Here is a 144,179-nt window from a genome sequence, read left to right on the forward strand (position 1 = left end):
TGCACTCAGAGGAAGAAAGCACCACAGACCTTTCGCTAGGATCAGAATCTGAACCTGAATCTGAAGGGTCCCACTTTAGTGAACACAGAAATAAAGATACGCAGCGGAAAAAAAGACGTACTATGATAAGAAGAGACAGAGACATAGACAGAGCTGCATCAAGCACGAATAGGAAATTGCTATGGGATTATGGCAGCACCTCCAAAATGTACCAGGAGCACGAGCAAGGTGATACCCTTGACAATCACTCTATAAATATTTCTCAAGATGCAGCTGAAGCGCCACCCCAAGCAACTTTGGATGGGATGTTTTCCATGCTGAAACAAATGCATATTGAAGCTCGTCTGGAGAGCAGAAGAGCTAGACAGGATACTAAAAAAATACAGGCAAGCATCAGGAAAATGAACAAAAAATATGAAGAGGTAGAAGAAAGGGTGGTACAGGTTGAGGAAAGAACCGGTAGGCTGGAGGATGAAGTTACAGACTGGCAGACGGCTAGAGCGGAGCAAGGAAAAGTTATAGAAGATCTACAGTGGAAGCTGGAGGATTTCGAGAACCGCCAGCGAAGGAACAACCTAAGATTTCTGGGCCTAGAAGAAGGACTGGAAGGGAACGACCCGAGAGGGTTTATGATCAAACTGTTGAAAGGCGCATATCCAGAGTCACATTGGCAATGGGAACTAGAAATCCAAAGAGCGCATAGATTCCCACTGACGCAGAAGAAAACAAGAGATAATAGCCAGAATAGTCAGAATGCCCTCCCCAGGGCAATGTTAGTTTTCTTTGGGAATTTTTTGGCTAGGCAGGAAGTTATGGAGTCTGCCAGACCGGAGAAGAAAAAATCATTTGATGGGATCACATTTTTCACGAGGCCGGACTTTTGTCACACGACTGTTGAAAGAAGATGGAAACTTAGGCAGCTAATCACTCCATTTCAACGTCAGGGCTCTGAAGCATACCTATTGTATCCTTCAAAACTGAAAGTTGTCACTGGGGGACGCGTTAGAATGTTTTTCTCAGAAGTAAAAGCAGGCGAATATCTCGCAGAAATCACGGAGAATCCGAAAGGAAAGAGAAGTAGGGAATCTGAACCAGCATAGGCTCTATATTTCAAGTCATATTGAATATGGGAATACACAGGCAGGCTGAGCAGGAGAGGGAGGCGACACTGCAGCAGTGTGTAGCCACATATAGGTCATGACTGACCTATTTGCCTGTAACAGGGGGGGGGGCAGCAAGGGGAGGGGGGACAAGGGGGTGGGAGAGGGTGGGTGGAGGGAAGTCACTGGGGAAGGTTGGTGGTTCAACACGGTACAGATTTGTAAAGTATACAAGAAAGCAGAAAGGAAATGTATAGTTAAAGGCAAAATAGTAGCTGAGGTGTTGGTAAAAGTAAAACTGAAGTTATGGCAGTTAGGATAATTACAATCAATATCTGTGGTTTAAACAATAAGGAGAAAAGACAGAAGCTCACAGCACTACTGCGCTATTGGAGAATTGATATAATTTGCTTACAGGAGACGCATGTAGCAGCTAAAGACAAATTTATTTTGGATCAAATGGGATTTGAGGTTCTTGCTTACACGAGACAAGAGGGGAGAAACAAGGGGGTAGCAGTTCTGGCTAGAAAAGGAGTTGTAAAAACTAAAAAGAAAAAGGAGGATCAGGAAGGGAGATGGTTAATGTTAGATATAGAAACTGCAGCAGGAAGATGTACATTGTCCGCATTGTATGGTTCAAATGAGGATGAGCCTGAACTTTTTGAATTTGTTGACAACGAATTAGCATTGTGGCCAGAGCCTGTTATCTGTTGCGGGGATTTCAACATTAATGGCTTGAACGGCCTAATAGACATGAAGGGGGGCAGATACCAAGGGAGGAAAAAGAAGGTCCTCAAAGCGAAAAAAATAAATAAAAAATCAAACAGCTGCTTTAATTGTGTTCCATGACCTGACCTGCCTTTCACCTCAGCTTCTGGCAGCAGGCATTGTGACATCAGACTTCAACTGTAATAACCTCATAAAAGTTGAGCTCTGACACTTGGTTAGTCACAAGTCCATATTACAAAGAAATTAATGACTGTTGTTCATACAGGCATTTCAGAACCCCAAGTATCATAAAGAAATTAGTGACTGAAGTGTATACAGAGATTACAGAACCCCGTGTATTATAAAGAAATTAGTGACTGTCGTTTTTACAGGTGTTACAGAATCCCATGTATTATAGATCTACAACCAATATTCTAGGTTATTTCATATTACCTAAAACAGATGCACCCACACTCCACATACATTGAAGGCCTCATTTATGAGGCCCTACCAGCACTTTTGCACCCACGGAGCATCACTTTTTTGACATTCAAGTGGCGCAATGTGCCACAGCATATTTATAAGGCCACATGAAGCCACTTTAGGTGACTTTTCATGGCCTTATAAATATGTGCCCCTTTTACACAGAAAACTGCTTGAAAGAGGCGTCCCATCAGTGTTGCTGTGGGTGTTATGCAACACCCATGGAACCTGACACATTCCCAGATTTATGAGAAATTGTCAACCTGGGAATACATCGGAACCTAACTCCACCCCTGGCACAACGAGGAGAAAGGTTTTTAGTTCTCCTCGTGTTTTCCTGTTTCTATGTGTGCAGCATTCTGCAACACATATAGAAAAAGGAAATTGCCTATTGTGATTGAATTTGTGCAGGAAGGTGTCCCTTCCTGCACAAAATCAATCAGCCCTGCAACTCAGGCATCCTTGCACCATGGTGCAAGGGTGCCTACGTTGGCTCATGGCAGCTCAGTGTGCGTCAGCGCAGGGGAAAAGGACAGGAATTGCGCGGTATAAAATAGATACAGTGTATTCCTGCCCTTTTGTTATGACAATGGGCAGCACATCAAGAGTCCTTGCTGTGCTGTCCTACATCAAAACCTCGTCGACGAGGCACTAAGTGTATTTGACTGTCTGCATGATGCATCCACTGTGCTTAGGAAGCCCTGAAATGTGTTCTGTTTCTGTTTTACTTCTGCATTGTAGCAACGATTTCTTTTTGCACTCTTGTTTCGAGTTTCTTCTTTCGTACTCTGTCCGAGCGTGGGAAGATACTACTTATGGAGTAATTAAACAATCCGAACATGGATTTCAGCAAGCTATTAAAGAGTGGCAAAAACGTGGTCTCATATGGTGGTCACGAACCAAGGTTCGCATGGCTTGTAGTCAGCCATTGATGGGTGGCAACAGCAAGACACAGATTTATAAGTGCACATGGTATGTGGGAACTCGATTTCTCATAATGCTTCAATAGGAATCCTATACTACATTTCCTATAAAGCTGGTTTTAATTAAATGGATAACAGCTGTGACTAATAAATTATACTGGTATAAAGAAGGCTTGTTTACTTGATCATGTGGTCTTGACAAAGCCCGCGGACGTGGGTGAAACAGTGGCGTTGTAAGCAACTAACGTCAAATAATGTATGCTGTATTCAAGATGGCGGCAATGGAGTGACCTCAGTAGCTACTTTTGAGCATGGCTGCCAGGATTGATTGGCACTTGAATATACATAAATACTATAAAAAGAACTACACAAGGGATTCACACACACACACACACAGAAAATTTAAAATATTGAATTTACTTTATGTTTATAGGTTATACATGGTCACAGGAGAATAGCGCCTATCCATAACGACAAGCATGTGCCTTTCAGATAGGCATCAAATAACATAAATGCTTTTAGTCCAAGAAACTTACAATGGTGAAAGGACGATCCAAACGTCAATAGATCATAACAGCGGAATGCTTTAGTACCAGCCCTCCTGGGCCCTCCAGATGTTGTAAGCGCTTGCCACACTTTCTACAGCATTAACTTGTGATGGCGCTCGTAGGCTTGTGTGCTAATCTCCCTCAGACTATGGCACTGTGCACATGGCGCACCAAAGTGAAATAGGTACAAGACACAGGTCACACAATTTGTAAGCAGACAGAAACTTGCAAACATGCAGGCCACCTTAAAGCCACTGTGACTGCTGTTTCACCAGTGCAGAAACTGGCTGCCATTGTATATCCCTTTTTACGTCTCAGCCTGCGTAGGCTGCGCTTGCACAGTCTCGCTGGAGAGATCTTATGTTTTACAGAGTGGGGCTTGAACCCGCCCCTCTTCTCCATTGGCTGGCTTCCTAAAGGGAGGCCAGCCATTGGAGAAGACGGGCGTCTGTCCATTTAAGCCCCGTCTTTTTGGGATTCGGGGGGTGTTTTTTAGTTTCTTTCCATCCTCTTCCCATTGGCTGGAATTTTACATTCCAGCCAATGGGAAGAGGAGAGAAAGAAAAACACACCCCCATTCCAAAAATGACGGGGCATTTCTCAGAGGCCTTTCTGTTTCACCTCGGAGAAACATGGTGGTGTTCGACTGCCCTCCTGATGGCTTGTTTACTTTTCTCTATCACGCTCCGCTGGTTGCCTCACTTGCTCTGCCCTCTTTCTACTCTCATCATGCCCATCATTCGTCTCTCTCGTTCACAGCGCAGAGCCACTTGTTTAGCTCTTAGCTGCTCCCTGAGGCCAGCACTTTCTTCAATTCAAAATATACACTTGTCTGCACGCAGCCTGGGGCATCATCACCGGCGATAAGAGTAGCATACCGGCTGGTGTTGATGACGTTTTAACAGCGCGCGATGCATCCTGCAGTCGCGTGCGGCGTCGTTCTCTGCAGTATTTTGACTATCTCCGCCCCTCGTTCTTTCTGTGTGACAGCCACTGCCGGTTGAGAACAGACAACGACCGGTGCCACGGACATGGGAACGGTGGATTACGAGAGCTTGCCGCTGCCAGTGACTCAGACGATCTTCCATGCCGCCTCCCACTGACGCTCCCAGACTCTCTAGCTACAGGCGCCCATGGCTTCCCTCCTGATGAGAGGCTGCTGCAAGAGGCCTGTCCTTCAGCTCCCATGGGTACTTGCCAGGGAAGCTGCTAATGGTAAGGAGCAAAATGGTGTCGGAAGATATGAGCTAGTCTGCCCGTCATGTGTACCCACCCCCGCTGGCCCTCAGTAGTTGGATGTGGAAGGAAGCTTACATATATCGGATCCTTGAAGGAAAATGTTAAATGGCGAGATAGAAGTAAAGAGTACACCGATGTGGCAGTTTGTGAGGCACAAGGAACAGGGCCAAGGGCAGGAGCAAAGAGCACGTTTAAAGACATAAACTCAGAGGTTAAGGTGAACTTTACGAAAGGGTTACGATTACAGAGGTAAATTTAAATACGAATGGGACAGAGGACAGATATGGTGCCTCCCATCAAGGCTAAGAGTAAGCAATATATCTCTAGCCCGTGATTGCTGCGACAAGGAGGATGCACCTGGGCAGAGAGCAACGGCCTGGAGAAGTGTGATAAAACTTGTGCGAATACAGTGTGACCTGCTTTTATTGTTTAGCTAACTTCCCGGGAGCATGGGAAGGTACATACGCCACGGGCTTTCTTGCTGAGTGCTAGCATGGGCGTGACACTGTGCCCTGGGTGCGACTGACCTGGAAGTACCTTCCTGCTTTTTACACCCCCTATCCTCTCAACTAATCCAGTGATCTAATACCTCAGGCGATGAGCCAGGTGAAGCCGCCATTCAGCCATCCCTTTCTGTTCTCCACTTACAAACCTGGCCCTGTGGAGCTGCCCCCCCTTACAGCAGGATCAGGCCATGTCGGGATCTCGAAGATGGTCGAGCACACCGAGAGTTTATCTCAAAGGTTCCTTGTTCCATAGTTCGAAATTCGGCTATATTTCAGTTTTGTGTACCTTTACAATAATCTTTGTCCATTAGGTAGTAAAGGTGATGCAGTTGATCTCATTAGCCTATTTATTGCTCATATATCTGTTACCATAGTAAAATAACACCAGTCAAAGGGGCTCCTGGGGCTGGATAAAAATAATTTTTGTAGTGGAGTTTGACAGTGCCATAACCTAGTTAAAAATAAGTCATGTTTTGATTGTTTTTCTGCCCTCTGTTACCTCGTTGTGATTGTTTTTCTGCCCTCTGTTCCCTCGTTGTGATTGTTTTTCTGCCCTCTGTTCCCTCATTGTGATAATTTTTTCTGCCCTCTGTTCCCTCATTGTGATTGTTTTTTCTGCCCTCTGTTCCCTGTGTGTGGCTCTGTGTGTGCCTCTGTGTGTGTGTGGCTCTCTCTCTGTGTGTGTCTCTGTGTGTGTGTGTCTCTGTGTATGTGTCTGGGTGTGTGTGTGTGTGTGTGTCTGTGTGTGTGTGTGGCTCTGTGTGTGTGTGTGTGGCTGTATGTGTATGTGGGTGTGGCTCTATGTGTGTGTGTGTGTGGATCTGTGTGTGTGTGTGTCTGTGTGTGTGTCTCTGTGTGTGTGTGGCTCTGTGTGTGTGTGTTTGTGGCTGTATGTGTGTGTGTGCCTCTGTGTGTGTGTGTGGGGGGGGGGGTTCTGTATTTGTGTGTGTGGGGGGCTCTGTGTGTGTGGGGCTCTGTGCGTGTGTGGGGGGGCTCTCTGTGTGTTTGGGGGGCTCTGTGTGTGTGGGGGGCTCCTTCTGTGTGTGGGGGCTCTGTGTGTGTGGGGGGGGGCTCTGTGTGTGTGGGCTCTGTGTGTGTGTGGCTGTGTTTGGCTGTGTGTGACTGTGTGTGGCCCTGTCTGTGTGTGTGTGTGTGTGGCTCTGTCTGTGTGTGTGTGTGTGTGGGGCTCTGGCTGTGTGTGTGTGTGGCTCTGTCTGTGTGTGTGTGTGTGTGGGGGGCTCTGTCTGTGTGTGTGTGGCTCTGTGTGTGTGTGTGTGGCTCAGTCTGTGTGTGTGGCTCTGTCTGTGTGTGTGTGTGTGTGTGGCTCTGTCTGTGTGTGTGTGTGTATGTGTGGCTCTGTCTGTGTGTGTTTGTGTGGCTCTGCCTGCGTGTGTGTGTGTGTGTGTGTGTGTGTGGCTCGGTGTGTGTGTGGCTCTGTCTGTGTGTGTGTGTGTGGCTCTGTCTGTGTCTGTGTGTGTGTTGGGCTCTGTGCGGCTCTTTGTGGGTTGCTTTTTTGTAGGTGGGTCTGTGTGAGGGTGGCTCTGTGGGTGTGTAGGTGGCTCTGTGTGGGTGGCTCTGTGTGTGTGTATGGGTGGCTCTATGTGAATGACTCTGTGTGGGTGGCTCTGTGTGGGTGGCTCTGTATGTGTGTGTGGGTGGCTTTGTGTGTGTGGCTTTGTGTGTGGGTGCAAATGCAATAGGTCTCACATTTGCGAGAGATTAAGCTATTAGCATTGTAAATGACAATGACATTTATTTATATGTTTTAAAAACAAAAACATAAATAAAAATAATGTCATGAGCAATGCCAATAGCTCTAACTTTAACCTCATAGCTGCTATGGAACGTCCAGCTCCAGTGCTGGACGTTCCATTGCGCAGGTGAGGTTCGAACGTTCAACGGCCGACGGCAGCACTACGGAGGTAGTGGTGCCGTCGGCCGCCGAACGGGCGCAGCACCTAAGGGGTTAGCAATGCAGAGACCATTGCATTGTAAATGCTTGTTTTCTTAGGTGAAGACACATATACCCCATATATACACCACTCAAACGTGGTAAGAATCCTGTTTGAAAGGAATAGAATGTGGGGATATGAACCTCAATTCAACTTGGAAATACAGAATGGGATCTGTTTAATGAGTGTGGATCGATATGGCTCACTCAGCTATTCTCGAAAGTGTCATTGGTCATACACCAGCTGCTATTGGACACAGACTCTCGAATTAACCCTAATGACTCGACAGCAAGAAAGTAGTAGGAGATGTACATATCCTGAGTGCTTTTATCGGATTCCCTGGGTTACCCACTCTCCACTCCCTGCGCATCGGTCATCAGATAGTGAAAATAAGAATAATCTCGAGGGAGAGGCAAAGCAGGGCTGTGGATTACTGTGAGGCAACATATCCTCATGGCCCCTCTCCAGGGGCCCAGCATGAGCAATGGACCACTTGTGGTGCTTACCTACCCTAGGACTTCTCGGCTGGTACCTGTCAGACAACCTGGAACAGCAAACACCATTCACAAAGGGACAAGGGAGTGTCATTGTGCCTGGACCTAAAATCCTAAAGCGTTCTTGCACGTGTGGCCCATTTAATGCTCTCTTCCTAGGGTTATTAGCGCATGTTTCTTTTTACCGTGTTGCAAAGCCATCTTTCACCCCCGAGACCAGGATGCTAACGCATTATATCAAGAACTGAAGCTAAATTTAAATACATTTACATAGTAATGTTTTTGAAACCTTCGCCACATGCATAAGTACTAAGGTACTGCAAGTGTTACACTAGCAAGGACTGTAGATAATGATTGCAATGTAAACAAAAGGAGGGACAAGGAGCTAATTATCAGGTCCAGCACCCAGGCTTTAAAAACCCTCCACCGGCAGCTTCATTACCTCCAGGCCGGCAGAGGAGGGTAGGTCACAGGTGAATTACCAAGTTGGACCATGTGAGTACTGACAAACCTAAACTTTAAGTGAATCTCTCTTTACTTACATTTACCATATACCATCTAATTGGTACATCCATGTCTACCAGTTTGTTTCTGCAGCTAAGCGCAGTCCTCTGCCGCATCTTGAACGGCACAAACACCACTATAATAGGGTAAGATCCCCCTTACCTGCAGTTGGTAATGCAAACTAGTGATGTACCATGTTCTCAGAGTGGATTTAGTATCGTGTTGTGTTTCCACGTGTGGACACTTGGCCACTTGACCACTTGTGGAGGGAGGTCATTCACCCAGATTATCACAAAACATTCTGCCAGAGACGGTATCACCTGCTGCCAAGGCACTTCACACTTCGCAGATGATGCATCTTGCCTAAAGCCTGAAGCTGATAAAGCCAAATCCCGGAGGAAGACCGACTGGCTGCTACTGCAGTAGATTTAGCCCTTTACTGGAACATAGTCTTCACACCTCTGCTGAGAAAGACAGCCTTAACTGTCAACAATGTATGCAGTGCATCTTTTCTCCCTGTGAAACTCAAGAATGCAAATTGCTCTGCCTTTCATGCTCTCATAGTATAGTGCATAGGAGTAGGCATTAGGGTGTTATGTTTCAGATGACATTTTCGACAACATTTTTAGCAATGATGGAAATGTTCATTTTGTTCCAGTTATTTATAACATGTCTTCTTGCTGTTTTTATAATATTCTGTGTAGTTATTGTAGTTGTACTGAGAAACAGATAATTCCTGCAGTAAAAGTACTTTTAACTCAGAAGTTCTTCTTCTTCTTAGTGAGTGTGATACTGTGAATAACGAATTAAGATGTGTTGCTGTTTCCACTGGGCCCCTGATCCCTTTATGGGATTGTTAGTACCCCAAAAAGCAATACTACTACACATTACACATTGAATAGTGTATTCTAAGGCTACAATAACTTATCTTTCACATTAATCACTGGGTCTTTGAACCAAGTTCGCTGGTGTCACCTATGGGTGGCAAAACACACCTGTAGAGTTATGCCATAGTTGTAACTTACGCAACAGTGTTAAGGAGTTTGTTAGCCCTTAAACTTTCGAGAACGTGGTAAGACTTAGCTGTTAATTGCTGTGTGGCCCAACACAAGTTGTAGTGTCTCATGGGGCCTTCCTCCATGCCTGGTACTTCAACCATTACCCCCCACTGATGTGTAAGTAGCCCTTAGAAGAGCTCCACCTGGGTGGAATTAATGAGGATAATCGTCTTGGGCTATTTATGCTATCATATTTAATGGCCATTTAGCTGAGCCCAGTGGTTTTCTGAACAAAAATAGACAATTGCCATGGTCTTTAAATTATGTCATTAATAGTTAGAGCTTGTGTACACAAGGAATGACGCATTGGTTATTCTCAATATTAAACCAACACAGACAAATGACAATACAAAAAATGGAAATTAGGGGCCTTACAGAGCTAGCCCTTTTCCAGGCTCCCTAAACTTAACATTATATAAGGGATAAAGTACCCAATTCCATACAATATAAGGATATTTCAAGTCATCAACAAGTTCCATAACCATACAGAGGAACAAGGCAGAAGGCTGAGTTCCTTTTTAATGTTATGGAACTCCAAGGTGACTTGCAATATCCTCATCATGTACGCCAGAGGGAACTTTATCCAATATAATACGTGGTCGCACCATCACCTTTCCTACACCCCACATAAAACCTTGGTGTGCTGCTCTTTCATATGAAAGAGCAAGAATGTTTGCAAAAATAAAGAATACAAGTAAAACCTCAAGTGTAAAATTAAAGACATCAAAAACCTCTTAGATAATTTTTGCATATAGATATTAGAAATAGTTCAATATTTCAGATTTAAAAAAAGCTGCAGTAGCTCAGAACATGTAGATACGCAGAAAGATTCCATCTTTTTTTTTAATCAGTGCAAAAAAGAAACATATTTTGTCTGCTTGTCATTGTAAGCTATTAAAATAGAGAAGAAGAAAGAAAAGGGATGTCCCATTTGTTGTTTCAAACAGCTGCTTTAATTGTGTTCCATGACCTGACCTGCCTTTCACCTCAGCTTCTGGCAGCAGGCATTGTGACATCAGACTTCAACTGTAATAACCTCATAAAAGTTGAGCTCTGACACTTGGTTAGTCACAAGTCCATATTACAAAGAAATAATGACTGCTGTTCATACAGGCATTTCAGAACCCCAAGTATCATAAAGAAATTAGTGACTGAAGTGTATACAGAGATTACAGAACCCCGTGTATTATAAAGAAATTAGTGACTGTCGTTTTTACAGGTGTTACAGAATCCCATGTATTATAGATCCACAACCAATATTCTAGGTTATTTCATATTACCTAAAAAAGATGCACCCACACTCCACATACATTGAAGGCCTCATTTATGAGGCCCTACCGGCACTTTTGCACCCACGGAGCATCAATTTTTGACATTCCAGTGGCGCAATGTGCCACAGCATATTTTTAAGGCCACATGAAGCCACTTTAGGTGACTTTTCGTGGCCTTATAAATATGTGCCCCTTTTACACAGAAACTGCTTGAAAGAGGCGTTCCATCAGTGTTGCTGTGGGTGTTATGCAACACCCATGGAACCTGACACATTCCCAGATTTATGAGAAATCGTCAACCTGGGAATACATCAGAACCTAACTCCACCCCTGGCACAACAAGGAGAAATGTTTTTAGTTCTCCTCGTGTTTTCCTGTTTCTATGTGTGCAGCATTCTGCAACACATATAGAAAAAGGAAATTGCCTATTGTGATTGAATTTGTGCAGGAAGGTGTCCCTTCCTGCACAAAATCAATCAGCCCTGCAACTCAGGCATCCTTGCACCATGGTGCAAGGGTGCCTACGTTGGCTCATGGCAGCTCAGTGTGCGTCAGCGCAGGGGAAAAGGACAGGAATTGCGCGGTATAAAATAGATACAGTGTATTCCTGCCCTTTTGTTATGACATTGGGCAGCACATCAAGAGTCCTTGCTGTGCTGTCCTACATCAAAACCTCGTCGACGAGGCACTAAGTGTATTTGACTGTCTGCATGATGCATCCACTGTGCTTAGGAAGCCCTGAAATGTGTTCTGTTTCTGTTTTACTTCTGCATTGTAGCAACGATTTCTTTTTGCACTCTTGTTCCGTGTTTCTTCTTCCCTACTCTGTCTGAGCGTGGGAAGGTACTACTTATGGAGTAATTAAACAATCCGAACATGGATTTCAGCAAGCTATTAAAGAGTGGCAAAAACGTGGTCTCATATGGTGGTCACGAACCAAGGTTCCCATGGCTTGTAGTCAGTCATTGATGGGTGGCAACAGCAAGACACAGATTTATAAGTGCACATGGTATGTGGGAACTCGATTTCTCATAATGCTTCAATAGGAATCCTATACTACATTTCCTATAGAGCTGTTTTTAATTAAATGGATAACAGCTATGACTAATACATTATACTGGTATAAAGAAGGCTTGTTTACTTGATCATGTGGTCTTGACAAAGTGGCGTGGCAGAGCAGAGGCTGCTAATTTGTAAGCAACAAATGTCAAATAATGTATGCTGTATTCAAGATGGCCGCGATGGAGTGACCTCAGTAGCTACTTTTGAGCATGGCTGCCAGGATTGATTGGCACTTGAATATACATAAATACTATAAAAAGAACTACATAAGGGATTCACACACACACACACCCAGAACAATTTAAAATATTGAATTTACTAAAATATTGCACACATCATGTTTATAGGTTATACATGGTCACAGGAGAATAGCGCCTATCCATAACGACAAGCATGTGCCTTTCAGATAGGCATCATATAACATAAATGCTTTTAGTCCGAGAGACAATAGATCATAACAGCGGAATGCTTTAGTACCAGCCCTCCTGGGCCCTCCAGATGCTGCAAGCGCTTGCCACACTCTCTGCTGCATTAACTTTTGATGGCGCTCGTAGGCTTGTGTGCTCATCTCCCTCAGACTATGGGACTGTGCACATGGTGCACCAAAGTGAAGTAGGTACAAGACATGAGTCACACAATTTGTAAACATACAGAAACTTGTAAACATGCAGGCCACCTTAAAGCCATAGTGAAGGTGCCTGTGACTGGTGTTTCACCAGTACAGAAACTGGCTGCCATTGTATATCCCTTTTTAGGTCTCGGCCTGCGTAGGCTGCGCTTGCCCAGACTCGCTGGAGAAATATTATGTTTTACAGAGTGGGGCTTGAACCCGCCCCTCTTCTCCAGTGACTGGCTTCCTAAACGGAGGCCAGCCATTGGAGAAGACGGGCGTCTGTTCATTTAAGCCCCGTCTTTTTGGGATTCCGGGGTGTGTTTTTTAGTTTCTTTCTCTCCTCTTCCCATTGGCTGGAATTTTACATTCCAGCCAATGGAAAGAGGAGAGAAAGAAAAACAAGCCCCCCAGTCCGAAAATGACGGGACATTTCTCCGAGGCATTTCTGTTTCACCTTGGAGAAACATGGTGGTGTTCGAATGCCCTCCTGACGGCTTGTTTACTTTTCTCTATCACGCTCCGCTGGTTGCCTCGCTTGCTCTGCCCTCTTTCCCCTCTCATCATGCCCACCATTCGTCTCTCTTGTTCGCAGCGCAAAGCCACTTGTTTAGCTCTTAGCTGCTCCCTGAGGCCAGCACTTTCTTCTATTCAAAATATACACTTTTCTGAACGCAGCCTGGGCCATCATCGCCGGCGATAAGAGTAGCATCCTGACTGGTGTTGATGATGTTTTAACAGCGCGTGATGCATCCTGCAGTTGCGTGCAGCGTCGTTCTCTGCAGTATTTTGGCAATCTACGCCCCTCGTTCTTTCTGTGTGACAGCCACTGTCGGTTGAGAACAGACAACGACCGGTGCCAGGGACATCGGAATGGTGAATTACGAGAGCTTGCCAGTGACTCAGACGATCTTCCAGGCCTCCTCCCACAGACGTGCCCAGACTCTCTAGCTACAGGCGCCCATGGCTGCCCTCCTGATGAGTGGCTGCCGCAAGCCGCCCGTCCTTCAGTTCCCATGGGTACTTGCCAGGGAAGCTGCTAATGGTAAGGAGCAAAATGGTGTGGGAAGATATGACCTAGTATGCCCGTCGTGTGTATCCACCCCCGCAGGCCTTCAGTAGTTGGACATGGAAGGGAGCTTACATATATCGGATCCTTGGAGGAAAATGCTAAATGGCTAGATAGAAGTAAAGAGTACACCGATGTGGCAGTTTGCGAGGCACAAGGAACAGGGCCAAGGGCAGGAGCAAAGAGCACGTTTAAAGACATAAAGTCAGAGGTTAAGGTGAACTATACGAAAGGGTTACGATGACACGGGTAAATGTAAATACGAAGGGGACAGCGGACAGATACGGTGCCTCCCATCAAGGCTAAGAATAAGCAATATATCTCTAGCCCGTGATTGCTGCGACAAGGAGGATGCACCTGGGCGGAGAGCAACGGCCTGGAGAAGTGTGATAAAACTTGTGCGAATACAGTAGACCTGCTTTCATTGTTTAGCTGACTTCCCGGGAGCATGGGAAGGTACATAAGCCCTGGGCTTTCTTGCTGAGTGCTAGCATGGGCGTGACACTGTGTCCTGGGTGAGATTGACCTGGAAGTACCTTCCTGCTTTTTACACCCCCTGTCCTCTCAACTAATCCAGTGATCTAATACCTCAGGCGATGAGCCAGGTGAAGCCGCCATTCAGCCATCCCTTTCTGTTCTCCACTTACAAACCTGGCCCCATGGAGCTGCCCCCCTTACAGCAGGATCAGGCCCTGTCAGGATCTCGAAGATGGTCAAGCACACCTAGAGTTTATCTCAAAGGTTCCTTGTTCCATAGCTCGAAATTCGGCTATATTTCAGTTTTGTGCGTAAACACCTTTACAATAATCTTTGTCCATTAGGTAGTAAAGGCGATGCAGTTGATCTCGTTAGCCTATTTATTGCTCATATATCTGTTACCATAGTACAATAACACCAGTCAAAGGGGCTCCTGGGGCTGGATAAAAATAATTTTTGTAGTGGAGTTTGACAGTGCCATAGCCTAGTTAAAAATAAGTCACGTTCTGATTGTTTTTCTGCCCTCTGTTCCCGCGTTGTGATTGTTTTTCTGCCCTCTGTTCCCTCGTTGGGATCGTTTTTTCTGCCCTCTGTTCCCTCGTTGTGATTGTTTTTTCTGCCCTCTGCTCCCTGTGTGTGGCTGTGTGTGTGTGTGTCTGTGTGTGTGTGTGTGTGTGTGTGTGTGGCTCTGTGTGTGTGTGTGTCTGTGTGTGTGTGTGTGTGTGGCTCTGTGTGTGTGTGTGTGTCTCTGTGTGTGTGTCTGTGTGTGTCTGTGTGTGGCTCTATGTGTGTGTGTGTGTGTGTGGCTCTGTGTGTGTGGGGGCTTTGTGTGTGTGGGGCTCTGTGTGTGTGTGGGGCTCTGTGTGTGTGTGTGGCTCTCTGTGTGTGGGGCTCTGTGTGTGTGGGGGGCTCTGTGTGTGTGGGGGCACTCTGTGTGTGTGGCAGGCTCTGTGTGTGGGGGGCTCTGTATGTGTGTGGGGCTCTGTGTGTGGGGGGCTCTGTGTGTGTGTGGGGCTCTGTGTGTGGGGGGCTGTTAGACGGACCGGGAGGGTCGGCCGAGGATAAGGGGAGAGGTCTCCGGGGAGAGCCGTCTCCAGCGATCGTACAGACAAGTAACTTCCCCCCCCCACAGACGTACACCACACCAGGATAAGGTTCAACGATATTTTATAAGCAATTCTTCAAGTACGGTAAAATGATACAAGGAGGTCTGGACTCAGGGGTCCCCTCGATTCTGGTCTCTGGATTGGGAAAAGGGTAGCGGGACAGTCTTGTTACCAATAGATGAAATAGCTCTCAATCCTCGAGCTCGGCGTTCTAGATGGTCGGGCCGCGGCGGAGCCAGCAGGTCCCGAGATGGATGACGGAAGCGACGGTCCGCGGCGGAGCCAGCAGGTCCCGATGAAGATGGTAGTTACAAACGGTCCGCGGCCACGCCAGCAGGTCCCGACGACGATGAAGGTTTACGAAGGTTGCGGCAGCGCCAGCAGGCAGGACGATAGTTCGCAAGGCAGAGCTACGGCAGCGCCAGTAGTCCGTCAAGGGTGAGTTCTTCTCTGCGTCTCTCGACTCCAGGATACAACTGCCTTCCTGCTCTGGAGCTGCCTCAGTTATAGGGCTGGGGCCCTTTGATGTCCGGACCCTCGCACTTGGAGGTCGGGGGGTCCGGGATGAGGGAGTCCAGACACCCAGCAGGGGGGTGGAGCCAGCGCCCGGGGAGGTTGTGGTGGGCGAGCGGCACCTGGCGGGGGAGAGCCATCGACACCCCTTCCTCCCATTGACCTGCCAAGTAGTCCGCTCACCTCCTGGGTGGATGGTGGTGCCGGGATGTCTGAGGCCTGGCCAGGCCCAGGGTTAGGGTCGATCGGAGGCCACGCGGCCTCGTGGTGTAGTGTCCAAGATGGCGCCCAGGTTGGGCGCGCGGGCCAGTAGTGGATCGGGCCCACGAGGTCGATATGTTCAGAGGCAGGGGTCCCGGAGGGGACGGAAAACGTGAAGTGGTGGGGTGTGACACTGGAGGGACCGGGCTCGGGCCTGGTCGGGCAGAGGGGGAGCGGGCCCTTCATGTGGCCTGTCCAACATGCGTCCCCCCCAGCTGAAGGCGGGGAGAGTCACCCATCCTCTTGGGGACTCTCCTCGTCGAGGCGGAAAAAGCGTGACAGGCCATCCGCGTTGGCGTGATCTGACCCAGGCCGATGTTCCACAGTGAAATCCATCCCTTGTAGGGAGATGGACCAACGTAGTAGTTTTGGGTTCTCCCCCCGCATCTGCATCAGCCACTGCAGGGGTCGATGGTCGGTCTGTACCCGGAAGTGTGTGCCAAAGAGATAGGGCCGGAGCTTTTTGAGGGCCCATACCACGGCGAAGGCCTCCCTCTCGATGGTGCTCCAGCGTTGTTCTCGAGGTAGGAGTCGCCTGCTGATGAAGGCCACTGGCTGATCAAGGCCTTCGGGGTTCAATTGAGACAGGACCGCCCCAATGCCGTGGTCGGAGGCATCCGTCTGGACGACGAATTCCCGGCTGTAGTCGGGGGCCTGGAGCACAGGGGCGGAGCACATGGCGGCCTTCAGTTGTTCGAAGGCTGTTTGACAATCTGGGGTCCAGTTGACCTTCTTTGGTTGATTTTTGGACGTGAGTTCTGTGAGGGGCCCCACTATGGTACCATAGTCCTTCACGAACCGTCGGTAATAGCCCGTGAGTCCCAGAAAGGCGCGTACCTCGGTCTGGGTGATGGGGGGCTGCCAGGACTGGATGGCGGCAATCTTGAGCTGCAGAGGGGCCACCAGGCCGCTTCCCACCTGGTGTCCGAGGTAGGTTACGGACCCCTGACCAATTTGGCATTTGCTGGCCTTGATCGTGAGGCCAGCTCGCTGAAGGGCCTGTAGCACCGCTCGGAGGTGGTGGAGGTGGTCGGACCAATGGTGGCTGTATACAGCGATGTCGTCTAGGTAGGCGGCGCTGAATCCTTCGAGCCCGGCCAAGACCTGATTAACGAGTCGTTGAAACGTTGCTGGGGCATTCTTCATGCCGAAGGGCATGACCTTGAAATGATAATGGCCGTCAGGAGTGGAAAATGCAGATCGTTCTTGGGCCCGGGGTGTGAGGCCGATCTGCCAGTAGCCCGCCGTCAGGTCGAAAATGCTGAGGTAGCGGGCAGCTCCCATGCGGTCGATTAGCTCGTCTGCCCGGGGGATGGGGTGTGCGTCCGTTCTGGTGACCGCATTCAAGCCCCGGTAGTCGATGCAGAACCGGAGTTCCGGTGTGGTGCCGGGAGTGGCTGCTTTGAGGACCAGCACTACTGGGCTGGCCCAGGGGCTGTCTGAGGGCTCAATGACCCCGAGCGTGAGCATTTTGGTTACTTCTTCCTGGATGCAGGCCCGTACCCGATCTGGTACGCGGTAGGCCCGGTGGCGGATAGGGGGGCTGTCCCCCGTGTCCACGTCGTGCACACACCAGGAAGTGACACCTGGGGTGAGGGAAAACAGGCTGGCGAACTGCAACAGAAGGTCTCGACATTCTTGGCGTTGTTCCAGGGTGAGGGCCTCCGAGAGTCGGACCCCGTCCACGGAGCCGTCTTTCTCCCGAGTCCTTAGGAGGTCAGGGAGGGGTTCGGAGTCTTCTTCGGCTCCATTGTCTGTGGCCATCAGGAGGCTGAGTTCTGAACGCATGAAATGGGGTTTCAGCCTATTAGCGTGGAGGACCCGGAGGGGGTTCCGTGAAGATTCCATGTCGATGAGATAGTTGACAGGACCCTTGCGCTCGACTACTTTGAAGGGCCCCGTCCACTTGTCTTGCAGGGCGCAGGGTTCGGTGGGGGACATCACCCATACTTGTTGTCCGGGTTCAAATTCGATGGAGGAGGCATTTTGGTCATACCACTTTTTCATGTCCTCTTGACTGGCCTCCAAGTTTGCTTTGGCCAGCTCTCTGAACCGCCGGGTCTGGTTGCGGAGGGTTAGGAGGTATTTGAAGACATCTGGAGGGTTCTTTAGAGGGGGCATCTCCCAGCCTTCCTTGACTAGACTGAGCGGCCCCCGTACGGGGTGTCCATACAATAATTCAAACGGGCTGAAGCCGAGGGACTTCTGGGGGACCTCTCGATATGCGAAGAGGAGGCACGGCAGCAGCACATCCCACTGGCGACGGAGGGGCTCTTCCAACCCCCCAACCATCCCTTTGAGCGTGCGGTTGAACCGCTCAACGAGTCCGTTTCCTTGAGGGTGATAGGGGGTCGTGAATCGGTAGGTGACCCCACACTGTTGCCAGAGGGACTTCATATATTTGGAAATAAAGTTCGTGCCTCTGTCACTGACGACTTCTCGGGGGAAGCCCACACGGGAGAAGATCCCCATCAGGGCCCGGACGACTACCGGGGCTGTCACAGTTCGCAGGGGAACAGCCTCGGGGTAGCGGGTGGCGTGGTCCACCAGTACCAGGATGAACCGATGTCCTTGCGTTGTACGGGGGTCCAGGGGCCCCACAATGTCTATCCCGACCCTCTCGAACGGGGTGGTGACCACTGGGAATGGTTGCAGGGGGGCTTTTAGTTTGCGGCCGCTCTTTCCACTGGCTTGGCACGTGGGGCAAGATCGGCAATGCTGGAGTACATCATTCCTCATTTTAGGCCAGAAGAAGTGGGTCACTAGGCGGCTGTAAGTTTTATCCTGACCCAGGTGTCCAGCCAGGGGGACATCGTGGGCCAGGTTTAGCAAGAAGTCTCTAAAACGGAGGGGCACCACTAGCACTCGGCTGGCCCCCAACTCCGCGATCCTTTGTTCACTGTATAGCAGATCATTGTCCCAATAGATCCAATGTGTTCCAGAGGTATCCCCTGCGCTCTGGGCTAGGGCTTGTTGGCGGAGTCCCTCGAGGGAGGGACAGGTCTTCTGCTCTTGGCGAAACTGCTCCTGTGTGGGCCCCCCCTCTTGATGCCACTGGTCGAGGCCAGCGAGGTCCGGAGGTTGAGCTGGTTCTGGGGGGACGGCACGGTCGGTGTCTTCGACTGGAGCAACCGGGGGAGGAGGCGCCGGCCATTCGGGTTCCTCGGGTCGGGGATTGGCCCGGGCGGCCATGGACCGGGTGGTGACGCACGCCCAGTCTGGGATGCCTAACATCCCCAGGTGTTCTCTTCGTTCTACGGCTGCCCACGGAGAGCTTTCAAGGTCATTTCCCAGGAGGCAGTCTACGGGGGCATCATCTCGGACCGTCACCTTCAACATGCCGGAGACCCCTCCCCATTCGAAAGGGACGCAGGCCATCCGACACAGACTCTCCGAGTTATCGGCTGAACGGACAGGGCAGAGAATGTTTGGTAGGAACTGTTCTGGGGTCACCAGGTGACAGCGGACGGCTGTTACACTGGCCCCGGTGTCACGGAGGGCTTCGGCCTGGCGTCCATTGATGCTCACCCATTGGCTGTACTTCCGGGTGTTAGCGGGTAGGGGGACCCGCGGGACCATGTCTTTCCCCCCTAAGCATGCTAGAGCCATGGCGGCTGGCTCCCATTCTTGATGCTCTTGCTCATATTCTTCCTGCTCCTCGGAGATCTGTTCTTCCCCCAGGGCAGCAGCAGCCACCTGGCGGGGTCTTGGGCTCTGGTACTGTGGGCAATTTGGGTCGTTTGCATAGTGGCCGACTCGTTGGCATCGGTGACACGTGACATTGGCTCTGTATCCCGGTCGTGCCGGGGTGCTGCCCCGGTTGGCCGGGGGGGTGGTGCTGGTAGCGGGGGCGGCCGGAGCGTTGTCTCTTCCTCGTCCTTGGCCCCCTCCTCCTCCTCGGGGACGGTGCTGACCGTGGTTGTTCCGGTTCTGTTCATAGGATCCATTTCGGCCCACTCTGGTGATTTCCCACCGGTCAGCCTCGGCGGCGAGCTGCCGTGGATCAGTCAATTTGCTGTCGAGGAGGTGTTGCCGGAGCTCAATGAAGCAATTGTTTGATAGATGCTCCCATACCATGAGATTGAAGAGTTGTTCATAAGTGGTGACATTGCTTCCTTTGATCCAGCCCTCGAAGGCTCGGCTGAAATAGTTCACGTAGTCCACCCAAGTTGTACCCGGGATGCGGGTGCAGTCTCGGAACCTCTGACGGTACATCTCGGGTGTGAGCCCATAGCGGGTGAGGAGGGCAGCTTTCATGTGGTCATAGGAGGTCATCAGATGGTCCGGGAGTTGTAGCAGGGCATCGCGGCCCTCATTGAGGAATCTCCCCCATAGACCGGCTCCCCAGTCGCTTCGATCGATCCGGTGGGCGGTCATAGCGATTTCGTAGGCCTTGAACCATTGCTGGATGTCGTCCTCTCGGAAGTATTCTCGAACGACATCCTTGGGGATGTGTACCTTCTTATCTGTTGTCCCTGGGGTGCGGGGTTGCTCGGGCACCCCTAATTCTTTGTTCTGCTTGCGTAAGTCTATCTCAGCTAATTTGCGCTCGTGTTCATATGCCAGTCTTTTTTCCTCAAGCTCCCTTTGTCTCTGTTTTTCCTCTCTTTCTTCTCGGAGACGCAGATGCTCTAAGCTCAGTTTTTGTTCGGCCAACTTAAGTTCACCATCCATTTTGAGCCGGGCCATTTCTAGTTCATGTAGTCGTGTTCTTTCTCGTTCCTGGATCTCGTCTTGCGAGAGACCCGTTCGCCGCTCCTCGGGGGCCGTGGTGTCTTTTTCTACTGCTGCGATATTTTGGTCGGGGGGTCTGACGGCCCCGGTTTCTGCCCAGGACTCTAGGGCATGCTTGAAATCGTCTTTGGTACTTAGACCGGTGGTAGCGATACCTAGTTCGATGCAGAATTGTTTTAATTCACGATGGCTGTATTCTTCCAATTTCTCCATCTGAAATTTCTCGGTGGATCCGCTTTCTTTGGTTGACATCGTGATTTCGTCGTGGGGTGAGCTACTCTCTGTACGATTATGCGGTGATTCGGATCGCGCCGCTGGCCACCAATGTTAGACGGACCGGGAGGGTCGGCCGAGGATAAGGGGAGAGGTCTCCGGGGAGAGCCGTCTCCAGCGATCGTACAGACAAGTAACTTCCCCCCCCCCACAGACGTACACCACACCAGGATAAGGTTCAACGATATTTTATAAGCAATTCTTCAAGTACGGTAAAATGATACAAGGAGGTCTGGACTCAGGGGTCCCCTCGATTCTGGTCTCTGGATTGGGAAAAGGGTAGCGGGACAGTCTTGTTACCAATAGATGAAATAGCTCTCAATCCTCGAGCTCGGCGTTCTAGATGGTCGGGCCGCGGCGGAGCCAGCAGGTCCCGAGATGGATGACGGAAGCAACGGTCCGCGGCGGAGCCAGCAGGTCCCGATGAAGATGGTAGTTACAAACGGTCCGCGGCCACGCCAGCAGGTCCCGACGACGATGAAGGTTTACGAAGGTTGCGGCAGCGCCAGCAGGCAGGACGATAGTTCGCAAGGCAGAGCTACGGCAGCGCCAGTAGTCCGTCAAGGGTGAGTTCTTCTCTGCGTCTCTCGACTCCAGGATACAACTGCCTTCCTGCTCTGGAGCTGCCTCAGTTATAGGGCTGGGGCCCTTTGATGTCCGGACCCTCGCACTTGGAGGTCGGGGGGTCCGGGATGAGGGAGTCCAGACACCCAGCAGGGGGGTGGAGCCAGCGCCCGGGGAGGTTGTGGGCGAGCGGCACCTGGCGGGGGAGAGCCATCGACACCCCTTCCTCCCATTGACCTGCCAAGTAGTCCGCTCACCTCCTGGGTGGATGGTGGTGCCGGGATGTCTGAGGCCTGGCCAGGCCCAGGGTTAGGGTCGATCGGAGGCCACGCGGCCTCGTGGTGTAGTGTCCAAGATGGCGCCCAGGTTGGGCGCGCGGGCCAGTAGTGGATCGGGCCCACGAGGTCGATATGTTCAGAGGCAGGGGTCCCGGAGGGGACGGAAAACGTGAAGTGGTGGGGTGTGACACTGGAGGGACCGGGCTCGGGCCTGGTCGGGCAGAGGGGGAGCGGGCCCTTCATGTGGCCTGTCCAACAGGGGCTCTGTGTGTGTGGGGCTCTGTATGTGTGTGGCTGTGTGTGGCTCTGTGTGTGTGTGTGTGGCTCTGTCTGTGTGTGTGTGTGGGGCTCTGTCTGTGTGTGTGTGGCTCTGTCTGTGTGTGTGTGGCTCTGTCTGTGTGTGTGGCTCTGTCTGTGGCTCTGTCTCTGTGTGTGTGTGGTTCTGTCTGTGTGTGTGTGTGTGGCTCTGCCTGTGTGTGCGTGTGGCTCTGTGTGTGACTGTGTGTGTGTGTATGTGTGTGTGTGTGGCTCTGTGTGTGTGGGGGGTGGGCTCTGTGTGTGTGGGGGGGGCTCTCTGTGTGTGTGGGGGGCTCTGTGTGTGTGTGGGGCTCTGTGTGTGTGGGGCTCTGTGTGTGTGTGGCTCTGTCTGTGTGTGTGTGGCTCTGTCTGTGTGTGTGTGGCTCTGTCTGTGTGTGTGTGTGTGGCTCCGTCTGTGTGTGTGTCTCTGTCTGTGTGTGTGGCTCTGTCTGTGTGTGTGTGTGGTTCTGTCTGTGTGTCTGTGTGTGGCTCTGCCTGTGTGTGTGTGTGTGTGTGGCTGTGTGTGGCTCTGTCTGTGTGTGTGTGTATGTGTGGCTCTGTCTGTGTTTGTGGCTCTGTATATGTGTGTGTGTGTGGCTCTGTGTGTGTGTGTGTGTGGCTCTGTCTGTGTGTGTGGCTCTGTCTGTGTGTGTGTGGCTCTGTCTGTGTGTTTGTGTTGGGCTCTGTGTGGCTCTTTGTGGGTAGCTTTTTTTGTAGGTGGGTCTGTGTGAGGGTGGCTCTGTGTGTGTGTAGGTGGCTCTGTGTGGGTGGCTCTGTGTGTGTGTGGGTGGCTCTATGTGAATGACTGTGTGGTGGCTCTGTGTGGGTGGCTCTGTGTGGGTGGCTCTGTATGTGTGTGTGGGTGGCTTTGTGTGTGTAGCTCTGTGTGTGAGTGCAAATACAATAGATCTCGCATTTGCGAGAGATTAAGCTATTGGCATTGTAAATGACAATGCCATTTATTTATATGTTTTAAAAACAAAAACATAAATAAAAATGATGTCATGAGCAATGCCAATAGCTCTAACTTTAACAATGCAGAGACCATTGCATTGTAAATGCTTGTTTTCTTAGGTGAAGACACATATACCCCATACATACACCACTCAAACGTGGTAAGAATCCTGTTTTAAAGGGATGGAATGTGGGGATATGAACCTCAATTCAACTTGGAAATGCAGAATGGGATCTGTTTAATGAGTGTGGATCAATATGGCTCACTCAGCTATTCTCGAAAATGTCATTGGTCATACACCAGTTGCTATTGGACACAGACTCTCGCATTAACCCTAATGACTCGACAGCAAAGAACAGGTATTCAGTAGTAGGAGATGTACATATCCTGAGTGCTTTTATCGGATTCCCTGGGTTACCCACTCTCCACTCCCTGCGCATCGGTAATCAGATAGTGAAAATAAGAATAATCTCATGGGAGAGGCAAAGCAGGGCTGTGGATTACTGTGAGGGAACATATCCTCATGGCCCCTCTCCAGAGGCCCAGCATGAGCAATGGACCACTTGTGGTGCTTACCTACCATAGGACTTCTCGGCTGGTACCAGTCAGACAACCTGGAACAGCATACACCATTCACAAAGGGACAAGGGAGTGCCATTGTGCCTCGACCTAAAATTCTAAAGCTTTCTTGCACGTGTGGCCCATTTAATGCTCTCTTCCTAGGGTTATTAGCGCATGTTTCTTTTTACTGTGCTGCGAAGCCATCTTTCACCCCTGAGACCAGGATACTAACGCATTATATCAAGAACTAAAACTAAATATAAATACATTTACACAGTAATGATTTCGAAGCCTTTGCCACATGCATACGTTCTAAGGGACTCCAAGTGTTACAGTAGCTGGGTGGGCGGAGTTAGTGGGCTGGGGGAAGAGGAGGAGCCAGGGGATGGGCTAGTCAGTTAGAGTAGGGACGGGGACCTGAGAGCACCTGTTGAATAAAGCTCTTAGATACACAAAGAAGTAGTCTGTCGTTATTACGAGGAAGACACAACAGCGCGTACTGTAGATAATGATTGCAATATAAATATAAGGAGGTAAAGGAGCTAATTATCAGGTCCAGCACCCTCTCCCGGCAGCTTCATTACCTCCAGGCCGGCAGAGGTGGGTAGGTCACAGGTGAATTACCAAGATGGACCATGTGAGTACTGACAAACCTAAACTTAATGTGAATCTCTCTTTACCTAAATTTACCATATACCATCTAATTGGTACATCCATATCTACCAGTTTGTTTCTGCAGCTAAGCGCAGTCCTCTGACGAATCTTGAACGGCACAAGCACCACTATAATAGGGTAACAGCCCCTTTACCTGCAGTTGGTAATGCAAACAAATGATGTACCATGCTCTCAGAGTGGATTTAGTATTGTGTTGTGTTTCCACGTGTGGACACTTGGCTGTTTGTTTGTTTTATTTGTGCACATTAAACTGCAGGGCAATATTTCACCCCAGCATGCTTTTGATTCAACATTAAGACACATTATGTGTATGAAGGAAGGTGTCAACCCATTCTGCCATGGGTGACACCCTTGATTAGCTGCCTTTTTCTTGTACAGGTCGGACTTCCGATGTCCTGGACCATAGCAGGTGTAGTTGACACAAGATATTGATTGGGCTCATTTACTTAAAAACACATCTTCATTCCCAATCAGGTATAGGTTATGTGTCATCTCGCTGGTCCTGGCGAATTGCCTAAGATCTGGTTGGGCCAACCAAGGCATGAAACATTTTGACCCTACCTCACTTATTTTAAGCTGTCAAGGTTCATTGGTTCCCAGAACAGCATTTGTTTGTTTTTACTCTTGTTAAGAGACCCACCTTATTAAACAATCCTCGGTACCCCTTAGACATTTTTAACCACTCACCACACCACACTCACAATACCCTCGCTTGCATTCACCATTACGGCAACTAACTCAGAAGATCTTTTGGAAAGAGTCCCCCCTCAATGGGCCCATTGGCCATTGGGAATTGCACTGCCTGCCCAACAAGGAGCATGTTCATGAAGAATGGAGCATGATGAAGCCTGACACCCAACTGGGTATGTGAGGGCTATCACTTCTGATCAATCGGATCTCCCGATCCAGTTGATCAGCCACTCTACCTGTCATGACCGACAGCTTCTTCTCCCTCATTTTCCTCTCTTGTAGGAACAGTATCCTTATGTGTTTAACTGATAATGATTACAAACATTGCATTCAATTATAAAAATAAACACAACAAGCATTGGCAAAGCCAATGAGGTTGTCGTTGTCAATGTTTATTTAGACATATTGCACAGCAGCGCTTGGTGATGGGACGGTTGGATGGTGCCGGGGTTTACCGTGGGGGAAAGGCAGGGGGTGAGCAGCACAATGGACATGGGGAGGAGGGCAGGTCGGGACTCGCAAAATGAGGGTGGTGTGGGGGAAGAGGCAGGGTGCATGTACATTTTTTTAAAAGTACCTGCAGGAGGCTGTGACCAGTGGAAGGACACTGGCCACATACAGGAAGCTGTACTTTGTCCATGCTCCATAGCAGAGACAAACAATTGAACGCCCAGCAGGAAGTAGGAGAGGAGTAGTAGTAGGAGGCATGACCAATAAGAAGCAAGGAAATTAAAGTGACACCCAAGCCAACTAATGGTAAGTAATTGTAGGTAATGGGAAGCTTTATATTTGTTAACAATAGATTTCACTTTCTGCTCATGTGCATTGTCACAGGCGAAACCTAAAAGGGGGGCTCCTCCTGACCAAGCCTCTAGAGTTCAGATTACACCAGGAGACCATTAGGCGACCAGGCACCTCAAAACTATAGCAGCTTTCTCCATGCAGGCCTTGTGCGGATAGGTTCAAGTGTTGTTAATCCTTGAAACTACATGTGGGGGAACTAAAAAGAAAAAGAAATATTAAAATTATATTTTTAAATGTGCTCATTGTATGCCAAACTTTCTCAGCACTGCAATGTTCGTCTCATTCCTTACCCTTAAACCAGGTTAAATTATTGAGCAACATTTCGAATTTTTAAGTGGAATGGGACTTCAGTTTAACTTGGCTGGGCACCAATGTGGCTCCTTCGGTCATAGAAACGTTTTTCAGAACTATCAGCCTGATTCATCATAGACCCGTTTTGCGAGTCTATAATAGCGATTCATAAGGAATCGCTATTACAGACTCGCAAAACGGGATTCATGTAGGAATCGCAAAAAGATTTGCGATTCCTACACAATCCTCATTTGCGATTAGCAAATTGCTAATCGCAAAAAAAGAATAACTCCCCATTCATTCCTATGGGCCAAAAGGCCCATAGGAATGAATGGGGAGTATTCCTTATTTGCGATTAGCAATTAGCTAATCGCAAATAAGATAGCGATTTAAAGGGTGCCAGGGGTGTCCAAAGGACACCCTGTAGCACCCCTTAAATGCAAATTGAAACAGGTGTTGCGCACACACATGTCCAAAGGACATGTGTGTGTGCAACATGCAACTTAGAAAAATGCTTTTAAAAGCATTTTTCTGAGTTTTTCGCTATTTACCACGAGGTTTGACCTCGCGGTAAATAGCGGGCCGAAATTGCGAATTCTTATTTTTTAATGGATGATGAATTGCATTTAAGGAATCTCAAATAGAGATTTCTTAAATGTAATCCCTCGCAAAATAGCGACATCGCTATTACCGATTTTTGCATTTGGGATGATGAATCCCAAATGCAAAAATAGAGCTCGCAAAGGGCCAGATTCTCAGAATCTGGCCCTTTGCGAGCCGATTTCGGCTTGATGAATCAGGCTGTATATGAATAAAATATATATTTTTTTACTGTCGCATAAAGTCCCATACATAAATATATTTTTAAATGGGCAGCTTTCATGCACTTTTAGTCAACTCACAATATGCTAGTTATTGATTTCACTTTCTGTTGTCAGTTTTTAACGTCTTTATTTCGAACATTTCTGCATAAAAGACAACAAGAAATAAAAATTACAGCATAAAAGGTACAATTCTTTAAAATACAATCCATTATTTTAGTATTCGCTAAAAGTTCAATTAGAAATTCAATTAAATGGTATCAAAAAGACGTTTTAAGAATCAATAATTTACATAATTTACATAATGTCCTTACTCAGGCCACGCCAGTCTTCCAGATTAGCCTCAGTCATTTGAAGCAAAGGGGCTGAATCCTGAACCGCAGGCCCTGGCAATGGCAATGATCAGCACTGAAGCATCCAAAAACATAAACGCTCTGGGGAGTTGTATCTGGGCAGATACATTTCCCACAATTGTTCAGTGAGGGATATTTGCCAGGATAAACTAGTGGGAGAAAGTATCTCGCACTCACGTTCATGCCTATAGAAACGTAGACCACGTTAAGTGATGGGGAATCTCAATTTCAAGCTTGGCACTGTCAAATCATTGCAAATTTCATGTTACTGTTGACCTTTTGATTTGTGTTTGGTTCCTAACATATGGAAAATTTTACGTGAACAAATATAAAAAAAATACTGCACATTTAGAAAATCATGTCCAGTCCAAGTACAACGATGTTTTATGGCAACAATAAATAAGTCACCATCTTAATTACGGGTTAACCTGTAGATTAGGATTGGTAAACTGCATTTTAAAACAAATCTATTGTGTGGGTGACGGGTTTGGCAATTTGCAGGTTGCAAGTTGAAAATGAGGTTAAGTGAACAATTTGACATTCATTTTAATGGTTGATTATTACTACATTCCTCTGGATCACAAAGTACAAAGTTAAATCACTAAAGAAAAGAAAAATTACTTAGAGGTCTTCTTTGTCGTAGAGCAGATGCCTTTTTTTTTTACAGATCAACTTTTTTCTCTGAAATTCTTTTTATGTAATCATATGATGCTTTGCAAATAGTTCATGTATGAGTGTTAATGTTAACAATGAATAATTTTGTGCTTTCATTAATATTAGAGAGACACAAATGCAGTGTGTGTACTGTGTTTAGTAAGAACGTTTTAATAAGCTGATATAAGTAAGCCTAATCCTGTTTTCAATTGCACTTTAAAATGTGCATGAGGTGCAGTGTCAGGCACAGTCTTGTTTTCTCTTTCACTTCTTGTGCACCAAGAAGTTTCAAATGTGACATTCAGTACTTTATTAATTGTTCGTAATTTAGTTAGCTTTATGGTCCTACTTGCACAATGTCAATTATATGTTTCTCTTATTTGCTCGTGATTTTCCCGAATAAGGAAAAAAATATGGGGGCATATTACCAACAACTAGCGATAATTTTTGTCTCTAACTTGTTTAGAGGCATACATTATCGCCGCAAATCGGCGATTTTTATCGCAGATAAACCATGCTATTAGCAAGGTTTATCGCAAATGCGATAAAAAACGGCCGCAATGCATGAATATCGCTGAAAAGTCCGCGATATTCATGCATTATCGAGCAAATGCTCTTAGCCATGTTATCCACCTCCCATTGGATAACATGGCTAAGAACTGCTCAGGGCAGGTGTTAGCTTTTGGAGATATTCGCGCTTAGCGCGAATATCTCCAAAAGTTGGTAATAGGAGATAGCGATGTTAGGGACTGTTTCCAGTCGCTAACATCTTGGCACGCCCACTTTGCATGTCATTAGTGATAAATATCACTGACATGCAAAGCGGGGCCCAAGATGGTTGCTATCTCCTATTAGCTGTCACTAACAGGTGTTAGCGACAGCTTGTTAATAGGGAGATAATTTTATCTCCGCTTTCTTGGCTTTTAAAGCCAAAAAAGCGGAGATAAACCCCCTTGATAATATGCCCCATGGTTTTCAATTGCAGGCTATTTCCTTTGGCCGAATGGAGATGTTTACATTTTTGAGTGTTCCTTTGTTTTCTGTTGTCAGGCATAGTAAAGGATTAATACATAGATGAGGAGCAAAAGTCTTTTTACCAAGTGATACGTTTTCTCTTTCACAATTGGATCGCTCAATGTAACTATTACATCAATCTATGGTGACTTTAAAATGTCTCTGTCTAAAAGGGTATAAAAGGTCTCTCTTTGGGAGACAAGTCAAAATCATTCCCATTTCCCTACGAGAGCAGACTCCATGTTAGTCTGTTTACTGATCTATACTTAGAAATTTCTCATATTCTTCCCTCCTTCCTTACTGAGCTGTCTTTATAAAAATGTGCTCTAATTTTCCTTGTGCTTGATTGCAACCGGATGCAGTTATTTATAAGATTAGGGCACATTTTCCAATGCGAATGATATTTGACCCTTTTGCATTTTAAATATTTTATATTGATTGACTAATCATGATCTTTTTGACTTATATAATTATTCTTAAATTCTAAATAAACGTTCAGGGTTTGTACTTTGAAAGTTGTCTCATGTGGATTTTGCAGTGTGGTTTTTATTATATGTATTCACTGAGCTTACATGAAATTCTGTTTAGGCTCTCAAGTTTCACACATGGATTCGATCCATCAATTGGCCCTTTTGGTATAGAAGCACAGACATATGCAATGGCATACCTTTTTATAATTTGTTTAATGGGAGTAAGCATATGTGTGTGCATTGATTCCAGTTGCAGTGAAAATCACTTTTGAAATCTTTTAACTGTTTAATGGATTATCTATTTGTTTATTTTTTTGTGTAGTAAGAGCTTAATTGCTCCTGTAGCTGTGGAGGAGTCCGAATCCAAGGGTTGAGATATTTATTTGCAGAATTATAGATGAGTAGCAGTGAATTCCGGCGAAGCTCCAAAGAGAAAGGAGCTCAAGCTATCTATGATGTCACCTAGAATCCTGAGGTGAAAAGCATCCCTTTATTTCACTTTTGACAAATCTATAGGTTTATGTTATATATGGTCCTCAAAATCATCTGCCTCTACTTTCAACTGCTACACGTGGCAAAGGAGCTATGGGGAGCCATACTCAACTTAACATACATAACACCCATGTTACTGCTATGTTACTGTAGTTTTGTATAGCGCAAATCACCACTGGTCTCTAAGTGCTTTCTCAAAAAGAAAGGAACACAACACATAGCTCTCGGTAACGTGCCCCTCATCCAGTTGGCAATTTACGTTGAAGATGTCATCTTTTTAAACAGGTAAGTTTTTAACGCCTTTCTAAAGGGTAGGAACATTGGCTCCCCTTGCAAAGTTGCTGGAAGCTTGTTCCAGATTTGAGGGAGAAGGACTGACAGAGCTCTCCCTCCCTTAGATTTGAGGTTGAATCTCAAAGGGGCTAGTTTGCAGGCTTCAGAAGAGCGCAAGGTTCTGCCCGGCACATACTTCCTCAGACGATCTTTGATATATTTGGGAGCCTCTCCATAGATAGCTTTATGGGATATGCAAAGGCACTTGAATTGCACTCGGTGCTCAATGGGCAGCCAGTGCAACCTCTGAAGAAGAGGCGTCACTCGTGTGCTCTGTGGTAGTGAGAAAATCAGCCTGGCCGCATCATTCTGGACCACCTGCAATTTCTTAAGGAGCTTTCGAGGGAGACCCAGATAAAGAGCATTTCCATAGTCCAACCTCGGGATGATTGTGGCAGACACAATGGTTTGTAAAGTCGAGGCAGAAAGAATGGGAACAAGTCTTCGCAGCTGCCTTAGTAGACCTACACAAGAGCCTACAACCGCAAGGACTTGGGGAGCCATTGACAGATCTGCGTCAATTTTTAAGCCTAAGCTTTTTACTGCTCTTCCTGGGATTGGTACCTCCCCAAGTTCGGGAGGCCAGAAAAGCTCACACCAGGGACTTTCTTGATTTGATATAATAAGTACCACTCTTGGAACTGTGCACCCTGCTTTGCATCACTGCTCTGACAGGTTCTCATGCAGCACAGTCAAGGCAGCCAGGAAATACAATATGACATATAACAGTGGTTAACAAGTTCTCTTACTCACCATTGTTACATCACAGCAGTGAAGTAATGGATTGAGAATCAAGCTGTTCATGCTAATCACTCTCTAGAACAGCCATTCATAACAATTATGATTTTATTCAGCGCCACATCATTACGTCAGGGCTCAATCAAATGGTGTACCGTCTCCAAAACCCAAAAAAACCATCCATAAAGAGCAGAGCATATCTTGGTTGACATTTTCCATGACTTACTACACTGAACAGGCAAGTCCTGAGAAATGGCCTTTGAGCAGAGGATTGGTGTTTGACAAGCAGCTGTTTCATAGAAGCACGCAAGGTTAAACCACGTGTGCCTCTTACACGCAGCCCAAACCACAAACGCGTCTCCAACACACATCCCTTTACCACACATGCCTTTACCACGCAAGTTTGTGGTATAGGCATGAATGGTAAAGGGGTATGTGTGCCTAAGGCCGCCACTACTCCGACCCCCGACCATCCCGCACTGTTCCTGAAACCCTGCCCCTTTACTAACAATACCCACCCCCCAATCCCCTGCACTGACTCCACCCCTTCCCCTCTCACTGTCCTAAGGCCTAAAACCCTTCCCCTTTACTTACAAGCCCCAAACCCCTGCACTGCTCCTTAAACTACCCCAGCCCCTTCCACTGCCCTAAAACCTACCCTAACCCCCCTAGTCCTAAAAACTACCCTGACTACCCATTCCCCTTCCACAGCCCTAAGGCCTAAACCGCTGCCCCTTTACCTATACTACCCCAACTCCCCACCTGCTCTGTCCCTTAAAATACCCCAACCCCGCCCATTGCCCTGAAACCTACTGCTACCCCCAGCCCTAAAAACTAGTCACACTATCCATTCCCCTCTCACTACCCTAAGGCCTAAAACCCTGCCTCTTTACTTACACTATCTCCCCACCCTTCATGCTGTTCCTTAAATGACCTCAACACCTTCCACTGCCCTGAAACCTACCCCGACCCCCCCAGCCCTAAAAACTACCTGACTAATCATTCCCTTCCAAACTGCCCTAAGGCCTAAAACCCTGCCCCTTTACATACACTATCCCGATCCCCGTGCTGTCCCTTAAACTACCCCAACCCCTTCCACTGCCCTGAAACCTTCCCTGACCCCCCGACAGCCCCACTCACCTCACTGTGGCGTCTTCGTGCTTCCGTCTTTACCAACTTCCATCTAGCCAGCAGCTAGACCGCACACTGCCTTAACCACACATATGCGTGGTTAAGGGAAGCATGGTTGAGCTTGCGTAGTCAAAACACACATGGTTAAGACCACAGTGTTCTGACTGTTCCCTTTGACAAGCCAAACATTTCAAGTTGATTTAAGCTGTTGGTGGGTGGACCAGGTAACTAAGCAACCCAAGTAGCCAAGTCGGTTTCAGCATAGTATTGTAGCATGCTGACCTCATAAGCCTCTGAGCAGACAAGTGTACATTACCAGAGGGGTCTGACAGGCAGAAATCGGGTTCACAGGGGTGCCCCAAGGCCATTAAATACAGATTGGTTGTGACACTGTTTTAGGGATATTTCATTTTGTGAGACAGGATTTATGTCCTGCACTAAGTCACCATGCATACTTGCTCTCCTCCCCAACACCTGCATCCCTTTTTAGGTCTCGCCTACGCAGCGTGCATGCACTGCATAGGAAAAAGAAATCGATTCACCTTTTCAGCCAAAAAGGTGCACGCATTGCATTGCTTTGAATAGCAACGCGTGCACGTTTGGCAATTCCCTTGCGGGAGCGAGCTTTGAACCCATCTATTTGTAATTAACAGATGGTTTCAAAGCTTGCTCCTGCAAGGGAAACAGGCGCAGGCCCCTTCCTTTCTCCCCTCCACCTGCTGCCTCTCGTCAAACTTTTTGTTTTTTTTCTTTCTTTGAGCGCGAGGCCCTCGCCTCTTCAGCCAGCCAAGCCCACTAACACGGTCCCTTCCCATGCTGCAGCTGAAAGACTGAATAAATGGTTTTCTTGAAGGGAAGACGCATACATTATTTGAGTGCAGCTGGATAAGGAGGAATGTCACGAGCACCTGGGCTTGGCGCAGGTAGCTCATAAAAGATTAACCTAAGTGGAATGGCGATGCAGCAGTATTTTGCCCAACTCCTCAATTAAACATGAAATCATGCTACCTGCAGAACGCAGGCCCTGCAGACATGGAGCCGCTCAGCCCGCAGCTCGCACAGCGTGGGCTGCCAAGCACCCCTCCAGCAGCCGGCCTTCGTGACAGCAGGCACGGAAACATCTCTCACTTCCCGGCAGTACCGAGCTCTGCTACTAAAGCGGTCCTGCAGTCATTTACAGCGCCTCGCTTTCATTCTGTCTCAAGTGACCGGGGGAGGGGGGAGGAAAACAGCCTGCTCGAGGCGGAGGACTGGTAGGTTACTGCCAACATGCAATATTTATTTCCGGGCCTTCCAGACATACATTCCCTAAAAACATCTGGCAGCCAGCAGACTCCTTCATGTCCAAGTATCGTCCATTTTAAGTCGTTTACAAGAAGTGCGCTGTCAGCAACCCATGCTAGATATAGACACTTGGGCAATGCCACCATATTGTAGCACATGTTCAAAGTGCCACAAACACGGAAGACCAAGTATTACACATCAGGGTACGGGCAGATGCATTGGTTCGTGTACATATTTCAGGAGTTTGTCTCCATGCAGAATATGCTCTGCTATAAATATGCCATTGCTGCATGTGATTTAATGGAAAGAGAATCTTCCCTCACCGCTAGAGCGATCACAAATCCGAACCAAACATATCAGAATTCACGTAGGTGTGGACACATCAGAAATGCCAGCCATGTTGGATGTAGCAAAGTCCAAAGGGACGTAGCCAATACACACTGGACAACGTACCTACACTTCATATTGAGGGCCTACCTACCTAGAACGCAAACAAAAGCAATTTCCGAGGGAAGACAATGCGAACAACAATCCATCCTGGCATGAAAAAAAGAAAAACAACAAATAAGCAATATTTTACAAAATGTCGGCCACAGATGCCATGCGCAGATTTTCGGGCTCTAGACTCCATTCCGGGGTCAGCCTTTAGGTGGAAGACATTCCTCCAGATTTACAGGAAAACACTGAATGAATAAATAGGTTGGCACCAGGTGGCATTAAACAGACACAGAGATGAGTGGGGTGAGCCCCTCAGTCCAGGTCATCACGCACACCTTCTCCAGTCTCAACTTTTCATCAAGAAATCAGTGTTTACAGGTTTAATTGCATCCTCAGTTAAAAAAGAACAGAACAAGACCACAGCATTCAGAATGAATGAGGATATCAACAATAAAACATTTGGAACTGTGCTCATAATGACCTGCAGGGTTGGTGGTAACCCTAAACTGAACGTGAAGGAAAACTGCAGAGAACTGTAAAAGTTTAAGCTGTTTATGAGATAAGGATTTCAAGCTACAAAATTACCGTGCATACAATAAAACTAAGATTAATCAGAAATGCACCAAACGGTTGATAATGGCACTGGGTTCAAACGAACAAAGCCAAAAAGGAACGAAAGTTAATCACTAACAAGCATTGGCATAGCCAATAGGTCTCGCTTTGGGAACTTATAAGTGTTTAGTTATGCAGCACAATTTCCTTAGTGCAACAACACCAACTGTTGCATGGCTAAACACTTATAAGATCCCAAAGGCAAGACCTATTGGCTATACCAATGCTTGTTACTTTAGCTAATATATAATATGGGTGGTATTGTACATGTGATGAAGGCAATGAGTGTTTAGATCTTAGTATAGGTGAATATTACAAAATGTTCTGCTCAGACAGAAGGTTTCATTTCCCAAGAAGTGTAGATAGTTTTATTCTAGAGGATGGATATATGGGAGTTTGATCGGATCTTGTCTCTGCGAGTATCAGTTGGTATGAAGTGTGGGCATGGGCAGTGTCTCAGATGTGAAGTTTGCCCTTGCCTCCCTTCACGCTCTCTGTGGGTGTCAGGGTGGGCATCCCTGCTAAGGAGTGTAGCACATGGGTCAAGGGTGCGTGTTTGGAAGTTTTGCTAATTTCTTTCCTTGTGCTCCTGCTCCTTACTGGTTTGAAGATTATGTGTTGCTTGCCCTTTGGTCGTTCCTGACTAGTTCTAGCATCCTGCCCCTCTTCTACCACTGCTTTATGGCTGCCTGAGGGCAGACCCTTTTTTGGGGGTGTTCTCGGCTGCCTTGGTGTGGCCTTTTTGTTCATACTTGTTGCCCCTGCCACTTCCCCATTCCTCAACCTTCTGGTTGTGGTAGTTGTCCTGCAGAACTCTTGTGAGTAACTCAGGGCTGTGCACTTTTTGCTCTTTATAGTGCTATTCCCTTCCTTAGGCCCTTTCAGGTTTGTTCGCCTTGCAGGCCTGGAGCCTGGAAGAAGAGTGTCTTAGGCATGTTTTCTCTGTTTGGAATTCTTCTTGTTTTTCCCCTTTGTGGCTGCCATTGGTTTTTGTGAGGGGAATAGATGAAGGTTCACTGTTTGGTATCGGGCCTGGAGATTTGATTTACTCCAGTTTTGCTTTCACAGCTGTTGTGTGCTTTTGCTTTCACAGCTGTTGTGTGCTTTTGCTTTCACAGCTGTTGTGTGCTTTCTTGTTGGGGTTTTGTGTTTTCATTGCCTTTACCCTCTGTAGAAGGTGGCCACAGGGTCTACCCTGGTGAACGTGCTGTGGTCTGTGGCTATCTGGTGTCTTGTACAATCATTTCTGATGTTTCCGCACCGTTTTAGCTAGACATTCTCTGGGTCCAGTGCTTACCAACTTTCCTATCTGCTGCTGTGTGCTTAGTGTGTCGGCATGCGTGCATTAACAGGAGGCCTACATGCCTGGGACCTCTAGGGCTTGTGTGCTTTTGGATGCTGCATTCCATCTTTCATAGGGAGCTTTTGCGGTTTTTCTCTGGTGTTTGCACCGTTTGTTTGGACCTTCCCTTTTGTTGGATTTGGGTGATGTACTGCTGCATGTTGATGGCTGTCATCCTGACTTCTGGGCTTTACATTTGCCTTTGTTTGGCCTTCATCGCCAAGTTTGAACTACAGTTCTCTTATTGTGTGATTCCTGGTGCTTGGTTGTTGGTGGAGCCTACGCCCCATACAGTGGTTTTATTTTTAGGTGGATCCCCTCCGACACGAGGAAAACCGTGACCCAGGCCCTCGTCACCAGCAGACTGGACTACGGGAACACCCTCTACGCAGGAACAACAACCAAGCTCCTGAGATGGCTGCAATGCATCTAGAACGCATCGGTATGACTGATCCTCGACGTCCCCCGACGCAGCCACATCACACCCCACCTGAGAGGCCTGCACTGGCTCCCCGTCAACAAGAGGATCGCCTTCAAACTCCTCATCGACGCACACAAGGCCCTACACAACGCCGGACTAGCATACCTCAACAACCGACTCAGCTTCTACACCCCCACCTGCAGCCTCCGCTCTGCCAACCTCGCCCTCGCCTCAGTCCCTCGCATCCGAAAAACCACCGCCGGAGGTAGATCCTTCTCCTACCTCGCCACCAAAACCTGGAACACCCTCCCTACCAGCCTACGACAGACTCAGGACCTGCTTACCTTCAGAAGACTCCTCAAGACCTGGCTCTTCGATCAGTAGCAGCCCCCCCCCCCCAGCACCTTGAGACCCTATGGGGATGTAGCGCCCTTTACAAATGTATTGATTGATTGATTGATTGATTGTGGCTTCCCCAATCCACCGACGTGTGCCTGCTCTGTGGAAGAGTACTGGTGCCTGTGGTCATTGGTCTTTATACTGTAGCCTTGTGATGTATTCTGGCCTTTTTGCCCAATATCTAATAGGGTTAATTGACCTGCAGTTGGATTGGCTTCCTCGCTTTCTTTTTGCCTTCTGGAGATTGGTTCTAATGGGCATACATTATACCTTTTCATGGGCCCATACTTTGCCTTTCCAACGCAAAACTGGTTCTAGGATGCTTGTTTCCAGTCCAGGGAGCACATGGCTTGGCAGCTCAGGCTGGACTGTTCCCATGAGGCACAGGGTCAAGACTAATTTGCATATGGGCAGGTCTAAACTAAGGTGGCATGGTGAGCAAAAGAATGATGAATTTAACCCAGATCTCTTGGCTGGGCTGAATGTTTTGATTTGTTCTGCATTCCGTCCATCAACTGTGTGTCTTTTTCTTTCTCGCCCTAAGTGCACCGAGTATGCCCAGATGCACTTCCCGGTCTCACAGTGCCACTGGATTCAAGCTATCCTGGCTGATGAGGGATGAAACCCCGAAACTGGTCCAAGGATGCTTGTTTCCCATCAAGGGAGGACTTGGCTTGGCAGCTCGGGCTGGACTGTTCCCATGAGGCACAGGGTCAAGGCTGATTTGCATTTGGCCAGATCTAAAATGGTGTGGCATGGTGAGCAAAAGAATGATAGATTTAAACCAGATCTCTTGACCGTGGCTAAATGTTTTGATTTGTTCTGCATTCCATCCATCAACTGTGTGTCTTTTGCTATCTCAGAGTGTGAAGCATTCTATCCACTGCAACCAAAGGTCCACGAGCAACTTTATAATCCTTAGCTACCTTAGTCATTGTACAAAAAAGAAACAGAGGAAGGATGACAGGAACACCTACATCTTTGACAGAATGTTAGTGATGGTCAAAAATGTAGAGTTTGAGGCTAAATGGAGTGGCAAAAGGGGACTGAATTAGAACAAATGCAAGTCAGTTTTACAGCTTTTTATTCTTAAAGCGTACTTTTTGGCCCCCTTCTTATAGCTTTTCCCTCACTCAGCGATGGTGAGCAGCTCATAGTGTGATAACATTTTTAGGGATCGGCCTACGTCACCACTGCGTCAGCAGTGTGGCGGAGCTCTGAGCCGTATTGTTAAGGGGCTCAGAATAGTGTAGCAAAAATTCCTCCGTGCGCGAGATTTTCTGTAGTTATTTTTGCCATCTGCATGGTAATTGGTCCTCGCGGTGCCGTGTTTGTAGTAGCCTTGACGCAATAGGCCATATATATTTGATGTTCGGCACTTCCTGCATTTTCTGTGCAGTTATGCGCACAGGAGTCCATAAATTTCAATTAGGAGCTGTCAGGGTGCCGCGGTAATGGAATCCAGATGGTCGGGGTGCGTTCACCATTCTGCAGTGAGTTTGGCCTGATGCAAGAATCCATTCCTTGTTTTTTCAGCTCTGTGTGCGCGCATGCTGGCTCCCTGCCAAAGCTTGTGGGCCCCTGGTAATTGAAGGCAGATGCCGGCTCGCGGAGGCCTCTGGCATCGCCTCTCCCAGCCTGCTCCTCACTGCAGCCCCACCACTGGAAACAACAGGCTGGGAGCTCACAGAAGCCTGTGACATCGCCTCTCCCCGCCTGCTCGTCCTTTGAGCCCCCACCGCTGGAAACGACAGGCTGGGAGCTCACAGAAGCCTCTGACATCGCCTCTCCCAGCCTGCTCCTCACTGCAGCCCCCACCACTGGAAACGACAGGCTGGAAGCTCACAGAAGCCTCTGACATCGCCTCTCCCAGCCTGCTCGTCCTTTCAGCCCCCACCGCTGGAATTCATATTAAAAGCATGCTTTGATATACATAGATATGCTCACACATCAATGACCATTATTGTGAAGAGGCGTACTTAATAGACCCATTTCACTCCTCGATTGGAGACGACCGTTTATGTGGGCCACTGGTGCCCATGGTCCTTATATAATCACGAGCAATACTGCACTGTAGATACCAAATATATCATAACAGTGTATAGGAATTGGTTTGATTTATGGTGGATGATCCGTCCAGCCAGCAGAGCCTCACTAGGTGGTGGCCATCTTGCACCTAGTGACAAGATGCCCCAAACCCCCCCCCCTCCTCCTCCGTCAATGACATCCTTAATGACATCACTACTGACATATCAAGTGACATCCTTGATAATATCAATGATGGCATCATCCAGAGAATGTGAGTGCAGAGTGCAGAGTTCAGAGTGCGGAGTGCAGATTGTGAGTGCAGATTGTGAGTGCGGAGTGCAGATTCAGAGTGCAGAGTGCAGATTGTGAGTGCCGAGTGCACTGAAAACGGCCATTGAGGAAGGAGAGCAAAAGGACATTGCCCACATCGCCGCCACCGCCGCCAAGAGTCAGGAAACACCGGACTCCGCGCCGCCGCTCCGGGAAACTGCAATTCCCGGCAGGCACCGCGGCGGCGCGTCACAGTGACGCGGCAGCGCCCTGAGAGCGCCAAGGAGCAGGGATTAAAGGAGGAGCACCCCGGCAGAGCGGGGGAGACCATTGCGGAATCGCCGCCACCGCCGAGAGTCAGTTGCACTCACCTGAAAACGGCCATTGAGGAAGGAGAGCAAAAGGACATTGCCCACATCGCCGCCACCGCCGCCAAGAGTCAGGAAGCACCGGACTCCGCGCCGCCGCTCCGGGAAACTGCAATTCCCGGCAGGCACCGCGGCGGCGCGTCACAGTGACGCGGCAGCGCCCTGAGAGCGCCAAGGAGCAGGGATTAAAGGAGGAGCACCCCGGCAGAGCGGGGGAGACCATTGCGGAATCGCCGCCACCGCCGAGAGTCAGTTGCACTCACCTGAAAACGGCCATTGAGGAAGGAGAGCAAAAGGACATTGCCCACATCGCCGCCACCGCCGCCAAGAGTCAGGAAACACCGGACTCCGCGCCGCCGCTCCGGGAAACTGCAATTCCCGGCAGGCACCGCGGCGGCGCGTCACAGTGACGCGGCAGCGCCCTGAGAGCGCCAAGGAGCAGGGATTAAAGGAGGAGCACCCCCGCGTCACGGGACGCGAGCGGGACGCCCGGGGCGAAGCCCGGGCAAAGGGCGGGCCCTCTACGGCCCTCATCGGCAGGAGGAGGCAGGGGCAGGGTTCGACCCCCTGGTCCATCTGAGACGCGCCCACAAGTAAGACTCTGTTGTCGTCCCTGTGTTATTTGTTAACAGCGATATATATATAGACGATGTCTAAAAAGAAACCAGCTGCTTTGCCCACAAACACCATGGACAATTATGTTGTGCAAACAGTTAAGAAAATAAACGAACAAAGGAGGGAATCACTTGGGCTAAGCCAGTCACCAGACTTGTGCAGGCTAAGCCCTACTTTCCCTCTGTCAACTGATGATAGCCCTTTTGTGTTGGTGGAAACCAGGGTCTCACCAATTGCACCACCTATTATTGAGTCTAGCAGCCAGCCATTGATTATGTTGCCATCCCCTGTTGTTCTGGATGGAGAATCAGAAAATGTTATAGATTCAGACCCAGAAACTGAAACTGAACCTGTGGAGGACGATTTACCATCGATTGAGCACACACCCCGGCCTGTGCGCACCTGTGTGAAAAATCAGCGGAAACAGGGCGGCCCAAGGCCAAGAGTGAAAAGGAAAAGAACATTATCCCCAGGACCTTCGAGAGCTGCCCAAAAGGCTGTAGGGGAAGGGACTTTAAGAAACAGAGGAGATGATGAAATGTTGAGTAAACTGCTTGAGGTTGTAGAGGGCAAACTTATTGAAATTGTAAAACCTCTGATCTCTAAAATCGATAAATTGCAGGCTGAAGTAAAAAGACTTGGAGGTGTGCAAACTAAATTGACGGAGGAAATAGGCAACCTTAATACTTTACTAACAACAAGAAATAGTACCGAAGGGATTAATCGTGTTGGAGAAGGGACATCTGGTATGCTGACTAATCCAGTCCACATGCCGGTCCCGAAAGTTAATCAACAAGTAACAACAGCAGAAGGGTGTCCGTTGTTAGTAAATTTACCACAAGCACAAGTTCACGGTACAGACCCACTGCAGTTTATTGAGGAAGCCTCACCCGTTGTATTGGTGTTAGCTAATGTACCCCTTTTGGATGACGGCATCACCGAGTCATCTAGCTCTCTGAGTAGCAAGGCCCTCCACTGGCTCTCAGGTAATATGAGGTTAGCGCCTGGAGGGTTACAGCAACTGGCGCATGACATTAAAGCAGTTAAGCGTGTCCCTTGGATAGGGAATCGCCCTAAAAGATTTAAAGGGGATTGTGTGGCGGTAACATTTGCACACCCCGATGTACTTCCAGATGTTTTAACACATATTCTCCCGCCTCAGCGTAGAAAAGGTACGGTGGTTCCCCTAACATTAAAATTCTTCTATGGGGAACAGCAAAATGTAACCCTGCCAAAAACGCCAGCGCTAGGATGGGATAACAACTTGAATATGCATAACCGCTGGGCTTCTCCCCTAGTAACAAGCCTGCTATTACATAACAGATTTGATGCCCTGTCTGGTCTTAATAACTGCGATTGACGAGAGGTCAGGCACGAGATTGCCGAAGTATCAGCAGGAGTAGACTTAAATCAGACCTCAAATTCTTTAGGTGGTACATTGCCTAAGTCTGTGGGTATATCTTGTAATACCATAGAGGGGGCATCAACATCTTGCCATATTGCCAGCTGGAACATAGCAGGACTAGTTTCTAAATTTGAAGTATTAGGGTGGTTAGAATTAATTAGAACATTTGATATCCTTTGTTTACAAGAGACCTGGTGTTTAAACTTCAAGGGCCTTGATGGTTTTGTAGCTTATGAGCTACCAGCAGTAGCAACTACCTCAGGGAGGGCCAAAGGTGGTTTGCTAATTCTGATTTCTGTGAAAATGCGAATTAGGGTGAAGGAGCATATCACCGTGGGCAATAACTCTCAATTGCTGTGGTTAGTTGATGAGGCAGACAAAAACATCCTCCTGATTAATATGTATAATAATGTTTTTGATGCCAGCAGACATATGGTTATTTTAGATTTAGACGTCGCAATCAAACCATTGATGAAAGCTTCTAATACAGTTTTTGATTTCATATATGTTGGAGATTTTAACATTTCTGTTTGCCCGCTCTCTAATCAAAAGCTGTGTGGCACTTTGAACCGTGTTGGAGAGCCAGCTACACATTTCCAACACAATACATATGGAGAAACCCTGAACTCCTTCCTACTCGCCCATGATATGGAGATCCTAGAGATCGAGCAGGACGAGAAGGGTGATAGCTTGCCAACTTTTGTAGGGAGAGGGGCGAACACTGTAATTGATTTTATTTGCATGTCTTCCGAACTAGCTCATTTTAGCTCTGATGTCAAGGTTGTAGACCACATGGTTAGTGATCATAACTGTCTTGTTATTGAAACTAGGTTTTGGGAAGTTTGCATAATTCCAGATAGTAGCCCTATCACAAACATTGAGGTACATAGGCCGAACGGATTTAGAATAAGGTGGGCAGGGGATAAAGCTGAAGTAACTTCTAATTGCATTATCTCATGCTGCTTAAACGACATCACATCAATTATTGATGAGAAATCAAATATGGAGGCCTGTATTTTCCACTTTACAAAAATCAATGTTTTTATTAGTGGTATGTTTACTAGGGCTGCTGGAAATTTTAATAATAAAGCAAGGGGATGGTTCAATAATGCATGTACTGTGGCACTGAAGACACTAAAAAAGGCATTATCCATCAAACCTAGAGACAAAACGGTTGTAGCTAAGCTTAGATCTGACTATAACTCAGCTCTTAAGCAAAGGAAAGCTGAACTACGTGAGGAAGCCTGGGAGCGTTTCGATCAAGCGGCTGTATCGAATAACTGTACCCTCTTTTGGGCAGTAGTTAACAGCCCCTTTCTAAAGGATGATAAACTCCCCGTGTTGACCTCAAACGTAGGCAAGGAATCATGGGTACAGCATTTTTCTGGCATTTTTAATCCTAACATGGAAATGTTGCCGATAAGTTGCTCCTGGCCAGTACTTAGCCTAGATATCACCTTACAAGAGGTCCTAAGTAGTATCAGGGCTAGTAAGGGCGGAAAGGCCCAGGGACCCGATGGTGTCCCAGTTGATGTTTATAAATTTGCACCTGAGACTTAGGGGCCAGTACTAGTCAAAGTTTTTAATGCTGCTGTTCACTGTACTATTCCGTGCACCTGGTCCGAATCAATAATAGTTCCTATTCACAAGAAAGGGGACAGAGGAAACGTTAAAAACTACCGGCCAATTTCATTGCTGGATTCGTCCGTCAAGATTATGAGCCGTGTACTCCTCGTCCGACTAGAAGAGTGGGCAGAGTCTAATCAGATAATGACAGACTGCCAATACGGGTTTAGGAAAGGAAGAGGTTGCATTGAACAATGTCTAAACCTGGAACTCCTGATAGGGAAATACACCCGAGCAAAAAATGGTTCACTCTACCTTTGTTTCGCTGACCTGAGCAGCGCTTTTGACCTGGTGGATCACGCCATACTATGGACTACCTTGCTAGAAATGGGAGCACCTAGGGAAATTATATATTTTCTGGCCCGCCTGTACGAGAGGCTCAGCTCGAGGGTCCGGTACGGGCCTTCGGGCGAATGCACAGACAAATTTTGGGTCAGGAGAGGTATTAGACAAGGGTGCGTTTTGGCACCCCTGCTTTTCACTCGGTTTATTAATGAAGTAGACTCGATCCTTAAGAAGGCACCAGCGGACGCCCCTAGAGTAAACACAAGTACCATCCCCGTGTTACTCTATGCGGACGACGCTGTGTTGCTCTCTAGGACCCCTCGGGGTCTACAGCTTTTGATGGACAAATTTGTGGCCTTTATCGAAAAAAAAAAGCTGGTCATTAACAAGAGCAAGACATATGTGATGGAGTGTGGAGCTAGTAATGTCAAAACTAAAAAGCCCTATAGGTATCTTATTGATGGCCAGGTGGTGCAGTGTGTGGAAAATTTCTGCTACCTGGGGGTTACCTTTTCCAAATATGGCCGCTGGGATGTCGAGCACAAGGTGGTGCGCGACAAAATGATCAGGAGTGCCAATGGAATATTTGCTTTTGCAAGTAAATTAGGTAGTAGAAGGCCTAAAGTAATGCTTAAGATCTTTGAAGCTAGGTGTCTCTCGGCTGCTCTCTATGGAGCAGGGGTATGGGGGGTAACCAGGGTAGAACCTCTACAGGTAGAAGAGAATACCTTTCTGAAAAAATTATTGTGTCTCCTGACATCTACGGCTAATAGTTTGGTCCACAAAGAATTAGGACTACATCATCTAAATGATCTATTACTGTTGAGACCTTTGATGTTATGGCGTTCGGTCTGGATGAAAGACGAAACATCTTTTAATAGGGCCATCATTGAGGATTGTTTACGTCTAGACCATTTTCTCAAAATCCCATGGATTAAATACACAATTGAATCTTTCTCTAGTGTGTTTGGGTTAAACGTTACATTAGATCACTGTTCTGCTTCGGATCTCTCTAAAGAGAGTCTGAAATCAATCTTTTTTAATTATTGTGCAGAAAGACGAGCCACGTATGATCTCAAACTTTCCACCTGTATACGTTACAACCAACTGAATGAGTTTGTGGGCCTACACCCCTACCTCTCCCAGGTGACTAAAGGGCAACATCGGTTTGTCCTTACCAGAATGAGGATGGGTACGGTCCACCTATTGGTTGCATTCCCTGAGATTAAGATGCGCCCTATAGGTCCATGTCGGTGCGACAACATTTCAGAACAAAGCACAGAGCACTTTCTACTTATATGTAACCTGTATAGTGAATATCGAAAATTCTTTTTAAAACCTTTATTTATCAAATTTGGAGCAAGAACTATCAAAGCGGCAATGAAATTACTTTTTAATTTGCATCACCCTGACATCTGTTTTTATACGGCCAGTTTTTTACTCAGGGCCATTAGCTCTAGGAAAAGCATGAATTTTTAAGCAAACAACTTTTAAAGTAATTTATTCATTGGAAATTTTTTAAAGTGTGTTATTGGATTCGTTATATGTATCATACTGTATTTTTAGCGGATTGCGATTGTCAAGTGTACTTTTTCTTTTAACATGTATTGTATGTATGTACTTTTATGGACATCATTTACATGTTTCCGAATAAAGTTTTTGACTTGAGTGCCGAGTGCAGAGTGCAGATTCAGAGTGCAGAGTGCAGATTGTGAGTGCAGATTCAGAGTGCAGATTGTGAGTGCAGAGTGCAGATTGGTAGTGCAGAGTGCAGATTGGGAGTGCAGAGTGCAGATTGGGAGTGCAGAGTGCAGATTGTGAGAGCAAAGTGCAGATTGTGAGTGCAGAGTGCAGATTCAGAGTTCAGAGTGCAGATTGCGAGTGCAGATTCAGAGTGCAGAGTGCTGATTGTGAGTGCAGAGTGCAGATTGTGAGTGCAGAGTGCAGATTGTGAGTGCAGAGTGCAGATTGTGAGTGCTGTTTGTGAGTTCAGAGTGCAGATTCAGAGTGCAGAGTGTGAGTGCAGAGTGCAGATTCAGAGTACAGAGTGTGAGTGCAGAGTGCAGATTCAGAGTACAGAGTGTGAGCGCAGAGTGCAGATTCAGAGTGCAGAGTGTGAGTGAAGAGTGCATTTGTGAGTGCAGAGTGCAGATTCAGAGTGCAGAGTGTGAGTGAAGAGTGCATTTGTGAGTGCAGAGTGCAGATTCAGAGTGCAGATTGTGAGTGCAGAGTTCAGAGTGCAGGGTGCAGATTCAGAGTGACTGAGTGCAGAGTGAGTGTAAAGTGACAGTGAGTGCAGAGTGACTGCAGAGACAGTGTGTAAGGGTGCAGGGTGCACATTGTGTTAGTGTGCAGAATGAGTGTGCAGGATAAACAGTGTGTGACTATGCAGGGTGACATTGGGAGTGTGCCGGTGAGCAGTGTGTGAATGTGTAGGGGCAGTGTGTGAGTGTGCAGAAAACACCACATACACCACACACACATACCACACACACACACACCATACACACTTACACCACACACACATAACACACACACAAACCACACACCTCACTCTCTCAGCACCACACACTCGTCACTACTCACCACAACACACTCACCACCACACACTCACCCCCCCAGGCTCACCCCCACAGACTCACCACCACACACTCACCACTACACAGAAAACAACACACACAACAACACACCCCCAGCCGTCAATGAATGCTTTCACCAGGCACAAACACCAACAACCATCAATGTACGCTTTCACCAAAAACAAACACGACCATGCATCAGTGCCGCTAAACACTCACGCACACAACAAACAATGTCAGCGCAACTTTCACTAAACACACACACACACCAACAGCTGACAGTGCACCAGCCACTCTTTCAATTGGCACAATCATCAACAGCTGTCAGTGCACCCTATCACCAACCACACGCATTACCATCCAGCTCTGTACGCTTGACAGCCACACTCACTAACAGCTCTTACTGCACGCTACCACCAGTCATACACACCTCAAGCCACCACTACACGCTTCCACCAAACACACACACCAACAGCCATCACTGCACAATTCCTACAGGCACACACATCCACCACACATCAATGCACACACCAATTGATAACGCATCCACCAATTAATATTGTACCTATCACACTATGCTGCACTTTACCTTTTAAAGATATTGCGTTAAAGTGCAGCATGCCACCATTGAAAACATTCCAATCCAACACACATATCTCCAACACACACCACATGTTTCCACTCCAAAACACATGCCTAAAACACATTGCCATTTACAATGCCATTATCTGTAACTCAAACAAACCCGAGCCCTAATGCATTCCTAATGCTTGTTAGCAAGTCAAGTCAAAGTTTATTATGTTTTTGGCTCTCTATGAGGGCCACATAAAATAAAACATACAATATACATCACATAAAAGAATCAACAAAATAACACCTTACAGTCTAGAAAAAGCGATGTAGAACATACAGTCACTAGTCTCGCAGTCCTCAGCCATTCCACGTGCATTATTAATAAATATCTAAAAAGCATTTAAAAAAGTTAAAAATTCTGTAGCAAAACATTTCATTAGGTGGGCTATAAAGTGCATGGAGGAAAGTATATACATTTAAAATTCCTAGCTGTAGACAAATTGGTTTTAGCCATTTGAGGCGAAAAGGACGCAATACCTTACATACAAACAAAACGTGATTGCGATTCTGTACATTATTATGGCAGAAATTACATACAGGAGACACACCGTACCATTTTGCGTGAAGAGAATTTAAAGGAAGCAGATCTTGTCTCAATAAAAACCATAGCCTTCTGATTCTATGAGGGATATTCCAGATGAGATATTGTTGGGGCTGTTTAAACAAGTATGTATTTAGCAAAGGTTGTCTATCTTTTTTCCTTGTTTGGGCTATCCAATCTAGTTTATAACATAGTTCCCAGGATGCATTTTTTAATTTCGTCTTAAGTTCAACGGGGTCTAATAAGAACAAGATGTTTGCATCCAACTCTAGTAGATCAACAGCCATTCTAAAGTTTTTTACCAATAAAGAGAAGTCATTGAGATCCCCCAAAAGTTCTCTTTTAATCGCTTCTCTCAGGGAACCATTTTTTCCTCTAACCAGACAGGCTACCCATCTTACAAGGGCAATCAGCCCCTGCACCCAACCGCTTCTCAAACCAAATTCTAGCCTGCATGAACTGTCGGAGCAGGCCGTATTTAGAGTTGATATTTTCCTTAAGATCTTTCCTTCTACTTTCGACACAAATCCCCAATGTTTTATATCCACTAGTTCAATCCCATAAAGGAGAGTGGCAGGTATCTTAGCTTTAAACACATCAAGGAATAATTTAAAGTGTCTCTTCCCTGTAGCATTATACAAAGAGCACAATCCCATCCCATGTGACAATGCTTTACGAGAATTGTGCTCTATATAGGCAGTCTCACTTATGTTTGCTGTAATTATTTTCCCTAAAAAGGTGTAGGTTTTAACTACCTCTAATTTCTGTCCTCCTAAAATCCAGTTGTAATTTACAGACCTGCATTTTTTCTTACCGAAAATACACATAATCTTGCTTTTAGTAGCATTGATCTTCATAAAGTGTTTTTCTGCGAAAAGTGATAATGCATGCAGGCGATTTGACAGGCCCTTCGGAGTCAGGTCAAGAACAAGTATATCGTCTGCATACATTAGAACAGATATCGGTACTCCCCCAATTTTTGGGGCTATTCCTCCACTGGATGTTATTTGGGGCGGTAGGTCAGCTGTATATAGGGAGAACAGAATAGGGGCTAGTATGCATCCTTGTTTTAATCCATTCGGGGAAGGGATTGATTGGGAAAGTCCCCTTTCCCCACCTAGTAGCAGCTTGCACCATGTGTTGGTGTGAAGGGACTTTACCAATTCTAACAGATATGCTGGCATACCCATTGTGGCAAGTTTTTTCCATAACATTGACCGATCTACCTTATCAAACGCGGTTGAAAAATCAATGAATGCCACATATATTCCGCCTCCTCTAACTCGAACATATTTGTCTACAAGCACCTGTAAGGCAGTTAAATTATCCAGGGTTCCATGCTCTTTACGGAAACCAGTTTGCTGCATAGGTAAAATATCATTTACGTCTATCCATTTCATAATTAATAATAGAACACATTTTGCAAAGATTTTTCCTATTGAATCTAAAAGTGCAATTAAGCGATAATTCTTAGGGTTATCCCGTTCTCCCTTTTTGAATATGGGAATCAGAATACTACCCCTCCAAGAATTGGGGACTAATTTAGTAATAAAACATCTCCGAAACAGTGGGAGTAATATCTTACTCCATAAAGTAACATCCTGCTTTATCATAGTCATGGGCAATTCATCCGGGCCCATGGCTCCGGAACAGCGCATACTTCTTATCACAGCTGCTATAGATTCTTCAGTAGGAAGATCTATATTATCATCTTTATTCAGGATAGATTCCAAATTATTATCTTCCACTCCATTGGAAGCGTAAAGATTAGAGATAAATGTCATCCATACTTCCTCTGCTATAGAAACTGGAGTCGGAAGAGTTCTCATTCCACATCCTTTTCCTATTACAGACCAGAAGTCTCTAGAATTATTATTGACAGATGCCTCTCTTAGCCGTATCCATAACTTGTCTTCTTTTTCTTTCTTTAATTTATTTTTTAATCTGTTCCTTCTTCTTTTAAGTAGGGCTAAGTTTCGTTCGTTTTCTCCAGTTCTATTTAGGTATTGTTGCCTAACGAGTTTGTTTACTTCCTTATTTAAGGATAGCAATAGAGGCGGAGGACGTGGAAGGTTTTTAGGATTACTATTCGTCTTTGCCATCCTTCTTAGTTTCTGTGATAGTAATTCAAACTGAAGGAGTTCTGAACCTTGCCATTCCTCTAGTTCCAATATGGTTTGGGCAAGAATACTTTGAACATTCTTTAGGGATCTAGAATCCCAGAAACATCTTCCTCCATTACACTTAATATTAAATCCTGTATTACTCAAAGACCAGGGGTCAGCCACAGGGGGTTGGAGGGAAATTGTTGTATTAATGATTTTATGATCACTCAATGTAGAGTTAGTAATCACAATATCCTGAATAAAGGAGTACGTCTCATAGTCTGTGATAACATAATCTAAAATAGATTCGCCTTTGTAAGACCCATGTGTGAACTTAGCTGGGACATCAGAGGGCATTCTGCCATTTACTATAAGCCCCTCTACCAAGCTTATTTCCTCTAATAAGATCTTTCCTCTTTTGTTGGTTTTTATTTTGTTAGGAAAAAGAGATTGAGGTATATTATACGCTTCTTCCTTTGTCTTATTTCTAAATAGCTCTAGGCTTATGTTAGAGACTTTACAGTTCAGGTCACCCATAAGAAGAATATATGGAGGGACAGGCCCCTCTATCAACTGTTTTATATACAAGAACATTCGCTTTAAAACTGCATTAAATTTATGTTCTGGGGGTATATATGCATTAATAACCACAAGTGACTTTCGAGGACCTTCTAAAGCTAGATTGTTAATGGATATTACTTGAAAGAGTCTACTAATATCAACATGATGAGAGAATTGCCATTTGAAAGCATTAGATAAAAAACAGACAATTCCCCCTTTTGCATGACCTCTATTGGATGGAGTAGCGGGGGCCTCAAAAACAAAATAGTCTTTCCCCCCATATTGTATATCTTTACACCATGTTTCTTGGATACACAATATATCAGCATTCAGAGAAAGGAGATAGTTCAATTTCTCAGGGGAATTGTATAAACCTGCAGCATTCCAAGAGATGATATTAAGTTGTCTGTTAAAGATGCTGAAATAAGCATTTACTCATCGATGTATTACTCGATAATGCTCCAGGTAGCCAATTCCATTTCTGGGGATCGTGACAATGAGATGAGATCATGTTCTCATTACATGTTTGAATCTTAGACACCATACGCTTTCCCCTTGATACACAGATTTTTAAATCCTTATTACTAGCAGACAAGACATTTTGGTTAATACCCGAGCTAGTTGGTCCTTCTCTATAACAGAAACTAGTAAATGGTAATACATCTATACCTCGACATTGAAAAGCTTCTGCTTGCTGTATAATGATATTAGAGATTATTTTAGAGCAGAATTTGACCCTTGCTCGTTGGCCATTCTCACATGTTATAATTGAAACCAGATCTATGTCACTTGACTGAATTAATTTTAGACTTTCAATATCTTTAAGACAGTTAAGCAACCACGACCTGTTTAAAGTTAGGTCAAAGTCAAACAGTGGCAAAAAGTCCAATGTCAGTGTATCCACCCATACTGGAGCGACTTTTTGTGGCACATTAATTGGTTCTAGCGGTACTTCCAAAGGCAATTGAAAAATAGGAGCAGATGGATTAAGTGCCCGTATTACCGTAGTCTCCTTACTTATTTTTTCTTCTGGTGGTACACGTGGTTCTGACTCGTTAATCTCTGAACTTGGGGCTCTTCCATCAGGAATTTTAGCAGCAGGAATGTCTTTCACAGTCAAAGTGGGGGCGCAAACCTCTGCCACTTTCGTATTGGTGTCTACTATGGAGTTTTCAGAGATTTCTAGTTCCTCCAAAGCTTCATTTACATGTTGTTGAAATATAACTTGCCTTTGGCGTCTCCTTGAATACTTGCGAACTGGCTTCCTGTTCTTTCCTTTATATTTTTTACATTTACCCTTTTTAAATCCCTTAGTATCATGACTAAAGATAGGGAATAACGCATTTCCCGTGGTTTGATTGTTCACTAGAGAACCATTTTCCTCCTTTATTTGACTCTTTGATGTTGTATCAGATGTGTGGCGTGAGCTTTCATCCATCATTATAGAGTCTCTTTGATTCTCATTCAACTTTATTGTGGGGGATGGTATTAAAGTTTCGACATGCTCATGTACTTCTACCTGGAGCATTGGCCCAACCACAGTAGTTGCTCTTAACAAGTTATCGCCTTCCGCAGTAATTGGGTTCACAGGAGTTGTTCTTAACATGTTATCGCCTTCCACAGTGTTAGGCTTTACTGGAGTAGTAGTCATTACTTTTCCATTCTCCATATGCTTTGTCATTAGGACTTTCAAAATCTCAGTTACTGAGTCCATAATACAGTCAGTACTCACAGCAAATCTTCCTAATAGCAGTAAAATAGATGCCAGAAGGTCCTCAAGCGCTATTAAGGAGTCTGAGATCGGTTTTTCATTTCTTGGATATTCAGTCTCTACATAAGCACGAATCCCTGATAGATTGAGATTTGGAGATTTCATCTCACTTTGTAGAGACGGAATGTCGTTGGGTGCAATGGATGGAGTACTGCTGTATAATGTTAGTCCAGGTGGATGGATTTTGTTGGGAGTTTTGTTCAGTTCAGATTGGTTTCCCTGTCTCTCATCCATGTAACGACCACAGAGTTCTAAATCAATACTGGACAACATAGATAGTTCCACTGCATCCTGCTCCATCTGTCCCACTTTCTCATTTTGCTGTTTTACTTCTAGCTTTGAAGATGTCAACTTAGGGAGCTCTCTGTCAGTAGAAGCTGGCATAGTACTTGTCTCCTTAGAGATTAGTAGAAACCTTGCGTTTGAGTCTTGAGACAAATCAGACTCAAAGGGAAAGTCTAATTGTGGTAGCGACCCCTCATCCTTTGGGGGAGATCTTTCCATTTCCTTTTTTGCCGAATTTTCCCAAATTTCCATTAACTGCCTTTGGCCCTTTAACTGCAAGCTATTAGCGTATTTGCTTTGCAAGGGGTTCGATCTTATTAATGTATTTGGCCGCCCTTCAAGTGTTCTTCCAGAACGTAATTTCCTAGCTGACATAATGCACTCTGCAGCTACCTGTCAATCGTTTTATGATTAGACTCAAATTTATGAAAAATTAAAATCAAAGATAAAAATTTTTGAAATGGACTGACTCAAACTATATAAAAGTCTATGCACGTGTTAGGCTGTATGTGCCAGATCCAATGAGTAAATGTTCACAGCGCCCAGGATCCGTCAGCTATATCGACTGATGGTGTATTTTAATTACTAGATGAAAGAAAGTGGGCCCAGCCCAGCCTACCTCGGCCTCTGAGGGCCACAGAGGGCCCGCCCTTTGCCCGGGCTTAGCCCGGCGTCGCCCGCGCGCGTCCCGCGATGCGCGGACCCTCTGCACAATTGTAGCCAGGTGAGGGGGGCGTGGCGGGGAGTTGTTCTTGGCCCCGATGGGTTTGTGGGCTTTGTAGTTTCACACTGACCAGCCACCGCCCGCCGCCTTCACTCCTCACACGAGTGTTTCCCGCGCAGCGGGAAACGCGAGCAGTTTTTCACCAGCGCTGTCAGCTAGCGCTTTGCAGGAAATCAATGTAGGCACGTTGCTCCAAGATTAGGAGATGCAGGCTTCGCTCCAGCGACCAGGAATCCAGCAGAGTAAAGGAGTTCTCCGCTCCACAGCGGACCCTCTGCACAATTGTAGCCAGGTGAGGGGGGCGTGGCGGGGAGTTGTTCTTGGCCCCGATGGGTTTGTGGGCTTTGTAGTTTCACACTGACCAGCCACCGCCCGCCGCCTTCACTCCTCACACGAGTGTTTCCCGCGCAGCGGGAAACGCGAGCAGTTTTTCACCAGCGCTGTCAGCTAGCGCTTTGCAGGAAATCAATGTAGGCACGTTGCTCCAAGATTAGGAGATGCAGGCTTCGCTCCAGCGACCAGGAATCCAGCAGAGTAAAGGAGTTCTCCGCTCCACAGCGGACCCTCTGCACAATTGTAGCCAGGTGAGGGGGGCGTGGCGGGGAGTTGTTCTTGGCCCCGATGGGTTTGTGGGCTTTGTAGTTTCACACTGACCAGCCACCGCCCGCCGCCTTCACTCCTCACACGAGTGTTTCCCGCGCAGCGGCAAACGCGAGCAGTTTTTCACCAACGCTGTCAGCTAGCGCTTTGCAGGAAATCAATGTAGGCACGTTGCTCCAAGATTAGGAGATGCAGGCTTCGCTCCAGCGACCAGGAATCCAGCAGAGTAAAGGAGTTCTCCGCTCCACAGCGGACCCTCTGCACAATTGTAGCCAGGTGAGGGGGGCGTGGCGGGGAGTTGTTCTTGGCCCCGATGGGTTTGTGGGCTTTGTAGTTTCACACTGACCAGCCACCGCCCGCCGCCTTCACTCCTCACACGAGTGTTTCCCGCGCAGCGGGAAACGCGAGCAGTTTTTCACCAGCGCTGTCAGCTAGCGCTTTGCAGGAAATCAATGTAGGCACGTTGCTCCAAGATTAGGAGATGCAGGCTTCGCTCCAGCGACCAGGAATCCAGCAGAGTAAAGGAGTTCTCCGCTCCACAGCGGACCCTCTGCACAATTGTAGCCAGGTGAGGGGGGCGTGGCGGGGAGTTGTTCTTGGCCCCGATGGGTTTGTGGGCTTTGTAGTTTCACACTGACCAGCCACCGCCCGCCGCCTTCACTCCTCACACGAGTGTTTCCCGCACAGCGGGAAACGCGAGCAGTTTTTCACCAGCGCCGTCAGCTAGCGCTTTGCAGGAAATCAATGTAGGCACGTTGCTCCAAGATTAGGAGATGCAGGCTTCGCTCCAGCGACCAGGAATCCAGCAGAGTAAAACGAATTTCGTTGCGCGCACTGCATCACATTTGGTGATGCAGTGTGCGCAACGAAATTCGTTTTATGTATTTAAATGTTTACTTACCTGTACAACTCCGTAATCCATACATTATTTCCCCCCACCCTGCCCCTCCTCCTGCCCACGTCACCGCCCTATAGAAACACCTACTGCCGACCGCTACTGGGTCTCGCTCGCTCGCTCTTTCACCCACTCTTCCCGTCCCTCTCATGTGGTTCACTTAATATCTTCAAGCATAATATCTTTCTCGTGCCTTTTCAAGGTGTCTGTCCCTCAAATCCACACTTGCCTCCTCTTCTTCGGGTGTCTTCTTTGAACACAGACGCTTCCATCTTTATATGACTGTGGCCTGCTGCCCACTTCTTTCTCTCTTTCTCAATCACTCTTTTTGCTTCTCTCTCTGGAGTTCATTCACCACTTAGTGCACAAACTACCTATCCCTTTCTGTCTTCCTTTCTATCTATTCTCTGCAGCTCACACCCCTATCTATTTACCATGCCACATAATTTCACTACAAAAATACACTACACGCTACACAATACCACCCCACACAATTCCACAACTAGCAATTCCAGTCCAACCCACATAATTCCACTCCACACCAGACATCCACAACACTCCAAACAAAAACACATGGGTAAAATGCATGATCGTCTGCCAATGGCTCTAACTCTCACAAATGCGATACCTATTGCATTGCAAATGCTTGTTCTTCTTCTTGACTGTCCTTCCAACCCTCCTTACTGCGTGTCTGGGTTTGACCTATGTCCATTAGAATGCTTTTGTTATTGAATCTGGGATATTGGTGCCCCTTTGTAGGCAACTCTTAAGCAGGAGAATTTTGTTTCAGTTGACAGCAAGGTGCTTGATCCCGCAGAAAGAACTGGGACCCGAAACAAGAATCAGACCAAGGATATTACACAGACATGGCCTCATTCTAGAATCTAGATGGTTCCATGGGCATCTATGTTAAATGAAGCAAGCTAAACATTTACTATGGTAAGGAAGAAATCCTGTGAGGCCCTCGCATGTTGGACATATGAGGTCTGTACCACATGTAACCTTTGAACCTTCAAAGGTCCTAGCTGTTTTGGTAAAACGAAAAACGGCAGGAAATCCTGCAACTGTTTCATCCTTGGCCTGCTTTTTCTTGCAGCCGGATGGGGAACCCGCAGACGTCTCATCTGCGGTTTTAGGTGACTGAAGCTGAGAGCCAGGACATCCTTTTTTTCAAATTCAAGTAAAGATAAGGAATAACGACATTCGATTTTGTTTCTTGTGGCCCCACCAACAAACGCTTCCTAAACACAACATAACAAAGACCCTGATGTCAGTTTATTTGTAGAAGAGGATGTTTTTTGGGGGCGTGTTCTTGGAATGTTGCCTTAAATGAAGGTTCTTTCCGGTCCGTCTTGTTTACAAAGGCTTTCTTTGTGCCAATTAAAACTTCCGTAGATGAACGGATTTTCCTTTAACTTAAATTACAGCACGACTGAATGAATACTAAATCTGATTTGTCTAGGGGTTGACAGATACAAGCCCAGAGCATATTGTCGATTTTTTTAATGGTGAAATTATTGTGCTACAGTAGAATTCTACTGATTGGCAAGTTACGGGTGTTTTGACCATCACTTGTATTTACCGTTTAGAGTCCATTTTCTTCTTATTTGAAAGGAAAGCTTTTTTGTCTCTCTTGCATAAACTAACACCAACAAGCATTACCAAAGCGAGTAGATCTGGTTTATTGTTTCCAATGAAAGGTTTGGTGTGTTGGTGCTAGAAATAGCACTACTTCATTGAGCAGAATGAAATAATCAGTGACAGGCACAAACTATCACAGGCAGGTCTGCTTCATTTAGGTAGGTCTCTATTTGTTACTGCTGACTCCTTCACCCTATGGACTTCCCTTCTAAACTAATAAAAAATCTACCCCTACATCTGCCTCCTTTCTTAGGTTACCCACCCTCTTAGGCCTACTGCCCCCATTCCCCACAAGGAACCCCCAGTTCTTGAGGCTCAATAATCTCAGACAGGTTATCACAAGGTTTTATTTACATTTTCTGTCTTCAAAAATTACTCAGCACGTTTCACGTTCTTAAATTTCTGTTTATTTTCCATATGAATGTACACATGATTCATTTAGAATGTTCTCGACTGCCGCTGCCTGTCAAGCCATCCATACATCCCATTCATCTCCTTCTCATCGAAATTATTCTGGTAACAAATAGCATTCGTGTGATTTAGAAACGCAATTTACACTCTTAGTCACAATTTACCTTTATCCGTTCAGTGTATATTTATTTTTCAAGTATAAAACAAAGCAAAGGGAGAGAAAGAGGCCAAAAAGGGCTGAGGCCTGCCTTTCGAATTACGATAAACTACAAAGAAGGCATGGTGTCCTCATATCCGGGGGGGGGGGGAGGGGGGGGGGGGGTCTGGGGGAAACATCGGAAGCGGTACAGAATATTCTGTTTGGTATTATTCTAAAGAAAAATGCTACTGTGTCTGCTACTCAGGATTACAATTAAAAAAATTGGACTAGGTGGGCTTACTCACGTAATGTGATATGCTTTTCATAGGCCACCTCGTCCCACCAGGGTAAGGTGGTACTACCAGGACGGACTCAACCTTGGGCCTGGCTGTCCCGAGGGAGTTCTTAGATATTACTTATTTCATCTGGATAATACTCTGTCCAGTTGCTCACTTTAATGATCTCAGGATATACCACAAAAGTATCCTTTTTATTCACGTGGTACCCTGGGTATGATTAAAAGATACCATTAGGTAACTGAGGAGTATGAATATGGATGCTATGGTCCTGGGATACTCCTGGATTTAACCAACATGTTTCTGCCCTTTCTCCTAGCCTAAAAATGGCTTGAGCATTCGTCAGGGTTAATAACTAACTCCCAAGTCCTAACACCATGTGAGGGTAAGGAGTTTGTTAATGAACTTACCTATCTGGTAGTAAACATCTGCAACTGATTCCTTTAATCATGAAGACAAAAAAACACAAAAGATATAGATATTGCAGTAGCGTCAACGAAGTCAGGTCCATTCTGTCACCATGTCCACACTTTCTACATGTGGTGTGGCAATCTTTTATATATCTTTTATAGCTTTTATAGATAAAAAACATGACAAATATAGACACACAAACATAGTGACACACGTGAAACACATATAGACTCACATAGGTGAACAAAGCACATGTGAAACAAATGTAAACACATGCTTTTAACAAAATAGAGGGACGAGCTTCTATCCCTGTGTAACGTTATCTAGATACTTGTGGTGCTGTGCTCATGGTCTATTGTGGTGGGGGCGACGTCCTATCACACACTGAAAAGACGTAGCAAATCAAAAAATAAATGTTACAGTAGAGATCAGGGTGTCACAGTACATGTATCCCAAGGATGGTGGAGGGTATTACCAAACAGAATATTCTGTACATCTCCTGGTATTTCCACCAGACGCTCCGGATATAAGGACACCTCACCATCTTTGTGGTTTACAGTATTTATATATCAAACTGTTGTAGTTTCTCCTTTAATAATGTACATTCCTTGCCAAGAATGTACCTATGTCATTGCATTGAAATGTGATGTGGGGAGTTGGGATCAGTTATTACTTAGTCGTGGTTTGAGCATCTTGCCCCCCTGTTGGGTGTCAATAAACCTTCTATCACACTATACTGTGTGTATTCATCTTTATATTAACTTGGTTAGCTAGTCCTCAAGAAACTGCATTATACGAACAACTCAAACAGGTTTCCATCAAGGGCAAGGAACCATAACTAAAATAATGGCCCTAATTATGCTCATAGATGCAGCGACGCAAGGTAAATACCCCCTGTACCTCTGCTTCACAGACTACTCAGCAGCCTTTGATTGTGTCGACCGTGGGGCACAATATATCTGGGGAAGGTATTAGTCCCAAAATTGATCTGGCGGAGGCTATTCTTCAAGCTCAACCCCCTTCTAACAAAGATCAAGTGAAATCTTTTAATGGTTTGTCTGAGTATTACTCTAAATTTATCCCTAACTTTGCTAGTGTTATGCAGCCTATTAGATTGCTTTTAAAGAAGGGCGCGGTTTTCAATTGGGACAAAGAATGCTCATTAGCTTTTGAAACTGTTAAGTCTCAGATCGCAAAGAAGCCAACCTTGGGGCATTTTGATATACACAGGAAAACAATTCTGTCCACTGATGCGAGTTTACGTGGTTTGGGGGCTGTTCTTTCTCAGTTGGTGGATGGTTCGGAGAAGGTCATTGGTTTTGCCTCCCGTTCTCTGAAGGGCGCTGAGGAACGCTATTCAGTTATAGAACGTGAAGCTCTTGCTTGTTTTTGGGATATCAGGCACTTCAGGTTCTACTTATGGGGTTTACCTTTTGTTGTCAGGTCTGACCACAAACCTCTTGTGCAGTTATTTTCCTGTAGGAATGTAGAGTGTACCACTCCAAGGATCAGGAGATGGGTCGAAGGACTCATGGAATACAATTTTTGTGTAGAGTATTTACCTGGACTCAAAAACATTCCTGCTGATTTCCTCTCTAGATCGCCCCTTGATAGGTTGGTCTTGTGTGATTCTGAGCCACCTGTTTCGTGGGTGAGGGAATCTGCACTGAACGAAGTGGAATGGAAGGATTGTTTTTCGAGTGATCCGGCCAGAGATTTTGTACTGGAATCCACGGTCAATGGATGGCCTATTTTGAAGGAAGTTCCTGATACTGCCAATGGGTACTGGAATGTGAGGGATGAATTAAACATTGTCCATGGTGAATTGTTCAGGGGCGACAGGTTGATTCCTCCATTTGGGATGAGGGAGAAGATTATAAATTTGGCACTTGAAGGGCATCTTGGTCGTAGTCTCACCAAGGCTAGAGTCAGGGAAACCTATTGGTGGCCTGAGTTAGACCGAGAGGTAGAAACTGTTGTGAAGGACTGCAGTATTTGTGCTGGTAATGATAAATCAAGGAAAGTGAGCACCTCCCCTCTTTCCCCTGTTGCTATACCTGAGCGTCCTTGGTCCAAAGTAGCTGTAGACATCATTGGACCTTTTGAGAACCTGGCTCCTTCAGAAAGGTTTGTGGTTGTCCTGGTTGACTGTACTTCGAAATGGTTATCTGCTTCGTGCATGAGTTCTGTTTTGAGTAGGAATGTTATTGAATTTTTAAAAGATGCTTTTACTTGTGAAGGGGTTCCCGACATCTTGGTTTCGGCTAACGGTGTTCAGTTCACCTCCCAGGAAATGTTTGACTTTTTGAGAGATTTGTCTATCACCCATCATAAGACTGCTCTTTATTCTCCGCAGGCAAATGGCCTAGTAGAGAGCATGAATAGGTTAATTAGAGCGTGTACTCAGACTGCTTTGGAGAGAAGGCTCCTGCTGAAACCTATTCTCAGGGAAAAACTGTGGGCGCACAGAAACACTCCTAATAGCGTGACTGGTTTATCACCTTTTAAGAAACTGAAAGGTAGAATTGCTGGTTATAAGCTTAATCCTTTGTGGCTTTTGGTTAAGGACAGAGGTTGTGTGGTCAAAGATGAAAGGATGGAGAACTATCAGGAGAAGTACAAACAAAGATAAGATTTGATTCTTTAAAAGGTGTAAAGAGTGTTTCTTGGAAGGTGGGTGATTTTGTTTACATTAAAAAAGCGGTTTGGTCACCCAAGGGTGAGTCAAAGTATTTTGGGCCTAGACGCATTGTTAAGGTCATGAAAAATGTGGTTATGCTTGCTGGCGGAGATGTTTGGAGTATGTCTCGCTTATCAAGGTGTGCGGAGGGGGATGGTGTTGTGAAATCTGGTTCTGAAGGATTTGTGGTGAAACGTTCCAATCACTCACCTCAGAATTTTTCTTCCAATCACTTACCTCAGAATGTTTCTTTTCTCAGCACAAGCACAAGAGTTAGAAGACCTCCTTTGTATCTTCAGGATTACTGCTCTAAATGAATTGTTCTTTTGTTTTCTGTTTTTTTGGCTTTGTTCTTTTGTTTTTCCTTGTTTCCATTCCTTTTGTTTTTGTTATTATAATAAGGGAGATGTGTTGTAGTTTCTCCTTTAATAATGTACATTCCTTGCCAAGAATGTACCTATGTCATTGCATTGGAATGTGATGTGGGGAGTTGGGATCAGTTATTACTTGGTCGTGGTTTGAACAACTTGCCTCCCTGTTGGGTGTCAATAAACCTTCTATCACACTATACTGTGTGTATTCATCTTTATATTACAAACCATGACCATAGAACATCTTGAAAAAAATATGCAAGAAATACATTGTTTCAGCCAGCTGCTCAATTCTTTGAATTTACAGATGTCTTCAGGACAATCCTTCTTGTATTGCGATTGGTACAGTTGTGATACAATATATTCACTCTTGGGAGAGGCTTTTTAAATTCTGAAATAGATCAAATAAAAAATCCATCTTTATATTGTATTTACACGACATATTCTCTGTTTGAGTGTTTTACGCACTAGGGTCCCCCCTACCAGTCTTCAGTCCTTTATGTCTTCTAACATTCTTCTTGGCACTACCAGTTCTCCGCCCTTTCCAAATAACATAACTGTCCATCCCCACTCCCTGGACTTGACCCTCTATCCATCAGTACCCCTTTACTTCCTGAAAGCTCCACCTCGTAGCCCCCTCTTGACCTACCAGTCCTTCATAACCTACCGGCGCCCCATGCCGTCACACCCGACTAAGATAGTTTGTTGGTACAGGTTTCAAGCCAGCCCCCTTACCTTCCTACTCAATTTGCTTCATCCAACTCCTTATAACTAATGATTAGTGATACCATCCAACTAAGAGAAAGTGAAAACTGGCCAGAAGGGTGATCAAGTCTCGTGGGCCCAATCCCATCAGGTGTACATTATCATGTGTTATCACAAAATAACATACTACGTCTCCCCTCATGATCCAGACAGAGATCAGACATACAGCAACAGGAAAGCGCAGTTAACAAATATCTTTTTCATCCTACTACCATGAAAAACCCCATCCCATCTCCGATAAATCTATATGGTTTCAGAAAAACCTGCACAAATGGGGTGGAAAGTCCAGTCATTCCCAACAGAACATCACAAAAAGTGTGACCTAAATTGACAGGACATTTAAATGCTTGAGAGAAAAACTCTGCTGGTCTAAATGATACAGAGATGCTTGGCACGAAATTCCTAGGCTTTATTTTCAATGACTGAAGGAAAAATAATCAGTCATATTTACTTGTTTACCAATTCTGTAATTCCATACATTCCAATAAAAATTAATATACAATTCTTAAAGAATATTATACACTTCTCCAAGAAAACCACTCAACTGCCACTTAACAGAACTGCAGAAAATTGGTAACAAAACATCACACTCTTCTCAGTTCCCTATAGATTAGCAACCACTTGTCACTTCATAGTTAGCACTTCTGTTTCTCTAATCATTAGGGGTGTGAAAGGATGAGGAAGTGTAAACACTGAATCACACATGCACCACGCCAAGGAAGTACATCCTCTGGGTTTTGCACATACTTAAACCCACGCCTAAGTCTTAGTAATTCATGCAGAGCTGCCCTGCCTGCTCATCTTAAGACATTTATTTATTTTCTCCCTTTCTGAAGAGACTCTTGTGTAGCTCTGATTTCTATATATTTACCATCTCTACTCCATTCAGGCATCATATCTGGGTTGGACTATAACCTGTATAGGAGTGGGCCCACATTTTTGGTCCAGGTGCCAATGTATTCTGGGACCATAAATCATCATCATTCTTAGATATCATTAATGTTTCCAACTCCAGGTCTGTAAATCCAGAGATACACAATTTACTGTTGACACAAGAGGAACACATAGGTAGCATCCTAGGTACACACCCTTTACCCATGTAACAGACGGAGGTACACCCTCTGAATTATATTTATTCTACTCCGAAGTGCTGTGATATTATAAAACTTACTAATACATTTAATGAACACATACATTATTGATATTTCACAAGCTGGCCCTCGTATCGCTCATTCTCACGGGTCAGATAATGTCAGATCCTGAAATGGTTGCCATTATTACCATTCGGCGGTCCAGTGTGAGCACAAAATTGCATGGTCTAAACCAGGGCTTTAAGTGGGGCGAAAAAACTGGGGCCTCTCAAAGGGGCGTGGCTTCAAAACACATAAGCTAAAAATCTGTGCTTGGCATAGTGTGCAGCAAGACTGGTATTTTGCTGCTTCTGTAATGTAATGTAATGTATAGGCATTTATATAGCGCACTACTTACCCGGAGGGTCCCAAGGCGCTTCGACCGCTGCGAAACCCTTCCTGGCTTCCCTGAGAGATGGTCCCTTAATGGGTATCTCCAGGGTGAGACCAGGCATCCCCGGCGGTCTGGTGGGGCCGTTAGTGAAGATGAGGCAGGCTAATGCCCATAGTTGCCGAGTGTGATCGCTGATCAGAGTGGGCACCGAGGCGAGAGAATTACCGAGTCCGCTAACCCTGGTCCAGAAACCTGCCGTGCCGGGTATCGAACCCTGGTCCCGGGCCGTCCTCTGCTCTCGGGTCTGCCGCCTCTAACCAGTGAGCCACACTACTTCACTTCTTTCATTGCATTCTAGATATATAATACAGCAAGTAACATTACATCTACAACTAGCCAGGACTATTGGTTTTGTCAAAGGTTGTTAGTTGCATGAGATAAATAAGCAAAAACTAATACTTCGCTGTATAGAAAATTGAAAATGCTGCAGTTCTGAAATGATGAGATTGTGAAAGAACTATAAGGAGTCCTTTTGAATTTACCTCAAAGGCAGTGGAGTGGGTTACTGCCGCAGACTCAAGATTTTTTTCCCCACCCTAAGGATGAGGGTAAAAATGGAGAGCCCTATAGGGATCCGTCTCAGGACCTGCTTTTTAGGACTGCCGGTGCTGAGCACCAGCAGGACCCGGCCCACTTAAAGCCCTGGTTGCGCCTATTAAGTACGAGAGGGCGTCTCCTGGCACGACCAATCCTGCTGCTATGTACATAATTGATGCGTATGTTACTCAAATAAAATCCAATAAAATGCGTTTACAAAGAAACAAGTATCTTATTGTCATTGCTGCTCTCTTCCAGGTGATGGCCTTATTCTCTCACCTGCCAACCTGGCAAGAAGACTGAGGAGGCCACAGTTGTTGTCACCAATCCTCACTCGATAGTGTAAACCATTGCCAGTAATTGTACTAAAATCTGCACCATTCCATGTAAGGTTTAACATTTTCTTAACACCGTTTCCCTTCTTCTTTCACACATAATGAGACAATCATCACCTAACTGAGGTAGATTACAATACAGGTTGGGTGTGACCTACTCTTGATAAATGCCCTAGGTAGGCCCTTAGACTGGGGGCGGAAACGTATTGATGTTCAACTAAGTGTGCACATTATGCATACCCTTAAGCACAATGTTTTTACCTATGTGGTCTGGGGGCAGAAATACAACATTTGCACCATTTACCATCACTTACACATTTTTTACCTCTTGGGTCCTATGAACCCCACAATTATGGAAGCTAAGAAACTATCATTCTCCACTAAAGACCTCCAGGTAAAGCCCACTGTGGCCACCTGCTGGGAAACCCGATGATAAAGTGTGCCACTTTGGTGGATGAGGGCCGCTGTCCATTTTAGGAAACACCCCAAATAGGGAACTGGGATTACATAACGTGCACTCTCTTATAATGTAAGAGGACCTGGCACCTTGTTTAGGCAAATGTCCTGGTACCTTTTTTTGTGGATTGCCATTACTATGGCTCGGAGAACATCCTCCTTCGCTGGTAATGGATAATCCAGAACTGTCCTGTACCTACTGTGGGATGGTAGAACAAAATGTAGTGGGCAGCATGGGCATGTGCAAACCTTTAATTTAACATAAATAAAATTGACCCTTACATTGAGTTAGATTAAATGAAATTACATGTAATTTAAACTGATACAATTTTAAATAAAGTAAATAAATAACAAAAGCCATATTGCATTGTTTATTAAAATAAATTAAATGAAATAGGTGACCCTAAACTAACCGTTGTGTTGATGATAAACCTTAAAAATCTTAATTTAACAAATTTATTTGAACTAGCACCAATGTGACCACATAATTAAACTGCATATAATTACATTAAATAATAAAATATTCCTTATCCTTAACCTTAATTAATTCACTTATACTTATAATACAACGAATAATTTTCCTAACTTTTGCCTGCAACTCATTTAAAATAAAGTTAAATTAATATTTTTCCATAACCTTTATTTCATTTAAACGAAAAGAAAACGCAATTAATAGTACCTGAAGATTAAATTAAATGCTAGTTACCTAACTCGATGTAGGAGATGTCCCTGGGTTGGTAAATTAGATGCAAAGGACTCCATATAGCAATATTAATGTAGTGGTGATAGTTTTTTTCCCCCAATGATTTTACCTTGAGTACTGTTCATTTTACAAACCTCAGAAGAATGAAATGTTGAGTCCACTGAGTCTGAATTAAAATCTGCTATTGATAGACCTCTGGGTAGGTGGTGACTCTACCGAACTACCCAGTATTTCTGGAACTGTGTACTTCTGGAGCCAGGGTCTTGATGCAGATGCCAACTTTGCATAGGATTCCTTTTTAGTTGAGCAGCGCACTGGTGAGTTACAAACTAAACACAGTGGTGTCTCTCTGTGATGGTCAAGGACATCTCTTCCCCCCATTAACGGCAGACTTCTGGACCTGTCCAGGAGACAATTTGGTTTCCCTTCACTCATCACATCCCCACTGTTGTGGTATTTAAAAATATCAAATGTTCCTCATCATCAGACACACTTTTCGTCCCTGACTTTGCCATAGGAGATGATAGGCTATGCTGCTCCAATTGAAAGACTTGGATACATTTCTGATTTTCACATTGAGTAGCTTCTGGAGAACAATTTATCATTTGAGGCAATGTATGCATGGGCCTACCTTACCAGATGTACATGCCCATTAACACCTTTCCCTAAAAGTGGAATACATGGGGGCATTTTATCAATACCAGCTTTAGCTGTCATCATACGCAGACGACAAGCAAATAGTTGTGTCGCTATGCCCGTGACAGGAGGTAGAGAAAGGTAAAAGGTTCCATGACTGCTTGAAAGCGGTCAGGTTATGGATGACGACCAACTGTCTGAAGTTAAATTCAAATAAAACAGAGGTCCTCATTTTTGGCAACAGTGCCAACTTTTAGACGCCAGATTGGTAACCGGAAGAACAAGAGACTCTCCCGGAGCTAACCAAAATATCCGGGTGCCATTGTTGACAATAAACTTACCTTTGGGGACCAGGTAAATGAGGTAACCTCTGCTAGTTTCCATCTTCTAGAATGATAAGGAAAATAAAATAATTCTTACCAGCAGACAGTCGAAGGATAGTGATAACATCTCTAATCCTTTCACACGTGGACTATTGTAATAGCCTCTACCTTAATATCCAAAAGAAACACCTAAATAAGCTCCAACTGGTGCATAATGCAGCAGCCAGACTACTGACTGGGACACCAAAGTTTGTTTCTGTCACAAAAGAAATGAAAAGGCTACATTGGCTCCCAGTGAATCAACGGGTTCAATTCAAACCCTGTGCATGGTTATCAAGGCCTTGCACTGGATAGGCCCAGACCACTTGAAACAGCATTTTTATTGGTACATCCCCAGAAGAGCTCTTCGCTCCGCTGGAGCCAAAGGGGTGGTTGTACCCCTAGCCAAAAAGGCTAGCTGGGGTGGTAGAAGCTTTGTCACATGTGCCGAACGAGCTTCCGTTCCATCTCAGAAATGCCACTGAGCTGCTGACATTCAGAAAAGGGCTGAAAACCTTGCTGTTTGCCACTTAGGTCATTACACACTCTGTTAATAGGAAATCAGTAGCCAGCGACAGGACACCCCCGGGTAACCGTGCACTCAAGAAATTAAAATAACATAACATAACATAACATTCAGCAGTTTGCACCTTTACCTATTTCAAGGTGTCAGCTCTAAGCCAGAGCAAAGATGGCACACATGAAGCATAAAATAGCATAGCATCAAAGAACATACCATAACATAATGTATATGGAGAGTGCATGCTCGTGGTCCAGGAATCTTTTCATGCTAATGACAGATATTACATGTTTAATGTTACCTGACTCAATGGTACTCTGTATCCCTTCTGGAAGTTCCATCTCAACCTATTGGAGGGAGGGTTGGTTGATTTTACAAGTCATTCAAAGATGTAGCAGTTAAGACACAGGGGCATATTACCAAGGGCCTTATCGCCGCTTTAGCGGGAATTTTTCCCGTTAAAGCGGCGATAATTTTATCGCCCTATTACCTAGCTGTCGCTAACACCAGTTAGCGACAGCTAGTAGGAGATAGCGATCATCTTGGGGCCCACTTTGCATGTCAGCGATAATTATCGCTAATGACATGCAAAGTGGGCGTGCCAAGATGTAAGCGACTGGAAACAGTTGCTAACATCGCTATCTCCTATTACCTACTTTTGGAAATATTTGCGCTAAGCGCGAATATCTCCAAAAGCTAAAGCCTGCCCAGAGCAGTTCTTACCCATGTTATCCAATGGTAGGTGGATAACATGGCTAAGAGCATTAGCTCGGTAATGCATGAATATCGCTGACTTTTCGATATTCATGCATTTCGGCCGATTTTTATCGCTTAGGAGATAAACCTTGATAATAGCAAGGTTTATCTGCGATAAAAATCGGCGGAGCTCGGCGATAATAATATAGCCGCTAAGCCAACATAGCGATAATTATCGCTAGTTGTTGGTAATATGCTCCATAGTTTCTCATAACCCTAATAACCCTAACAACAATAAAGCGACATCTAGTACACACCTCTTCCCCACTGTTGAGGGTTTCACAAAAAAATTATGTAATAACAGTGGGATATTTTAATGCTATGCTAAATCCAGCCTTAGACAAACTCTCAGTAACATGGCATTGTCCAACAACCTCTCATCCTAAATCTTGTTGACACATAGCAATCATTCCACTCTAGAGAGAAGTATTACACAGACTTCTTGAATTTCCACAAATCCAACTCATGCATTGATGGTTTCTTGCTCTCTGTGACACTTTCCGGCTTGGTTTACAACTGTGACCATGGGGCACACAAATTCTCTTAGATTATACCCCAGTGTTAAATCTAGCAAGTGATTCTCAATAGACATGATTACGAAAAACTAAAAGGCTGCAAGAGCATTACAAAGAAGGATGGCATAAACAAATACTCAAATAATATACATTTAATTCAAAATGCAGTCTTCCACTCATCCCCCTCTCTTACTCTGATCACTCTGATAATAGGCACTTCGTATATTCAATTTAGTATATATCAAAGTGTTATATACCTAGTTCAGAAACTCAGATATCAATGGCAATAGCTAGCAATGTTTTATGGTGATATGATTCAGTACTCTATAATCAATACGTATTCTCAATTTACCACTCTTTCTAGCACAAAAAGGAGAAGAGGCTGGAGACTTGGAATGATAAATACACCCAATTGCTAATAATTCATTAGAAATGCTTTCTGAGATATAAATGTTCCTTCTCAGTACCAGAGTAAAACCAACTACATGGATTTGTGGCACCAGGTGGCTGGTCAATATGCGAATTGCACTCCCTTTGTGATGAGACCATAGTAGCTTTAACTTTATCAAATACTTCCTCTAACTACTGATAAGGTATGTGTAATTATGTTTCTTGTCACTGAGGAGAGGTAGAGATAGATTTATCCTGTCTTCATTCAATTCCAGGTCTAAAACAATGTTCTTGTAGGGAGTTTGCATTAAAAACAAGAGAGTAATTCCACCAGCCTACACTTTGGGTTATGCTTTTGCATCCAGGGAAGGCCCAAACAAGTTAAAATCTTGGTGCATCAATTAAATGGAAACTGATAAATACTTGGTGATCCGTTGAATTTCCATTACCAAACATATGGGCTGACCGACATGGCCGTAGGTGAGTTCGCAGCCATTAGTAGGTCTTTCCTACTTATGTTTCTGTTTTTTTGTACCAGGGACATTTCCATAGATTTGGCAAAAGCAAGCTCCATAAAATTGCCTCTCACACCTGAATCTACCAATGTAATGTAATGGTTTGCATTTTTTAGCAACTTCTGGCACTGTTACAGAGACAGATACCAAAAGTGCTTGGTTGGTCAAGTTCCAGATTAAATGAATCCTGAGAAGTCTGAGAAGCGATTACACTTAGTCCTGTGACCTGTGTCAATTCTGAGTAATTTGTTGACCCTGTGTGTCGGAATGTACTTCCTGAAATCCATTCTTTGGTTTAGTAGGGAAATCTCGCAACAATTCAAATGTTGTTCCCTTTTACCCTTCCTTTCCTCCTGTAATAAGGCACCTGTAATGTCTCTATCTACACAGGCTCACTTTCATCAACCCTAGAACATGGATGTATTTGTTCTCTTTTATTGGGATTACTCAGGAATCCTTCTTACCATTCTTACACTTAACATGTTTTCTTTCAGGCAACCTATGTTCTAGCTTTACAACAAAGTCAATCAAGTCAGAACAAGTTTCTGGTAACTCATCCATTTGGGTCTTTCAGATCTTCTCTCAGCCCTCTATGAAAAAAGGGAGGATCTTTTACTTTCGGGCCAATCACACTCCGTAACAAAACTGTTAAACTCTGTAAGATAAGCAGTTAGGTCCTTGTTGCCTTGTTTAAGATTTAGCATCTCAGTTTCTGTTGATTGACTAAAGTTATGTTTGGAGAAGAGCCTTTTTAACTCCACTCTAAATGTACCATACTTATAACTGACAGGAATTTACCTTTCAATAAATCGTACTCTTTCTGCCAAATAATGCAGGACATATGTCATTTTAGACTTCTCATTGCTTGAGGCATAGCCTCCTGAACTACGGTGCTACTTGCTGGTATGGCTGTTGCGTGTCCACCAGTAGTGATACATATGCACTTTTGATTGTATTGGAAAGTAGCTGAACTAACAGTTAGCTCTAGTCTCCACTGGTAGAGGAAGGCCATTAGGATTAGCTACCCGCTGTAGGTTTTCTAAGTGCTCAGTTAAAACTTCAGTGGTAGCTTATGAATTAGTGACTTCTTTAAAGCTTCATATCACCTGGTCAAGATTATTATTTATAGGCTTGCAGTACTGTTGACATCAAGTACTTACTAAATGTGGATTTTCTAAGCAAGTACAGCTTGCCCACGTCCTCAGCTAATGACTTAATGTGGCCATCCGAACTCAAGTGAAAAAGGGGAATTGGACAGAGAAAAAGGGAGAGACACTGGATACCAAAATCTTCAAACAGATTCTATAGTGGAACCTTGGACCTAGACAACTCTCACTTCACCCAGTGCCTTTTAACCTCTAGTGGTGTAATGTTATGGTTAGGACAGTTGATTATCTAAAAAACACTGAGACTAAATACCTTTTCAGCTTACAAATTATCGCCTGGAAATTTCAGACCCTCTATAGGAAGATTGTACTGCTCTATGTGCAACAAAGAATCCCCATGAGTCTCTGAGCATGTATTCACAGTTGTGGCACTTTCTCTATCATTCTTTTATGTTTGTGGGTGTATACCCGCAACTGAAAAAGAGGAAAATAAACACTACTATTGTTAGAAATTGGATTACTGGTTGACTGGTGTGCGTGTGAGCTCTTGTCAATCAGCAACCACAATCCTAGTCAGAGTAAGGCACAAGCAAACTCTAAATTAACCTGTAATTTAAAGTAAAGTAAATTAAATATGCTAATTGGGTATACGCCATTACACCATGTTTTAGGGAGAGAGCACAATCACTTTAGCACTGGTTAGCAGTGGCTAAGTGCACAGAGTCCTGAGGCAAATAAAAATGAATTCAGCAAAAAGTGTAGGGTAAAAGGCAAAAGGTTTAGGGGTGACCCTGCAGAGAGAGCCAGGTCCAACATGACCCCCCCTCTAGCCTAAGGCCAGGGAAGACTAATCAGTTCCTTTCCTTGATGGGCTTCCCTGCTTACTTAATAGACTGTGGACAGAGGCCCAGGTCAGTTCTAAGCCTGAATTCAGTTAAATCCCTCTGTTTGCACTCTCCTGAGCCATCAAACTGACCTATAGGGAACCCTTCTCCTTGCCTGTGGACCCCATCTGTGCTGCACTTAACCTTACTTTGCTCACAGATTCATCCCTGCAGAGAAGGCAAGGTCCAACAACTATTTATGTCAGTTCACTACTACAACTTAGCATTGGGAACCTTATTCCGCTAATGTTCACAATTAATGATGTACTTTGCCTCCTCGATGCACTGATTGAATTTTGGGATATCTGTTTCTCCCTCAGAGATTTCTCGATTAAAGAATGCACAGAAATTAAACAGTCACAAAAGAAGCTATTTAAAAAGACCTGTCTCAACACATATTGGAGAATTTAGGAGCTCAGAGTTAATTTACCGCTCCACCATGCAAATCTCATAGTACTAACCCTTCCATGAAGGAATGGAGGGCAACAGCTCATGCCATGCTAAACCTACTTTGTGAATATGGAAAGGGGGGCTTATCTCTTTTTGTAACAGCCCATACCCTTGTAGAGGTTTCTGCCCTTTCATTTCCATATCTTTAGTATCTCCCTCTGTCAGACCCCATTTGGGAGGCAGGGGCTACTGGGCCACAACTGTGGGGGTTGGCGCCGTTCTTCTCTGTTGTCCTGGGGTCCTTCCGACTATGGCACTGGAAATTGAGCCAAGTACTCCCTTTCTGCACTTGACTATCAGGGTAACCAATGTGAGCAGTCAAATGTTCCTCAATGAGGGAGTGTGGGGAACACAGGTTCACAAATCAACAGTCAACCAACACGGACATTAACATACAGTCTGGCTTAATGACAATCGTGAAAAAAAAAGAGAATTAATTTAATAGCACATCAAACCGATATACTACTCACAGTAACAGGGTTCAGATACAGGGATCTACAATACTATGGTTTAAAAATACTTCTTACAGTTCTCACATGCACGACAGTGTCCTAGTTCAATGGTGGCAATTACTGCCCTGCTATAGTGTTTTAACACTACAAATTCAGCACCCACCCTACTGCATTGACCTAGTAATGCAGGAAACCTTAGGGTGAGAATCGGATCTGATGCAATTTCACATTTTGAATAATGCTTATAATTGCTGAATGTGGGAAACCCTAGCTCAGCTCAGCTCATATCTTTCATTAGAGCTCCTTTCAGCTTGCAGTTCTAGTGCCCGAAATAGCGCCTCAGTGATGTACTTATCCGGGCGGACATGCAGCCTGATTCATGAAAAACGGGATTTGCGGTTCCTTAATAGCGAAAAAATGCGAATCGCTATTGAGAAATCGCAAATCTGAATTCATGAAGATTAGCGAGAAAAAAAGCGATTCGCACGCGGTCGCAAATTCCGTTTGCGATTACCGATAATCACAGAAAAATCGCTATTTTCGGCTACCCGCGCCGGGATTGCGAACTCGCAAATAGCGATATCGCTATTTGCGATATCGCAAACTCGCGAGATCTGGAAAACGGGAAGTCGCATTTCGAGCCCAGTGATGACATCACAACCAGGAAGCAGCCAGTTCCCACCCCCATTCACCACAGTGAGGCAGACCTGGAGGGAGCTAGTGGGAGAGCTGCTGCAATTCTTGTGATTTCAACACATCTACTACATTGCTGACATGTCAGAGGAACCTGTTCCTGGCCCCAGCAACACCTCTGGGCGCAAAAGGAAGCTCAAATTTTCCGAGCAGGAGCTCGAACACTTGATTGAGGGGGTGGTGGCCAACCACGACAAACTCTTTGGAAAAGACTCCAGGAGGGTCCCGGAGCAAGAAAAACGGAGGATCTGGCAGGGGATTGCCTCCACTGTCAACTCTGTGGGAGTGGCCGATAGGTCCCTAGAGGAGCTGAAGAAACGATGGTACGACCTCCGAGGTCGTGCCAAAGAGAAGGTGGCGGAGCGCCTTGGAGAGTCGTCGGGCACTGGAGGTGGCGGACCTACAGTCCCTCCCAACACACCCATGGAGGACCAGGTGGAGAACACCCTTGAGAGGGAGGCCTGCATAGGCTTCACACGTCTCGACTCATCCTGCACCACCCAAGACACCCAAGGTAAGTGGCATGCGACTGCGACCCTGCCCCCTATGAATGTCCATGACCAAATAGGCTCCCCTAATGTCCCATAGGCATGCCATAGTTGCACATCAGGGAATGCCCTGAAGCATTGTGGGAGATGTAGTGTGGCCACAATGTAGTAGTACCACAATGCAGCCAGACAGGTTCCAAAGTACGCAAAGCCACAGCCATTCAGGGAATATCACCCAGCATGCATGTAGAAACTGCACGTCTGCCAGATACATGCAACTAATGATCCTCCACTTACCCTCACAGGTGGAGGCGAAAGCAGCGACAGGGAGAGGCTGCAAATTGATGAGGAGGTCCAGGAGGAGGAGGTGCCACCACCAACCCAGGCACCAGCCCCTGCCGCTGCTACAACACCAGCAGCCAGCTCCACCAGCAGTGTTCCCCCTGCGACTGGTGCAGCACCTACAGCCGCAGCCAGGCCAGCTCCTATTGTGCCCCCTGCAACAGCCGCACCACCTAGAGCTGCAGCCAGGCCAGCTACTATTGAGCCCCCTGCATCTGGCGCACCAGCAACGCCAGCTGTCACACCACCACCAGCAGTCGCTACAACATCTGGGCCCGCGGCAGTTGCGACACAGCGGCCAGCCACAGTGTCAGCCCAGCAGGGCAGGCGTGGCAGGTCTCGCCAGCACACCACTCCAGCAAGCAGGAGGGGCAATGGACAGGGGCAGGCGCGCTTGAGTGTTGAAAGACGCATGTTGAGAATACATCAGCGCCAGGCACGACAGCAAGGTGCCATTCAGCTCCAGCTACACAAGATAGGGCGCAATGTGATAGCATATGATATTAGTGCTGTTGGACCTGTCTGCGGCCTTCGATACCGTGTCCCATAATATCCTTCTCAGCTGCTTGCAGGGAGTGGGAATTGGAGGCTCAGCACTGTCTTGGCTGGAGAGTTTCCTTTCCGGGAGATCGCAATCTGTCAGCTTGGGCCCCTATTGTTCCACCTCGAAGGCGCTCACAAAGGGGGTGCCACAAGGCTCATGTCTCAGCCCTACATTGTTTAATGTATATGTGGCCCCCCTTGCTGAGATTGTGCGGAAGTATGGGTTCACACCAGTTTCTTACGCTGATGACACCCAGCTCCTCTACCCTTTCTGCTCCCTTGATCCTACGGTCAAGGCAAATTTTGCTGAGGGTATGAGGGCAGTGTCACATTGGATGGCCGCAAATTGCCTCCAATGTAACGTCACAAAGACTGAAGTTATGCTCTTCGGCAGAGCGAGTCTTCTCTGGTCCCCTGAATGGTGGCCGCTGGACTTGGGCCCAGTCCCTACACCTAAGCCTCATGTTAAAAATCTTGGGGTTAAAATTGACCAAAAACTGACACTCAAGGAGCATACCAATCATATTGCAGGACTATGCTTTTATACCATTGGCCTCCTAAGACGAGTATTTCCTTATCTTCCTGATACTTACAGGAAGACACTTGTGCAGGCTCTGGTTACTAGCCGCCTAGACTACTGCAACGGCCTGCTGACGCTAGCAAACGCTGACGCAGTAGGTCGCTTGCAGGTGGTCCAGAATACGGCGGCTAGGCTGGTCATGGGTGCGCCAGCTAGGACTCCTTCTAAGCCTTTGTTGATGGAGCTACACTGGCTCCCGATACGGCAGCGTATCAGTTTCAAAATATGCTGCACGGTCCACAAATGCTTATATGGGGATGGCCCTAAATATCTCTCCCAATCTGTTGAACCATACCAACCTAGCCGCTCACTTCGTTCAAGCAACCAAGCACTCCTGAAACCCCCTGCAACAAAAAGAGCGAGACAGGGAGACCGAGCATTTTCGTCGGTTGGGCCTGCCCTATGGAATAAACTTCCCACAGAAATGAGGCTGAACACCAATCACCTGGCCTTTAGAAAGGCCCTGAAAACACTCCTCTTTCAGGAAGCATTTCAGTCCCATTAATACACCGGAAGATTACGACAACGTCCTGGCTAGCAAAGCACGGAGATACCCTCATGGGATTGATTCCTGCGCGATATAAGAAATTAAAATTAAAAATAAAATAAAATGTGGCCGGAGTCGCTGACCGCATGGACCGCATGACGGCGGCCATGGCAGGAATGGGGGAGCGCATGGACAACATGACTGCAGCCATGGCAGGTGTGGGTGAGGGAATGGCCCGCATGACTGCAGCCATGGAGGCCAACACTGCTGCGATGACCACACAGCGCAGTGCAGCACGCCGCCGCCACCATCAACTCATGAGCGGGCTGGCCTCCTACAGCAGGTCGAATTATGTTGCTGCCAATGCAACTTCTCAGTTGTCGCGCCGCTCATTAGCACAGCAGCACCAACTTGTCTAGTGCTGTGAGGACATGACCAGGGTCCTGGAGCACCTGACCACGGCGGTTACGGCACTACACCCACCAGCAATACCAGCCACTGTGGGGGGTGATGATGTTAGTGAGGGGGCATCCAGCATCAGCAGCCACTCAGCCTCACAAATCCCACCACTCAGCCGCAGCACCAGGCCCACGCCAGGTCCAGAAGCCCCTGCAGAGGATGCGCCTCAGAGGCGCCTGGGCGGAACGCGCAGGAGGCGCACTTGAGTACATTAGACAATAACAGGCACAGGCTGACTTTAAGCATGCCCTGTCCTATGACACTGCAGTATGCTGTAATACTGTTAGTGGGAGATAGTAGAACGGAAACCTTTTTTGTGATTTGAACAAATACATTTATTTTGCTACACACATTAGCGTTGTGTCATTATTACATTTTACATGCATTATTGATTTGTGGGGTGATGGAAGAGGGTGCACTAGAAACTGTTCACTGTGATGTGGTTGCGACGTCTGTGGCCTTCAGCTGGGTTCTCCCCGCGTGCATGGCGCGCATGTGCTGGTGGCCGGTTGTCCCCTTCAGATTCACTGCCAGAGATGTCGACAGGTATCCGGTGCTTGGTTGCAATGTTATGTAGTATTGCGCAGACAGCCACAATGCGACAGCACACTGCAGGACTGTAATACATGGCCCCACCTGTCTTGTGCAGTATGCAGAACCTGCTCTTGAGCAGGCCAAATGTCCTTTCTATGCAATTCCTTGTCCCTATGTGTGCAATATTGTAGCGCCGTTGCTGGGGTGTAGCAGGGTTGAGGTATGGGGGTCAGGAGGTATTCACGGAGGGCGTAGCCACTGTCACCTGAATGAGAGGAGCAGATGGTGATTGCCTGTGCTGCGCTGTTACATCTTAGCAATGTGACATTGTACACAAAGTGTACTTACCAAGTAGGTGTCCTTCCCGTAACTCTCCCCTGACCAGTCGTGTGTGGAGGCCGCTGTGCCGGAATATGAAGGAGTCATGGCTACTCCCTGGGTACTGTGCGACAATGTCAGTGATGTATGTCTTAGCATTGCAGACCATCTGGATGTTGAGGGAGTGGTAGGACTTTCTATTGCGGAACATATACTCCATGGCAGCTGGTGGGCAGATGGCGACGTGGGTACAGTCTATGCATCCGAGCACATGTGGAAAATGGGCTACATTGTAGAATTGTAGCTTGGTCATGTCCAATTCCTGTTGGCTGGCGGGGAATTTGATGTGACGGTGTAGCTGGGTGAGCATGGCGTCAACAAAAGTGTGGAGGCAGCGTGACATGGTGGGCTGGGATATCCCCCCAGCAGCCGCTACTATCCCCTGGAAACTCCCGGAGGCCAGGAGGTGCAGGCTACACAATACCTACACATGTGTTGGCACTGCATTGGTACGGCTTGTTGCGTGCTGCATCAGGGGGTCAAGATCCTGTATTAGCTGCATTATCATTTCACCATTCAGCCTGTATTTTGCATATATCTGCTCTCTGGTTTGGCCCAGCAAGGTGACCCGCTGGCAGAATATCCTGTCCTGGATCCTGCGTCTCCTCCGTGCTAATCGCTGTAGTCTTCGACGCCTCACCACCATGTACATTCCTGGCATTGTGGAACTCCTAATGCTGCTGCTGATGATTGTCCTTATGTGTGATTGGTCAGGCCTGAACCTGTTGGTGATTGGACAACGTTTTTTTAAAATTAATTTTTGCATGGCTTTTATGGTTACCACCTGCTTTGAGTTGTCCTTATTTTGCACGGCGCAAAAAGCGATTTTTGGGTTTTTCGCAATTTACGATTTTTCTTGAATACCGATTGCGATTGCATTGCGAATTCGCTATTTATTTCGCAGAATCCGTGGTTTCTCGCATTTTCCGAATCGCTAATGCTCACCTGCCGGGATTCTGCGAATATAATAGCGAATTCGCTATTATGTGTTTGCGAATTCGCTTTTTTGATGTTGAATGCCGATTACGGAAATTGCGCCCGCAATTGCATTTTCGCAGCGATTGCAGGCGCAATTTTACTTCATGAATCAGGCTGATGGTTCCGTGCTGCATGTTTGTGGTGCACCATCAGCGGTCAAATGGATGGCATATCAATCAGAGAGGGCAGGTTTCGGCAGTGGCTATGTTCTTCAATTCACACCGTTAAGAAAGCAGCAAAATATGCCTGGTGCAGTGGTGGTCCATCGTCGACAGCTGAAGCCTCCTGTCCATCATGGGATGCCTCTGCTACGCTGGTGACAGCGTCTTTGTCACGAGCATAGCAGCAGCAGCAGAACAGATCCCTAGCATCACAGCACAGATGCTGGAGGCACGTTTGTACTTGTTGCTGCTTCACACAATTTTCCACATGAACCACGTCGGCAGGCTGGACGACCCCTCTCAGCTCGGATAGCTGCCAGTCACTCGCAAACACGAGACATCGTCTGGGTGCACCAGGAACACTACCGGGGTTCTTCTCCTCGTACAGCGCCACACACTCTTCTTCCAATCCTGAACAGGCAGGCGCCTAGGCACTAGACAGACAGCTTCTCAGGCAAGTTGTGTGGACTTCAGGTATTCTCTCCTCACTTTTGGGAGACTGGCTATAATGGAGACAACTACACTGGACCATTGCAGCTCTTCTAGCACCCTGTTGAGCTCTCTCTTCCTTGGGCAACAAGAATATGGAAGTGGAAGAAAGTGGAATATGTTGAATTGCACATTTGTACTCATTTTTCAAACAGAGGATGATGGTTCACTGTCTAATGTTCTGGAACTGGTTTGGAGTGGTTCCCTTTCCAAACGTCATTTTCTGGATCCAGATGCAGCCTTTGTGCATGGTGGTGGCTGTCACAGGAGGACGATGCGGGCTCCAAGCAGGAGTTTCCTGAAACATGGGCACAATGAAGTGTGAAGACTCCAGGCTGTCATCAGCCTTGGTGATGTAGCACTCAGGAATAGACAGAAGGGCGGGCCCTTCCTAGAATCTACCTTACCATTAACAAGAGAATCTGCTGACTCCTTTTTCTCTACCATTCACCAAATGGCAAAGCTCAGAACTAATCAGCATCCCCTGATAAAAGGGCCTCATAACAGTTCCAAGAGTAGTCCTTTCTCACTCCTCCTCCACTTCAATGTTTGCCTCCTCTCTTCAGCTCCAGGAATGTACCCAACACATTTTCCCTGTCTGTATCCAATCCCCCACCTTGTGCCATGTCAAGCTGGTGATTATCCAAAATGTATTGCACTGGTCCCTACAATCAGACGCTCACCACAGAATGGAGGCATGCTACTATCTACAGAATACATACACACAGTCGCCACGCCCACAGGATGTCAGCAAAAGGGTCTGGGGTTTACACTTAAGTGTAACTTGACATGAGTCGGGCTGGTAGGCCTCACGTCCCGTGAAAAAAGTTCTGCTCAGTACCATCAAGCCACAAAATGTGGCTATGTTGCCACCACTGCTTCATGTCAATGACATCAGTAGTCTCATATCAGTAAAGAGGGGGCTCTCGGTGCACCTCTTCAAGTCACAGAACAGGTTTTTGCCATTTGGATCCACATTGACAGCCTTCTGCATCAGTGTAATTCCAGATGAGCGTGTCAGCTTGGCCAATAAAAAAACAGAATACCAGTTTTCATGTGTAATCATGTCACTCAGGGCAGTGGTATATGCTGTTTACCGAGCAAGGAACATTCCAATCCCAGCACTCCCTTAGTCTGCTCTGATCACCAGCTGCCTCGAGTCCTTGCTCACACCTGTAAGGCGATGTGAAGATTGCAAGAGCGTCACATAATTACCTACCTTCTGGTTACGCCACATTCTCACAGCACTCCTACCAACGTGGGCGCAGATTTACAAGCCCCTTGCGCCACTTTTGCGTCACTTTTCCAATGTTAAAAGTGACGCAAAAGTGTTGCAAGGGTCTTGTAAATCTGCCCGCATGTGGTGTTTCTCTTGTCACCTTTACAGGCCTTTTTCTCTCGCAACAGTCTCAAGGACTTTGCAGCAGTCTTATGCTTCCAATACTAAAGTGCTTTCTAGCGAGGGACTTTCATAATAACTTTGCAATGTGAAGCACTGTTTGCAGGGCTGTTTGGTGCCTCCTGAAGCTGTACCACGTTAACACAGAATAAACTTGATACTGATTTCCTCAACTCAGGCTTTAAAACACAATTAAAAGAGGAAGATCTTTTACTATATGAACAGGGAATATAATGCTTATTGTTGCTGAGTGTAACATTTTATATGTTGCGCACAAGCTGTTTTTGTCTGGGAGGTGCAAAGGACAGTGTTAATAAAGTGGTGTTTCTCTGATTGCATGCAAGATAGTCACTGAGTGATGGAGAATTTTATTTTAAACAATTTCTGCTGAATATGTTAAGTTTTTTTAAGAAAGGCCTATATTGTCTATAGTACTAGTATTTCTGTATTACTATGTCTTGACATGTAAATATCTATACTACTATTATAAAGGAAGAACTTTGGGGTTTTGAGGCGAGTAAACTCGGGAACCACAGCGCCAATCCACACACCCGATACATCGTTGTAATCCTCAGGGTGTGCAGATGGACATAGGCTATATAAATTAAAAATAAATATGTTATTTAAAAAATATAAGTTAAAAAAAAGTAGTCCCTTCAAAGTAGCGCCGGCCGCGACGTGCGTGCTTACATCAGGAGCGGCGCACATGAGCACGAGGAGCGGAGGAGATCAGCGCGGGGAGGAGTGGCGGAGATCAGCGCGGGGAGGAGCAGTGACGAGCGGAGGAGCAGCGGACATGAGCGGGGGACAGGCGGTGAGGATCGGCGGGCAGGCAGTGAGGAGCGGCGGCGGGGAGGAGCGATGAGCGGCGGATGTGGTAGGGCACAAAGAATGCAGTGAGCAAAGCAAACGTGAGGGAGGAGCGGTGGCGGAGAGGAGCGGCAAGCGAGCCACAGGTACCAAACGAAAAAAGAAACTTGTGCAGGTTACAAAAGCATACAAAGTGGAGCGGTCAGCTGAAAGCTAAAATGACAATCGGGAGAAGGTAGCAAACAGGGCATTACAGGAGGAAAAAGTGACGTGGGCAGTGACGTGGGCATGTACCAAACGGGGCATTACAGGAGGAAAAAGAAACGTGTGCAGGTTACAAAAGCGTACAAAGTGGACCGGTCAGCTTAAAGCTAAAATGACAATCGGGAGAAGGTACCAAACGGGGCATTACCGGAGGAAAAAGTGACTTGGGCAGCTTACAAAAGTAACAAAGTAAACATAGAGGCATAATACTGCACAACGTCAGGGCGGGCGGGGACCCTGAGCCATGATTGCTCCCGGACAACGTCGGGACGGGCTGCTAGTAGTTGATAAAGCCACACAATGTGCTTTATAATCTGCCTACATGTGCATGATACGGCACATTAAATATCTTTCCCTGTCACATCATCCAGTTAACCCTACTGATTAATGTGGCCCTGCTTTTCCACATAATTCCAAAGGTCGTGATCCCATTCAATCCCTCTTTTTTATTAAATGGCATGAAATCTGATAAGAATTGTAAACACTCAGGATTAAGGATAGACAGTGAGTTTATGGTAGAAAGCAATGCATGAAAGTGCAGTAGAAGGATGCTAACCATCAAATATTTCCCGTAGTACCAGCCCACCTCATTTGTGTGCCCTGTACTGGGCAAACAAGTTCAGCCTAGTGCCACAAGCGAGCAGTGCGTTGGCTCTGCATTTTGCTGCCTACTTTGGGGTGTCTTGGAGTAGCACAATGTACAGAACTCAATAGCACTTCAGCCCTTCATCTATTGTCCACACAATGCACACACACACACATATATATTTTGTAACTGGTCCTTTACTGGGACAGTGGTCACAATGTGTATTCGGGTGGCCTGTCATCGGTTCAGAGTGGAGCGCACTAAGCAATCTGGGCGGAAATGATTGGGGCAGAAGGCGGGCAGGCCACTATGTGCTCTGCCTGCCCCTACACCTTTATATTAAATGTTATATCAGGAGTCTCCAACCGTTTCTTTAATTAGAGCTAATTATATGAATTGAAAACCCTCCCATGCCACTAATATTATTAGTGGTGTAATAGTGACCACATCAAACAAGATTACATAAGAGGCCCCACTATGCAAGATCCCCACCAGTGATCACACCATGGCATAAGGCAGGTTTACTAGCAATAATATAAAAAATGCTGTAGCTAAGTGAAATGCATCTACAGTGTAGCACGTAATAGCCATAGCTTCAATGCCGCTGCCACCAAGATAATAATAACAGTAATAAGTCTCCCCAACGCCGCATGATTTATCAACCAAATATGAACTTTAAATATTATTTTGGCACTTAAACACTTTTTCTTCAAGCAGCAGCTTTTGTGTTCTGAAAATCGACACATTTTCATCACAGGAGACCAGGGCCATTTCTACCATTAGGCAAGACTAGGCGGCCGCCTAGAGCGGCAAAAGGGGGAATTGTTTTTTCATTTGAAATCACACTGCAACAAAAATGGAGCAAATTAGGAGAAAAAGGGAGGGGGGCGACATTTTTCAATTCTCGCCTAGGGCGGCAAAAGATCTAGAAATGGCCCTGCAGCAGAGCTACTTTCAGGTAGCTGGAGAGCTGCCAGTAGCCTGCTGTGAAATATTATTTGTGCCTAAAGCACTTCAAAATCAAGGTGCTGAGAGTGAGACGCCTCAGCTCTGTGGGGCCCTGGCTGCCTGTTTAGCACCGGTTTATGCAGAATGTAATTGTCCTACACACCACTTGTTGTGTCAATAAAACGTTTACTTAGTTCTTGAACATGGTCTATTAAGCCTATCCACTGCTTGGTAAAGGTTGCGCAAGGTCACTCTATCTGGGTGTGATTGTATTGCCCACAAGCAGAAAGTGACCTAGTGAGTACTGTCACACTTACACCTCCATTAAAAAGCATGCTTGTACATTGCCAACGATAGGTCACACCCCACAGGCAAGCGTTTGTGAAAGTAAAATGGCGTCTCCACTACAAGCTCCACCCACAGATATCTGTGGTTGCAGCGGTAGCTTGAATGCTAATTTTAAAGCTGCGTTGGCCACTAAGGCCTTTCTTCTCCTGTTGTGCATCAGTTCCAGATCACTGACCCCTGAAGTGTAGGTCACTGAATCAACCCCTGTGGCCAAAACTCGGTTCACAGGGCGCCACTCTGTAGTGGTTGCTGATTGTCTTTTGGGCAGCAAAAGCGAGACATTTACATTCTCAGATGGAAGGGTTTGGAGATGGTGAAGTGGCTGGCTACACTTTGTTGCTCCTTTCCTTTCTGTACTTTTCTCACTGTAAATTTCCCTGGGTGGTTTTCTAGACTGAGCTGCCCACTTTGCGTGTCTGCTTTGTCGGGGCCAGCCTCAATCTTGTGGCAAATCCTAGCTTGCCAGACGCTGGCAGCTTATCATCAACCAAGCCCTCCCTTGCTTTCCTCTGCACATCTTGCTGCTCTGTACTTCTTTGTCTCGTGGCCTAATTGTGCTCCTAGTGTCCCTTTCTCAATTTGGCTTTCCTACGCTAGTTGTGACCCCTCCAAAATCTCCTTCCCCATACTACACTTCCACCAAAATAAATACATCTCTGAACTCTACGCAGGTTTCATCAAGTCAACAGAAGGTGACACAACTGTCATCACACTAATTATTGGCTGTCTCAGAGTAAGGTGGCCCATTAAAGTGCAGATGTGCTGAAAACACCTAGTGGTAATAATTTCATTGGAAGTCATGCACTGTGGTGAAGGGGCAGCCACCCGGGGTACACATCCGCTGTCACCCACACCATCATCCCTCAGGCCAGGGCGCAAGGCATTTCACCTAGTCAGCCAGGGGACACTTGCAGTTAGTGCTTGGTAACACCCTTCACTGCTGATCACTTGCGGGCAGACAAAGTTCTGAAAGTTTCATGAAGTGTTACATGCTAGGGGACCACCTGCCCGAACGAACGCAACTCACTAAGGGACTCAATGTGCCAATTGCAGTGATTATGAGATTTTTAATTCATTTTAATACTTAGCAAATAAATTCCTATTCTGTATGAAAATGTTGATCTGTTCTTGGTGCACTGGCAAGATATTTTAGTAGCTCTGTGTTAAACCTGCAAGTGCCATCTGCTTCCTCTTTTACTGCCTGGTCTTTCGAGTCATACAGGTTTCTTTAGTGCTGTAGTGTGCAGTAAACTGTGGTCGAAGTGCATTAGGAAAAGTATGGGAACTGTGATGCTCGGTGCAGTGGGGGCAGGGTGAGTGAGCACCAGTGCTTAGTTTGAGACTGTGGTTTCCGGGCCTCGGCACAGTGCACTTAATTGTCAACACCGCGCTATGACAGTCTGCCATAAGTTGGCGCTGTCTGGACATGACCACAACAACAGGTAATTATTAATTCAATATACATTAAAATTACTTTCCTGCTGCCCAAGCCATTCTTACAGCTTTGGGTGCCTGAAATAGTCTGAATTGTCACACTTGTAGGAGTGTGGTGGTTAGTATTGGTGTTGTTTCTATTATTGGCAGTGGAGGAGTAGCAATGGGCGGAGCAAGCTGCAGTGGCCCCGAGATGAGAACCCAGCATTTATTTTTTACCAATTTGCCACTGATGCTCAAAGGGGCGGGGTCAAAGGTGTGGTTAAAAAATGCAAATATTATGTAATGTTTTTCGGTCTTTCGCCTTCATTTAACTACATATATATTAAAGCACAGCTTCAATGAATGTTAATAGCAAGGTACATTAATCTGTGGGAAATGCTCTACCGGATATTATTAAACCTCTTTTAGTTAATGCACTGCCATCAGAAAGGCACATAATTGAATCTTGATTAGTGCAGTGGAGAATAGTGTCTTGAGTTTGTTTAGTGCTACAAGGACCGTCTGGTCTGTGACAGAAAGCACTGTGAATATGTAGTCATTTTACATTTGGATTACTCACAGTATAAGATAGACAAAATCCACAAAAAGGGTTTAAGATAAAAAAGTGCTTTAAATATATAGATTTTAGAAATAACCAGACTGTGCATATTGCAACGTTTTTTTAACTGTTTTTTAAAAGCACACCCTTCACACCTTAGCTTGTCACTCCCTTAAAAATGGCTCTAAAAAATAAAACACGTGTGGGATCATCAGGAAGTGATTCCATCAGTTGAAGCTAATACCCACTTCCGAGCACCATTTAGATTTGCAGATGGACCAGTTGCCATGTTTGCATTTCTTTCAGGCAAAAAGGCACCCTGGCAAGATGGGTTGTTTAGCTGTCTGCACTACCACTACCCTTGGTTTCACAATGCAGGAGCCTCCATGCCTTGCACTAGGCTAAAATATTTCAACTGTCGGAATTAACCGTCCTGGGATGGTTGTCTTTTCACACAAAGTAGGGGAACTGTTTTTCAAAAATGTAAAAAGTGTGAGCATGTCGTGCCTCTCCGAATTCACCCCCCCCCCCCCTTCCCACTTCGACCACTGGCAGTAAACATTCTTTACCTAAAAACGACCTCGGGAAAGAGTCAATGTGTCCCTTCCGCCCAGTCCTTCACAGACGTCCCACGGTATAGTCAGCTGATTCTGAGTTCTTCTGCATTTATAAAATAATTCCCGTTCCTTGTAGCAATTCGTCGCGTCCAAGTCACAAGAGCCATTAATCCTTTCTCCGCGGTGCATTCTTCGAACGCTGCTGCCAGACTAAAGACGAAAACAATCCGAGAGCAGATTTGTGGCTATCTGTTTCGTTCCCCAGCCCTTGAGAACGTGTGCCGATGGCTGACCACCGACTTTATTACTCTATCATGTGCCTTGTTTTCAGAAGTGTAATGTTTGAAGCTCAGTGCAATTTATAAATGAACACACGGCTCTTTATCCCATCAATGTCGTGTAGGCCCTATTTTCATTGGTCAACGCCATTGGTCCTACCAGTGCGACAGTAACAGATTGGTGTCAAAAATATTAGAATATGTCTGTCATAAAAAACGTCGACCATATTCATATTTGTCAGCAGCAAGCAATTTGCGCGGGGCTTCATCTTACCACAATACTGGTTCATATAGTGTAACTGTAGCTTACACTGATGCCAGTAGTATTTAAACCAACTACGTTTTGTGGCATTTAAAAATAAATACATTTGCACAGCAAATAAAAAAGAAAAAATCGTGTTGACAGGTTTTAATGCAGACAAGTTGAACCTGCTCCTGCCTCCCACTGATAGAGAAGGATTGACCCATCTGATCCAGCGCTGTGACCGTCCTGGCTTGCTCAGAAGCGGTCGCTCCTCACGCTCCCTGATCATCCTGGCTTTGTAGCGCTATACTTCTGCCTGGTATCGTAGCGCTTACTGCTCTCCGCTCATTGCTGCTAATTGTTAATTGAGCGCTGCTCGCATAGCCTGTTACATTATTTGTGCTTAGTTTCGTGGCGCTATACTGCTTACTGCTCACTGCTGTTGATTGGTAATTGTTGCACTGCTCGCATTGCCTGCAAGGTTATTTGTGCCTGATTGTGCCGGTACCACTGCCCAGATCATAGCGTCATTCCGGTTGTGCCCCAATCTCGTCCTGTTTCGCTTTTTGTTTGTGCTGCCATTTTGTTGTTGTGACTCCTAGCTTGTCTCTCCACCCTGCTCCCGCCTCCCAGCTGCTCCTCCCTCACTCCGCCCCCCTCCACTCTCCACTTATGACAAATGCGTTTACGCGCCCTATGCGCGCCAAAGGTGCGCCAAAGGTAAGCCCGTATACGCCCGTCCGCGCCTGGACCACGCCCAGCGCCAGACCCCCTGGCCCCCGCCAAATCCACTCCACTCCACTCGCATAACATACGACGCCGCAACCCTCTCAGCACTTAACCCCGGCCAACTCACAAACTGCTACGAACCCGCCCCAGGACACACCCATGGACCCTTCACCTGTCACTCCTGCAAGTTCGACTGCATCAGGACCCACACCAAATCCACAAACTCCAAACAGAGCTCCGACACTAACCACCTGAAATGCATCCTGCTCAACACACGCTCGGTCCACAGACACGCCATAGAACTTTGGAACCTACTCGACACCACATCGCCGGACGTCGCCTTTCTTACAGAAACCTGGATGAATGCCTCATCAACGCCCGACATCGCCATAGCCATCCCGGACGGCTACAAGATCATCCGAAAGGACCGCATCATCCAAACAGGAGGAGGCATCGCCATCGTCCATAAGAACACCATCCGCATCACGACCAGTTCCGATGACAACCTCACAACCGCCGAACACCTTCACTTCCAGATTCACACCGACCCTAAGACCACACTCAGAGGCACCCTCATCTATAGACCTCCAGGACCCCGCACACAATTCAGCGAAGACATCACTGACTTCATCAGCCCACAGGCCCTCCCCTCCGAGGACTACATTCTACTGGGAGACCTCATCTTCCACTTGGAAAAGAACAACGACAGCAACACCACCACCCTTCTGGACAACCTCGCCAATCTTGGACTCAAACAACTTGTTAACACCCCCACCCACTATGCCGGCCACACGTTCGACCCAATCTTCACCTCCAGCAAGCACATCTCCTTTAATCACACCACAGCTCTCCATTGGACTGACCACAGTTGCGTTCACTTCAACTACAAAAAGACTACGACCCACAACCACCCACAACCAATTCCCCGGAGAAACTGGAACAAAATTACAACCGACCAGTTCTTCACATCGCTTCACCAAAACCCTCCTGCAAAATCATCGGACCTAAACCAAGCAGCCACCAACCTCACACAATGGATCACCCACAGCGCTGACTAATTAGCACCCTTGAAAAACCTTCAAATCAAGCAAGGCAGCAAAAAAGCCCCCTGGTTTAATGATGACCTTAAGAAATCCAAGAAGATCTGTCGCACCCTCGAGAAAGCTTGGCGAAAAAACCCAACCACTGACAACCTGACCACCTTCAAGAACGCCACCCGCAAACACCACCAACTGATCCGATCCACCAAGAAATCAGCATTCAAGGATCGACTCGACAACAATGCCCACAACAGCAAGGAACTATTCAACATCGTCAAAGAGTTTACCAACCCCACACCGCCGGCACCAACGACATCACTCCCTCCCAAGACCTCTGCGACTCTCTAGCCTCGTTCTTCCACAATAAAATCACTGACATACATAACAGCTTTGGAGACCAGTCCACCCCACCCACCTCCGAACTAAAACCCCCCTCCAACAACCTTTGCGCCTGGAACCCAATCACCAATGAAGACACCATCCTCCTGATGAACACCATCCACTTGGGATCACCAACCGACCCATGTCCCCACCACAGTTTCAACAAAGCAGACTCCATTATCGCACCCCATCTCCGAGACGTCATCAACTGCTCCCTCAACTCTGCTACCTTCCCGGAAAGCTGGAAACATGCCGAACTCAGCGCACTCTTGTAGAAACCCACAGCAGACCCCACTGAACTCAAGAACTACCGCCCCATTTCGCTCCTCCCATTCCCTGCCAAAGTCATTGAGAAAGCCGTCAACAGTCAACTCGCCGCCTTCCTCGAACCCAACAAATCCCTTGACCCTTCACAGTCCGGCTTCCGAGCCAAACACAGCACCGAGACCGCCCTCATCGCAGCAACAGACGACATTCGAACTCTACTGGACAACGGAGAAATAGTTGCCCTCATCCTACTTGACCACTCCGCAGCCTTCGACACAGTCTGTCATAGCACCCTTATACAACGCCTCAGCAACGTCGGAATACAAGGAAAAGCATTGGACTGGATCATCTCGTTCCTCGCCGGAAGAACCCAGAGAGTCCGCCTCCCCCCTTTTAAATCAGAGGCCACCGAAGTCATCTGCGGCGTACCTCAAGGATCTTCACTCAGTCCCACCCTCTTCAACGTATACATGAGTCCCCTCGCATCCATCGCGCGCCAACACAACCTCAACATTATCTCCTACGCAGACGACACCCAGCTGATCCTCTCCCTCACCAAAGACCCAAACACCGCCAAAACCAATCTACACGAAGGGATGAAAGAAGTAGCCGAGTGGATGAAGAACAGCCGTTTAACACTGAACTCGGACAAAACGGAAGTCCTCATCTTAGGATCATCCCCCTCCGCCTGGGACAACTCATGGTGGCCACCGGCCCTGGGAACCGCACCCATACCAATGGACCACACACGTAACCTGGGCTTCATCCTGGACTCCTCCCTCTCGATGACCAGACAAGTCAACGCCGTCTCATCATCATGCTTCAACATCCTACGCATGCTCAAAAAAATCTTCAGTTGGATCCCCACCGAAACAAGAAAGACGGTCACCCATGCTCTGGTCACAAGCCGACTGGACTACGGAAACACCCTTTACGCCGGAACCACAGCCAAACTACAGAAAAAACTCCAACGCATCCAAAACGTCTCAGCCAGACTCATCCTAGACATCCCCCGCCAAGCTCACATCTCCGGTCACCTGAAAGACCTCCACTGGCTCCCCGTCAACAAGAGAATAACGTTCCGTCTCCTCACCCAAGCACACAAAGCCCTCTACGACCTAGGACCTGAATACTTCTACACGCGCATGTCCTTTTACACCCCCACCCGCCAACTACGATCGTCCAATCAAGCCCTCGCCGCAATTCCACGCATCCAAAGATCCACCATGGGGGGAAGATCCTTCTCCTACTTAGCGGCCAAGACCTGGAATTCTCTCCCCACCCACCTCCGCCTTACACAAAACCACCTCTCCTTCAGAAAACAACTAAAAACTTGGATATTCGATAAGTAAAGTTCCCCCCCTTCCTCAAGCGCCTTGAGACCCTCTGGGTGAGTAGTGCGCTATACAAATTTAAACTTGACTTAACTTGAATGTATGCTATGAACAATTTAAAAAAAATACAATCGATGCATGTAAATCAAACATTATGTAAACAGCAGCATTACAAAAAAAAGAGGCAGCAGATCACGAAGTGGGAAGATTCTCCCCAGCCTCCCACCCAGACACGGTGCGTGAAGGTGGGGTCAATAGGTGTGGGGTTGAGGGGGGCTAGAAGGGAACCAGCCCTGGGATGGGCGGGCACACAACCAGATCCCCAGCTCCTCCCCATGCACTATCACAGTCAGTCCACAGTACACTAAGGGCCTCATTCACATGAAACTGACGCATCAGCAGCGATGCACCAGTTTCCTTGCACCTGCTTAAAATGGCCTTGCAACACCATGGATGTGCAGTATTTATAATACAGGGCTCCATGGCGTAAGGATCAACAGATGCGTCAGAAATTATGCTGCATCTGTTGGCGCAAAAGCGACGCATTGCTGGAGTTGATTGTAAACTGATGCAACTCCAGCAATGTGTCAAAACACATAGGTGAGTCCCATTGAAACAGCCCAGCGTCATTCCTCGCGCCTGGTCTGAGGAGAAGTAAGGATTCTGTTGCAGTCAAGTCGTAGAGTGACACAGTGAAATGTAGTAAATTTCACTGCGCCACTTCTATGTCAGTTTGTAGATAAGGAGCAGAGTGGTGCTCTGATTGCGCCACCGCTGTTAAAAAAAAAGTGACGTAGCAGCAGCTCAAGGGTCTTGTAAATGAGGCCCTAAAATAGTAACCACCCATCCCGGCTTTAAATTCGACACAGCACGTGAACCCACCATGCAGAGTATCCCCAGCTCCCAAGCCTCCAAACTGATGTAGAGAGTGGGTGTCAGCTTATCTACCTCCAAAAGGCAATTCAACATATCTGCCCATATTTCCAGATCATGCTTAGCATGCACATCCATGCTCACAGCTGGCAGATGTCTCTCCTCCGCCACGTCCCATTCCTTCATGTCCGCCAGCCATTTACTGCTCGTCGGGGCAGTGGGCTGTATACAATGTAAGGACACTGTCTATTTGCCCATCACCCGTCCCAACAGTGCAAACCTATGGCATATTCGGGCCCCAAGTTTAGGCGTTGGGAGCACTCCCAGCAAACAAGGCTTAACGGAGGACTCGACAAACACATGTGTGATACCCGTAGTGTCCTCAGGACCTCCTCCCAGTACCCTCCTAGTTTGGCAAAGTCCCAAGCCATACCGACTCCGGGGTTGACTCACAGCGGGGGCAGGCCTCCAAGTGAGCCCTGTTCATCCTGTGTAACCGCAGCGGTGTCAGGTAGGCTTGGTGCAAGTAGTAAAACTGGATAAACTTAAACCTAGCATTGCTTGGCACTTCCTTAACTTGTGCAAATGCTCTCATCCAGGCCCCCTCTGTGAGGGGCGTTGTCAGTGCCCCCGCCCACCTGTCTCAAATCGGTGTCATGTCGGTATGGCAGTCCTCTTTAAGGGTCTTGTATATGCATGAGATCAGGCCTTGGGTTGACCCAGAGTCTAACAGAATCTGAAGAGCAAGACTCTCCACTGACTCAGAGGTAAAGGTTGACCATATCTCCCCGATACTTTGGCATATTGTGGAGGCGAAACACATCTTGTGTTTCCACCATTGTGAGAAACACACCGTTATAGTATAAATCCCCAACAGTAGTACAAAACCTCCCTCAAACAATTGCATGAAGTCCATCATCAATTAGATTGTGCGTATGGGTTTCAACCAATGGAGAGGAAAAAGTCTATCATCGGAGACAGAAGGAGCACCTGCGTGACTGCACGCTCCTGGGTTACTGCCACTTATCGGACGACAAAGGTGTGATTGACTTAGACCCCCCAACATAAGACAGTGTGGGAGGTCTGCTGCAGTGCCTCAAGCGCCCAGTACGTTTTTTCAACAATAAGACCACCGGAGCACCATTGAGCGGCATATTACAAAGGCTTGCAAAGTAGTACCATCTCAGGTCTGGGAGAACCAGCCCACCTTGGTCAGTGTCTAACTTCAGAAGATCCAGTTTAACTCTGCTGTGTTTACCCGCCCACACAAGGGACACCAGGGGATTATTAACTCTGTTGAAGGTAGACGATGGAACGTCATATATCGCATTTTGTAGGGCATACAGGCAGCTGGGCAAAAGAACCATCTTGCTCAAAGCAACCCTACCCATCACTGACAGCGGCAGCGGCAGGCAGACCCAGAAATGGATGAACTCCTCCAGGCCACTGAGGACTGTACCCATATTGAGTTGCTATCAGGCTACTGGGGGGCTCGCTATCTGGATCCCCAGATATCGAAAATGGCCCCTCTTCCATTGAAGCTCAATTACAGCGAGCTTGGCTGGCCGTGACCGCGCTAGACCGGGCAGCAGGAACAAAACTGTCTTCTGTTTATTGATATGGAGGCTGGACATCACACTGACTTCAGACATGATTTGCAGAGGACTTTAGCATAGTCTACCCTGCAGGTTCGAAATAGTACCATATTAAGCACCCATATCTTATAATGTCAATGCCAAAAAGGATTAATACAACACAGTGTTTCTTGACAAATCTTCTTACTTCAAAGTCCCTTAAACATGTCAGAACTGTGACACAGTCAATTTGGGCAGATCTCTGATTTCCCTCACTATTTATATACACTTGTTACCTCTCCCAGATCCATAAACTCATATGGTGGACACTATCCTGCCAAAGCCTGCATAGGAAATCTGATCAAGAACATAAAAGATAAACTACCAAAAACAGTAAAGGAACTTGCAGAGTTAATCAGAACTGAACTCAAAACAAAAAAAATATGTAGGCATCTGTTTTTTTGTTGCAGTACCTCCCCCCCACTTTTTACCTGTATCTGGTGCAACTTTACTGAAAGTGTGCTGTGTTCCTGCTAACTAGATCCCCAGCAGTAGTGTTCTTTCCCTAAACTGTACGATTGTTCCATAATTTGCACCCCTTTGGTATCCCTGTAAGTTCCTAGTAAGTGGTACCCCTGGAACCTAGGGCCTTGGAACTAAAGAGGGTCCCTAAGGGCTGCAGCACGAATTGTGTCACCCTAAGGTACCCCTCAACGAGCTCTTGCACACTGCCATTGCAGCCTGCATGTCTTGGTGCAGAGGAGAAAACTGAAGAGTCGACATGGCACACATCCCTGTGGCATGAATATTTACTTGTATACAGAGACACATATCGGTCATCACACCTATATATGCCTCCTGTAGTTACACCTTTAGTAACATTTTAATATACCTGAGATACCACAAGAATAAATGACTCCTTTGTGGTTTATCCTAAGGTATTTTTAACAAGTCAGCTGGATCACGGCATTAACCAAATAAGATATATCTAAGAACTACCTCAGGTAAGCCCCAGCCTGAGGTTGAGTCTGCCATGATAGTATTATCTTACCAGGGGGGGACGAGGTGGAAAATGATGAAGCATGTCACATTACGTAAGTGAGCCATCCTCGTCCAATTCTTAGAATTGCTACCCCCCAAAAACCTAAAAAACTATGAGTAAAAGTAGGTAGCGATAGTAGGGCTGACAGCACATCTCTGTCTCATGTCTCGCTAAAGTAGGATACTGAGTTAAGCACCAGGGTGTCACGCCATTTTTGTGGTTTGACACATCCCTGCTGCCATACCTACAAGCACTGCATGTGACATACAAAAGTCACCCCTATGGCAGGCCTTACAGCCCTAAGGCAGGGTGCACTATACCCATGTGAGGGCATATCTGTGAGAATGGATATGTGTCACGAGGGTGGGGGAGAAGGGTGGGAGCTGGATTGGAGAGGGGATTTAATTCCCTAGTTGGGATGATTATTAGTGTTGTTTATTTCTTATGTGGAGTATAAGTCCTATGAACATAAAAATATAAACTGCATTTGCACTGTTATAATAGAGAAACACTGTGCTCACAGGATGGTGAGACTGTCTGTGAACCCAATGTAATGTGTGGACATCATATACTGTATATTGCATATAAGATTTCTAATTGTATGTCCATGTCCTTTGTACCTGATGCAATGTAAGCATTTTTAATAAAAACAAGTTAAAAAAAAGAAATTGTGGATATGTCCCGATGATATCTAAGTTCACCCTTAGATATTACCAGTGCACAGGGAAGTCATAATAAATACATGGGCCTGGCACTCGTCATTATGAGTTCCCCAGCGACATGATGGCTTCACTGTACCCCAAGGTGCTTGATACCAAACACCTCGTCTTAATAAACCCACACTGATGCCAGTGCTGGATTTATTAATCAATCCACACAGAGGGCACCTTAGTGGTACACCCTGAAAATCTACTGACTACTAGTGTGTTGACTGACTGGCCTCGATCAGCCAGCCACCATGAATAGGTTTCTGACCTCCTGAGGTGAGTCTTGTCTCTTGGAGGACAGGAACAAAGTCTGTGCTGGGCGGATGTGTTCATACATCCTCCAAGCAGGATGGACATTCCAGGGTGGGAAGCTTCAGAGGCCCTGCCGCCTTTGTTATGTGACCCCAGGCCTTTCCAGATAGTGGAAGTGTTCATCCTCCTGTCCTGGACCCACTTTTTGACCGCAAGACAGTAGGAAAAATTAGTAAGATTAGATTCAGCCAGCACCACCCATGAGGGGGCAGTTGATGTGGACCCCACTTTTCAGATTCCTCCATGTTGTATTGGATGGAATTAGCCTTCAAGGTTTATGGTTATGTCCACTTCCCACAGGAAGTGATCATTTAGAGGGCGTAGACACCCTAAAGGTAGGTAGCCCACTGGATAATACCTGTCACTCCCCATAATGCCCCAAAATTGAGTATTTAGGTGGCAACCCGGAACCCAAGAACTCAAATTTGACAGATAAACAAAAGAAAGGTGAAGAAGAATCAATGCCTGGTGAGAACTGCAGAAGAACTTTGGACTTTGGCACAAAACTCTGTCATGATTGTCAAGAAAGGGCTGAGGATGGCAGAGTGACTCGTCCTGCAAGCTGGAGAACTATCAACGCCTTGGGTAGCTTGCCAGCACTTCAATAAACACCAAAAGTCTCCCTTAGGGTAGAGGAGCTACTCCCCTGCAGTCTGCAGGCACAGACAAGCAGAGTCCTGTCCAACGCATTGCAGTTCCCAGGTCAAACAGATGCCACAGATAACCAGGAGAAGTTACTCATGCTCTGGAAGGTCAGATATGTCTCCTCACTGACGGTGAAGACACCGAGGCTAACCGGAGCCGGGCAGCACCAACCCTCGGGGTACCAGACATCCTGCACCAAACACCAACAGTGAGAGTCCTGTCCGGATTCTCACTGCACCAGGCCCAAGCAGCCATTAAGGGAGATCAGCATTACTAAGACCCACTTCGAGAGTGACACAGCTGCTTTGATTTTACCCCTATCAGCTGGTTGTCTCTGACCACGAGGTGCATCTTTGTGCACCCAGCCCAGCTGACCTAACCACTCTGCACTCGAGATGCCCAGCCTGGGTCCCGATAAACTGGCTGTGCTCCAGTGCTCCAGGACCCCTTGCAACCTTAGCCCCCATTTGAGAGCCCTCGGACTTGCCTGCAAGACCCCCTGTGCAGCCTCTTTTCAGGTAGGCCCCCTTCTACATAGCACCACCTACCAGCTTCACCAGCACTCAGCTCCCAGTAGAACTCAAGGGGTTCCTGAAGAACTGCTGGTAGTACTTTGAACATTAGCCCACTACTATTCCGATTCCAGAAGGTGAACCACTAAAACCAACTGTACCTACCTTTAATGCATGTTTGACTTTTCCTCCCATATGATTGCATTGTGAGTAAAAGCACACATGTTTGAACATTTACTTACCTATCAATATTTGTATCAAAAACAATACTTACGGTGGCTTAGGCGGTGATGCGATGACACGTGTCCCTGAGGAGCTCCAGTGCTTCACCGCCTATATGAGCCATTATAGCAGAGCTGGGGCACTCTAAAGCGGTCCCGGGGGCGAAGGTTGACCACTGCGACTCGAGGCAATCATGGGGAGCAGCGGATCGCTTGGCGACATACCTACGAGCTGGCAGCGGCCGCGGTTGGCAAGTCCGAGAGCTGAACCCGTCATTTTGTGATACCTGACGGAGGAGCCGGATCCGCGCCGCCAAGTGAGATTGCTGTCCCCTTTGTGCAGGCTGAGGGGTCTGGACTGGCGGTGATGCACTGAGGGGCTGAGGCGGCGGACCGTGGATGGGAGCTGGCTGTGGCAGAGGACGACGGAGCGCTGCAGTGAGAGGCGGCGGCGCGGCCTGGTGAGGCCTCTTCCGCGGAGTGCATTGCAAAGAGCCTTGCGGCTGGAGCAACCTGAGGCCGCACGGAAGCTGGTGCACCGGTCAGGCTCGGCTTCCGGCTGCCCGGAGGGATGGTGTGTTAGTTGGGGGCATGCGAGGCGAGAGCCGTACCTCGGAGTGGACCCGGGTGGAGGTCCAATCTCTCCGCTGCCCGAGTGATCTATTTGGGTCCTGATTTAAGGGGGCCTGCGGTGCGGTGGAGGCGAGAGCAGAAGACTTGAGGCCTGCGCGCGCCTGGGGGAGAAGCTGAGGAAGACCGACGAACGGCGCCTGGCAGTTGCTTTGGTGGGGCCTGCGCTGGGGTAACCAGAGGAGCCGCAAGGAGGCATCGTAGACTGGTGGAGCTTCCCCCCCTGGTTGTGGTGCGGGAGACAGACTCCGAGAGAGGGCCTTCTGCTATGGTGAGTCACGAGGCCTATTGCAGGTGCGGCGTGGTGGGGGACTGGGGGCCATAGTTGGGAGCGTTGCCCCGGGTGGCACTGGGAGGCTCTGAACATTGCATGTTGCTGCCTCTGGGGTCCTGCTCTCCACTCCCCCCGCGCCGCCATTTGGGCACTGGCTACATGTGAAGAGGGGTGCCCGCCCCAGGGTGGTAGGGCCGCCATCTTGATTCAGAGCATCCGGCTTTGCTGAGGTGGTGATTTGCTGCTCTCGTCGAATTGATTGATCCTGAGATCTGGTGGGGTCGCTGAGGCCCACTGTCGGCAAGGAGCAGCTGGACTCGTTGGGGCCTTGAAGTAAGTGGCGGGCCTCCGCAGGACTTGCAGGTGAGCGCCGCCATTTTGATACCCGGATTCAGCGTTTTGCTGCCCCCGGAGACTGGTGTTGTGGCAGGGGCCCCCTACCTCTGCCTGCGCTGCTGTATTGGGGCAGGAAAGGAGTCTCGGGGTGGCCTGGTGGTACGGTGAGGGCCTGCATCCTTGGGTCTGAGGAGAGCAAGTGGAGGCCGCCCTTGAGACTGGTGAGCTAGGGGAGTGTGGACGCGGCCTGGACTGCACAGCAAGGAGTGGCGTGAGCTGGCCCAGCCCCGTGATTAGGGCCCACTGCTGAGTGGCCCCCGCACATTGGTTTGTCTTTGTTGAGGTGCAAGGGAGACTGGTGGAGGGGAGAGGGGTTGTGGAGCAGGTGGACAGCGCGGACCATGGACTAACTTGCAAAACTCTTTAAACATTCTGCGCTCCTTGGTTACTTACTGCGGGGGTAGGGGAGGTACATGTTGTTTGGGCGGGCTGGTCCTTCGCATAGCGGCTTCCTAAATTTGTTGGCCCAGGAAGGGGAGTGGACCCTGGATTAACTGAGTCCTTGTTGTGATCCCGTCTCTGGGGAGGTGGGGTGGACAAGGGCGTCTAGGGAGGTGGTACTTGTCCTGGGGGGTTGGGGCTGAAGGGGGGGGTCACTGTGCATCTGGTCCTCTGGTTGCTTCCTTGATCATCGCTGGATAGGACTTGTGGTGTCCGGGGCTGGACGGGGGTCCCTTCCTGGCACACAACTCCTGGCAGATACAGAGTGCGCTGCTTGTCTGCCGGCCCGCCGCTGCGAAACTGGCGATGACGCGCTCCAAAGGGGATAAGGCTGACCAGGTAGCGACCCCCAGGGACAACCCGGTGGTGGCAATGTGGGGTAAAACAGGCTAGTCGGCGCCCGCTGAGGGACCAACGCAAGCTGTTGGGGACTCACAGCCAGTGACCCAGGCCTTTATGACCTCCTTCATGTCCGAACTTAAAGTGGAAATTGGCTCCCTGCACTCTGAGGTGCAGTCCTGCGTGCAGGAACTTCGGAAGGATGTCACCGACCTGGGAGATAGGGTAGACGGGCTAGAAAAAATGGTGGACGCCCGCACGGAGGACCAGGAGCAATTGTGGCAGCTCCTGGCAGCGTTGGAAGAGCAGAACATCGAACTGCAAGGAGGACTTGGAGAACCGGAGCCGCCGGAACAACCTCCGCATCCGCGTGGTTCCTATCGGGGCAGAGTGGAAGGACATGATGACCTACGTGGCGCAACTCCTCCATGAGGTCTAGGGGGTTGAGGCCACTTTCCCGCCAGCTTTGGACCGGGCGCACCCGGACTCCGGCCCCGCGGGGAGACCGGGACTTCTCCCAGACATTTTGAAATGGTGCACTTTTTTACAGAGAAGGAGGCTATCTTGAAGCTGGCAAGGGACAAGCCAGATCTCAGATACGAGGGGCACAAGATACAGATTTTTCAAGACTTGGCACCCAACACCTTGCGCAGACGCCGAGCCTTCAGGCCAGTGACGGAAAAGTTGCGGGCCCTAGGCATCTCATATCAATGGGGCCACCCTTTTGTCCTCATCTTCCAGTGGGAAGCCAAACGAAGAGTAATGAGGTCCTATAGGGAGGCGGCGCAGCTGCTTCGACTGCCGGAGTCACCGTCGACCAGCCCTTCTCGACAACGGCGCCAGGAGCGGGTCCCGGCCAAACCGTCTTGGACCACCTTCCAGCGACACCGCCGTTCCCCTCCCCTTGATCAGCGCTCTGACTCACAGGCCAAACAAGACATCATAGCACACATTCCGTCCCTCGAAGGGGACCGGGAAGAGCCCCCTTCATGACCTTCTACACTATGACCAATTAATTAGCGATTTGATATGTCTTGAACACTGCTCCTCTGCTGATACTGTTCCTTCCTCCCTGGGTCTGTTATGGGTAGTGAATCCTTAACCTGCATCCCAGTTCCTGACCAGCGGGGGGGGGACACCGGGATCCTCTCACTGATCACCCTTGAGCCAACTGTAGGCCTCCCCTGGTCTGTTCCCTAGGGAGTGACATCCATGAGTGCATCTGAACCCTTGGGTATAGGATGCTCCGTGATTGGGACAGTATAGTGTGGCCCCGTTGGCCTTTGTTGACATACATTGCTGTGTAGCCCGGTTGTCCGCCCTTGGGACGCTTGATCTTTTCTTCCTCTTCTAATTTCCTACTGGTCTTTCTTCTCCTCTCTCTTCTCCTTTTGGTGATGCGATGGGTGGGGGATCTGGTGGGCTGGGTTGGAGGGGCCCCTTTATGTGTCTATGTCTCTGCAGTGGCGGATTTAGGGGGCGTGGGTGGGCCCCGTTTGGCGCACAACCTGATTACAACTTTACCTAGTCCCCTGAAGATTTTAACGCTCAATGTCAAAAGCCTGAACTCCCCCAACAAAAGGAGGCAAACGTGGCGCTACCTTCTCCAGCAGAATCCCGACATCAAATTCCTGCAGGAAACCCACCTGTTGCAAGCGGATGTGAAGCGCATGGCACACCCTAAATATCCTCTCCAATTTTGGGCTGCAGCAGATACCAAAACAGTGGGTGCTGTGATACTGTGCAGGGCTGGCTTGAGGCAGGGGGACACTACGCTTTTCAGGAGTGGGGACGGGCGCTTCCTTAAAGTTACTGTGGAGATTGGAAGGCGCCGGTTTACTCTGTGTAATGTTCATGCGCCTAACCAGATGCAGGATAGATACCTCCAGACACTTTTGCGGGAACACGTCCCATATGGCGACCCTTGATTTATACTGGGAGGGGACTTCAACTTAGTCTGGGACCCAGAAACGTATCGTAGCGACGCTTCATTCAGCGGAACTTAGGCTATGTTCTCTGCGCTGCGCACACACAGATAACAGAGCTGGGGCTGCTGGATGCATGGCGATACCAATCCCCGGGGTTGCGGGGCTACTCGTTCTACTCTCATGCCCATCATTCATACTCTCACATAGATTATTTACTTACCTTGCATGCCCTGGTGCGGGACATGCTTGGGGCTTCCATGTCTGATATCTCGCTGTCTGATCATGCCCATGTCGAGCTGCTCCTGCAGGACCCGGCCGCTTGCTCTTCCCGGGAGGCGCGATGGTGCTTGCCGCCAAGTATTCTCCGGGATGCAGCCGACGTTGAAAGCGTCCGGGTCGCCATTGACTCTTACTTCGCTAGTAATGACCTTCCGGAGACACCCTTCCCCGTGGTATGGGATGCTTTTAAGGCCACGATCCGGGGCCACATCACCTCTCAATTGCGCGGAGGCGCGAGGCTTGTGAGCTGGGGAGAATTTGGCGGAGGACATAAAGCGGGCCGAGCTAAAGGACCATAAGCATTCTTCTTTGGAGTCCAGGCGGCAGCTTGCCAACCTGAGAGGGCAGCTCAGGCTATTGCGTACTAACAAGGCAGAACACTCTTTGCTGGCGCTGAAGCAGAGATATTTCGAGGGAGGCGATAAAGTGGGCCGGTTGCTGGCGGGTAGACTAAGAGCGCGTGCGGCAAAGGCCCACATAGTTAACATACAGCTGCCGGACGGGACCAGGGTCATTTCGCGGAGAGATAAATGTGAGGCGTTCCAGGACTACTATACGGCCCTGTACAAGGAGGAGACTCTGCCCCCAGATGTGGTGACGGATGTCCTGAATAGTTACCCGGGGACGTCACTACACCCGCTTTGTGCAGAGACTCTGGAGGACCCTATCATCGAGGAGGAGATAACGGCAGCCATGAGGGACCTCCCTTTGGGGAAAACACCAGGGCTGGATGATCTACCCCTGTCCAATCGCAGCTTCGACCCTACCTTCTGCAGCTGTTTAAGTCTTTTACGGATGTGGAGGGACCGTCCTCTGACATGGGCACTGATACCGAAGCCTGGGAAGGATCCCGCGCTCTGTGCGTCTTACCGCCCCATAGCTCTACTAAATACTGATCTTAAAATCTATACCAAACTACTCGCGAAATGCCTGGATCCCTACATGCCGGGGCTCGTAGACCCGGATCAGGTTGGCATCATACGAAATTGTCAGGGAGCGGATAATGTGCGGAAGCTTGCGCGTCTTGTGGGGAAATCGCATCACTGGAGGATCCCGGCCTGCCTTCTCTTGCTAGACGTGGAGAAGGCGTTTGACCGAGTGGACTGGACCTTTCTTCGGGCGGTCCTTCAGAAGGTTGGACTAGGTCCAAAGATGATCATGAGGATCATGGCCCCATACATAGGGCCGCAGGCCAGGATTCAGGTCAATGGTCAGCTTACAACGCCATTCTCTATTCATAGGGGTACACGGCAGGGGTGCCCTATATCATCCCTGCTGTTTGCCCTTGTACTGGAGCCCCTGGCGGATATGATTCGCCAGGCACCTGATATTCATGGTATCCCCTTTGGCGGCAGGGAAAACAAGGTGGCTCTGTTTGCGGACGATCTTATTCTCACCCTCACGCGCCCTCTGGAGTCCCTTCCGGCATTGCACGCTATACTGTGCCTCTTCGAGAGGGCCTCAGGTCTCAAGAACAACCATAACAAGTCTTGGGCCCTTAATTTTATCATCCCGAGGGAGGAGATACCCCTTCTGAAGGACCTGGTGCCCTATCAGTGGGCCTCTCAGCACATTCGCTATTTAGGCCTACTGCTGACCCCCTCTTTGGAAATATGGTCGTCGGTGAACTGGCGGGAGTGCCGGAGAGCGGTCCTTGATGACCTGCGGAGGTGGAGACCTCTGATGATATCGTGGTTGGGCAGATTGAATGCCATCAAGATGTCGATCCTCCCGAAAAAAATGTATTTGTTCCAATGTCTCCCCACTCCTATTCCGCTCCACTGTATACGAGGCCTGCAGCGTAAGCTCATGTCCTTTATCTGGGGCGGGAAGTGGCCTCGATTCTCCCAAAAAATCCTCATGACACTGCGGGATAGGGGAGTTGACCTGCCCTAATCTAGTGGATTATTACTGGGCTTCGCGCCTTCGCTTTGTGGTAGAGTGGGGGCGCGGGAGAGTGAGAAGGGATGGCTGCACATGGACCGAACGGTGACAGGACGAAATATCTGGGATCTTGCACGGTTGCACCGGACGGCACGCTCCAGGAGCGCTTACATAGCGGTGCCCACAAGAACGGTCTTAAAGATATGGAACAACATAGCTGTGTCTAGAGGCCTTACAACGTTTCCCTCTCCGCACACCCCGATAGAGGGGAATCTGCTTTTCCCGCCTGCTCATCGAACCCGTGCCTTTGACAAATGGATACAGGGGGACTGCAGGGTGATCTGTGAACTCTATGAGGGGGGCGCAATCAAGACCTTTATCCAATGTAGGGAGGAGTTTCATGTACCATTGGAAGCGAAAATGCAGTATGCTCAGCTGCGGCATTGGGTGTCTGAAGGGGAGATGTACCAGGCGGCCACCCGCGACTTCACCCCCTTTGAATGGTTGGCGTGTGCACTTGGGGGATCGAAAGGGCTGATTTCTCAGATCTATCAGATTCTACAACACCCGTCGGCTCTGCCCTCTCATCCATACCAGCACCAATTTTTTATTTTTTATTTATTTATTTATTTTTTGGGTGTTCTTATATAGCGCTTGATCACCTGGGGAGGTATCTCGGCGCTTGCCTTGGGCACCCGTCCTGGATTTTCCCTGTGAGATAGCCCCTACAGGGCATCCCCAAGGTGAAAGCCAGGCATCCCGCCGCGCGGGGGCCGTTTTAGAGATTAGGCAAGCTTAATGCCCAGAGTTGCAGAGTGTGAACCCATGATTAAGTCAGGCACCGAAGCGAGAATTGTCGAGTCCGTGGACATTTGAGCTCAAGATCCTGCTGCGTCGGGAATTGAACCCTGGTCCTGGGTCTGACCACTGCTTCAGGGTCTGCCTGCTCTAACCAGTGAGCCACACTTCTCTGGCATCTGGCGTGCGGCGCGGACATTGAATCTTCACAGTGGTGTAGACTATGGCGAGACATCCCCAAGGTATACCGGAGCATACCGCAGCGGAAGAATGCCTACAAACTCTTGACCCAATGATATTATACGCCTCAGCGGCTTCATAAGATGTTCCCCGCATCTTCTCCCCAGTGCTGGAGGTGTCGATCTGCATCTGGGGATTTTATTCATATCTGATGGGCGTGCCCGATGTTGACCCCATTTTGGAAGGAGGTCCTTAGCCATATCAAGGGGGTACTGGGGTTTCCACTGCCTGAAGCCACAAGCACAATCCTACTAGGCATCAAACCTGCCAGCCTGAAGGCGCTCACCCGAAGCAATTGGATCTTAACGCTCCAGATGCTGGGAGCGGCTAAGCAGCTTATAGCCTTGTACTGGAAGAGAAATGAAGCTCCCCCAATAGCAGCTTCGTTTGTATGGCTCTGGCATGTCATCCTGATGGAGCTTTTTACAGCACGACTGCAAGCACCTGACACACGTTTTAAGGCAGTTTGGCAGCCCCTAGTCCACTATCTTTGCACTGTCGAACATGCGCGCTACATGCCTACCAGGCTCAAAACGCTACGCCTCTTTGAGGATGCCATAGCTCCCCCTGACCCCGGTAGACTGCTTTGGTAGGTCGCCCTGGAACATGGGTGCCGACCCAGGGCCTCTTTCATTACTTCCCCCCCAGCGCACATTATCTTCATTCTTGATGTGCTCTCTTTTCTTCTTTACTTCCGTCTTCCTCTTCCTTTCTTTTTTCACCTCCTTCTCTCTTCTATTCTTATAGTTATTGGGCCCTGTTGGGCTGACTTTAGATTATGGGCTAATTGCCCGCTTGTTCCTTGAAATAGATCTAAGGTGTATTGCTTTCTTGAATGCCCGGAAGATAGTACAGCATGTAACAGGAGACGCGGCCGGCTCTAGCGGGGTTGTAGGCAAAACGCTGTGTAACACCTTGCCTTTCCTGTGCATGCCTCAAGATCCAAGTGCCAAGTTTTATCGCGGCCGGCCCTGCTTAGGGTTGTAGGCTTAATGCTGATTTTAAATATACCTGTGGTATGTGTCTTTGCTTGAAAATAAAAAAAGATCTGAATCAAAAAACTGTACTTACCTTGAAGTGAATTTCTTGAGTTTGAAATATATATTAAAAAAATGTTATTTTTCTAAATTAGTCTTGGATTTATCCTTTAAGTGTGTTGTGTGTCTCATTTATTGCCTCAGTGAGTGCAATACGTGCTTAGCCCTACCCTCTGATTAGCCTAACTGCTCGCCCACACTACTACAAAAGAGAGTGTTAGTATTATCCACTTTAACCTCTGTAAATCAATTGGGGACCCACTGGACTCTCTACAGAGTGTACTTCGTTTTAGTACACAGTATATATAGCCAGCTTCCTACATAATAAAAATGCATGTCTGTCTCTCACACTTCCTGATCCATAAAACCAGTAAGAGCTGTGTCCTATTACACAATTAGCATCTAAGAGTGGTCATCACACGCGACATGCGTGTAATAAAAATGCATGACTGTTTCTCACACTTCCTGATCCATAAAACCAGTAAGAGCTGTGTCCTATTACACAATTAGCATCTAAGAGTGATCATCACACGCGACATGGAAACACTTCCGAAGTATGCGCGAAATAAAGATAATGCTCTTCCAACCACAAGTCCACACAGTGAAGCGTGCAACCCACAAGGATAATAGCTTCAGTGCCCAACATCGGGGTAGTAACCACTAAACAAATGCTATAGTACAATGCAATACAATACAATATTGACCGACTTGCAGTCATAAGTCATTAAGTTTTCGTTATCAACATGGCTACATTTCTGTCTCAAAAATATTTTACTGTCACATTATAAACTTTTCATTTTTGCAGCGCTTAAATCTGACCATACTTAAAAAAGTAAAAGATATCAAACCGAAAATGTAAGTGAGGAGTGAATTGTATTGTTGTAATATGAATGCTACATATGTACAACACTCTTTGTATTTTGTTACAGTTTTGTATCTCAGTCTGAAATAGTTTCTGCATCTGCAGCACATTTGATTAGCACTTTAAGAAAAAAGGCTATTAGGGGAGACGGATGGGGGGATTTTTATTCAGAGCCAGAGAGTAGTGCTATTCTAGAATCAAGATCATATAGGACGCACAGAGAACCTGTAGCTGAAGCGCGGAGCATGTTCTGGTGGAGCAGGGCCGGCGCTAGACATGGGCAGCGTGGGCAGCTGCCCAGGGCCTCGCACCAGCATGGGGCCACGCACTGGTGATGTGTCCTCTTGGTTCCCTGGCGATCCATTTCAAAGAAAGGTGTCACCTTTCTTTGAAATGGAGGGTCCCCCCTCCCTTGGCCTCTCAGGGATGGTATCTGGATACATAAGGGAGGGAGACGCTCCCTTCAATTGAAAGGAGCCCCATTCACAGACACTGTGGGAGGCCCATTGTCCATCATTTTGGCGCTCCCATAGTTTTAACTTTTAGCCCACAAGCAATTCTCACACCTATCGGACTGAAGGTGTGAGAAATGCATGTGGGCTCAAAGTTAAAACTGTGGGGGGCGACAAAATGCTGGACAATAGGCCTCCCACAGTGTCTGTGAATGGTCTCCTTGCAAGGGGCCACTTATCTACACTAGAGGGGCCTTGCACATTCCCTTTTAGCCCAGGGCCTCGCAAATCCTAGAACCGGCCATATGGTGGAGGCTGGTTGCTATGTTGAGGTGGTCCCATGGCAGGTAAATGGCAGTATTCTGTCGCCAGGGCTCTCAGTGGTGAATAGTTAGGTATGGTTCTAAAGTTATGGCTCATTTAACATGGTGCAGAAGTAATGCTGGTGTTGCTAGTTTCATTAGAGGTGTGCAAAATTCACGTAATTTGCGGTTGCACAGTTATGCAAAATTTTGAAAAAGTGTGTGAAATTACGCGTAATTATGCGGGATGCAAAACTGGCATTTTGCACTGTAATTTAGAGCAAAGAGCGTTCATACTAAAATAATGCTTCAAAAAAACAAAACAAAAGCACAGCAATCATCAGACACTCATGTTCTGTTCACCTTGTTCCTATGCGTTTGGAGTACGTTTTTATGGTGCATTTGCAATACATTTTTACTGCGAATGGCATGCAATGATATGATGTGATATTACAGTGTAAATTCAGATACTTTAGGAAACAAGACTAATGTGAAAGAACCAAAATTATGCTGAATTATGCCGGAGTGACAAAAATTAAATTCAGGCCTAGTTTTCGTTATGTCCTTCCAGAAATCAGCATACAGGGGGCGTGGCTTGGATGCTGCGCAAGATGGCCGGCTAGGTACGGAGCTCCGCCGCATCGATCACCTCACGGCGTATTTTTCCCGATGTAAACGGGACCGCTACTGAGCACCGTCGCCGGATTTGGCTGGCGGAACATTAACGGAGTCAGCGGAGCAGCTTTTCACCGCTTGTGGAGCCGTTTTCGCCCCTCTCCGCGATGAAATCCCTGCCCCTCACGGAGCCGCCATTTTGAAGCTCTTCCGAACATCGGAGCCTCTGCTGACAGGAGCTGTCACTACACGACGTGTCACTGGACACCAACGAACTTTCAGACACCGACTTCACTTCAGGGGTGAGATTTATATATATTGTGCAAGACGCCTTTACTGCATTTTTTCTCTCCTCTTCCACATTAGAGGAAACGTCCAAATACGCAGTTTTACGGTGCTTCACCCCTGACAACTGGATGTTTCCCGCCCTAACATGCTCACTACTCTGAAATACTTTTTATCCTAAATTTCTTCCTCATGGCGCTATGACAACAACGTTCTCTGAGACTTTCTGCCCGTTTCTCCTGCGCCTCAACTACTTCAGAATGCTCCTTCCTGTGCTTCCATTTTAGTCATCCTCCCCTTTTTTGTACTCGTTATTTAGCACACTCTAATTCCCTGTCGCCTTTTCCACTGAGTTACGTCTGGGTGCTTCACCCTCTCTTTGGCGATATTTCTGGAACATTTCACATGCACCTTTAGTCGTCTCACAGGGAATTGAGACTGTATTGTCGCACGTTCCTTTCTTTCTATGGTCAACTTACGCAAACCTAAATTTGTCTTCACACCATCGGGGAGTACTTCAGGAGCATCTTCATCTGGTACAAATAGAGCCACTGCATCTGCGAAAATGACGACTCCAAAATCATCATTGGCTCATACTAACACCAGTAAGTCTTCCCCACCCGCTCCGGCGGGCAAGCGCCTCAAGCAAAATTCTCCTACGCCAGAAGACAATCCTTCACATTCTTCTACTGACCAAATTCTAGAGGAACTGCGTGCACTGCGCCCATTTATTGAAAAAACGAGTACAGATATGCAGCTTTTAAAGGATAAATGGGAAAATATGGATGCCCGTCTTTCTACTGTTGAACAGCACCTTCCTGAAGTTCAGTCCAACACACAACGTATAGACTCTTTAGAAAAAACGGTCCTCTCACTCCAAAAGCATACAGAGGATTTGGAAAATCGAAATAGGAGGAATAACCTCCGTATTTACAATCTGCCGGAAAATCTTGAGGGGGATAATCCAGTAACTTTCTTCACCACTTTCTTGCCGAAACTTCTGGACCTACCACCTTCCACCTCCATTAGTATACAAAGAGCCCATAGACTAGGTGCCAGAACGGGCTCCTCCTCAAAACCTCGTGGAGTCATCATCTTGTTTCTGAAATACACAGATCTTTTATTGATTCTCTCAGCTGCGAGGAATAAAAAACAAGTGTCTTGGCAAGGTCAACGAGTATATCTATCTCAGGATGTCTCCAGCGTCACCGCCTCCAGACGTAAAGAATTTCTGGCTATGCGTCCCTCTCTGCGCGCCTTGGGAGCAAGATATGGCTTGTTTCATCCTTGTACTCTCAGAGTCACCTATCGAGAAAAGTCTTGGTCATTTCAGGAACCTGGAGAATTAAGGAACTTTCTTCTTCTACACAGTGAAGAAGGGATGGACGCCTCCGCTTCTGCTTCGACCTGTGGCTGAAATTGGACTTTTATTGTTTAACTTGTTTGTCTTCCTAATGGCTTGTCTTTGACTTCATGTATATTCCTTACTTCTCATCTCAGTTCTTACACTCTCTTTTCGTATCTCTTCTTCCCTTTATCTATTTCTGGCATCTCCTATATATCCCTCTATTTTCTTTTTCTACTTTCTGGACTTCTGCTTTTACGTCTACATGTTATGTATGTTCACATTTTTTCCCTTTTTTCCTCCCCAGACGGATATATATCGGATACTCCTCTCAACACCTTGTCCCATTCCATGTTCCTTTTGTGCGGTCTCGATGTGGTTCTCCTCCTGATCCTGGTCCGTACGTCTTGTAAAGCATCACCACCTCCCCACCTTCCCTATGTGTATTTTTTCTCTTTCAGGTATGTTTAATACAGTCATCCTTTTGGATTTGTACTGTCTTCTATGCATTCTCTCTTTTCTTCCTTCTTCCTTCCCCACTGATCTCCCCTCCCTTTTTCCATCCCTCTCCTCCTCCCTCTTCCTTTTTCTTCTTCCTTTTCTACCTGTTCTTCCTTCTTCCTTTTTGAAGAGTTTTATGGTTAATACTTCTATACAGTTTGAATTATTACATGTACAGTATGTTTTTGCAATTCTTGATTTAGATCAGTTTAGTAAGCTTTCACCTTCAAAGTTGTTTCATGGAATGTGAAAGGATTTAATCACCCTATCAAAAGGCAAAGAGTACTCTCCCACCTTTCCTCTTACAATCCAGATATCGTCCTTATCCAAGAAACTCACCTATCTGACATCGAATCTTTAAAGCTAAAGCGACTATGGGTTGGAACTGTTTTATTTTCTCCTGCTTCCCAAAAAAAGAATGGAGTAGCCATTTTGATTCATAAGCGACTCCAATGTAAAGTAGTTCTAGAAGAAAAGGATGACGAGGGACGCTGGGTCTTAGCTAAACTACTAATTAACAATATCCCACTTACGATATTCAATGTTTATGGTCCTACATGTTTTGACTCCTCTTTTTGGCCCTCCATTACAGCAAAATGTATTCAACATAAAGATGATGCTTTTCTATTGGGTGGAGATTGTAACCAGATCATTGACCCATTTTTAGACCGAAGATCCTCTGTTCGTTTTTCCCCTCATAAACCACATAAACAATTCCTTGACACTATTACCCAAACTCATCTTGTAGACTCATGGAGACTCACTCACCCAGACGTTATGGATTTCTACTTCTTCTCTCCTCCTCATGCTTCCTTCTCCCACTTAGACTATATCTTTCTCTCTTCATCTCTTTCTCAACACCTTATTTCTTCTTCTATTGAACCGATTGTTATCTCTGACCATGCTCCTATTATTACTGTTTTTGACCTTCTTCCTCCTACTCCTAAATCTTCTCGCTGGCGCTTCAACCCTTCTCTTCTTACTGATCCTCTTTTTTCCTCCTCTTTTCGTTCTTTTGCTTCTGAATTTTTTCATCTTAACTCTACACCTGATACCCCACCTCATATTCTTTGGGATTCCTTCAAGGCTACAGCCCGAGGTTTTATTATTGATTTTGTCTCTAAAAAGAAGAAAAAATTCCTTCAAAAACGTAAAATCACCCTTGCACATATTAAATCTCTGGAACATCAATTCTATACTTCCTCCGATAAGATTATGTCTCCTGAATTGCTTAAGGCTAAGATTGCCTTTAACAAGCTTACCACAGACTCTGCCTCCTCTTTTCTTCTCCGGAGCAGCGCGCGATTTTATGGAGGTCGAAATAAATCAGGTAAACTGTTAGCTAACTATTTAAAATCTTGTAAAGAACGTACTAATATTGATTCTATTTATTCCCCCTCTAATGTACTTCTTCATACCAATGCAGAAATTTTGGAACAATTCCACTCTTTTTATGAGACTTTATATACTCCGGAAAACCCTCCCACCCCAGAGCTTATTCAATCCTACTTTGACAACATACCTCAACCAGATACTTCCCACCTTAATATTTCGGCCGTTGATTCTGATCTTACGATTTCGGAACTGTCCTCTGCTCTGTCCTCCCTCACTAAGGGGAAAACCCCAGGACCTGACGGCTTCCCAGTTGAATTTTACCTACATTTCTCAGACCTTCTTTTACCCCACCTTCTATCTCTATTTCAGTCCTTTTGTTCTACTGGATCAGCCCAAGGCTCTTTTCAGGACGCTACCATATGCCTTATCCCTAAAGATGGTAGAGACCCTAAGTTCTGTAAAAATTATCGACCTATATCTCTAGTTAATGTTGACTATAAAATGTGTGCGAAACTATTAGCTCTTCGCCTTGACCCGCTCCTACCACATCTTATAGGGAAAGAACAATGCGGCTTTGTTAAAGGCCGCTTGACCTCGGATAATTCTAGACTCTTCCTTAATGTTTTAAGTAAAGCCCCTTCACTATCGATTCCCCTTGCAGCCATTTCAGTAGATGCTGAGAAAGCCTTTGACCGGGTCGACTGGTCTTTTCTTCTAGCCTCCTTAAAATGGCACGGTTTTAACCCCAAATTCATATCTTATATTTCTTTGATATATTCTATGCCCAAAGCATCTGTTCTCGTTAATGGTCAACTCACTTCCCCATTCACACTCCAACGTGGTGTTCGTCAGGGCTGTCCCTTATCACCTCTTTTATTTATTTTAGCGCTTGAACCTTTCCTTACCTCCATACGCAATAATCCATCCATCTCTGGCTTCCCGTACGGTAAACATCATCTTAAATTGTCTGCATATGCTGACGATATTCTTTTATTTATTTCTGACCCACCTACCTCAGTCCCCGCATTACTAGACGAATTTCAGAAATTCTCCTTGGTCTCCGGTTACAAAATAAACTCGGACAAAACAGAGATTCTTCCTTTAACCAAATTTTGTCTCCCCCACTTTTTCACGGCCACTGGCTTTGCTTGGAATTCTACAAAAATTAAATATCTCGGTGTTCTTTTTTCTAGCTCTATATCCTCCTCCATTCAACTCAACATGAATGCAGTCATATCTAGGATAGACTCATTACTCACCTCTTGGAATCCACTATTTCTTTCTTGGTGGGGCCGTCTTGACTCCATCAGAATGATGATTGCCCCTATTTTAATTTACTTATTATCCATGCTTCCACTTCGTATTCCAAACTCCTATTTCCGTCGCATTGACTCTGCGTTGTCCAAATTTCTTTGGAAGCAGAAAAAAGCCCGCATATCGCTTTTCAACTTACGTAAATCTAAACTTAATGGTGGTACCAACTTTCCAGACTTTCGCCTCTATCATAAGTCATTTTCCCTTCGACAGGCTTCCCGCTGGTTATCTCAGGAACCCTCCCCTTTTTCTCCCCTCTGGCTTTCTGTTGAACAGGAACTACTGCTTCCGTACTCTTTCCAAGAAGTAATTCGTTTTACCTCTAAAGCCCCATGCCTTAATCCCCTTTTATTCAAGCATACTTCTTCTCTTCTGCGCCCTTTAGTTTCACCTTCCTCAGTAACGCAGGAATCCTTCCTACTATTGCCTATATGGTACAATTCACTTCTATTAATTAACAACCGTCCTATTGCATGGCCCTCATGGAGAGCGAAAGGTATCATTTGGATACGTCATCTCTTTGATGGGTCCTCCCCTTGCTCATTTCCTGCATTTCGGTCTCAATTCCACTGCCCTCCTTCTTTTGCAAAGAAATTCCCTATCCTTATGGAAACCATTCTAGATCGTTATTACTCTCTCCCATCTGAAGATCTACCTACCTCATCTTCCTCTCTACTCACTGTCCTTTCTACTACTCCTAAAGCTTCCATCATTTACCGGTACTTTTCAGCCCCCAATCCAGATCGTCTCAAATCAAAATTAGAATTGTCCTGGGAGACAGACTTACATTCTTCATGGCCGACTTCTCTTTGGGACAAAATATGGGCTCGATCCTTGAAGACTTCCCGTACTGCCTCTCTCACTCAATCCCTATTTTTCTTTTACCACAGACTATACCTTTCTCCTCTTTCTATCTCTCGCTTTCAACCTGATGCTGTATCTAATTGTTGGACCTGTAATGCCCCTTCTGCGGATCTTTTCCACCTCTTCTTCTTCTGTCCTTCAACTCGTATTTTCTGGTCTCAGCTATTCTCTCGCCTTTCTCGCATTTTCAACCTCTCTATTCAATTTTCTCCTTCTTTAGTATTTCTTGGTAGCCTTTCAGAGGATTTAGACCTACCCCCACATTCTCGCGGTCTTTTTGACCTTATGCTGGCTCTAGCATTACAGCATATTGTCTCTAATTGGAAATCTCTGAACAAATTGTCTCTCAATTGTTGGTGGAATCTTGTATGTCACTCACACAGACTTGATGTTGCCTTTGCTTCCTCCTGTAAACCCTCCCGAAATGTTGAATTTTACTGGCTACCTCTTACTCTATACCTTGATCAATCCACCAAAAAGAGTTACTCTCCACTATCTTCGGGTAATTTTAAGCCCCCCTGAACACATGTACTCTTGCCTGCAGTCTTTCATGATATTTTTCAGTCTTAATATTGTAATTATTTAGCTTTATATTGACCTTCTTCATACTTCTTTTTCATACTTGCAATTACTCATATGATGGTTGTTTACTGTACTTTTTGATTACCATTTACTGTATTTCCTATTATTGCTTACCCATCTTCCATGATAAATACCATGTTTTTGTTTTCTTCTCTCCTCCCTTCCCCCCCCATCCTTCCCTCCCCATAACTTAAAATGCTTTGTTTTTCATTGTGATATTGGCTGCTTCTATTTTCTTTGTCCCATCTTATACCTTTTTTCTCATGTTTGCTGATGTCACCTTATAGTAATACTTATTTTTCTCTAATAAAGCTTTCAAACATAAAAAAAAAAAGAAATCAGCATACAAGAAACTGAACCATGCCTGACTGCTGTCGCACTTCATGCACCTGGGTTGGGCGCCACAAGGTGAGTTCGCTCCCATTGCTATGGAGAAGTCTGAACAGGCCTTGGCTGCATGTAAATCGGGTTCCCTTGATGACCCTTGTCAGCCTTGCATCTTGTGTGCCTGCATTAAGACCATCCCTTCTATCCTAAATTCACTGCTGAAAAACTCGTACAGTCAGAAAAGGTACAGAGTTGCTCGAAAGAAGCCAAACTGATACAGGTATTAAAAAAGCAATCCACAGATAGATTCAATCTGTCCAATCTTGGGCCTATCTCTCTACTGCCTGCCTTCTCTAAGGTTCTGGAGAAGCTCATTAATCATAAACTGTCTGGTTTCTTGGAACATGGCCAGCTATTACACCCGTCCCAATCTGGTTCCGCCCCCACTTCAGGACGGAGATCACCTTAGTGGAGGTCACTGACACCATCCAATTGGTGGTGAACCAAGGGAAATAAGTTGCACAGATACTCCTTGATTTATCCGCGGCCTTTGATACGGTGTCTCACTCCATCCTCTTGCACACTGGTACAGATGCTGCTGCACAGCTTTTATTGAAAGTCACCAGACGAGCTCATATTCACCATCACCTTAAGGAGCTTCACTGGTTGCCAATTAAAGAGAGGATACAGTTTAAAGGCATCATTTTTACTGATAGAGACTTTTATCAGATTGGACCTTAGTATTTGGCCAAGAGGCTCAACAAATATCGTCCTCCTAGCACCCTTCGCTCCTCTGGCTGCAAACTTGTGGCGGTTCCACGAATCAAGAGGAAAACATGTGGAGGCACTTCATTTTCCTACCTTGCTGCCACGGCTTGGAATGCGCTCCCCTCGATCCTACATGCTATGAAAGATGAGCACTGTTTTAAACGCAGTCTGAATACTTGCTTGTTTCAATCAGCATATCAGTAGGTTTGTCTTTGCTGTGACAGGTCATTTAGTCTGCTTAGCGCAGGGACGCCCTTTGAGTAGCCATGCACTGCATAAATCCCATTATTATTATATTAATTTGTATTACTTGCTGCTGTATATTTTAGCCAACCCCTCCACCCCCAACTTTCTGTGCTCCAACTAACAGCTGGCTAATAAGCACATTGCTATGGATACGCTATGGTACTGTAACCACAAAATGAGGAAAAGGAGGGAGAGAAAGGCAGCAGAGGACAATCACATGTCTCTTAACAACATTTGTAGGGAAACTTAAGGTTTATAATCAAACCAAAGAGTGCCCTCAACCACTAGTTCGTGTCATGCTTCATCATAGGGCTGCTACAACATCCCTGACCTCACCAATGCCTGGGATGGAGCAAAAGGAGGGGAAAACAAAACAAACATAAATGTGTTGGGATCAGTGCAGTGAACAAGAGACAGTGGAGTGCATAGTCTAAAAACTAACTCAGAGATACCGTATATCAAATTTTATTCCTAGGTTTCCTGGTTAGGGTTTAAAATGTAAATAGGCTGGGAAGGTCTAGGGTAGATTAGGACCCCCTTCTTCTCCTAGAATGCTTCTATGTTGACATGTTTCACCAGTCTTAGTCACCCAAAAAAAGGGTTGCGCCGGCCTTCCTCAAGACTAGCGATCCCTGTTGTGTAACTTTCCCTTTCCTGGTTAATTGCCAAATCTTCAAGGGAATGGTGTGGTTTGATGTGATAAGTGAAATTATAAATACTGACCTTGCTTGTCATTTTCTGTGTAGACACTCGCGTGTGTTACTGAAAAGATAAATACATCAAATAAATAAAAAAACATACAAAATAATATACAAAACCTTACGTTTCGCAAAGTTGTTTTAAAGTATGAATGTGTGTATATATCTGCACATATCTCTAGATTCATGGTCATAGGGATATCTGCCTCTCTGGATTTTCACTTGTTCTCCTGTGTTCAACAGTAAAGTCGAGGGAATACCCCGACTTCTACTTGACACAGTTATAATCTCACATCACTCAAACTCCATGCCATGTCTATAGAGAGACTCTGTCGTTGATAATTCTATTAACTAGACCCGAGCCCTAAAAATGAGAGTAAGAGAAGACAAAGAAAAGAAGGAGGTGAACAAGTTAATATGTGTACCTACCTTTAACACAGCCCCCAACCACATGAAAAAAATTATTACAAAGAACTGGCGGATTATAAACTTGAATGGGCTACATATCACCACACCAATGTTCACATTCAAGAAAAGCACTAGTATCAGGGACATGGTGGTACATACAAGACCTCAATTTAAAGAAGAAAAATACAACAACCAACGCTATGGAACCTACCGTTAGTGTCAGGCCACAATCTATGCGGAGGATACGGAGTGTGTTCCCTTACATGTAGCTCAAAAGTAGTAGATGTGGGACTCAAATATCCTTGGGTCCAAAACAGACATACTAACAGTAATTCTGAGAATGTTATTTATCTCATTCGGTGTCCATGTAACCTTCTTTATGTAGTGAGACTACCTGTAGGGTAAAAATACGAATCACAGAGCACAAAAGTAACATCAAATGCAAAAGAACTACGACTAAACAAATGCCACACTTTGTAGAAGCGAATCACAGAGAAGAGATATCCATTGGACTGTATTGGCCAAACCATCCATTACCTCAAATGCTGGAAACATTAGGACCCTATTACTCTTAAGAGAGCAAAAATGGTTCTACAGAATCCAAAGTGACATAAATGGTCTTTATGATGAAATTCCCTGGCACCAATTGATCAATCTCTAAGCTAAAACTTGGTAACAGGGATATCTATCCCCTTCCTGACAATATTTTGGGATATAGGAGCTAAATATGGTGGGTAGTCTCTATAGGTCCTCTCCCTAATGGAACAGTATCAGGCAAATAATTATGATTTTAATTTCCAGACCAGTAGCATGTCTATGGAAGAGCTCGCAACCCTATTGCCAATAATAATACTCCAGCTGACATAGTAATTCAATAGACATAAATAGAAGCGTACGTCTTGCCACTCCACTATAGGGGTCACACCACACTAGACTAACACTCACAATAGGCAGTGAATATATTAGTGATAAGAACTCTTGTGAGGTTTATGGCAGAGCTTTGAGCGAAGTCTGGAAGGAATCATTGCCAGGTTCACGGTCTAGTTTTAGAGTCCGGATAACGGAATTGCCTCAAGCAGAACCCAGAAGCATACGAACTCCGTGGTACAGCCAAGGAGGTAAAATGCAGTGCAAACTGCTCTGATGTATCTACACGGAGGGGTGAGAGGCACTGGCTAAAGCGGCATCCGGACCCTTAATCAAGTAAGCGGGTTGTAGAAGGGGGTGTGACAGAGAGGTAAGAGGGATTTCCCACCACCGGACAGACGACTGTTGACCGCCTCATTTGTTGATTGCCTTATCTTACTCGAGGTTGAGCAAATGTATGTTGAGTGACCAAATAATCTGATTGATAAATATACAGAATTTACTGCACTCACACAACAAGAGTCTATTTCTCCATTCTTACCTCATCTTTGTCAAGGGGGACTAATTGAATGGTTAACCAATGAGCAACCCGAACAGTGAACAAACAAAATCAAAGCTATGTTGGGATAGTCCACATTCAGTACATGAATAGCACGCTATCTCAGCGATAAAAATCAGCGTTAGCCGGTGATAATTATCCTCGTGCTAAGCGCGCTGAGCAATAATTATCGCTGGTCCTTGCTGATATGCCCCAAAGTCCTTTGCTTCTCTGCTTCCGACTATACTAGGATTATTAAAGAGACCCTATAGTTGGGAGGCTACCCAAAAATTGGTCATATTGGTCATGTGGGTGATACAGCAGGTTGCCTCTTGATCCTTCACATATGGTGTACTTTACATAAGAAGGGCAAGGCTTTCAAGACCTTAGCAGCAATGATACAGAACAACATCGGATTAGTCATATGATTCAGTACTTAACAAGTTTCTCTTTTCTGGTATCACTACGCACATGAAAAATGCCTCCCATCTACTAATAGAAAGATTCCAGAATGTCAGTGACATTCTATATTCAGAAGATAACCTCCACTTCGAGGATTTATCTTTGCATAGTATAAAAATTCTAGCCGATCTGCTGTACAGCTATTGCACTGCTGACTGGCATGCGGCTGCAGTCATGTCTGCAGGAGCAGTTTTGGCAGACAAAAACCCTTGTGCATACAGTAACAGACCCTAATATGGTGGGTCGACTGCCAATCTCTGGGCTGCAGAGTCACTGCTGTTGCCAGGGACCCAGCAGTGGTGGCTGAAAAGTCTGCCTTCACACTGATGGATTTACTAGAATAATGTTTAACAAAGAAGAGGGGGGACGAAGGAGCTATAATGGTCCAGTGTCCATGCTCCTAGTGTGAGTCTAATTATCAACAGGAGGACAAAGTTCCTAAAATAGGGTGCAAAAGTCATCCATGTATCAGGGTGCAAACAGTCACCAAGTGAGGGTGCAAAAGTCACCCATGTATCAGGGTGCTAACAGTCACCCATACATTAAAACAAAGAAGAATTAGGGAAGAAAGTAAACTAAAGAAAGTAAAGTAAAGTAATCCTAGGTGTAAAAAATGCACTAATATGAAAGGGAAACTTCACTGTTTAATATTGTGGTCCTGAAGAAGCGCCAATGACCTACGGGCGACAGAGGCTCAAAACATGTTGGCCTTGACTATTAACACCCAGGCTGAATGGGCCCTTTGGGGTCAGTCATTTTTTTGATATTATCACGTCTGCACGCATTTTTGATTTACCCTCCTTTTACCCAATCCCCACACACCCTCATGCAACCCTCATGCAACATCCGGCAATCCTCAAAAAAGATCTCCGATAAAGTGACCCTTCGCGGGGCCCCTAGGGAATTGCAGCGCCGGCCCTACGAGGAGCAAAGGCCCGATGATGAAGCATGACACCCTCCGGGGTGTGTGAGGGCAGCAGAGGACTTAGAATGACTTTCCTTCTCATATTAGGGCATTTTTTACACCTAGGATTACTTTAGTTTACTTTCTTTAGTTTACTTTCTTCCCTAATTCTGCTTTGTTTTAATGTATGGGTGACTGTTAGCACCCTGATACATGGGTGACTTTTGCACCCTTACTTGGTGACTGTTTGCACCCTGATACATGGGTGACTTTTGCACCCTATTTTAGGAACTTTGTCCTCCTGTTGATAATTTGACTAGAATAATCACACAGGAGGGCACAAGGCATTGGACCACAGAGTTCTTCTCAGACAGATTAAATAGTCCCAGCATTCATGCTATCTGCCATTTTGGGATCTAGGTGGAACAGGTAGGTGGGATTCCCTATAGCAGGGCTGAGACCAGAGAAGGGGTTGGCACAATGCATCACATATGATGGAAATTTTAAGCCTAAGGAGCAGGGTTCCAAGGGAAAGGAAAAATCCAAACTCATGGCCCCCTCGATTGGAGTTGGTGAACTGAAAGTGAGGCCTTGTATGAGCCTTAGCCCAGTGTCATTTGGTAAAATTCTGGCTTGTGAGAGCATGGATTTGTTGATATGGAAAACAATGACAATGGATGAAAACGAAATATTGTTTCTTTTAACAGATTCGCCCGTTGTGAACTCTACATCAACCCCGACTCACAAATATGTAGTTTGGAAGGTTTTGAGACCTAGGCCTGGGGATTTCTGATTGATAGATCACAGGTGGGAGGGTGCATCACTGGCAGGCCGACACGTGGGCAGGAAACTCTTTATCAATATCACAGATAGGTACAGCAACATTATAGTGGTCAGGGAACATTGCCCCAATAGAGCACACTTGGCCGAAGGGGTAAATGCACTCCCAAAAACCCCATAAAGTCAAATGGCACATGAGTTAGGAACACATAGCTAATCAGGACCTAGCACACATTGTGATCACGTGCTCCCCATGCCAGACATCTGGACACGTTCACCACTGACCACACTGTGTCCACGCAAGGTCGAGACCCACCTGCAGTAACCATTGACCATCAATTCATGACTCTAAAGACAGCAACCTAAATTTCTCATAATTTATGGTATGCTGGAACCTTTTTATTACCTATCATATTTTGTATACAAGGACAACGACCAAATGTAAATTGAGACGGTCCTCGAACCATGTGCTGCCCTGTAACTGATCCCCCAACCGAACTGTTTAATTAAACAAACGGTTCCTATTTTGCCAAACACATCTTGCCATCTCTTTTTAAGGAATTCTACTTTGAGCAACAGATTCCTTATGGATTCTTAATGTCCTATTTCTCTTCTTCCCAGGGATACAAATCCTATTGTGGCCTATACTACTCCAGACCAACACTTCCATGGAGGGAGAAGGGCTGTAGATCTATGAAGCACAATGTTTCCTGAACTGGATTTCAAACATTACTTTCATGGGCATAATGAGATATCCAAATTGACACTTGCTTAGGGTTCATAAAGTAAAGAGGAAGAAATAATTTCACATGTGCCCCAAGTACAACAAATGCAATAATGATAGTTCATAAAACACTAGCAGTCTCGTTTGAGTCAAGGTCATTACAAGTAGGTATCTAATGTGAAATCCTTTTTTGCTGTTTCATCATGGAGAACTTACTACAAAACTGATAGAGGGACATCAGCAATTCAACCAAGCCATCTAGTTCAGTTACAGCAAACCGAAACTGACCAACAGATGTTCCAAGAAGCAATTCAGGTGTGGTGGTGGGATGAAGACAAGGGGGGCTCATAATAAATATGAAGAGGCTTTGGTACAGTTGACAGATAACCTGGTGGTTACCTGAATACATATTAACAACCCTTCTTCAGGTCTCCAAAAATATACACCTGAGGTTAAGCCAGAGTATTTCTTCACTGCCTTCGAATGGGTGGCACGCAATCTACAGGTCCACCAGAATGAAGGGGACACTGATGGGGAATCCAAGAAACAACAACTAATGCCAATAGCATACACACAAGCAGAATTGCAATTAGCCACAGCCACCTGACTGAGAGCTTCACGGGGCAGAGAAAACACATAGATAACAGTTCCTTTGGCTGGGTATCTATGCAGAGACTGCCCAACACTACAAACATTGCCTAGTTTGTCAACTCTAATCCTGGGAGCATAGCTTATCATCTTTACAACCCTTACCAACGTGACAGTTCCATTTTCAACAGATTGGGATGGACTTAGTTGTGGCCCTTGAACCATCAAGAAGAGGGCATGAGCATATCTTGCTTCCTCCAATAGGAATCCCCATTGCTCATTTAGGTGATGTGTTGGTACAATTTTTCACATCAGTGTGGTTGCTCGCAGAGATCATCGCAGGCCAAGGAACCAATTTCATATCCCAGATTATGAAACTGATGTGTCAATTATCACACATCAGACAGATAAATACTTCAGTGTAATATCCACAAACATTAGATTGGTTGAGAAGCACAATAAAAACATCAAACAAATGCTGAGAATTCATTGGCCCCGAAGATTAGGACAAAGTAATAACAAACATTTTGTTCATGTTCACACTTTGAAGAATTCCACAATCATCAACCAGATTCAGCCCATTTGCACCGAGGAAAAGTGGAAAGAAGACCATGAGAAAACGTCACTGATTGATTGCATTCTAGCACTCCAAACTGCCCTGGTTGATTATGTTCTATTACTCCGAAACTGACTAAAATGGGCGGAGAAGCAGCTGCAGCAAAACCAACCCACATCGGACAATAAAACGTTGGCACAATGCCACAGACCATACACCATGATAAAAACCATTGACAAAGTCAACTACTACATAACCCAATCCAATCAAAAACAGCCCACTCAGATGTATCATATAAGCCGACCGAAAAAATGGGAGGAACCAGAAAGTGACTGCTTGATCGGGGTAGTAGAGCATGTACTTTCACCACAGGAAGAAGATATGTTTCTAGGGTGAACATATGTTTCCCTTACGAGATCTTGTAGATCAACTGTGTTAACGAAAACATAATTATGCTGACTAAAGTAAAAGGAAGACCCTTAAGTGCAACAAATGCAGTAAAGAAAGTCTACAAGAAGACTGGCAGCCTCTGTAGTAGTCTTATGGGTCATAAGCATCACACCAGTCCTTAGCTGCAGCTCAACCTCAGCAAAGTGGAATTCCTGATGTTTGTCAAGAATAACAAGCAACAAGTTCAGATCTTGCTCAACGATATACACCTGGATAGATTCAAACCTAAATTATCCCCATCCCAAATCACTTTGATTCACTCTGGACATCAACCTTGCCTTCAAGGAAAACATCACACATAAAAACTAACATGGTCTGGTACCAGCCCCCTCTGTTAAAGAAAGTGAAACGATTCTTCCCAGAAAGTGACTTTAGAACTCTTTTTTAAGTCCTCAAACTTTTGCTTCTAGATGGTGTGAATGCCATATTCCATATCACCTCCGACTCCACAATGGCCCTCTTTAAGGTCATCCTGCACAGTGCAGCTAGCTCTTCTAGGGTCTGAAGAAATATGACCCTAATGGAACTCCACTTTCAAAAACAGCTGCATCTATCTATCTATCTATCTATCTATCTATCTATCTATCTATCTATCTATCTATCTATCTATCTATCTATCTATCTATCTATCTATCTATCTGTCTGTCTGTCTGTCTGTCTGTCTGTCTGTCTGTCTGTCTGTCTGTCTGTCTGTCTGTCTGTCTGTCTGTCTGTCTATCTATCTATCTACCTACCTACCTGCCTGTCTGTCTGTCTGTCTGTCTGTCTGTCTGTCTGTCTGTCTGTCTGTCTGTCTGTCTGTCTGTCTGTCTGTCTGTCTGTCTGTCTGTCTGTCTACCTACCTACCTACCTACCTACCTACCTACCTACCTACCTACCTACCTACCTACCTATCTATCTATCTATCTATCTATCTATCTATCTATCTATCTATCTATCTATCTATCTATCTATCTATCTATCTATCTATCTATCTATCTATCTATCTATCTATCTATCTATCTATCTGTCTATCTATCTGTCTGTCTCTCTGTCGGTCTGTCTGTCTGTCTGTCTGTCTATCTATCTATCTCTCTACCTACCTACCTACCTACCTACCAATCTATCTATCTATCTATCTATCTATCTATCTATCTATCTATCTATCTATCTATCTATCTATCTATCTATCTATCTATCTATCTATCTATCTATCTATCTATCTATCTATCTGTCTTTAAATCCCTGTTTATCTATGTTTTTAACACTCTCTATTTGTAGTAAAGATTTAAAAACACATTACAAAAACATTAACAAAGGCAAGAGGCTGGCAGCCAATGACACATCGATTGGCATTGCCAATGCTTGTTTTAGGGTGAAGCATAACGGTTGAAGGGAGACTTTAACACGTATGGGATTGTAGTAAGTTACAAGAAAGATGAAACGCTAATTTCATTCGTCATCTGCTAGCTTTAATGTGAAATCGACAGCGTCTTAAAATAGATGTCTACAGTTTTATTTTTAATGTGAGTCTTCATAGAGTTCCGGCCATTTTAAATATAGGCTTATAGAAGAAATGTGATCTTCTGCTACCCGCCCACACACAGTGCCACACTTTTCACGCCAATCCACTGACCTGGTTACTCTGACATTGTAAAGAAAAAGTTAAAGCAACTGTGCTGAGGAAGAGTCTTTCAGAAACTCCGTTCAGATAGTGTGCATGTGCCTACTTAATTGTTTCTGCGTTGATGTTATATCTAATGCCGTGTTTTACTGCATCTTTAATTACTACTTCTCTGAAACTTTGCATTTTGTTTTTAATATTAAAACATTTTTCAGAGGCTTCCAGAGTTCTATATCTTGATCTGGGAGGAATCTTGCTTTAAAGTTTTATTTGTAATCTGTCTGGATAGCTCACTGGGTAATTTGCTGGGTGTATAGCTCAAAGGGCCATATTCAGAACGTTTTATTCATGTGAGACTTGCACAATAACAAATCATGCAAGGCCTAATGGTGATTCACAAAGGTAGAGGAGTTTTATCTGCACGTGAGTAGTATATGCAAAGTTCTTTATGTGTGAGCATGACATGTATGTATGTATGTATGTATTGCATACTTCTATAGCGCAACACTGTCACCCAAAGGGTATCCTGGTGCTTTGACTATACATAGCTGATACACACTTACAAGGATCATACTGCTCTTGGGAAGAGATAGGTCTTCAACCCTTTCTTAAACGGTGAAAGTTCTCCCTGACTCCTCAGGGAAAACGGGAGAGAGTTCCAAAGCTTGGCAGCTGAAAACCCGAAGGAACGGCCTCCCATCATTAAGCTCTGGATCCTGGGAAAACCTACCCGACATGCCGAAGAGGATCGTAGAGTTCGAGAGGTAGAATACCAGGAGAAAAGATTTTGCAGCAAGACAGGTCCCTGTCCATGCAAGGCTTTGAAAGCCAAGCAAGATGCTTTAAAAAGAATACGTTGCTGAACAGGCAGCCAATGAAGGTCTAGCAGCGCTGTAGTAGAAGAGGCAGCACGCGGTCGAGAGAGTGCAAGTTTAGCTGCCATATTTTGTATGCGCTGCAGCCTACCAATCAGATTTTTTGGCGCTCCCAGAAGCAGTGCGTTGCAGTAATCTAACCTGCTAAGAATGATCCCGCGCACTACCTTTGGTCTAGCCTGTTCCGGAAGCATAGGAAGAACTTTCCGCAGCATACGCAACAGCATCATGCATGTGGCCACCGTTTTGTTAGCAAATGTGTCTAGTTGTAAATTGGAGCCAAACATGACCCCCAGGTTACGAACAGATTCCGCTGCTGTCACCGCTCCCAAAGAAGAAGTAGGCCAGAAGTCCTCTGGCAGGGAGCGTGGAACACGGTCGTTTGAACAGTACAACACCTCTGTCTTAGACCCATTGAACTGGAGAGAGTTGGAACGCAACCAGTCTGCTGTTGCTGTCATACAGTGATGAAAGGTCTCCAGAGATACCGCATCTTTGCCTTTCAGGGAGAAGACCAGCTGAGTGTCATCGGCGTAATTAATTACTGTGATACCAAAAGATCTTATCTTATCAGGTGGATCAAAGGGCGGAGTTATAAGTTAAACAGGATAGGGCTGATGGCCGAGGCCTGGGGCATGCCCTTTCCTACTTTACGGACTCCTGATCTAAAAGGAGGCAATGTTCCCAAGAGAGTGTCCCTTGTGTGCCCACAAATATGCAGTGCAGAAACATTCTATGTGCTCACATAGCTTAATCATGTCATAGATGTCAACAATTCTAACAAAGGAGGCTACATTATTCCAAGGCCACCATAATGCCAACATTACACCTAGGATGGCCAACACTTGGCTGGAGTCGGCTACCATATTGACCGGAAGGCACATACTATATCAAGGGTGGCTAGATGTAGGCACCACTATTTAGAGGACAAAACAATTATGCTAAGGATTGTTAACCTGTGTCAGGGTCACAGCTGTACTACAGTTGGCAACCAAAATGCACAGGATGCCTACAATATGCAAATAATGCATTTCATTGGGACAGGGCTTGGGACCATACTGGTAGTGATGTTCACCGTGTGCATAGGATGTTCACCCTTTCAGGGATCACCACCAATATGTGAGACATGGTCATCAGTAGGATGCAACAACTATGAATCGGATGCCTACAATATGACAACAATGCCGAACGTCTGCCAAGAAAGGGGACCGCAAGCTAGAGGTGGTCACCATGCTGCCAAGGATGACCTCTACATTATGCGTGGGTCACCACTGTGTCAAGGTTGGCCACCCCTCTGTCAGGTTTGATCATAGGGTGACCACTATTATGCCCTAGATGTGCACCTTTTACCCACAAAAAAAACACTCTATGGCTGAAAGTCCCAGGCACAGTAGTTATGTGCAGCCCTACTCCTCATTTCAATTTTCCAAGCAGTGTGGTATTTGTATCTGTGCCTCACTTTACACTGGCAAGTGCGCTGCATAATTAATGCATTGATCCCCTGCAGAGTTCTTTAGTATACTGCATTCTAGGAGTCCATGCAAAGTGGAACTCCTTTTGACAGGTGACTACGTATTCTACATCCAGGCAATAATATTATTAATGGGTGATGCCAGCAAGTTTATAATGAAGATATACATACCTTTTAGCTTACACCATAACATGAGGATTGAGGGCCTGATTCACAGATCTAACTTAAGACAAAATCCTAAACTTACTACCATTTTGGTATTCACAGAAGACACTTACTCATTTTGGTATTCACAGAAGGCACTCACTCCTTTTGGTATTCACAGAAGGCACTCACTCATTAATGAGTAAGTGCCTTCTGTGAATACCAAAATGAGTAACCTACTCATTTTAAGTAACTTACTAATTTTGAGTAACTTTCTCATTTTGGTATTCACAGAAGGCACTTACTCATTGATGAGTAAGTGCCTTCTGTGAACACCAAAATGAGCAAGTGCCTTCTGTGAATACCAAAATGGTAGCAAGTTTAGGATTTTGTCTTAAGTTAGTTCTGTGAATCGGGCCCATTGTCATTACAAAATGGTACGCTGACACCACTGCTTGATGTATATGACCCTGGAAGTACACAGCAGTCCTATACCAGCTAGCACGCATGCTTGGTGCTTCACTGAAGACTACAGGCGTAGACTCTGGGTCTCAGAACCATGATGAAAAAACCCTTTGTGCGGTGGCAAAACATGATTTCAGGATATCAGATAACTCACTTCTGGGATCGCTCAGTGCAGGTGCAAGCCTTTGATGCTATGCAGACAACATTCTGCACTCAACAGAATCTGACGAAAAGAGTGTATTCACGGGCATGGACACTATGAAATACTTCTGCCTGCTTGTGCCCTGCATGCTAGTTCCAGATTTGGCAAGAAGGACCGAGCCCGGCTGCAGTCAATGATTGAACGTAGAAGTGTATCCTTCAATTACACAAACCTGATAGATGTTATGGAATGTTTGCAATCACCAAGGGAACAGGAGCGACTTTACATTTTAGGATACTGGTTTGCATGGTGCTGAACTGTACTAATATGATGGTGAATTTGACACTGTTTTTGAATCCCTCTAGAATTTGAATTGTCCTTTTTAATCTACGTGGCGAGTTGGTCTAACAGTAACTGCCACAGTTGGCTATAACCTGGCCCTTTTTACCAGGTATTAAAGTTCACCTTTTGACTTCAAGGATTCAAGGAGCTCTGTGCACCAGTAACGAGGAAAACAAGCATTTAAAGGTAGAGCTATTGGCATTGCTCATGACATTTCTTTTTTTTAAATTCATAAATAAATGGCATTGTCATTTACATTGCCAATAGCTTATTCGTTAAATAAATGGCATAGTCATTTACAATGCCAATAGCTACACCCCTACACAGAGCCACCCTCACACAGACAGAACCACCCACACATAGAGCCACCTACAAAAAAGCTATCCACACAGAGCCACACACACACACACACAGAACACATTCCCTTATTGCACATGGGGATGCCTGATATGCCCAGATACAACAGTTGTTTTTGTCACAGGGAATGCATGATTGCTCCCACTACTACTACTAAATCTGTTCTATGGTTGCAAGAAGTGACATGTAATATAGCCTGATCGGTTATGTTATAAAAGTAATCTCTTGAAAATGTAGTTGTTGCTACCCACGAGATGCGGTAACCCACGAGATGCGGTCTCACCCAACCCTCGATTGTTGCAACACTACAACTACTTGTGCCAGCACAACCGACAACCTATAACACACTGTTTGCTACCTCTTACATTTTGTTTGCTTTCGATACTTGCACAAGTGCCACAATTGCCCACGTAACGTTTGTTCTTGTGTTTGAGTGTCCTCCATTTATTGCAGTATTATACCTCTACGTGTACTTTGTTCACTTTTGTAACCTGCACACTTGCCACTTTATCGTCCTGTAATGCACCGTTTGCTCACGATTGTAACTTTTGCCTCATGTAATGTAACTTTTGCTTTTGTAATTTGTTCACTAGTAATGTTGTAATGTTCTCATGTTTCAGTTATGTCCTATTGTGAAGCACTCTGACACTGTGCTGGGCAAAAGTTACATGTTGTATCCCTTCAGATAGAGACTTGAGCATATGGACAGCAATGGGCAGCAGCTGTTCAACAGTGCCCATCTGGTACATCAAGTAAAAAAAAAAAAATGGGCGTGGAGAAGGCACAGAGTGTACTTACTTTGTCTCCGTCCCACATTTTGGCTGTTTTTCCTTGGCCACGTTTGAAGCCACCTCCTCTGAAGCGCCTATTCCCAGAGAAACTTCTCAATCAATTAATCAAGGAATTTGTAGAGCGCGCTTCTCACCCGTTAGGGTCTCAAGGCGCTGAGGGGGGTCGCTACTGCTCGAACAACCAGGACTTGAGTGGCTTCCTGAAGGCAAGATGGTCCCGTGTCAGCCGGAGGTGGGTGGGTGGGGAGTTCCATGTCTTGGCTGCCAGGTAGGAGAAGGATCTTCCTCCGGCGTTGGTTTTGCGAATACGTGGGACGGTGGCGAGGGCGAGGCTGCCGGAGCGGAGCTGGCGGGTGGGCGTGTAGAATGCGAGGCGGTTGTTGATGTACCTGGGGCCCGCGTCGTGGAGAGCCTTGTGTGCGTGGGTGAGGATTCGGAATGAGATTCTCTTGTTGACGGGGAGCCAGTGCAGATTCTTCAGATGGGCAGAGATGTGGCTGTGGCGGGGGATGTCCAAGATGAGTCTTGCCGAGGCGTTCTGGATGCGCTGTAGTCTTTTTTGGAGCTTGGCTGTGGTCCCGGTGTAGAGGGTGTTTCCGTAGTCCAGGCGGCTGGTGACGAGGGCCTGGGTGACCGTCTTCCTGGTTGCAGTAGGGATCCACCGGAAGATTTTTCGGAGCATGCGCAGGGTGTTGAAACAGGACGATGAGACGGCGTTGACTTGATTGGCCATCGTGAGGGAGGAGTCCAGGATGAAGCCCAGGTTGCGTGCGTGGTCCGTTGGCTTGGGTGCGGTGCCCAGGGCAGGTGGCCACCAGGAGTCATCCCAGGCGGAGGGCGAGGGTCCGAGGATGAGGACTTCCGTTTTGTCAGAGTTCAGCTTCAGACGGCTGAGCTTCATCCATTCCGCGACACCCTTCATTCCTTCCTGGAGGCTGGCTCTGGCGGTGGCGGGGTCGTTGGTGAGGGGGAGTATCAACTGTGTGTCGTCGGCATAGGAGAGGATGTTGAGGTTGTGTTTGCGTGCGATGGCTGCGAGGGGGTACATATAGACGTTGAAGAGGGTGGGGCTGAGCGAGGATCCTTGTGGGATGCCACAGATGACTTTGGTAGCTGCTGACCGTAACCGGGGGAGGCGGACTCTCTGGGTTCTGCCGGCGAGGAACGAGATGATCCATTCTAAGGCCGCGCCTTGTATTCCGGTGTCGCTGAGGCGTTGTATCAGGGTGCGGTGACATACTGTGTCAAAGGCTGCTGAAAGGTCCAGGAGGATGAGTGCGGTGTTTCCCCGTTGTCGAGCATAGACCCGATGTCGTCGGTGGCTGCGATGAGGGCGGTCTCGGTGCTGTGGTTGGCTGGAAAACCGGACTGTGACGGGTCGAGGGATCCGTTTGTCTCGAGGAAGGCGGAGAGTTGTTTGTTGACCGTCTTCTCGATGACTTTGGCAGGAAACGGGAGGAGCGAGATGGGTCAGAAGTTCTTGAGGCCCATGGGGTCCGCGTTGGGTTTTTTCAGGAGGGCGCTGAGTTTGGCATGCTTCCAGCTCTCTGGGAAGGTGGCTGATGTGAAGGAGCTGTTGATGACGTCGCGGAGTTGGGGTGCGATGATGGAGTCGGCTTTGTTGAAGATGTGGTGTGGGCATGGGTCGGGAGGGGAGCCAGAGTGAATGGTGCTCTAGTGCGGGCAGTGTCTTCGGTGCTGATCAGGTTCCAGGTGCAGAGGGTGGCGGTTTGGTGCGCTGGTTCGGTAGTTGCATCTTTGGTCTGTGCGCCGAAGCTGTCGTGTATGTTGGCGATCTTGCGGTGAAAGAACGAGGCGAGTGAGTCGCAGAGGTCTTGCGAGGGTGTAATGTTGTTGTTGCTGGCACTGGGGTTGGAGAGCTCTTTGACGATGCTTAAGAGTTCCTTGGTGTTGTTGTCCAGGCGCTGTTTGTAGGTGGTTCTCTTGGCGGCCCGGATCAGTTGGTGGTGCTTGCGGGTGGCGTTCTTGAGGGCTGTCATGTTCTCTGTTGTCTGGTTCTGGCTCCAGGTTCTCTCCAGGGAGCGGCATATTTTCTTGGAGTTTATGAGGTCGTCCGTGAACCATGAGGCTTTCTTGCTGTGGGGCCGGCTGGGTGGTTTCTTCAGTGGTGCGAGTTCGTCAGCGCAGTCGGTGATCCATTGTGCGAGGTTGCGGGCTGCTTCGGTGAGGTCCGTCGTGATGGTGGGAGGGTTCTGGCTGAGGGAGGTGGTGAGCTGGTCGGCTGTGATCTTGCTTCAGCTTCTGCGGGGACGATTCAGAAAAGGGGGTGGTGATGAACAGAGTATCTGAATTAAGCAGACCACTCTTACCCAGTCCAAAGATCAGGGCTTTATCCATCACCGTTATTTATCTCACTGCCCCATCCCAGCTCAGAACCTGGCTATATGCAAATCAGTCTGTCCCTGGCCCAGTGCATCATGGGAACAGGGCAGACTAAACTACCAAGCCAATTCTTCACCAGAAAGGAGACAAGCTACCGGGGACCGGTTTCTGGCATTTCAGCCGTCTTCGGCCCGGCTTGCTTGAATCCTGATGGAGCAGTGAGAAAGGGACTCATGTCTGAGTATACCCTGCCACACCTATAGTGGCCAAAAACGATTCAGAAAAGGGGGTGGTGATGAACAGAGTATCTGAATTAAGCAGACCACTCTTACCCAGTCCAAAGATCAGGGCTTTATCCATCACCGTTATTTATCTCACTGCCCCATCCCAGCTCAGAACCTGGCTATATGCAAATCAGTCTGTCCCTGGCCCAGTGCATCATGGGAACAGGGCAGACTAAACTACCAAGCCAATTCTTCACCAGAAAGGAGACAAGCTACCGGGGACCGGTTTCTGGCATTTCAGCCGTCTTCGGCCCGGCTTGCTTGAATCCTGATGGAGCAGTGAGAAAGGGACTCATGTCTGAGTATACCCTGCCACACCTATAGTGGCCAAAAACGATTCAGAAAAGGGGGTGGTGATGAACAGAGTATCTGAATTAAGCAGACCACTCTTACCCAGTCCAAAGATCAGGGCTTTATCCATCACCGTTATTTATCTCACTGCCCCATCCCAGCTCAGAACCTGGATATATGCAAATCAGTCTGTCCCTGGCCCAGTGCATCATGGGAACAGGGCAGACTAAACTACCAAGCCAATTCTTCACCAGAAAGGAGACAAGCTACCGGGGACCGGTTTCTGGCATTTCAGCCGTCTTCGGCCCGGCTTGCTTGAATCCTGATGGAGCAGTGAGAAAGGGACTCATGTCTGAGTATACCCTGCCACACCTATAGTGGCCAAAAACGATTCAGAAAAGGGGGTGGTGATGAACAGAGTATCTGAATTAAGCAGACCACTCTTACCCAGTCCAAAGATCAGGGCTTTATCCATCACCGTTATTTATCTCACTGCCCCATCCCAGCTCAGAACCTGGCTATATGCATATCAGTCTGTCCCTGGCCCAGTGCATCATGGGAACAGGGCAGACTAAACTACCAAGCCAATTCTTCACCAGAAAGGAGACAAGCTACCGGGGACCGGTTTCTGGCATTTCAGCCGTCTTCGGCCCGGCTTGCTTGAATCCTGATGGAGCAGTGAGAAAGGGACTCATGTCTGAGTATACCCTGCCACACCTATAGTGGCCAAAAACGATTCAGAAAAGGGGGTGGTGATGAACAAAGTATCTGAATTAAGCAGACCACTCTTACCCAGTCCAAAGATCAGGGCTTTATCCATCACCGTTATTTATCTCACTGCCCCATCCCAGCTCAGAACCTGGCTATATGCAAATCAGTCTGTCCCTGGCCCAGTGCATCATGGGAACAGGGCAGACTAAACTACCAAGCCAATTCTTCACCAGAAAGGAGACAAGCTACCGGGGACCGGTTTCTGGCATTTCAGCCGTCTTCGGCCCGGCTTGCTTGAATCCTGATGGAGCAGTGAGAAAGGGACTCATGTCTGAGTACACCCTGCCACACCTATAGTGGCCAAAAACGATTCAGAAAAGGGGGTGGTGATGAACAGAGTATCTGAATTAAGCAGACCACTCTTACCCAGTCCAAAGATCAGGGCTTTATCCATCACCGTTATTTATCTCACTGCCCCATCCCAGCTCAGAACCTGGCTATATGCAAATCAGTCTGTCCCTGGCCCAGTGCATCATGGGAACAGGGCAGACTAAACTACCAAGCCAATTCTTCACCAGAAAGGAGACAAGCTACCGGGGACCGGTTTCTGGCATTTCAGCCGTCTTCGGCCCGGCTTGCTTGAATCCTGATGGAGCAGTGAGAAAGGGACTCATGTCTGAGTATACCCTGCCACACCTATAGTGGCCAAAAATGATTCAGAAAAGGGGGTGGTGATGAACAGAGTATCTGAATTAAGCAGACCACTCTTACCCAGTCCAAAGATCAGGGCTTTATCCATCACCGTTATTTATCTCACTGCCCCATCCCAGCTCAGAACCTGGCTATATGCAAATCAGTCTGTCCCTGGCCCAGTGCATCATGGGAATAGGGCAGACTAAACTACCAAGCCAATTCTTCACCAGAAAGGAGACAAGCTACCGGGGACCGGTTTCTGGCATTTCAGCCGTCTTCGGCCCGGCTTGCTTGAATCCTGATGGAGCATTGAGAAAGGGACTCATGTCTGAGTATACCCTGCCACACCTATAGTGGCCAAAAACGATTCAGAAAAGGGGGTGGTGATGAACAGAGTATCTGAATTAAGCAGACCACTCTTACCCAGTCCAAAGATCAGGGCTTTATCCATCACCGTTATTTATCTCACTGCCCCATCCCAGCTCAGAACCTGGCTATATGCAAATCAGTCTGTCCCTGGCCCAGTGCATCATGGGAACAGGGCAGACTAAACTACCAAGCCAATTCTTCACCAGAAAGGAGACAAGCTACCGGGGACCGGTTTCTGGCATTTCAGCCGTCTTCCGCCCGGCTTGCTTGAATCCTGATGGAGCAGTGAGAAAGGGACTCATGTCTGAGTATACCCTGCCACACCTATAGTGGCCAAAAACGATTCAGAAAAGGGGGTGGTGATGAACAGAGTATCTGAATTAAGCAGACCACTCTTACCCAGTCCAAAGATCAGGGCTTTATCCATCACCGTTATTTATCTCACTGCCCCATCCCGGGGCTTGTTGCGGGTGGCGGTGGGTAGTGGTTTTCTTGAAGGTGAAGTGGATGCAGCTGTGGTCTGTCCAGTGGAGTCCGGTGGAATGGCTGAAGGAGATATGCTTGCTGGAGGAGAAGACGGGGTCAAGCGTGTGGCTGGCGTAGTGGGTGGGGGTGTTCACCAGTTGCTTGAGTCCGAGGTTTGCGAGGTTGTCCAGCAGTGTGGTGGTGTTGCTGTCATTGTTGTTCTCCAGGTGGAAGTTGAGGTCTCCTAGGAGGATGTAGTCTGGGGAGGCGAGGGCGTGCAGGCTTGCGAAGTCTGCGATGGCTTCGCTGAATTTAGTGCGTGGGCCTGGGGGTCTGTCGATTAGGGTTCCTCTGAGGGTAGTCCTGGGGTCGGTGTGAATCTGGAAGTGCAGGTGTTCGGTGGTGGTGAGGGTGCCGTCTGAGTTGGTTGTGATGCGGATGGTGTTTCTGTGGACGATGGCGATGCCTCCTCCGGTTTGGTTGTTGCGGTCCCTCCGGGTGATCTTGTAGCCCTCCGGGATGGCTATGGCGATGTCGGGGGCCGAGGAGGCGTTCATCCAGGTTTCAGTGAGGAAGGCGACGTCTGGTGCTGTTGTGTCTAGGAGGTTCCAGAGTTCGACTGCGTGCTTGTGGACGGAGCGGGTGTTGAGCAGGATGCACTTGAGGTGATTCTTGCTGGTGGTGGGTTTGGTGGGTGCTGGTCCTGGGCGGACGCAGGTGAATTTGCACTCCTGGCAAGTGAAGGGTCTGTGGGTGCGTTTCGGGGTGGCCAGGTAGCAGGTGGGGTTCCGGCCAGTGTTGAGTGCGTGGAGGGTGGCGGCGTCGTAGGTTAGTCGGGTACGTTGGCTTCGTCGGGATCCAGGGTTCCTGGTGCTGGGCGCGGTCCAGGCGTGGACGGGCGCAGACGGGCTTGTCTTTGGCGCGCCTACGGCGCACAATCGGAGCGGTCGCTCTGCGGTCGCTCTGAGGTTGTCATAAGTAAGGAGCCGGGAGGGAGGAGCAGCTGGGTGGTGGGAGCGGGGCGGCAAATGGGCTGGTGGGGGGCGGGGCCACAGGGAGGCAGCGGCGGGAAGAGTCTGGGGCGGGCGGCTCAGCGGCGGCTGGGTCGTCCGAAGTGGCAAAAAACAGGAAGCGTGTACACTAACTGGAAGGTAGCAGGCAGCAGACAGGCAGCAGTGCGTGGGGGAGACCTAGCCTGGTGGCAGGCTCAGCGGTCGCTCCCTACTTCAGGATCGAGGTCCCCTTAAGTGAGGAGCCGGGAGGGAGGAGCAGCTGGGTGGCGGGAGCGGGGCGGCGAATGGGCTGGCGGGGGCGAGGCCGCAGGGAGGCACCGGTGGGAAGAGTCTGGGGCGGGCGGCTCAGCGGCGGCTGGGTCGTCCGAAGCGGCAAAAAACAGGAAGCGTGGAGGCTAACTGGAAGGCAGCAGGCAGGCAGCATTGTGGGGGGGCGACCTAGCCTGGTGACAGACTCAGCGGTCGCTCCCAACTCCAGGATCGCGGTCCCCTTAAGTGAGGAGCCGGGAGGGAGGAGCAGCTGGGTGGCGGGATCAGGGCGGCGAATGGGCTGGCGGGGGGCGGGGCCGCAGGGAGGCAGCGGTGGGAAGAGTGTGGGGCGGGCGGCTCAGCGGCGGCTGGGTCGTCCGAAGCAGCAAAAAACAGGAAGCGTGGAGGCTAATTGGAAGGCAGCAGGCAGGCAGCAGTGTGTGGGGGCGACCTAGCCTGGTGACAGGCTAGGTCGCCCCCACCTACTCATTCTCATTCTCTGGAACATGTTGATCTAAGGGTATGCTTTCTGGGAGAAGAGGGACGGGGGTCGGGGGGAACCGGAGGTGCCAGAACCGTGCAGGAGGGCCACAAGGAGACGGTACAGTGGGATTCGCTTGGGTCAGTACAATTGGGGGTCAGTGCATGGGAGCTCACACATGACGGCATGGTGGGGCGCAAAGGCGGGCAAAGCAGGACGCAGGTATATCACCGCTGGAGGGAAAAAGCAAATCAATTGAGCGCAGAGGCAGTGAGTAAGTAAGTTTTATTGTATATAGTTAATTAAAACCTTTACAATATTGTTCATATAAAAAGAAGCAACTTGTACTTTAAAATTAAAGTATACCAACTAAAGATACATTGAAGTAGAAAAACTTTCTAAAATGTCTGTGTACATAATGTTTTTGCAGTTGTGCTTGCACTTCACACAGTCGGATTCGGACATTTGCAGTCCTTTACCTCAGTGTTCATGATTAGCTGAAGTGCCTTTTGGCAAAATCTAGCGGCCCTACAAGCTGTCTGCAGTTGGTAGCTGTTCAGGGCCAGCATGACGGCCGGGCGACATGATCTAATTTGAAAAAGTTGAAAAACATGCAGTAGAAAATAACGTCTCAAATTTGTTAAACATGGGCAAATACACAATATGTGCATCAAGGATTCTTCCATTTCCCCACATAGTCTACAAACGGGAGTCGGCCATGTTTGCTTCCATGCAGGTGTATGATTTTTTAATAAGGTGGTTCCCAGCCGTAATTTTAAAAGTATTTTTTGGGCAGCTGGGGATATATGGTTGACTAAATATGGTTGTGGCTCCAGCTTCCCATACGTGGCCAACACAGTCCATCCATGTTTTTTGTTTGCTATGGCAGCTTTGTCTGCTGTCCATGATATTTGCTTTGCTGCTGCGTTAGTCTCTTTTTTGAACGCCACAAATGATTGATTTGTGTTCCATGCCTTTTCCATTTTAAGGCTCGAGACGGCGTTCTCCCATACCATTTTCCATGAATTTTCTGTCTTTTTCTGGTTGTTTATCTCAGTCCAGCAAAGGCCCATAAGGGTGTCCTCTTCAGCAGCTCTTAATTTCCAGCATGTTTTTAATATGGCTGCTTGTCTGATTTGGTGCTGGTTTAGTAGACCGAATTCCAATCGGATCTGGGATTGAGAGGCAGTGATGTGAAAGCTTTTTTACAAAGCGAGAGCTCGCTCCCAAAAGTCGCTTCAGTTTGTTGCCGAGGCGTATAAGTTATTGGCGCCCTCGGAATGAGCTCCCGAATGAGCTCATGTGCACACCGAAAGGACTGCTTTGAAAAAGTGCTGTTTTTAGTCCCTTGTGGAAACGCAGATGTTCTGTCTAAAGTCGCACAGCAATGGGAATTCGTTTTAGTTACTGGCACCTGCGCTGATAAGAGGCCCCATTTCCTCGAGTTTTTTGGCGAGGAACTAAATTGCCCTTAGCCAATCTTAGCCACGATGCGGGATAACTTTACTGAGGGCCAATTATTGTATATATATTGGACCCAGCAATGATGCTTCAAAGCGGCGCTATGAAGCTCCTACGGCAGGTAAGGAGCTCGAAGGCGCGGAAGAAATTTGAAGAAGATCACACAACTGGGTTCACTGGGCATAAGTTGAAATTCGGGTTTAAGTTTTCTGACTTCACTAAAGAGAGCCTCAAATCACCTCAAACGTGTACTTATGAGTCTCAGGCGATGGCGGGGTCAAAGCTCAGGTGTGATGCTCCAACGCAAAGTATACTTGTGCGCAGGCATTGGTAGGGCGCGAAGAGTCGCATTTAACTGCGTCCAATCAGACCTCAAGGTCCAATGTCTGCTCAACACCTGTTCAACCGGGTGGAAGAGGGGGGGGGAGAGAGGGTGTGCATAGTCCTAAACGCAGCATCACTCTCGGATGGGAGGGACAGACAGACAACCATCTTTTCGGGAAGCTTTGGGAATATTCACTCTTGCCTTCCTGTGAACTCACCACAGAACAGGGGTGCGATGGAAAGATCACTGTTCTAGGGGTGAAGGGGGTCGGGGGGGTTAATACAGTACTCAATCATGTCTGGACTCTACCCTTCCCTTCCTAGCGCCTTTGTGCATGTTAATTACTCTCCCTTCAAGCGCTCTAAAGTAACCGTAAGGAGAAGCGTTACCCATCATGCGTAACACTTTAAAAAGCATCTTAATGAATATAGCACATCTCCTCGAGGCGCCTGCCTGACACTTCGTGCTCAGTTGATCACTTATCAACAAGGGCCCCGTGTGTAAGACTCCCTGGGACCACGGAAGCCGCTGTTCTGCCTCTTTAAATCATCGGCATGTTTGCTCGCTTTGTTAGCGCCTGCCATTGAAGCGCACAGTGAGCGCGCTTTGAGGCCGAACTAAAGTGCTACAAGTGTAAACACGCATGATACATGAAAAGGCGGTTGGCTCGACCTGTATCACGCACAAAACACTGACCCATCCTGTGGGGGAGGGGACAAGTAAAGGATTTGTGTCCGTGTAGCGACGATTGTGATAATATGTTTTAAGGCAGAAGGCCGCGCAGTTATTGGCGGCTCACAAACGTGCCCCGAAGCAGAATGCGTGTAAGAGAATGAATGGCTCGCTCTGGTGCAGGCAGAGTCCACACTGCTGATGGGAAAAGCGATATCCTTTTTTAGAGCGCTCCAGGCGTTCACACGCCTTTCCCGGATTGATTTTAATTACTAGGTTTGTGCACAATAAAGTGTTGACTTCATTGGCCTTTAATTGCTTGAAGATTAAAAAGAGCGGTGAAGGACCCGACGAGCGCCATGCTTCTTCTTCCACGCAGAGAGGCAGCTCCGGGCGGTGGCAGAGCCGGGGCGGCTGGAGGTTAATCGGAGCTGCGGAGTTCCGGGCTGATTTCTCAGACGTTCTTGGAGGAAAAAGCTCCATCCCTCATTACGGCTCTGGAAAAATGGCGGCCGCAAACAAGTAGCCGTGGGGATATTTGACGGGCGACGAGGATCCAAAGCCTTCTACCTCCAAGCACATTTTCACGGATCTCCAAAGCAGCATCTATGCCAGAGACGAACGGGACAAGGGAGCAGCAAAATGAAAAATTGCAGCCGCAAAGCTCCACAAATTTCGGATTTGGGGGCGTGTTTTGGCGTTCTGAGTGACAGATGACCTCACAGGTGGAAAGAACGCCAAAAACACGCCCCCGAATCCGAAAGAGACAGGGCTTGATTGAAGTCATGCCCCTCTCCTCCAATGGCTGGCCTCCGTTTAGGAAGCCAGCCAATGGAGGAGAGATGGAGGATAGAGGCGGGTTCAAACCCCGTCTAAAAAACATTAATTCTCCGACCAAAGACTGCGCAAGCGCAGCCTTTAGGTCCTCGACCTAAAAAGCAGGGAACAGGCTCCAGGTGTGAGGAAAATTAATTGTGGTAGATGAGACATGAATTGGCAACAGGGAGAACTGCCCAAGATGTTAAGAACTTGCCTCATGCATCTCCGAACTAGCTGCCCTGCTACCCTGTGTGCTGCTGTGAGGGCTTCTGCCTGTAAAGAGTCACTGGAGATTAGAAAGCTGTTGCCACTGCCCAACTTGACCCAAGACGAATCACTGTGGGGCTACAGAAAGAAAGGTGTCTTATTTCTGAATATCGCTCTGATCCTGCATCTGCCATTGTAAAAGTAGTGCTGGGTGTCTTATTCTGAATTCATACCCATCTTAATAGAGCACCTTCCCTGGATTAAGCCAGTGCCTGTGAGTCAGTCTGAGGTCACAGTGAAGATTGAATATATCTGAATCCTCTCCACATGTCCTCAAGAATGGACCAAAAGTTTATTGTGACCAGTCACCCGGGGAAGGGAAAAGTTCAAGAAGCTATGCCTATGTTTTGATTGCCGAACTGCGGGTCAGATTTGGACTGCACAAGAAATGATTCAGGCCACTGTGGCAAAATCACCCATTATGAGTCTGCATCCAAGAATCTGGACTGTCATACCTGGCAGCACACCCCGCATCAACTGCCAGTGGCCATCTCCTTTTGCTGCTGTGGTTGACTTGGGTATCTGGGACTGCCAATAGTGAATGTTCATCCTCATCAGAAAGTTCGCCTCACAGCAGTGACTCCTGCCTCACATTTTAAACCTAACTGCCACTCAAGAGACATGCCCAGAAAAACCAAAGCACCGATGTGCACACCCAAATAGAATACAACTTTTACAATCAATGATCTAAACAAACTGTCTTGCTCTGCAGAGCAGGCAACAATACATGTAAAAAGTATTTTCTTAGTGTGGTTAAAATACCCCTACAACCTGAGAGCAACCAGATTGTTCCCTGCGTGAACCTAAGAAGGGACCTTGTGACCGGTGCGGGATAACTGACATTTTTGTGCGGAAACTGTTGATGCTTTTTGTCATTAAAAAGGGCTAAGTAGGGCTAAGTAGAAGGACAGGGTATGTGCCAGTCCCTAAGGACAAGAGTTCTAGGAATAAATTATAAGAAAACCCAGAGAACCCACATACAAATTATCACACAGGAAGTCCGCAATAGTAGATCTACAGAAGACAAGGTTTAAGTTCAAACCTTGAAGGTTTTTGTAAAATTTCGAATTAATCACAGAAGATAAAAGGCAATGGTTAGACAATTCAAAATACTTAAAATGCAAATAAGTGTGAATCAGTCCAGGCAAAGTAGGCTGAGCCCCGTTTCTAGTCAATAGGCAGACCCAAATACGGTCTAGCAGAAGGCAAACCATTAATCAATTAGCAAAGAGTCATAAGGACTACTCAGTTAAAGGCAGTAGGGCATCATGAAAAATCTCAAAGCATTGATTCAGTAAAAAGACTGACATGGAGTCTGCCTTCAAGGTGAGGAAGGAAAGACATGCCTCACTTTCCAAAACAACAGTTTTATAGCAGTTTAGCAGTATGGATTGTACACCTAAAATTGGACCAATACAAGTCAATCATCATTTAAAACTTACACTACGTAAATCATCTCGCTCTAGAAAAAACCTCCCAAACTTAACAAACAGTTAGGACTTTTAGCTCACATAGAAAGTGGAAATAACATTGCATTAATAAACAATAGCTGCTTCATATTATGAATACAACGACCTTCTTCTTGTGAATATATCACCTTTGAACATTTAAACATTGTGTGTGTGTGTTCCTCCTGCAGCAGGCACTGTGCTTGTAAATTGTTACAGCTAATATATACATTCCCACAGAACAGGGCACATTCCAACTATTTCATGAAGAAAGGGAAAACGCTGTATCAATGAAAACCTAAATACAGTGCAACTTGTAAAGCTACTTTTTCAGTGCAGTCAAGCTAATGCCCAATATTAGTTTTGCAGCCTACTTATGCTAACTTAAACACACAATTTAATAAATACTAAAGGACATTTCATTTGTCAGTGCACAGGCAAAGAAATAAGAAAGTACATTTAAAATGTGCACAGCATAACATATGAAATAGATTTGAGGGCCTTTTTATGGCAACCTTAAAACTTCGTTATGAAAAGCACAATCCATTTACTCTATCTGCGACTCATCCATGTTAATATAACATATACGTCTATGGACTCCTGATTAGCTTCATCAAACCTGTTGCAGTAGAGGTTGCCCCCAGTCCTTTCATGGTCTGTGGCCCTGACAGTGTGAGACCACCTCGACCTTTAGGGATCAGTCCACTTAAAAAAATAATGTCTCTATTGTTTTGCATATCACCAAAGTATACCAGTGTAATGGTGAGTAACATTCAGTTAAAAATACCTATAAATCAATAGTAAACCAAGGCACTTATCTATATGATGGACAAATATATCATAAGCGGTTGTGTATGAGATATATAAATGAACAACTGTCTTTAGTAGAATTTGTGGTCTGCGGAACTATGCCCAAAGCGCTGGGGCAGGAGCGGGTGGACCACACTCAGGCACAGAGAGGTCTATCACAACATGCCCCAGACCACATCCTTCAGTCCATGAGAAGGAAATATATAGCAACCAGCGAACAATGCCCTCACAACCCCACATGCATAATGCATTCGTTTTGCATCTGTCATAGCATTTACCCACTACCGACTGCCTGTGGTGCAACCAGAGGCACTCTTCCTGCCATATCCCTGCCTAAAGCAGCCACCCCATATACCAACCGGCTGTCCCAGGGTTACCCATCCATCCCCACCAGCAGACACAGCCTGTGACTCACGGGGTATATGGTCTGTTTTTGCTCCAAGTCTCAGAAGGAACATGTCCCATATAGTGATGGCTGAACCCCCAGTGTCCCGCCTAGCAGCAAGAGAAGGGCGTCAGCTTCAACGGTCGCCCATGTGTACAAGTCTCTAAGCCAGGTTTTAATAGGGAAGGGATAGGGGATTTTCAGGTCTTTGCAATGTTGCATTTATACAGAACTAGTGCCAAATTATTAAATTGAAGGGCACATATATCTCTCTTTGGCCTAGGCATTAAATCCAGCAGGCAGATCTCTGGGACCAGATTAAGTGTTCGGTCCATCAGGTCTGTCACCACCTTCAGGACCGTTGCGCACAACCAGAACAATAGAGGGTAGATCCAGCCTATATGCTGAATGTCCGCCTCAGACTCTTTGCATCTTGGACTCCCGGAGAACGCTTGATGGAACATACCATGAATGCAAGCCGGGGCGAGATAGGTCTGATGCACATAGTTCAATTGTGTGAATTTTAGCCTGGAGATCCACAACACCTGTTTAGTATATTTTAGTGCGTGAATCCATTGTGCTTCGGACAGCTCAGGGCCCAGAAAACTCTCCCACCTGTTTCCTGCATTGGAGTGCCATGGCAGCGCTGTGCCAACAATGCAGAATACAGGGCTGCAATTGCCTTTCTCCCCTGACCATGCAAAAGTGCCCATTGTCATAGATCTAAAGTAGTTGGACTGTTACGTCCAGTCCCCGAAAGCGGCCACAGCCCAGCCACGAGAGCAATGTAGGACAGGAACACGCCCAACCCCATCCTGTATGACTGGAAATGTATGTGGACCCTCTTCAGTGTACCAGTCTTCTTTGTGCGTGCTCCTGCCTCAAGCCATGGTCTCCGAGCATGTGCAGAGGTTAGCCTCTTTATCACAGGTAGTTCCCAAATGGGTAAACGCAGGGCATATGGAAAGGCATAAAGGCCTATTCCAGAACCTGAACAAAACGGTACCAGCAGGCATTTTCCATGTTCGCGAGCCTGCCAAATCCAGTCACCGAACAATTGGGTCCAGCAACCATCCAATCACTTACGAAACATTCAGAGCCTGAGCCTGAAGCAAATCCAAACTCTTCTGGCTTGGACCATCACTCAACCAGGGCATTGACCATTGCAATTGGTCTGTTGCATAATACAACTCAAAGTGTGGGGCATCCAGGCGCCAGCCTTCTAATCATTGAGTCACCTTGCTAAGTGTCACAAGCTTCCTTTCCTTACCTCACATTAAATCCAAGAGCAGATTATGATAGTCTGTAAAGAAAGGGAGCTTGAGCACCAATGGTAGAGCCACGATTAAGTACAGAAACAAGGGAGAACAAACACAATGGCTATTGCCACAAGTCCCATCCGAGATAGCTGTAACCGGCCCCAAAAAGGGGTCAGATTGGTGACAAGCCATCGTCACATTACCCAACCAAATATCAAGTTCTGCTCAGTATGATAAGTACATGTACCTGTTATACTATATCTAGAATACTCTTGCACAGTGTCGTTTGAGTGCCTCATATGGTCTTGATGCAGTGGCCCCATATAATCACCTTGAAGGCCCGCTCACTCAATAGTATCATCTGAAGCAGAACCTTCTTTGTTAGTGAAGTACTGCTTAATACAGATGCCTGTCATGTTGCTGTGGGGAGGATCTAATAATACCTTGGAACACAATTGGCATGCGGGCACCAGAGACCCCACCCTGCCCCAGGAGAGCACCAGCCTTAGAGGGCAGTGATCCAAAAGAGTATGGTCAAGTACTTGATGACTAGTACATACGATCTAAATGCTTTATTGCAGAAAAGATAATCCAGTCATGTATGTAGTAAGTGGACCGAAGATTAACAATAAAAGCAATACTCCTTCATGGGAGGGTGCATCAGCCGCCCTGGATCAAGAAGCTGTCCAGTGGACATCCAGGGTCAAAAGGTTGAGGGGGCCTGTCCAGAAGAGTATTGTGTATGGAATTGAAAAATCCACCCCAGACACATGGGTCTGCAGGTCTGGTACCAGTATTGGGGAAAGCGAATAGGAAAACTCTGAGTGATTAGTGTTTGGGACATAAATTGCCAACAACACCAGAGGGTCCCCATCCAAGGTCCTTTGAACCATCACATACCTCCATTCTGTATGCACAAGAGTTCTATGCTGCACAACTGGGACACCTGGGGATATTCACACTAGAACCACTCTTGAAAATTAAGAGAATGTTATGCCGTATATCTACCCCCTCCAATGTGTTGCTACCTTACGGAGTGCTGTTGCTGTGTGGTGCGTGTTTTGCAAGTAAGCAATGTGTGTATGTCTGCGTCAGAAGAATGCATACATTTTATGGCATTTGAGGGGTCGGTGTAGCCATATCAGGTAGACTCCAGGACAATACATTGCACCTAAAGGTCTTTGGTCTCCTATACAAATTGTAACTAAAACTGAACCTGGTTTACCCAATTCTCCCCACAACCACTACCACAACTGCTGTCCACCCTCCAGCCGCTATGATTTTAGATCTCTTTGCAAATTACTGAAAAAACAACAATGACAAACACAACTCCTCTTCCCAGGTGAAGAATATCATTGTTGCCATAACATAGCTAAAACCAAAGAAAATAATAGTATGAACTGTGTGGATAACTATGTCCCATCCGGGGGCTGATATTGCGGCCTTGGGAGTCCAGTACTCTGGAGAGTCAGTACGTGTGCTGGTAAGGTCTCTTGCCGCTTTTAGGGGCAGGTACTTTCAACGCGCTGCCCTGAAGGGGCCCAGTGTTGGGGCCCATATCGAAAACAATGGAATGACATAACATCTGACACCCTGGGTGTTAAGGTGGGGCATCTCATTTGCTCCATTTCAATCTTCAGAGTCCAGGGCTCCTGTGTCATCATCCATCTCACAAATTAAAGCCAGCACCTCATACGAATATTTGTTGTGCACAGGCTCTTGGGCTGCCTGAATCGATAGGAAGCCATCCATCCAACCTTTATTACATTAACAGGCCCGTCATGACTGAGGCTCCTGCAAATGAGTAGAATTGTCAACAGGGCTGACCGACAACTCTAAATTTGGTGGGTAGACGACCCTCCGTATTGCTGAAGAGAAGTACTCCAGCACACGGGTGGACTCAAGTCTGCCCGCCAAACTGTAAATCAGCTCCTCTGAAGGAGATCATTCATGCCTTTAGGCTTGACCAGGATTGGGGTTAAACACATTTTCAGTACTTTTCACAGTGAATTCATTTGCTGCACAAAAAGTGTGTAATTTGAAATGCTTAACCCTGGCCTTCCCAACTCAATGGCTCCTTTGTAAAGCCTTTGATCCCAGTGCGGTCATCTGAAACCATCTGACCGCTTTTGACAGAAACACCAAGTTCACATCTAAAGTTCTTTTCACTCTCCACGATCAGATGACTCTGCGTAAAGCCTCCCCATTCTTTGACAGAGTGATCCACTTTGACAAGGTTTCCAAGCTGCTCCAAGGGTGAGAGGTTCTTACACTTGTTAGAATTGAAACCGTCATTCCCCTATTGCTTGTATTTTATGCTTTATTAAGTTAGCATTCATGATGCCATTTTATTTAATAGCCGCCATTTTGCTCTATGATTGAAACTAAGCTTCGGTCTCATGTTGCTTACCTCAGCAGAAAGCTGCTGGGATGCATTTGCATCTCCAAGGTTAGGCCTCACTGAAGTATGAGAAAGTCGCTCTTTAACGCATACCTTTCCCTTTAGATAGAGGTTCACTTCCATCATTCCAGCTGCAAGTACAGACTAAATGACCTTGCCAGTGAGATAGTGTGTGCCCAGTCTCAGACTCTTAGCCCATCTTTGTGTGTCCCTTTGTTTAAGCTGTCTCCAAGTGGAAAGTTACAGAGTGGGCGTGTCACTGCCCAGTTGAAGAAATGTATAACTGTTACCTTTATGCTGGGGAAAAGCAGTCCCCTCAGTAGCATCTAAGGAGGCTAGTCTGACTGGACTCCGCTGCAGCGCATTTACAATAAAATAACTTGGTATGTATTCTCTACTGAATCACTGACTCTTCATTTCTTGGCAGACTAAGAGGAGGTCGCGAGTGACTTGGGTGACCCGATTCGGGTCACTTCCTTCAGTTGGCGACCGAACAAGGCTCCACCAGGTCACCCATTTTCGCCCACAGACAGGTGGGAAGGGCGGGTTCGCGCCCGGTTGGATGGGCGGATCAGGGATCCCCACAGGATAGAGCTTAGTTCTCGCAGCTTCTCCACCCATCTGATCAGGCGGCGCCTCGCCCAGCGGCCATCCTCGCTGGGGTCCTGAAAGGCCAGACCCTCGGATCTGACCACTTGGTCCGAAGAGTCGGCAGTGCAGAATAACTTTGCTGGACCTGTGTGCACCAAGTGAGTTTGTCTTGACTCTTGGTATATATGGTGCCATCTTGAAAATGGTCTGAGGACCCTTCTCGGCTTGCTTGAACATAGTGGATCTGCGGACCATTTAGAGATACAGGGTGTCTGCAGATACTCTGGCAGGCAACCTAATGAATTTGGCTTAGTCTTGAAAATGCCTGGGGCTTAAGCCTGTCTCTCTGGTGCAGTCTGAGTACTGACCTGTAGTTTTCTTTGTTTGACACAGTCTGAGGACCGTCTTTGGAACAAGCACTTGAATTTGTTTGGGTTCTTTGTGAACATAGTGCACCATTGGTTTGTTTTCAGTACAGACTAAGGACTGTCTTTTGGTAAAAATCACTTGCAATTGTTTTGTCAGGCAAAATAGTGAATTTGACTCCGTCTTGAAAATGCCTGGAATGAGTTTCTTGTTGCTCCAGAAGGCACTGTTAATATTGATGCGTTCGAACATTGGTCTTGGCACTATTATGTTTAGTACGCTATGGCACAAATATATGAGGGACAATGCCGAGTTGAAATGGCTGTTGATGGACACTTTTGAACAGAAATAATAGTAATAATATATATGGGTGTTTTCACATAGGAAGAGGAGGCTGTCTGTTTGATTCCCATCAGCATGGCCGAAGGAGGCTAATAGAGGCGATCAAGGATGGAAAGGAATATAAACAAGCATTTACAATGCAATGGTTTCGCCTTTGGAAAAGTTTGAGCTATTAGAATGTAAATGACAAATTTTTTATTTATGTGTTGGTTTTGAAAATAGATAAATAAATGGCATTCTCATTTACAATGCCAATAGCTTAATCTCTTGCAAATGCGAGACCTATTGCATTTGCACCCACACAGAGCAACACACAGAGCCACATGCACCCACACACACAGAACCACACACACACAGACGCACGCAGACAGAAAAGCAAACACAGAAAGGGCACACCACACAGACTCTCACTAGCAGGCAGGCACGGGCAACAGAAAAGTACAGGGAAAGAGACAGATGGATACACGAACAACCAGCGCCAGAACACACCGTGCCGGAAATGGAAGGTCCACTCTCCCCCCGACCAAGAACGGACTGTGTGGGTCACACTTCACTGGAGACCTCTTTGCCAATATGTGACTGGGTTCGCCCCACCTCTACTAACCATTCAGAGGCATGTGGCGTACGGTGGGTGGGGATGGAGGGGGGGGGGAGTCAGGGAAGGGTGGCAGTCATGCTCAAAATACTGATTAGCAACACAAGTCAAGTCAAGTAAGTAAATGTATAGATTACTAAAACTATACACGTACACACCTTCTAACATTGCCTTCCAAGCTGGATCATCAATCAAGTGATTTAATTCCTTCTCAGCACTTCAAAAATAGATGCATAAAGACGAGGTCCGAGTCAGATCACTGACAATTGTCTCTCAAGGATTCCAGGAATTTCTGCAATATCACAGACATAATGCAAAAATATTTTGCTAGCCACTTAAGTCAAGTAAAGCGATCAAACCGGCTTAAGCTTCAGTAACTCTTCCTTACATTGCGTAGACTTGAGGAGATATTCTGTTGCCTGAGAAACTAAGACCATGGAGTGGCTACGTACAATGCAGAATGCTTTTTTGAACGACACTGGGTTTAAAAAAAAAATG

This window comes from Lissotriton vulgaris, chromosome 8 (genome assembly GCF_964263255.1).
Source record: "Lissotriton vulgaris chromosome 8, aLisVul1.2, whole genome shotgun sequence".
In the NCBI taxonomy this organism is placed as follows: Eukaryota; Metazoa; Chordata; class Amphibia; order Caudata; family Salamandridae; genus Lissotriton; species Lissotriton vulgaris.